The 144,179-nt window shown below is 37.8% G+C and overlaps 1 protein-coding gene across 1 annotated transcript; it reads left to right on the forward strand.

The window, feature by feature from the left end:
• The first annotated feature begins 503 nt into the window (after nucleotides 1-503).
• Nucleotides 504-103,649, forward strand: LOC139720644 (uncharacterized). The gene is made up of 12 exons (XM_071632000.1): nucleotides 504-1,522; nucleotides 9,229-9,303; nucleotides 20,496-20,601; nucleotides 21,641-21,734; nucleotides 27,958-28,037; nucleotides 48,623-48,703; nucleotides 51,686-51,805; nucleotides 80,541-80,655; nucleotides 90,184-90,352; nucleotides 97,044-97,172; nucleotides 99,216-99,345; nucleotides 103,566-103,649. Exons 1-12 carry the CDS (start codon nucleotides 567-569, stop codon nucleotides 103,647-103,649), a joined length of 2,139 nt encoding a protein of 712 aa, XP_071488101.1. The 5' UTR covers nucleotides 504-566.
• Nucleotides 103,650-144,179: the final 40,530 nt, after the last annotated feature.

A 144,179-nucleotide genomic window follows, 5' to 3' on the forward strand; every position in this document is an offset into this window, starting at 1 on the left:
TGATACGTCCAAATTTGATGGTGGACAGGTAGTTATTACTATGTCAAACTGATACTAGTAAACGCACCCTTGAGCACTACCAAGTACGGTATGCATCCATTTTGGATAGCGCCAGCTACTGACAGACTACTAGTATGCAAACTCGTCGATGGTCGACGGCAAGGATTCGGACGTACGTCAGCTGTAAAGTGCTGCTTGCCCGTACGTGGTGTACACACACGGTCGACGCGACGGCGGCAGGTACGCTACCCGGGTGCACTACTTCGACGGTATAACCGGTACCACTACTAGTGTCGGTTCCCCGATCGACCCGAAGACGGTGACTTGTACCTTCCTAGATATCGATTATTTTTCTGTGTGTGCAAGACGGGATGCCAGTGATATTCGCCACCATTTGAACAAGAAAGCCTGAGGTAATCATGGGAAACGTAATATGTGACTGGTTAGCGGAAAATATGGATCTTTCACATGACTTGCGTTACGGTTAGTGTCGTCAGATGGTGCGCTTGCGGCGGGACTTCTCCGCTAACTTATGCCCATTCTGGAGAAGAACTCGAGTAACGAATATGGTCAAATTTGTGCTCATAGGTTTCATAATCAGCCTCCTCGTAGATCTCTCTAGTTGTCAGGGTCTTCAAAATAACGAAGATCTGAGAAGACGGTACCCAAATCTTCACAAACGAGGATTGCTACCTGGATTACTGGGCAATCGTGGACCGCAAGTCGGTGTGGGCAGGCAGATGTTGCCCGCCCCTGGCCCGCCAGGGAAGGGCAAACCACCAAATGGCGTTCCACCTGAGCAGCGTCATAGAAATCTTATTCCGCAGCCAAATCCTGGTCAAGTAATAGAGATGCCAATGGTCAAATATCATGAAGTACCTTGGAAAAACTCTGTGGAGCATAATTTCAAATGGCAAGAAAATCAGCGGTCATTTTTTACCTGTCCGCGAGGTTATTTTATATCGGAGATATCGTATCGTTTTGACACAGCACAATCAACTGTAAGTAGACCTTGGGCTTCCAAACAAGGGGGAAAAACGTACACTCTTGCTGACAAAATTGCCAAAAAGTTATCGCCTGAACCCAAGCATATACGGCTCATTCGGGAGAGTGGAAAGAAACGAGTAGATCCCAGGCAACAGTTCCTTGATGCTGTAGGACCAGACGTCGTCAATCAAAGTCCTCTCACGGAGACCGGCTGTGACCCCATTTTGTTTTGTCTAGGTCACCAGGCCTGCTTGTTCAAGATTACAGTCGATCTATGTGGATGTGATCCCGTGCCGGGCAAAAGGAAAATGTTCTTCATCTCTGTTAAGTGCACGAGTGACAGCGACGAAGGGTTGTACGGAAACACGAAGGGTGCCCTGGAGCTGATGCGAAGAGAGCGGGAACACGTCATGTACCTGTTTCAAGAGTCGGAGCACTCCGACAAGGCCATCACACAGGTACTCCTGCATCAAATCCCGGAAGAAGAAGTATTTGGAATCAGCTGTCCCCAGCCGTCAATGGCCTTGCAGAATGGGTAAGATGGGATTCTTCAGACTGAAGGCGTTAGGCCCATTCTTATAGCAAAAAAATATTGAGGTCATAGACAAAATTCAAAGTGTTTGGCTTCTATTTCGTGCTGCCATAAAAAATTAAGGTGTTCTGGCATTTGAGTAAAAGTGTCATTTTTTCCCTCGAGCAACTTTGTCATTGCAAAGTCAGTCTGTTGAGGAAGGCCTAATTTTGCTATTTAAAACACGCATTCCCCGTAGACACCTGCTTGAGTATAGTTGGGACTAGATCTAGTTTTCAATAGGTTAACCATGGCCTTGCCCTTTTGAATAGCTCCACGTTTTGTGTGTAGCCATGGGGAGTTTTGTAAAAACAGAAAACTTTCTCACACATCAAACTTTCACAAAGTTTGCGAGGAGTCAAGATTCACCAAAATAAAATGCATGTGAATGCCATTAATGTTTGTGGGTTTATAGTAAGGGATCTTAATAAGTGGAAGTCACATTCAGACAAAAACTGAATTTTCTCTGCAGTTACGCATTGTCTGTAAGTCATCACAGGAAATTTTTCAGTTTGAAATATTATAACACCCTTGGTGCGTGATTTATTTCACAACGCTTCTGCTACTAGCGGTCTGTGGCACAATTTACCAAGCAACTCTCGCTAGAATGTCAAGATTTTGTGTGACATTGGAGTTTTTCATTGTCAGTGTGAATGGCTCCATAGACATGTCACATTCCATGCTGCTGAGATTAAATACTAACCTCAGAATTTGATATAAAATGATAGTGATAGAGAACAACTTGTTAGGTAGGGTATTACAATGAACATCTTGGTCTCTCAATCCAACAGTTCATTGTACCCAAAGGATTAGCTCTGGTTTATAGAATCTTGAACTTGCACAGACTAAGTATGGGGACACTGTGCAAGACAGAAGGTATTTGTAGCCTGTAAAGATCTTTTTGCTTGATGACATCCAAATGAATTGCTACCACATCCATGAAGAAGAGCAATTACAAGTTAATTCTTTCAGCCCTATCACAATATTTCTATTTTTCCTTTCTTTTACAAAGCTTTGAGGTGTGATAAAAATGGTCTGTCAGATCCAGCGCAGTTATGCTCTTTCTTAACATACTCAAAACTCACTATTCTTCGACTCTGGCAATCTCTTAAAGTTTATACTGAAAGTTTGATAATTTTCATCAAAGGTATTGTGTGAATCTTGACATGTGTGATGGCTAGTAACCGATCAGTGAGAATCAGTGGGAATGCTGAGGGATGATTGTTCCAATCCTTGTGGGATTCATTTAAGAGTACATTATATATCTACTGTTGTGTGAAAATTATTTGCTTCAGAACGGTCTCATATTCAAGTAATGTGCAGATTAATGCCCCGTCACTGACCAGGCACACTAACCTGGAAACATTAAACTGCACATTACTTGAATATGAGACAATTCTGAAGCAAATAATTTTCACACAACAATAGATTATATACAATGTACTCTTAAATGAATCCCACAAGGATTGGAACAATCATCCTCCAGCATTCTCACTGATTCCCACTGATCAGTTACTAGCCTTCCCCTTAAACATACACAGTAATGTTCGTTCACAACAACATCAGTAAGAACAACAGATGTGATCGTCTGGTGTGGACAGTGTATACATACTTGTAGGTTCAGTGAAACCTTACTTTGATATTTTGTTTCAAAGCTTTTATGACTTATAACTTTGTTCTCATAATCATAAAATTCTGAGGTTACATTCTATCACTGAGGGGTTTCAACTTTCCCCTTTATGCAGACAGCCAAGCAACAAACTTGACAAAAGTGAAAGGAAAACTGAACAAGATACATGTTTTGTTTTGTAACAGACAAAGGCTGCTCAATACAACATTATTAGTAGCAGTGTGCAGACAAACCAAGTTGATGGAGAACAGAATGATGCTTCTTGTTATTGTTGAAATCCCAATTTCTTCAAGTAGTTACGAATTTCACAATGGAAACTGCCTACTCTCTCTATCACTAGCTACGACCTGTAGGTATGATATCATACACCAACAGAGCCTTGTAAAAATGTCCATATTCACTTCTCACTCTAATATTATGTGCAGAGAGATACAAATGTACAACGTTGTAGCTTGCAAGTGGAGCTAGTTAGTATTCTCAGCGTGTGAGCTGTAAACAAAGGTACTCACACACATCCTGCAATCAAACACGTACACTTGGGTGCGCACACTAAGTCAGTGATCAATCAGGCCCTCACAATGAGGATTTCTCACTCCTTCCAGCTTTGGTGTACCGCTAAAAATGTTGGAAGGAAGAACCAATTATGTTCAGTGGTCGGTCCATTGATGTAGTGCAGACAGTCTTTGTTGAAAAGTGACAGGAGTAGCAGGCTAGTCTCTTAGTGTTGTGAGTGTGCTGTCTGGTATGAGTGTGGTTCGTGGTTTGTGGGAATTGTTAGGACTGCATGTCTCATGTACTCTTCATGTTAAAAAAACAAAAAAAAAAACTTATTTGCAGATGTATGATAAATTAGTGACAAGCATCAATCTGCCTCCCCATATTTAATCTGTGTTATGGTAAGAATTGAAACACGTTTCATTCATTCATTCATTCATTCATTTAGGCCTAAATTTATTTCATACCACTGGGTTGTGGAAATGATCATCTACATAAGAGGCATAACACAACCGCCTACATTTGGAAATAAGACTATGAATGTAAGATATGCTAAAATGAACAACATCTATATCAAACGAATGAAATAAAATCATGATGGATGCACAAGAAATGGGTTTCTGAGCAGTAAATGTACAACTACAAGGTACCTTCGTTGCAAAGCAAATACAATTGTAGGCCTACAGTACAAAGTACTGTCACTGAACATGAGAGAGTGCAGGGTTGACTATGCTCACATTATACACTAGGGGTCAAATTTCTGTCAGCAGTACAGGCAACACTAAAGACAAACTTATTTTATGTGTGTTCGAGTTTCTCGTCTTCTTATACACAAAAATGACGAATAGTGATCAACAAAAACATTAAACAGCATATGAATGTTCAATTTCTGCAAACACCTTTATTGAACTAGTGGACTCAAACTTAACAAGCGTTGATAAGCTAGATTTCACATTTCATTTTTTATCCACTTGCATTAAGTTAGGCTTACATCAAATATTAATGTTTTGGTTTCAAGGTTTGGCCACAACATTACTTTATATGTTATTCATTAGGTCTATATATTCATATTAGGCCCTACATTGTACATAATGAATTATTCATTTTTTGAACATTGTATATCAATTAACTTATAAGTAGATATGGCACAGTGCAAACAGGCAAAAAGGCACATTGCTTGGAGATACAATGTATGAGATAAAGAGTTGTGCATGTTCTTTGTACAAGCTAATTTCATTTTCTTCCCCTGTACCCTCTCAACTGCCCCTTCAAAATATTGCATCCGTTGCTTAGCTGCGTGCCATATCATTCATGTAGCGACGGCATACATAGTCTGCGTAATCATGGGATCCTGTACATGCTGGCTGGTGGGCACAATGCCGACACTGGTGTGAATATGTCACACGGGGTGATCCATTTCCTGTGTCAAATGAGCAAAGTCAACATCATGCTCATGTGCAGGAAGCTATCATGCTGTAGATGTGGGGTCTGTGCTCAACTGATCTTGGTAGCTAGCCATTTATGCTGGTCCACCGTCTGGGAGAACCCGGGATGCAGCTGTGTCTCAGGGTCAGCCAGCTTTTAAAGGACAAATTCACCAAAAATAAAATGTACAGTACAGTGTGTGTGTATGTGTGGCTTGAGTGAATGCAGAATGTTCTAATACAGGAGAACACATGAGGGAAAGTTTGAGGAAAATCGGACAATTCGTTCAAAAGTTTTGAATAATAGTTTGTATTCATATTTCATTGCCATCATTGCTGGATGAGAAGACCATATTAATTTATGACATCACTATAGGCAATGATATAAATAAAAAGAATTCCACAATTTCTTTTTTTTTTTAAACAAAATGTACAAATTCCCTTGATTTGCAGTTGTTACTGACACATGTTAAGGGTAATATTGTTCCCCTGCTTTCTGAAAGGGGTAAATCAAGTGCTCTTTCATTTTCCTTGAGATATAAAAGTATGTTGAATTCTGTCTATATTTTCTTTATAACATATATCTTTGTCCTGCAGTGGCATGACAAATTGGAACATTGTATGGTAATCTTTTCATCCAGGCAGCGATAGTGACATGCATATTTTAAAAATTCTTAACTTTTGAACAGATTTTCTTTTTTCCCTCAAACTTTCACTGATGTGTCCTGCTGATATTGCTGCATTCATTCAATCAACACATACAGTGTATTTAGATGAACTTGTCCTTTAAAAAGCAAGCAAGTAAAATCAATCGCATGAACTTAAAGGTGCAGCTACAGTACCAGTATGTGTGTTTGCATTGTGTGCGGGAGGTATACAAGTTGATCAGAAATGACTCACTGACAGATTACTTTAAGATGAGGACAAAGTTTGTTATCTATGGTAAACATCTTTTATGATAACAGAATACATAGGCCAAGGCATACATGTACATACTGTATTTGTATGTATACAAAGCCCTTGTTGTTCAGTATTAAATCCTTAGCTCATTTTATTCCTGCACTCTTTCTCAGAACTTATCAAAAATGAGGACAATTACTGGAGCAAACTTGACACCATTTTGTCAAGGTGCACCAATTGTGATAGTTAGGCTTCCAACTTCATTCAATCATGCATGGCTTAAGAGACTATTTTCAGGAAGAATGCTAGGTTTGTTTATCACTGTTATTAAAAATTCTCTATTCAGCACTTCTGCTAAAGGCACAGTATGCTAGCATGAAACATTACAGGTGATTTACTTGGGGTGAAGCAAGATTTTAATGGCAGGTGAGGAGGCTTCTAGGTGACAGACAGGGTGACCTTGTCCATGACCTGCAGGTCTTCAGGCAGGCAACCCCCACCCCCCCCCCCCCCCCCCCCCCAAGCTCTTAGTCTTAACACAATCCAGACTTTGGTCAAACAGCAAAACAACAATAACAACAAAAAGCACCATAGGAAAATGAAAGAAGCTAACACAACATTTTGGAGCCCATCAATAGGGCAGAGGTGACATAGAGGTACAGTATAATACCTTGCACTGGTTGGTACAGATGAGATGCAGTTTAGATCCAAGCTGAACATTAAGTTAAGGCCAAAATTCACGAAGGTAGCTGAAATCCATTCCATGGATTACATACATTTTATATGCAAATTCTGAGTGCATAAATGTATAAAAATTGTATGTGACACATCACTTACAAAACAAGCCATTCACTCAAAGGCAATTTTATTGTGTAAAATGCTTTGTAAATTGCAATCAATATTCATACTAAAGACAAGATAGAAGATATACGTATGTAGCATAGCATAAAATCTTAGGTACATTGTAAATGAGTGACAGAAGAAAAGAAATATGTATACACTGTTAGACAAGGGATGGGCAATTTACAAACATTATGTCTTTCTGCGTGATGATGAATATGAAAATGTGCTGGTCTGAAAAGATACAAATTACAATTAATTTGATTGGATTATAATCAATGTATAAACTCTCATCAAGCGTGCCCATTAATGCACTCTCCATTGAATGGTAAATATGTAAATAGTGAGTTCTGTTGTGTGTATTCCCACTTGCATCGATCAAGTATGCTCTTTGAGTTGGAAATTGGGCCTACCAATACAATGTATGTACAAATGTATTTTATGATATTTTAATTTTATGTATTTGATGAGCATACAGTTAAAAGCATAGGCCTACAGTGAAACACATTGTGGTAGGTACCTATTATACATGTAATAGCAAAGTGCAAGTGTCAATTTAAAACAATCTTTTGTATTTTCAGATCGTCTGTTTTTGAAGTTTCTGGCCAAATATGGAGAGCTCGAACTTTTTAGGTGTCTTGACATGAAAGAGACCATAGTAATGAATTATGTTGCCAATGGTACTCGTAGATTGATTTTGCAGGCTCCTGTGCACTTGCAGATTTTTTTTAATTTATTTTTTTATAGGTGATTGATTGATTTACAGTGCATGAGGCAAACTAACATGTTCAAAGTTTCCCGAAAATGGGAGAAAATATAAAATACTGAGCTTTAGGAGACTTTACCACTTTCAATGACAAGCATTATGGATTTTGGTCCTAATGCAAAATCTGTGGTATTATTAACAAAAGTGTATCCATAATCAACAAAACAATACATCATTACTATTCAGGACATACATGGGACATTTATAGTGTTTCAACCCCCCCCCCCCCCCCCACTTTCTCACTTCTCGCTGGAAAGTCTGACAAGTGTTGTGCATTTTATTGTCAAGTGTCAAATACATTTTAGTACGCACATACATGTCATCTGTCAAACTGAGTTGCGAGTGCCAGAGGTGGAGAAGTGGCAAGTGTACAGTGTTTTGAAATACAATGAACATGTACTTTATACTTTACAACAAGAAAAACATGTTGGGGAGTGGTATACCAAAAAGTAAGGTGAATTTAAATGCGCAGTACTGTAAAAAAAAAAGAAAAGAAAAGATATCTAAGCACAGGTGTTCTGTGTAATTCAATGAAGTATCTACTCATGGAAAATTGATATCACTTCACCTGTATTTGATGTTAAGTACCATTGAATAAATTGGCTGCCATTTTCACTTCTCGCGGTCCTTAAGGTCACATCAACTGACAATGTGCTGTGTTGACTTTTCGCCGTGCAAGCCTGGTCGGTGTGTGATGAAAATGAAAAGAACATTGTATGTCAGCATCAGCTGCGACTAATGGCGCACAAACAAAGCGAGTTTAATGGGCTCATGCCCATGCCAAGTTTCCATTCTGGGTACTTCTGTAGTGCAATCACACTAGAAATAGCCCATTGAAACCTTGTAGACAGATTACAATTTGTAGGTGCTATTAAGAATATCTATACCATGCTGTTGAAGGCACACTCAGAGCAAAGTACCGTACATACAAGTATGCTGCAGTTTTGTATTGTGCATAGACTGGCAGCTAAGAGAGCTAGGAATATATATTTTTTTTTAAATTAATAATGAAGCAAAATAAGGATTGACGCTGTAAGTTGGAAAAAAAGTATCTCTGTTGTTAAATATGGTTTGCTTATGGTGCTTGATTTTGCTACCTGTAGTACCAGGGAAGTGTATAGACTGCCTCTTTGATGTTAAAACTGACACAGTGTTTGCAAAAATAACTGCAAAATATATATTGCAGACTTTCTTCGATGTCCCTGAACTGAATTCTTCAATTAAATATGAAATAAGGAATCCTTTAGATAGTCCTTTTGAATTTTTTTTTTCCATTTGTACAATTTGTAAATCAATGCTGCTTTTGCATAACTGTCAAGCCTCCCTCAAGAGCAAACAACATCAACAAATTAATATTTGAGCCATAATATGCTTGTAGGCAAGTGAACAGCTATGACATACACACCAAATATTAAAGATACACACCAAATATTAAAGAATCTATTTATATTTTTTGCATGGCTTGTCAACATCATTGACTATACAGCACAATGTACTACAGTATTTAGAATTCTCTGAAACCATGGTTTTGCGAAAAGCCTCATCACCAATAGAATCTGAGCATTTTCAGGTTGGTGATGTGAACTCATTGGCCTTCTTTTTACCTCTGTTACAGGTATGCTGGCTACTGCACTCAGAGACCCCCTCTTCAGGAGAAGATTGTAGAGACTCTATGGAAAGTCTTGGGAAGGTAAGGAATTCAAAGAAAAAGATCCTTTTTGCGTGTATCACACTGTAAAAGTGGAAAATTTTCGCAGTGTGGAAATTTTTTTTGCATTTCAAGCAACCAGAAACTAGCGCGAAAATAAAAGCATGCAAATATTTTTGCTTGCCATAATTATGTTCCAGTAGTTCATGTCTGGATTCCACGGTATTAAAACTCACACTCATCTTACCCAGCGGAGCACGAAAAATGAGTGGTGGAAAAATATCCACAATATCCATATTTGCATGGACTGCTTTGCAAATCTATACATGCATATATGGTAATTTGACGTGTGTGTTTGTGTCTTTGTGTTTAATAACTAATTGTAATGTGAATGACGCTTCCTGTGCTTTTTTATTTATTTGTGTGTTTGTTTGTTTGTTTGATTGATCTTTACACGGTCTTGCTCCATATAGGAAGATTAATATCTTATGACCTTTGTGTTTAGTACAATCGCATCTCGGGTTATTTTGCAAGTTCACATGCACAAACTGGTTGTGAAACTTAAGTAATATGAATATTTTTACTTTGGTTTAAATTCTTGTGACCCAGGCTAAATTTTGGCACAATATTTTTGACCATCACTATTCTTAGACCGGTGTCATATTGTGGACAAAGCAGGGATATCTCTCCCAACATTTAAGATTAATGGTACATATGAAGACAATGTCCTAACTCTTTCTGTGATTCCCCCGAATTGACTGGCCAAGGTTGTTCCCTGATGACAGCAAAGCTCCCCGAGAATTGATGCAAGACGCAGTCGCAACTAATGCATTCAAATGAGTTTGGAATTGATTGAAGTATGCTCAGTATAAGAACAGATGAATGGAAAAGCTCAACATTAAGTCCTCAGGGCAAATGTCTATGAATTCAGCTACATGAGCGTGAATTGGCGTACTGTTACCAATTTTGGGTTTGGCTGTCACCAGAGGGGGCACTCTGATTAAAGTTATTGGAAAGGTAATATCCAGCCCTTTCTTTACAGTTCCTTAGTTATCTAACAGCAAGCTACATCTTTGTGAAACAACAAAGGACAAAGCCATGGTACTGTAAAAGTGGAATTTTTTGTGTGAGTAATTTTTTGCACTCAACCTAAATAGATACATTTTGGCTGTTTTTAAGTTCACAGAACCAAAATACCAAGTATAAATAGTATCAAGCAAAAATTTCTTGTGTTTTTACTTTTGTGGAAGTTTCATGTCGTGCCAAATGTGCAGAAATTTTCACTTTCACAGTAATAGTCATTTTGAGAAAAACCATCAAAGATTGTGCCACCATAACAGATGAAACAAACAACATTTGATCAGAAAAAAATTCCAAAATGATTCTCTTGTTTCTATGGGATCAGTAATTGCATAGGCCTAATCGATGTTGCGTACAAAATGTATATTAATAGGCAGTCTTTTTGGTTTACAATAGTAGGTGTCACAAAGAGGTATTCACTTCAATAAAGCAATTCAAAAACTTGGGTCTTTTGCTCTTGTGTGCGTGTATTTGCAAGTTCCAAAATTTAATACAAGAAAAGCAACAATTAGGCAAGCATGTGATGTAGAATTGGGGAAGTTTGCCTCACGCTTTGGCTTAAACAGGCTGTCCTAGGTGTTAATGTCTGCAAGCATTCTTTCATTTACCCCATCTCTCTCCTTCATTTCATCGCATTGACTGTATTTCATTTTTTAAAAATTATTATCGTGCCTTCTTTACTTCAGGTAAATGTAACTTTGTGACAGTGATGATGCTATCATGATATACAATTTAGACATGTGAGTGCACCTTCATTGAAGATTACTTTTAAGTCGTATGTAAAACTACAATTTATACGCTGCAAGTTTATCAAAAGGATTATGACAGATTCAAAAGCCATTCATCAGAGGATCTTGAGTATTAGAAAGAGTAATGAATTGATTCTTGATTTGGCTGAAACAGAATCATGAGAACTCTCGTATGTCTTCCAAGAAAGTTTGAAGGAAGTAGCTACACACAAGATGAATTTTCCAAGCAATACCTCAAGACCTGTATATTAAATCTCCTTGAAGGTGCCAATATTGATTGCTCAAAGTTCGAATGGTTGTAACTTTCAAACAGATTTTTTCTTTTGTTAAATACAAACATGTACAGTAGGCCTACATACAATGTACATATGAAGATGCTTTACAGATTGGTGGCTTTTGTATGATAGTATTTGTGAAAAAAAAAAAAAATGCATCGCTCCTTTAGGTACATCCAATGTCATTGCTGGGGTGACAAGGCCTCAAATTTGTGGTGAAAATGGCACTTTTGGATTAATTGTCAATTAAAGGTCTAGTCATGTCCTGTCCAAATCCTACAGATTGTAGCTGTCTCACAACAAAAATGAAGCCACCTACCTCAGCATGTCAAAGGAAGGGCTCCCCTCATATATTCGTAGGGGATCACATATGCAGCCTGAACATGATCATGTGCATTCAATCATTATTATCCCCCTTTGGTTAGGGGTAAATATTTGCCTATAAAATCGATATTATGTACAATTTCATGTACAGGTATTGTCAAGATGAGTGCTGTGGGGGGACTGGTGTGACTGTGAGCAACTCGCCATTATTTTGATACATTACAATTTGCATTGTGATATATGACTCACGGTTATGTTGTATTTAGTCTACTGCTGGCTTCTCGAGCCTGCCTTATGCTGTTCTTTCTTCCGTTTAATAGACAGTGATTGAAACAGGATGGGCAGTGTACGTTTTCTTGATGCCATGTTTCCCTGCACACCCATGGGGAGTAAGTGACTTTGGGGGAGAATTGCCAAATTTGTGACATGTCATGGACAATCTACAACTGTACCAGATAAGGATGCAGGTCTGTGAATGACATACTAGTAGATCTTCTGTTATCTGAATGAAATTGACCCTCACTGACTAATTACTAGTTCTGTGCAAAGGTTCTACATTAATCAATTGTATGTTAATTCATTCGACTTCCAGTTTAAAACTTTTTGATGTTTCTGTCTAAGATTTGTAACCCAGTAAAATATTTAGTTTGATGAGTGTGGGAAATTTGTAAAGTAGCGATAAACTTTTGATGAATATTGTGTTTGAGGTATGACATGTTCTCATAGATGATACTTTTTGAGGTACTAGTACAATGTAGTATATTTTGAGAACTAACTGCCGAAATTGAAAGTGTTGAATTTAGCATTCCCCAGGAGATTGACATTTTCATCAAGACATGATACTTTCAATTTGCTGCATCCAAAGTGTGTCCAAGTGTTTGTTTAGTTACATCCTTTTAATCATTATCACCATTATCACTGATAGCAGATCTATATCCAGCCTAAGTTAGACATGGTACTATACATTTGATGTCAAACCATGGGTTGTATGGACAAGTTATGGACAGGAAAGCTCTAGGATGAAAAACAAACAAAACAAACCAAAACCTACATTGTAGTGTAACTTGAAGTACAGGTTCATGTAATTAGATGTGTGCATTGCTCCACACTCTGTAATCACACATCAAGTCACTCAAGTGACTTGATCCCAAGGTGGAGACTACTGCCTGTTTTGCATGCAGAATTACATAAAATCAGACAAGTAGGCCTACAATATCTCAACACTTTATTTGATTTAAAAAAAAAGAAATTGTGCAATTCCACACTCCACAGTTCTAAGAATAATGACATACGAGTCACTATTGTATGTGAACATCATGTGAATGATTTCTTGCAGTAATGTACTTCCCCAATAACCGGGGGGCCAAAAGCTGAAAGCAGAGGTCGAGTTGCACTCTCTCTACAAACTAAGTAGACCATGCTTATTTTCAAGTTTTTATTGTAACAAACAACATTCCACTGGTCTACCTCAAAAAATTTGTTGCGAAAACCTCCAAATCCAAGATGGCGTCCAAGATGGCCGCCATATTCACTGAATTTGTTATTTGAAAGATAGAATTTGATAGAAACATCAAATTTCAACAAATGTGACGTCATATGAAAGAGAATAAAATTTTCTACAAGTTGATACCATTTTTGTGGGTTATTGTGATAACTGGATTGAGATTTTAAGGAAAAAACACTCATTTTTTGATATTTTTCTGAAAAAAGGAAAATCATGAAAATGCTTGATTCAGCATAAATCAGAGAAAGACTGAAGGATTATCTTGAAACATCTCAAGAATTTTGTTTGACATATAATTAATATTTGGAGAAAAATAGGGGTCAGTACCATTTTTGGTTCAGGAGTTATAATGTCTCAAACTTAAAAACTCACTACGTAAGAATGGCCATTTTAGTTGTGACCAAGACCTTGTTGGTCATAAAAAAGTCTGCGCGCGCCAAGACTACTACACGCACCACTGGCACTGGCGCTGGTAGCAGCGCCAGTAGTGCGTGTAGTAGTCTTAGCAAATGCAGACTTTATCTTTGACAAACAAGGGTTTGTGCCTGCAAACTAACTTTTCATATCAAGTGGTAGCTCAGGTGATACTGATCGCTATTATTTCAAAGTAGATTATTCTGAAGCAGATGAGATGAAGCAAACAAAATTTCAAATAGAGGTAATAGCTTGAAACTGGGCACCAATCTTGTTATAGATAGTTTAAGACACAATTTAGATCAACCGCTCAAAAAAAAAATCAAGATGACAGCCATCAAAGTTGACATAGATCTAGTGTATTGCGCCAAAGTAAATGTATTATTTCGATTTTGATACAATTTTGTCTGTTGTGATATCTTAAACCGTCTTAGGTTTTTATGGACACATTTTTAAAAGCAGTGATATTCTACTCTCTGAAAAAGAAAAAACAAATCGAGTGGAAGTTTTTACTTTTGATGTGAGGAGTGAATAACAGAAAACGGTGAATTTAGAGTGAAATTGGAGTGACTTTTGAGTGAAAATGTTCATTTTCACTCATTTTAGAGTGACCTTAGGCAGGGCTCCACACTAACTTTTACTTTTGGTGGCCCAAAGGCAAATATCTGACCTTTTTTGGTGGCCCGATCAGGCCACCAAATTCTTCATTTCTGACATTTTGGTGGCCCAACATGCGTTTTTGGTGGCCCCGGGGCACCGGACCAACGTAAGTGTCGAGCCCTGCCTTTGAATAGGGATCACTCGTCACTCTTCGAGTGATCCCCGAGGTCACTCTAAAGTGAATGAAAATGAATATTTTCACTCTCGAGTGATCCTGATATCTAATATGGGGAAAGCATCTACCAATGGCATAAGTTCAGATCAATTGTGACACTATAACCCACATGAAGTCAGCCCCAAAACAATGTAAGAAAAATCTGATAACAGTAAATACATTTTCAGCATGCTTATTTGTAAATGTGAATATACAGCACGAGTAATCAATTTGGAAAATTGTATTCGAACAATATACTGAAAAGTAATTTCGCACAACGCATTTAAGAGCAAAGTAGAGAAATTGCCGCCATGTCGGATTTTTTTTTTTTTTTTTGTTGGGGGGGGGGAGGGGGGTTCGGATCAGAAGGGCTTTCAAGGACATCTACGGATCAGACATTATTACACATATACTATCATCATTCACGTTTCTACAACAGCAGAGTAACATACAAGTAAAAAAGCATATAGTATCTTTGATACAGAAGCATTTCTTTTTTTATCAAAGATTGGGCCTTACCCAAACACTGGAATGAGCTCCACCCCCCCCCCCCCCCCCCAAAAAAAAAAGACCCTTAATATGGTTTACACTAGTACAATATCGTTCGGATGTATAGAAACATGTAATAGACAGAAAGATAAGAAGATTAAAAATATATATCAAATTATAAGTTATAAGTTGAGATTTAACTTTGACGCAACACACTTAAGGTATTGTTTGCCATTGGGAGAGATATCACATTCGATTTATATGTGCAGGTTAGTTGTATTACAAAACATTCTACTATGTAAAAAAATCATAATAAAGCCTAAAACATACGGAGATATCACCATTTCTTTTCAAGAAACCATAACCATGATAACTGTTAACAATTTAGTATTTGAATTTGAATTTGAATTTGAATTTGAATTATAAAAAAAAAAAACATTCTTATCAGATCTATTTAGTACATCTAACAATATTTAGCATTAAATATACTGATTTAAGTTTGTACATTAGTTGTTCTATCCCTAACTCACAGTTTAGAACTAGTTTGAGGAGTTAATTAAAGCTGGCTTTTCGTTTTACGTGCACTAATGGTAAATAATGCCTTGAAAGACAACGTCGATTAATTACCGCCATCTTGAATTTTATGTTGATACTGTTTTTATCGCTAATTATTACACATTGGAAAAATTTGTGCCAAATTCCAAGCTCCTATCAATCTCTTTTTGGAAAATACTTTCTGTTCAATCTTATCTGCCTCAGAACAATCTACTATAATGAAATGCTACAGTAATAGCGACCAGCGTCACCTACCACTTGGCATGAAAAGTTAGTTTGCATGCAGGTACTTGCAAGTCACTAGACCATTACAGTATTATATGTGACCATCAGGTAAACACATTGTATGCAAAATTTATAATGCATGAATATATTTTTTTCAAGTTTTAGATGTTAACTTGTCAACAGTGTATGATATTGCCTGTAATTCCAGAAATATGAATTATGTCTCAATCTCAGTAAATCTCAATCTCAATCGCAGGTTTCAAAATAATTCTTCAGTTCTTCTTTGATAAATACTAAATCATGCATTTTTACATTTCTTCCTTTCTTCAAAAGAATATAAAAATATGGATTCCCCCCCCCAAAAAAAAAGAGAGAAGCAAACAACCCCCCCCCCCCCCCCAATTTATCACAATACACAGCTAAAGTGGTATCAACATTTAGGAAGATTTGCTCTCCTTCATATGACATCAAATTTGTTGCAATCCAATGTCTCTATCAAATTTTATGTTTGAAATGTTAAATTCAATAAAAATGGCGGCCCTATTGGACCGCATCTGTACTTTGGAGGTTTTTGCAACAAATCTACTGAGGTGTACTTACGGAACATTGCTTAGTATGCTTAATATTATGTATGGTTTTGTTGTATGAGGGAGTTGAACTCGAAAAGTAAGCACGATCTTGGATTTGACCCTCTGTGACGTCTTTGGGAACAGATGCGTGCAAATACATATTATGTAAAATGGGATTTCTAGTTTGAGACATTATAATTCCTGAACCAAACACAATACTGACCTCCAAATATTGATTATATGGGAAAGATTTTGATTTCTGCATGGTTTTCATAAACATTTTTAATTTAATCTTTTGTAACTTTTTAGAGAAATATTCATGGTGCATTCTGACAAATGTCTCCATAAAAACCTAAGATGGTTTGAAATAGCATCAAAATGTTCAGAATATATAAAAGCCATATAAATATACACCAAAACAGACAAAATTGTATAAAAATCGAAATGATACATTTACTTTGGCGCAATACACCATGTCAGCTTTGATGACCTGCAATCTTGAATTTTTTGAGTGATTGATCCAAATTTTGTTTTAAACTTTCTATAGCAAGGTTATTTCAAGCTTCTACCTCTATTTGAAAGATATTTTTTGCTTCATCTCATCTGCTTCAGAACAATCTACTTTGAAATAATAGCAATCAGCGTCACCTGAGCTACCACTTGGTATGAAAAGTTAGTTTGCAGGCACAAACCCTTGTTTGTCAAAGAAAAAGTCTGCATTTGCCTAGACTACTACACGCACCACTGGCACTGCTACAACCGCCAGTGCCAGTGTTGCGTGTAGTAGTCTTGGCGCGCGCAGGCTTTTTTTACGACCAACGAAGTCTTGTCACAACTAAAGTGGCCATTTTTACATAGTGAGTTTTCAAGTTTGAGACATTATAACTCCTGAACCAAAAATGGTACTGACCCCTAATTTTCTCCAAGTATTAATTATATGTCAAACAAAATTCTTAAGATGTTTCAAGATAATCCTTCGGTGTTTATTTGATTTATGATGAATCAAGCATTTTCATGATTTTCCTTTTTTCAGAAAAATATCAAAAAATGAGTGTTTTTTCCTTAAAATCTCAATCCAGTTATCACAATAACCCACAAAAATGGTATCAACTTGTAGAAAATCTTATTCTCTTTCATATGACATCAAATTTGTTGAAATCTGATGTTTCAATCAAATTCTATCTTTCAAATAACAAATTCAGTAAATATGGCGGCCATCGTGGACGCCATCTTGGATTTGGAGGTTTTCGCAACAAATTTTTTGAGGTAGACCAGTGGAATGTTTTTTGTTACAATAAAAACTTGAAAATAAGCATGGTCTACTTAGTTTGTAGAGAGAGTGCAACTCACTCGTTAAGTAAGCGACTTTTTGGGGTTTGGCCCTCCGGTTACAAACTTTGGCTTCCTTTTGTTTGTTTGTTTTGTCTTCTTTATTTTCAAAGAGAAAGGTATTACTATTATTTTGATGGTTGCTGACAGTTTGATACTCTTGTGGCCTACTTTTCCTTTCTGTCAACTTACCTACAAGTTTCTTAGTTTGTTTGGGACATTTTATCCTATTCAGTCTCAGTTCCTACCTGGTATTGTACTCATTAGATTATGAACACCAAGTATCAGCAAACTTGGGTGCTGACAGGGATATTCGGTGGTTAGCTTCTATTTTTAGGGAGTGAAGAAATGTGACCTTTTAAAGCTTCTGGCAGAGTTTCTATGCTGCAGCTCTAATTGAGTTTCACCGAGGCCGTAAACTTAAAGGGAAAGTTGCGTCGAGAAAATTCATTACCTGGAATACGGGTAGAATAGGAACAACAAATCTCTCAAGATTGAATCAAAACAATGTATCCATTCTTGGATTGATGTGGTTTGGCATTTGTTGTTCATGAATGACCAATGCAAGGATGCATGAATCCAAATGAAGCCATGAAGCCAGTCAAGTGTGATTTTGTTGATTGATGCAAATTGAAGCAGTGTTTGTCGTAAAAACATTGTGACAGCAAGACTCACTCAAAGAGTGGGGTGTCTGTCACTTTGATGAAGCATTTATACAAAGCGTATACCTATATGCAAAGCAACATCAAAATGCAAATGGGGTTTTCGATTGAACACTTGAGGTACTCTTGGGTGCGTACTTTGTCCCATTTCATCCTCCACTCACAATCCTTGTCCAAAGATATTGCACTGTTAATTACAAGCAATGCCTGGCAGTATCACTTAACCTGTTGTCTATGCAAACCTGATGGGTCTTCATTAAGATCTATGGGGATATCGGAATCTGGGAAGCAGTGAGTTTAAAACCCAAAGTCTTACTCTACGTGTATATTGAGGAGGGCTCAAACCACATACCTGTGGAAGAGAGGAGGTGCACTTTAATGTTAAAGAAGCGTGGCACATCCAATTGGGTGTGTCAACTTGGGTTGGGGGCAGTGGCAAAGAAGAGTGAAGGGGACAGGGTAGGAGTAGTTGCTGAACTGTTGACCCAAAATGATTTTAACAATGGCATCATTGACTAATTTGATCTAAATGGTTTCAAGTTATACCACTGTTTCTTCAAGTGTGGAAAGCTTCAAAATTCCCTGAATTTATGAGTTTATGTCCGAGCGTGATGGTATCTCTGCTGTTGTTCATTCGACTGACGTCTTTGTATACATCGTAGGAATCACGTGGAACATGGAGTTTCATTATTTTTTAAACACACTGAAGACTTCCATGCCATGGATCATTATTCTCTGCTTTAACAAAAGTTTATATCGATCCTTGAAGGATATTCAACTATTTTTTTTTTTACGTGGACTCAGTGCACTACCATGATTCATATTGGCTTTTGAATGGCATAGAACGATGTGTTAATAATGTATTACTTTTATTCAGACTCAAAGAAAATTATTCAGAGTTGAAGTATTAAATTGTGAAAGGATATCACAGTACGCAGACGGTCGTGCCGTTCTCGTTGCAAAACTTTCGAAATTAGGTGTGCGATCAGGGTCGCATCTTTTTAATTCAGTGTTCTAATTGTAAAAAAAAAAAAAAAAAAAAAAAAATTTGGTCATGATTATTTGCCACGAGCTGACCGGTGCATGTTATGAATGGTGTGTTTACTATTCTACAGCTTAAGGCCAATTCAGTGTACCATGGCACACCACAGCATGGTAAAAATAGCAAGGAGCAACAAGTGCAGTGCATTGTAGGATATAAAATCTTTTTTTTTTTTTTATTTACTGTTGTCACTTCACACCTTCACATCGTTTTGCAAAAATCAAACCAATTTGTGTGATTTAGATAACAACCTAAATTGTGCAAAAAAGAAATAATATGTGTTATTCATATTCTCACTGTAAAAATTTTAAAATTTGCATCGCGATCCACATTGCAACCCGAAAAAACACATTATTGTGAGTGCAATAAGAATGGCTCTTATGTGGGCTTTTGTTTTAGAGTACCATAAGGTTCATTTACATTGGCAATCACCCAAATGTTGAAGCAAGTGGATTTGTTATCTGCTGTCTACACTTACGGAAATCCTTTATGAAAAAAAAAAAAATGTATGGCTTAAACTCGCAATCAAAACTTTTGGCTTTTGTGGTTAGTAGTGCACTTGCATTGTTCCTTATGTTGCAGTGTATTGAATTTATGTATAGGCATAGAATGTAGTCAAAAGTTGCCATTCACCTAAGCTCTCATAAATTCTCCTGGTACATTATTATTGTCGTAATTTCAAACTTGATAACATGGCAGTGATTTTTTTTTCTTTTTCACAAGAACTGTCATATTGGCTGTGATTGAATAGTGACAAGTAATAGGAGTCCTTCTGTTGCAGTCTATGCAACCTGTGAAACTGAGAGCAAAACATGTCTCGGCAATTGCCTTTATTGGCAAAATTTACAGTGACATCCCCAATCAGTTGTGGTTAATTGTTAAAAAAAGCTCAACTGTTCACTATTTTTCATTTACTTTATTTTAGGGCATGTCTTTGTAGTCTCAAGCATTGTAAATCCACTATGAATACCATGAATATCATTTCATGCTTCATATTCAGTTGTTTCTGTTCTGAAAGATGCTACACAGTAGGTAACATCCATTTATAAAGGACCTGTACATTGTCAAAGCATACATGAGGGTCCCAGAAAGATCTCAAAAAATTCCAAAGTACAATGTTTTCAAGAGTAGTATAGCCAAAGAGATACCTGTAATTTGGATTTGATTCATAAAATTTATTTTAATCTTGTCTTTGATCTGCAGGGTTCCATTCAGAGAATGCAGGCAAGAACTGGTTGAGGCTTACTGTGCCTACCACTACAACACCAGCGGTGGATGCGTACCCCCTGCTTTTGTGGAGAGTTCAGTGGTGAGATCAGTTTTGCTGTCTTCCAACCCTTTGGAATTCCATGGACCACCAAATGTTTACAATAATTCTGAGATTTATTAGATGTATTGTATGCCACTTTCTATGCTGACAGAGTCACTTTTATGCTGTGACCTTAACTTTCTGTTTCTTACAAATTTGTTCTCTATGGTGTTTTGATGGTTTTCCTTTCTGTATAGCATTGGCATGCATCTGCTTTGTTTTCTACTAAATGTAAACAACTGTGTTACAGGTTTTTCATGTGACAAAAGCAGATTTTTGACGATATGGCGCTTGGAACACAATCTCCTGGTAGTTTTTCGTACATGTACTTGTAACTGCAGTGTTGTACAAAGCAGTACAGATCTTGCTGAGAGTTGTGTTCAACAATTCTCTCGTCTCTTTTTTTTCTCCTCCTAGCTGATGACATCTACATATGTAGATGAGTAGGAGACATGAAGTTTTCTCAAACATTGCATATTTTAGATATACTATGCATATTCTAGGCATTATAAATCAAGCCAGGGTTTGATTAGGTGCTGTGAGTTAGCACTGTTGTCTTTAGTTTCCTTTTCATTTTGTGATAGTTCAGATAAAGTTGTGCAAAAACTCAGCAGAATTCACTTTCCAAAGTCCCATCCAGGGAAGGAGTTTATTTTCATGCAGTGAGCAAAATCCAAACAAATGTAATCATACAAAGTAATTGCAGATTCTGCATTAAATAGCAACAAATTATTGACTCATATAATGAACATCGAAACTATTTGGTTGTATAATCATACTGAATAAAGAATGAATTCTTAATTCTTGGTGAAGAGGAAAAGAGAGATAGAACTTGCAGGCCAGTTTATGAGTGATGTGGCCCTGTTATTTGTTTGTGCACTGACAAAAGTATGATGGCATTGCTTCCTATTCACAAGATTTTTGTCTTTGGATGTGCTGTAGTCAACCTATTTTGTCCTGCAGGTCTGTAGTATGGTGTAGTGTGGTGTCGTTTAAGATCTTCATGGCCATCATTCTTGCCTGTTTTCTTCTTCTCCAGGGTGGTAAACCTCCAAAGCCAGGTGAGATCCACTTCAGTTTCAAAGCAATGCCCAGGCCAGGACCACGCACGGACAACACAGAGCATGAAAAAAGTAAGAAACACCACGGTGGTCCCGTTAATCTCTCACAGGAGAGGCTAGATGTACTCCAAGATCCAAAATTAGCCCATTTGAGATGTTTTCTATAGAAAGAACAAAAAGAATTGTTTTGCTTCTCTTTGTACTCAGGCAGAAAGACCAGTGGAAGTTTGCTTGTTCTTAAAAAAAAAAAAAAAAACACTCTGTCCCTTGGATTAGACATGAAATGGAGGTCCTGTGTGTGAGAGTCACAACTCATACACGTAAAAAACAAATCCTGCTTCATTCATTCATCGCAAGGAACAGGATGCATAACCCAGCGAAGTGGTCCCACCTCACATCCAAGTGGACCCCATTGAAAACCAGCGAGTGCAGCTGAATGTGAGCTATGAGGTTGTCTTCTTAGCTGGAAAAATTAAACGAAACATAACAGAAGAAGTTCTTTTAAAGTTTTGCAGGTATCTAGTGTCTAACATTTCCAGGACATTACTGAAAGTAGCTATCAGTAGTGTAAACTTTGTGCTTGCTTGCATGTGGGAGTGGGAGAGTCATTCAAACAAAAATGGGAATGCATGTTAATATTTAGGACCTACATTGGCAACCCCCCGAATCCCCCATTAAAAAAAGTCCCATAAAAATCCCATTAAATAGCGCGATCAGCATCGCGATTTAAATCCCAAGAAATCTTGCCCTTTATTCAGAATTATTGCGATAATTCGCTCAACCACCAGTGTATGACTACTGGAGCAAAAAATCTCAAGTTTTGTTTCATTCTGACATTGGAATCACGCATGATTGATCAGGGCACGAACACAACGGCAGAGGTATCCACTTTGGTTGATTTCGGGCATGTGCAGTTTGGTCGGAAAGTTCAATCAGTAATTAGCAGAATATGTCTGTCATCCGAATTGTTGTAGAAAATCTCAGTATTTGAATTGCTCTTGTTATCCCGCTATTTTGTCGGTGTGAATGTGGCTAATATCACCCAGGAGAGTGAAGTTGGAAACTCACAATGCAAGTTGCCAATGGCTGCGTTTATCTAAAAATTTTCTGAGGCAGAATCACGAATCCAAACGCGTTTGAGGCATTTTCAGGGGTTAGATAAATGGAACTGCGTTTTCAATCGCGTTTAGACACAGCCTTTTGAAGCGCCTTTCAAAGGGCATTTTGAAACGCATTTATATCTCAACGTCAAAGCCCGGCTGTTTCTGGTTGTGCTCTCTACCTATTATTTGTTTGTGACTGATGAGGCATGTTTGCTGGTACGCAGTTGACCTTTACTTCTTGGGTCAAACGGTGCAAAGTAGCTGCGCGGTGACAACACTCGAATCACGATTGTACGATGGTTAGATAAACGCGGCACCCCCAGAATAGCGTTTCAAACCACATTTGCAAACACCATTCCAAATGCGTTTCGAAATGTGATTCTCTCTCTCAAGTTAGACAAACGCAGCGAAAGACTAGTGAAGTATAGAACATGACCTTGTCGGCAGGATGTAAAGGAGCTACAATGCCCCTCTTAGCCAGCCCCAACACTTGAAGTGTGATCTACCAGTACTCTCTCATAAAGTGTGAAAGGGAAAGCCCCATATTTGTATCGAAATCTGAAATGGAAGTGGCTGCATACCACTTCAGAACAACTTGATAACTTTTGGCAAATCTGATGCGGTCTTAGTCTCACAAAAGGAAAAAAAAAATCTTTCATGTACATTTGACTGCTGAAAGAGCAGTGTTTTATTTTTGTTTTAAAATGCTGACATGTTTTACATTACTTTTCTGTCTGTTACTTAAGTATGTGAAATATACCAATCATAAGACTGGATTTTCTTATATCTGTTTGTCCATTTTTTGACATGGAAATATTAGTTCCCTTCAGTAAATGCAATAACAAAAAGAAAATTAACAAAAATATATCAATCTTTGCCCATTTTATGTATTAGACTTAAGATTGATGCAAGAGTGACCCAGAAAAACTTTAGCAGGTTGGGAGTAAAGTCTTTAAACTTTTGCTGTTTTTCAATACCTCGCGAAGGTATGAATGTGGAGTCATGAAACTTGATATATTGCTGTAGTAGGCAATATTACAGAGCTAGTTAATGTACAATGTATGTTTCATTCCCAAAATTGTGGAGAGAGAATTATAAAGCATACCGGTAAACAAGAATGATTCGATTGCACTTTCTGGTCAATAAAGCCACTGATCTAAGACAAATTTCATGAAAATTTAGGCATTGTTGATTTTAATCTCAGTGGTCTGTCAGGATTTTAGAAAAACTCTGATAAACAGGCAGGGGCCAGTAGCGAAGTTCAACTTTTGAATTTTAATAGTTTGTGTAATATTTTAAAAAATACAAGACACAACCATGTCACACATGTTGTACAATGCATGTATGTATTGTAGGCTGTGGCATGACTTACTGTAGTTGTAAATAGATTTAAAATAAACAGGGCATTCTCAGCTGTGCTACAGTTGGGAACTGTCATGAAGTTGCCTTCTTAAATGCTTGGCCAATTACATTTGATAAAAACTCTTACTTTTTAGGCCTACATAAAGAAAAGAATGTCATTTGTAGAGGAAGACAAATTGAAGAAAATTCACACGTCTCAAAAATAGTTGTTGTTGTTGTTGTTTTTTTTTTGGGGGGGGTGGTGATTTGTTGTCTCCTAATTTTCTTTTAATTTTGTTATCATCTATTGAAAGGCAGTTCATTTGTGAGCAAATTTGCAAAACTTTCCACCTTACAAAATATTTATCTTATGGTGAGTAGGATGTGCCCAATCTGGTATGCAGAACTTTTCCATCTAATCATGTTAAAAGTATGTATGTGCATGGCTTTTCTGTCCACATTAATACAGGTACTATGCATAATGTGTTTTTGTTGTATTATTTATCCCATAGTGATTGTTTCGCTGTGTTAAGCAGTTGTTAATGTTGATCATGGTATCAATTTGTAGAGTGTAAATTTGGCTTGAAGTGAGCACTTTTTGAGCATCGGTCAAGGCTACCTAGGTTTGTGCTTTTTTTTTTCAAATTTTTTATAATGCAGACTTTTTGACATTTAGTTCTCATCTGGGAGGACAGATGGATTTATAGTGCAGGTTCTTGCCTTTTGTGCTTTCTTCAGTATTAGTGCATGTTGGGAATTGGTAATACACTCTTGTTTATTTGTGGTTATTCAGTTCTCACATTTTTTATTTTATGTTATTGGACAGGCATGACAATAATGATTGATTTTATAGGCATCTTGAATGCCTGCAGCTTGAACAGCACAGGTGTGGACATGGTATTGAAATATTAAAAGTCTCAAATACACCGTCCAGTATGCTTATTCATTAGCCTTTTCTGAAGAAAGGCATTAGAATTAAAGTAGATCCAGCTGTGTTGTATTAAGCCCAATGATAGTTCAGGAAAATTATCAGGAAAGCAAATTTTTATATGAATAGAGCACTCAAGGAGAAAAAAAAAATATTTGCAAATGATGCAAAATGTGCAACATTCCAAGCCAAAACACTGACTCATGGACTGAAACAAAAATCTTAAACATAAGTTAGCAATTTTATCATTAACAGTATTACTGATTATCAAATGAATTTACAGAGAAGCAGAGGTCCGTTTATGAAGACACTCTTTCAAGTATACTTGTTTGGTTTATAGGCTCTTCTGTTTCACACAAGGTTTTTTACAATGTTAATGACAGATCAATGCGGTTTATTGTCGAGCCCATGCTACAAAAACTTGAATAACTCTCTACTGAGGACTTCAATTTCAATCAGACTTGGAGGGAAGAGTGGTAATTAAATACAAAGATAAGTTTTTATGGCTCATTTCAATTATGGATCATAACTTTTGATCCATATGTCCGTTTGTGACCAAACTTGGATGGTAAACGTCCCTTAGGGAGTTGAAGGTCACCACAATGTCAAAGGCCATAGGCAGGGTCAATGAACTTACGGAGTTAGAAAAACATTAATTTCTTTTACGCAAATGGGCGAGAAACATTTTGGCACTTGCCTTGTTTTTTGTCAAACTTGAAAAAACATGATTGTCATCAGACAATTTGCAAGTGTATTTGATATATAGGTAGGCTTATATATATGCCAAATATACAAATAGTGAAGGAAAAGTCTGGGTTTTAACAAAAAGATTCAAATTCACCTTTAAATCTTGCTCAGGTACTTGACAATGATCTAATTCCTAATTTAATCCTAATTTGATCCAGAGTAATGGTATGCCTTAGCATACTAAATCACTCACACACTCCCCTTTCTGTTTAGAAGGTCTCTGAGTATTGAGCCTGCATTCCTTGTCATTTGCAGCCAATCATCAGAATAAAACCCGCGAAGTCAGCCGGACAGAACATTCATAGCCACCTCTGTATGTGCCTCCAGTGGCTGAAAATCCCTCTCTTTTCTTTTAGTCTGCCCACAATCAGGCCACAGAAATCCAGGCCCCCATCACTACACATTTCACTGACTGTACGATGTGCGAAAGAGACAGAATGAGAATATAAAAGCACCAAGCCCCAAAAAAATGATCAGCCAGCTTCCCGATGGGCGAGATCTAGGGCAGGAAGACTAGCACGCAACGTGTCGGATTTACACCTGAAAACAAAAGAACAAAACTGAAATGAGGAAGGAAGTTCTAGTGTGGAATGTAGGCCCTATGCCAGGCAATGCTTCAAATACACACATTGCACTGTTGGTTGCTGAGGTACAGTCATGGTATTTAGTATGTTCACATGTAGAATTATTATGAAAAGGCCAATATTATACAATTTCAAAGCAATCGTGGACACAAAATACAGTGAAGCTGGATATGGCACCCTGGATAGCTGGTATTTCGAAGTGTCACACCTCAGCAAGGACACGATTTACTCATCAGCATAGTCCCGTGTGTGGGATTTGTTGATTGTTACACCATGTAATTGCTCCATAACAGGGGAATATTTAAGCATTCAGTAAAGGCTGTTTTATGGTAGCACGGAAAAAGGGTGAAAAGGTGTTCTGTTGGCATTGAACTTTATAATTCAGTCCATGCTAAGTATTCAGAAGTGATCTTTAGGTAAAAATGGCGTGATAAATACTGGCAAAGGAAAGAAAAGCTGACAGTGTGAAAGGTATATAATTGCGGGTCTTATTTTGACACTTTAAATGTATTGATACTTGGTTGATACATGATGATGCAATTGTAAATGGATGTAAGTAGATTATGCATAGTTAAACAAGATGGTAAAGCAAGAGTTGTCAACTATTGGAATGCTGTTATATCACAAAAGAAAAATACGGTTGAAGAGATATAGCAATGCATTGACTTAAAAGAAAGACCTGTCAGTCCCACCATTCAGGATCGACGTATGCTCATGGCTCATCAGACACTGTTCTTTCTAGGGCCAAAGTGAGGTCATTCCACGACAGTGGACACTTGAACGAACAGAATAGGTGACTGATGAGGTGTGAATGAGGGGGCAAAGAAGTGGCTACCCCTGCCACCAGTCGGAGATAAACACCCGTCTGCATACGGGACAGGCAAGGGTGTCTGTAATGTGTTTGCATTGCACAGACACCCGTCGCGTGACCTCTTTGAGCGGTGAAGCATTTGAATTCGGGCTTTCTCAGGCTTGGTGGAGGGCCGATCATTGATCAATCAGATATGCGTGGTAGTCTTATTTCTTAATGTCTGGGCTTTCAGAGAAGGAAATGCTTTCTTCCTTTGTAACAGGAACTGGTTTTTTTTTCCCCTCCCCTCTCACTTTGCAGGGCTCAGACTGTTCGGGGTAAACAGAAATTTGCATTATATGAGACTGTGCAATTTGATACTGATATAAAGTTTGTTGTTGTTTTTGATAGTGGGAGTGCAATGTTGATTCTGAATTGAAATATGTATAGATATTGCCATTGCATCTCATGTAACTTGAATGTTTTATCACCTGTGGTCCATGTTTACCTTGCGTGGCTTTCCAGGATTACCTCATCTTTCATTGTTCTTCCATGATTTTTACATAAAACAGATATGACTATTACGAGTATTAGAACAAGTTAATGGTCTTGAGCCATTGTTTGGAGTTGGAAGGGATTCAAGTTTTGTTCAGTATCCCCCATTGCCCTTGATAGGTGAATTTACCTTCAAGAAATCTCATGCTGACAAATTAGTTGATAATACCCGACAAGATTCAAGAGAATGCTCTCTTAGCACTGAATCCTAACTTCAATGTACCGGTATTCTTGTTTTCCATTGCAGTGCTGAGCGATCCCTACATCAACCTGATTCCCGCCCGCCTGGGTTTCCTTATACTAGCCCACAGTAGTCCTCAGACACTGGTAAGTTCACTTTTCAGTACTTGCTGCTGCTGGCGGCTGATGTACCCCTTTAAAGGTGTTAGTAACCAACGTGCTGACTCGGCTGAATGACGGAAATTCTCTAGTCACTGTCGACTTTGCTATCACAAGGTGTCGTATTTCAGATTAAGTCATCCTATTCCATTTGCATCAAGGAGTTTCTTTAATTACCAGAATGTCTTTTTTTTTGTGTGTGTGATATTAATTTCATGTGGTTTATTCAGGGCATTGCACAAGCAATTTAGAATAGCACCAGGCTGTGTCATTTCAATATCAATCAGTTTTGAAGTTTTATGCAATGATTGTCCATTTTGGACTCAAACCTCATGTGACCTTGGCACATGAGCTATGAGGGCGTTTCTACTGCTACAGAGGGGATTGCCTGTAATAGGAGACACTCGCTTTGAACATGAGGATTGGGGTTGAGGACGCAGTACAGCTGTATATCAGTGAAGATTGAAGCTTTTGACAAATAATTGTGAAGTCATGAATATTCAGATAGTATGAAATCACCAAATAATCAATTGATAGTTCCTTGACACATAACATGAGATCATGTGACTGGGTTTGCAGTCTATAGCTTATTTCTGTCTTGCTTTGTGTAATCATGGTATAATATAAGGAGGCACATTTATATCAGTTAGCTCCCATGAACAAATGAAAGTTATTCTTGTGACACAGTGCTGAACTTGTAATGAGTGAACTAGTAAGAAGGAAAATGATAATTCTAGAGGGGGGGGGGGGGGAAGTTGTAAACTTGCCATACTTTTGATGTCTGACGTACAGTACGGAGGCACATGTCAAATGGAAGTTCTCTTCCTGTTGGTGTCAGCAATGAGATATTTGAGTGAACAGGAAAAAGTTTGATTGTGTGGATTGTGGAAAATGCCTCAAGTGATTCTGGCCACGGCATGGAAGTGATCTCAAGCTGTTGTCGACGCTTAGTCTCGCCTGCAAGGGAACACCGGTTACGAATTACGCGTGCCGCAAGTGTCACTTGTGTATGTCACTTCAAATTCATGTGGTAAAAACAGACATAACTTTGTCATATCCTATACAACGGCTCTCTCAGGCCTATACATATCCTCTTGTTGAGCCAGGCCTGTGGGAAGAGGCTATATCCCCCACGGTAAAGTCTGGTTGCTGTAGTCATGGCAACAGACATGTCTTCAAGTAGGTTCTCTGCAGACATTGTTGTCCTGGTCAATACTCTCAGCTTTCCAGGGTTCTCTGCCTTGTTTGTATGATTAATACGTGATCTCAAATATTTGATGTCTGAAGTGGTATAGCTTTCCACAATTCCCCTTCTCCATCCTCATCCCCATACCCCATACCACGGGTGTATGCAAGAGGGGGGGGGGGGGTCGGGAGGGTCTTACGACCCCCCCAAAAAAACAATTTTCAAAAGGTCCACTTTTTGTAAAAGACATTTTTGTTTTTCAAGGGCTTTTTACCCTATATACAACAGGAAAAAAAAAGTGACCAGGTGGTGTTCCAGCAAATTGTCAAAAACCTCGTAAATTTCGTAACTTAGTTTGAATATGCCATATCTTATTTCTAAACCGCACTTCCATGCCGAAAAAGTCACTTTTGTATGCACCAAATGGCCCCATTTTAAGATATAAAATTCAAAAACTCCCTACCGTGGGAGGGGGACACCCCTCCCACACCCTCCCACCGCTCGGTCACTCCGCTCCTTCACAAAGGTAAAGATCAAAAATTTGGGATTACGACCCCCCCAGAAAAAATCCTGGATACACCCCTGCATAACCCGCCCCCTATAGTCGAAAGTCAAGATGAAATGCAGTTTTGGCAGAGATAAAAAGAAAGGGAGTGTAAACTGTGCAGCCTCCCCTAATCTGCCTAAAATGCATTATGTGTATAATTTGTGTTGTAACATTTAGAATCTATCACTTATTTGCAGCACTATGAAGTATGACATTTTTGTGTTGTGTATATCAATGATTACAACTTTGTGAAGAAGTATTATCTATTAACAAATATGATGTTGCATTTCATAAGCGCATATTGTGATAGATAGTTTTATTCTCATGTTTGGTATTTCAGGAATTACAAAGGATTCTGTCGTAATTTCTTGTCGTTTCTCAACCGTAATATTACCTGCATAATTTGTTGTAATCATAGCTGTGTAATCCATGCTTTTTTGTCTTTTTTTCACTGTTATCCCTTACGTCTTTGGCCTTTTCATATACAATTGTACATCTGTAAAATGTTTCTTGTAAAATTTGTTGAAATTGACTGGATTGATTCGTAGTGATTTCTTTCCCTTTATCATGATGTTTATCTGCTATCAGATTGGCAAGATATGATCATGGCTTGGTGCTATTTTAGTGGAAGCTGAAATACTGTAAAAGTGGAAATTTTCGCAGTGTTGAAATTTTCGCGCATTTTGCGCAACCAGAAACTAGCACGAAAATAAAAGCACGCGAATGTTTTTGCTTGCCATATATTCCAGTAGTTGACGTCTTGATTCCGCGGAATTAAAAACATGCGAAACTCTTCTAACCCTGCCGAGCGCGAAATATTAGTCGCGCGAAAATATCCACTTGTACAGTAATTTGTTTGCGTCATTACGAAATCCCAGCAAGTTCCTGATATTAAGAAGTTTTCTCAAGTCTTGTGAAGTCTTGTTGTGACAACATAGACCCAAAATGAGCGAACGTGTCTATCATTCTTAGAATAGTATGTGTTACATAACATTGTGTTGAAAACAGTTTATGACGAAAACAGACATTCTTTTGGAAAATTTAAAAGTTGATTGGGTGTCCTGTGACAAATGAAATTGATTTCGACATAATCTGTCATGGGGATGTGTTACATAATATGGTATCCTTGATATGAACAGTCAAGAAGGAAGCTATCTTTGGAGAAAACTGAACTTCAATTGCATAATCTGTCATCACAAGTGATGTTGATAACTAGAGATGATTTTGTTATGTGCCCGAAAGGATGATGCGAACACTGGTAAGGCCTGTTTAACATGCGCCTTGTGTGTGTTTGCATCGTTCTTCCGGGCACACAATGATTTCTATCAATCATGGAAAGTGGATATTCACCTTTGTGGTAGACGGGATACGAGTCACAGATCATGGCCACTTTGTGATGCCATCCATGCTACATAGACACATTTCATGTGTCAGAAAGAAAAATGTCTGTGTATCCATTCTAATTGAATTAATTGCCTTATGGGGGGGGGGGGAGAGAAATCAGCTCAGAGTTGAATTTTTCGCAAAGTGCAGACACTTGTCTAGTTTTGTTGGCCATTAAGTCAGTCTAGAAAGTGCATTTAGGGTCCTGCATCACGAAGATGTTGCAGTTGATTGCAGGCATGTTGAATTATGGGTGATGTTTTGTCAGAATGAATTATTATCTCTTTATTTGATTAAGAGGGCCATGGTATATTTAATAGTAGTCAAGGCAGCTAGTTTATGATCATGATATCTAGATTGATGGTAGGGTATTGTACTTCCAAGTAGTCATTCTAAATAGATCACTGAAATAGACTCTCAAGATGAATTTTACAAAATTTCATTAGGATCATTAAAGTATTTTTCTTTACATCATACAGTAGGGCAGTGGATAGGCCTACAATACTGTAGAAAAGTTTCCAACATAAAAAAGTTGCAGTGAGCACTAAAGTAATGAATAGGCTATGTCATGAAGATACCCATATTGCATTTGATTTGACGTATAAATGTAATACATACTGAATTTATTGGTGGGGTACAGAAAAGTGGATATTTTTGCGATTTGGAAATTTGCGTGCATTTTACATGACATCAAATTAGCACGAAAATAAAATACACAAAGTTTTTGCTTGTTGTGTGTAATATTATTTTAGATTTTTTATTGTAAGCCTACAGAACCAAAAATTACCAGCCCGAGTGCAAAAAAGAAAAAAAATACTCATTATGAAAATTTCCACTTGTACAGTAATATCAAGATGTCCAAAGTGGTGAATGATAAATACTTTTATTTTATTTTTAAGGTGGAACATCCTTTAGGTTAATGTTTCTGTTTATCTTTTAAAAAAGTTGTCATAGACCTAGTGATAACGAAGTGTATGTCTAAAGTTACAAAGTTCCATCATGTGCAGATGAAATGTCCAGAAGCCTTCAGTGTGTTAGTGCTTGCCAAAGTAAGTGGCTCTGCTATGAGTGCTCGCAATGCTACTACCACAAGAGTTCATCATCTCACCATTCACAATGTGTCAGGGTGGTATGAGTAAAATCTCACCTCGTATGACAGTATGCCCTGATGAGCCTACCCAGGTGTACATCCCTCTGTCTGCTAAGTGAGGAGGTTGAACTCAGAAAGAGATAGCTAGAGAGTCCTCGTCCTCTTTGACCTAAACATCGCATGTTGTCTTAGAGACTTTAAAGGGATTGTATAGTATCGTTTGAGATGAGGATTCAGCTTTTGACCTTTTGAAAGATACTTACAAGTGTAGAAACCACTTTATATGAAATGTTAGAAAGCATAAAGAGGAATTCAAAGTTCATTTGATGAAAATTCGTTTCAAAATGGCTGAGATATTTAAAAACAAAGTAAAACAAAGCAATCCTAATAAAAGTTAGGTCCCACCTTTATTAGAATCGCTTTGTCTTGGATGTCTCTGCCATTTCTAAACCAATTTTCATTGAATAAACTTTGAATTCCTCTTAGAATCATGCTTTTTCACATTTCATGAGAGGTCTCTCATTATCTTAAAAAAAAAATCATTTTTCATCAAAAACATTGGAAACCTGAAATCCATTTCAACCGAAACTGTACCATCCCTTTAAGTTTAATTTTCACATATTTTTCTGTAAATTGACAGACACCCTCAGAGAGATGGTCTCCACATGTCCTCATGATGTGTTCTTTTCCCTCAAAGTTGACAAAAGTGATGAGAATTCCAGCTTGCCAGTGGCAGCTGAGGAAACATTTCTTGTGCATATCATGCAGCCAGGATGTGGGGGAGGAAGTGGTACACATTTTTAGACCACTCCAAAGTTAGCATTTCACCCCAAAACCCAACCCGAGTACTGAACCCTGATGAGAGGCTTATCGAGCCATGTTATCCCGAAGGAAGTTTCAAGTATGTGTCGGGTGTTATCAGTTGCTCTGGCGACAATTTTGTGGAAGAATAAGATGCTTCTGAAAAAGGGGAACATATTTGCTGCAAGTTTAGTGACTACAGAGTGCTTGGATGATAAATTTAATGAGGAAATATAGAGTGTCCTGTTTACAGCGCTTGTGATGTTCATATAAATGTGGTAATGAACTGCAATAATCACACGAAACCTGCAGAAAGTTGTCAGACAATATGGAGTTGTGTTGTGGAAAAAAAAAAAAAGGCTCTGGGCAGGCAAGAAACAAAAACCATTTCCTTTTCCTGGTGAATTCTGCAAACTCTATTTGTTCTGTCGCCGGCTGAGATGTTCAGTATTTTTTGTGAATGGACTGGAAATCACAGGGGTAGAGCAGCCATGGCCGATTACACTGAAGGTCTGTTTTGATAACTAGCAACATTCAGGAAATCACAGATCAAGTAGGATATTAGTAAGCTCTCCTCAGTGATGCTGTGAAACATGCACTGCAGGAGGTGCAGGCAAATTAGAACATAATTTGGAGTAGATGACTTATCCTGCCATGTGGTTGTAAAACATTTTATAGATATATTGAAGATCAAGACATAAATCCATTCACCGAACGAGGGGACTTGTACTATCAAATTAATTTGAATGTGATTATTTTTTTTTGTAATAGGCCTATGTCTCTTGGATGCTTTTTTTCGTGTGTGTGGAGTTATTGAATGATCAGCCAACGAAAATGCATCTCTGTGTACTACTGTAAAACAAGATGTTTTCATGGCATGAAATTTTCATGAATTGGAGCCAACGGCCTTTTTCACAGCATGAAATTTTTGTGAATTGCCTCTGGCATTCAACACATATCATTTTAACAGAAAAGAAATTCTGTGTACATTCTAATTTTGTGAATCATGGCTCTCACAAAATTCGCAAAATTAAAATGCATGCGAACATTCCTCGTTTTACAGTAGCTGCTCACTGCAAATAACCTTCCTGTCAAAACTCTGTGGCCTGTCAATCAAAATAGCATTGACACTTTTGATCTTTTTCCTGCAAGAGTGCATAGTAGTACATTTGTATGTGCATGCACTCAGGAAGAAGTAAATACAAGCTCAAGCTAAGCCCTGCCTCCTCCATCATGTTTTGAGTACATTGAGGTCAGATGTTCAGGCTACACACACCTTGGTATTTGTGCAATCAGAATCAAGCCCAACTAGATTGGAAAATTCCCCTGAACCGTGATTGGCCGACTGTGATTTAAGAAAATAATGTGTGTGGGCGAAATGAAAATCTGATTTGTTCTCAGATTTTGCAACCATAATGTGATTAGCATGAGAAAGGTTATTCAAGACATTTACAATCATCTCCTTCATGGTCTGAAACCTCTCTATGAAAATTTGATAAGGGCAACGAATACTTTCATGCATTTACATACAGTTTTATTCGACAAGTTTGTTTGTGTGTTTTTTTTTACCTGTGTGCTAATGCAGTATAAAAGAAGCCATTGAAGTTGTTAATGCTCCCACACTTCGAGCATAAAAATGTTGATTGGCAAGCTGGCAGTACTATTTTTTAAATGATGGATATTTCGTGCTTAAAATGGGCCAAGAAATTGGTCATTTGGTGTAGAATTAGAAAGTTTTTATTGTTATAGATTTTAGATTGGAAGTAGCCTCTCAAACCAGGCAGGTCAGAGTACTAGTGGCTTTGTGTGCGACATGGTTGCTGGTAGTAATTGTAGACTTAATTCCCACCTGCTCTTTACAGTTTTGACTTTATCATGGTGGCATAATGTAGTGTCCAGCAGTGTTTCCATCGAGCTTGAACTCTGGGACAGGAAACTACACTGTAGTGGGAGTACATGTAGCATTCTATCTTTTTCACATAGGGTGCGTTCATCAACTCACTTTTGGCATAGAATTAAGGTTTCCAAACAACTTTCAAGGAGATTTGGGCAGTTAAAAAGCAAAGCTGTTTTGATTTTGGGGCTCGAAACAACTTTCTGAATCCCGAAAAAAAGGTGTGAACACGTTTGAGCCAGAAACATGTTTCTGTTGAGATGATTTAAATGCAAAGTCATTTTGAAATGCGATTATAGCTCGGCCTGCCCATGCCAACTACTGCCAACTACACTTCTCTGCTCCTCAGGTCATACTGTGCGATAGAGCTGCACAGTGACGAGGCCTCCCTCTTAACTCATGATAGACATGACAGAGACTCCAACTCTCCCGCTTTCGACGGGAGATCTCCCGCCGAAAGCCCATTTTTGCAAAATCTTCCGTTCTCCTGCTTGAGTTTGAGATAATTCTCCCGCCCTGGCTCTACCTGTGTCTCCTGCTAGAAATGATTTCGTACTTAGTGTCATCGTATGTTGAAAAATAAGCCTTAGATAGCACGAGAGAGCATCTAGAACCCTTGAGCTTCAAGGGCCGTTAGGACCCCGGCCGCAAGGAACTTCGGGCTTCGCGCTCGTGATGTGCACTTCGCGCACATCAAGTTGGAGTCTCCCGTTTGCTAGGGGTTTCAGGCGGGAGAATCTCCAGATCAGAAGGTGCTTTGGGTTGGAGTCTCTGAGATGTTAAATGCAGCAATTTGTGAAGTGCGATCCAAAAGGCCTTTGCAAATAATGTTATGCATTTTGATAGTGGATATTGAAACATGTTACAAACATGGAAAAGATGATAAACGCAGCCTATCTCTCTCAGCCCTGTGGAGCCATTTCACATTGCCAAAGAGCCTGTGTGTACACGCGTAGGAATACAGTGTATGTGTCATGACAATTAAGTAATGTTTATCAAAGTCTGAAAGCGAATTTGAATCATTTTTTCTCACAAAAGGTTTTTTTTTTTTTATTATACTCCAGTTGTGCTTGATTCTATGTGTGTGTGTGTGTGTGTGTGTGTGTGTGCAGTGTGAAAAGTTTATACAGTATCTTAAAGATGATTATGATTGAGAAGGTGGAGCTAAGCCTGACCTTGAACTCACTTCTGTCATGGTGCATTACACAGGCATGTATGTACACACCTTTGCACATATTCACAGTGTATGATATTGGATTTGCATGCTTGAGTGGCAGATCTTCATGTTTGTGATACAGGTGGTATTTAAAGGAACTTCAGTTGTATCTGGCAGTTATTACATAGAATTCAGTTATTTCTACCGTCTGAACATGCCCAACTCTGAACATCTGAACTTTGAAAATATGTCAGAAACATGATTACAAAGCAAGTTCATTTGTCAGTGTGAAACTTTTAAAAATCAATTTTGAACTTAGATCAACTACTGTAAAAGTGGATATTTTTCGCGGCTGGGTAAGATGGATTTCTCGTGTTTTTAATTCCACGGAATCAGGACATTAACTACTGGGACAAATGGCATGCAAAAATATTTGCGTGCTTTTATTTTCGTGCTAGCGTCTGGTTGCGCGAAATGCTCGAAAATTTACACTTTTACAGTATCACATTTAATCGTACCTGGAAGAAAACATTGCTCCAATATTTCTGCAGTGTGCCTTCAGCAAACAAGGGCCAATTAAGCATCTGCACAGAAACAACCAGGGCATACAGTGTAGGCCCTACATTATGCATCCTATGTATGAGCCTGGGGCCTAGGCCAGTCAGCCATGATCAGATTGGGCAAATATTTACTCTCTTTAAATTCATGCAGGTGCTAGATTTCATTTGCAAATTATCATTGTGGTCTCAAATCAAACTGTTACTCATCAGACTCCAAAAACCACACTGTGTTTGGTGTAGTGTCCTTTTGTTATAATTTAACTAATCATAAATTTTATCAGTAGATTCAGAGTGGGGGGGGGGGATGTGGGGTTGTAGAGGTGACTATTAAACATAGAGCACAACCACAACCTCTGACCTAAAAGTCTGGATCAGAAGATAGTGTTCTGTTTTCCTTTAAACTTCTGGTAGAGAAGGAGCACCTTGAAAGAGGAATACTTCTTTTCCTTGTCGGTTTTTCTGTATTCCAGAGACAGGAACCAAAAAGAAATGACTGAACTGTCCCGTCATTATCTGCAAATGCATGCGCATAACTTTTTTTTTTCACTCATCGAAAGAAAAGAGCAGTGTCTCCAGCTCAATCAAAAAATGCTGATCATTAGTGGCATGAGACTGGGGGAAAGCTGGCTAGAGCACCTCTAGACTGAGCTTCAATTTTAAGCGGTTAACTGGCAATACGTCATACACTGTATTGTGGTTGAGGAGGTGGCTAGTAATGAAGTGGTTGCCTCTTTTCTTCTTTCTTATTTTTGTCACACAGCCATTATGCTACTGAGGGCGAGGCATAATGGAATCAATTTTCCTTTCACATGACGTTAAATGAAAAGCCTTTGTGGAGCTCTAAATAGAACTAGAGGTGCAAATAAAGTCCTCATCAAAGTACTCATTTAGGCCCTGAAGAAAAAAACAAATCTACTATAGGCATTGAATGCTGTCATTCTAGAATGGGTTAATGTTATATTCATTGTACATGTGAAACCAAGTGTATGCCATTTTTCTGTACAGAAAATGCCGACACTATTGAGACCTCTTATGGACTGCTACTTTTGATAGCATTTGCTCTTGTTGTTTTGTTTTGTATTTTTGTATTTTGTATTTTTTTGTAGCTTGGCATTTTCGATGTGAATTCTGTGAAATTGCTAATGAGTCATCAGTGCACAGTATTTGCAGACTAAATGGAGTAAACATTTTCTCCTGCCACCACCTCTAATGACTAAATGTTGCAAATTTACCTGTCTTGTTGTATGCCTTGATAAGCTGCTATTAAAGCACTAAGGCCCGAATTCACGAAGGTGGTACAAATGAAACCATGGTTTAAACCATGGACAAAAACCATGGAGCGCCAAGTGTTGCACGGAATATTTCGTTACGAAATCAGTCATTTCGTTGATGAAATGATTATTTTGTAACGAAATGACATTTTGTAACTAAATGAACATTTTGTCCATGAAATGATAATTTCGTTAACGAAATGACCAATTTCGTAATGAAATATTCCTTGCGACACTTGGCGCTCCATGGTTTTTGTCCATGGTTTAAACCATGGTTTCATTTGTACCCCCTTCGTGAATTTGGGCTTAAGCGTTTATGTTTTCCAAATTGATCGCTATAAGTCCACACAATCAGAGAATGCAGGAAATTAAAGGTAGTATACATATATTCAACAGGTCTGATCTAAAAATTTGGCCACGAGCGCTGTGAAAACTTTTTCATTAATCCCAGGTACTAATGAGCCTGGGGCCACATTATTTAGTACACCCTGAGGGCTAGGGAGAATTATTCATGTTATATATGTGAAGGAAGTAATTGCTTTCCCAGCCAGACTTCGCCATCAAGGGGGAACAATGAAGACGATGAATGGAATCTCCCAAGGAACATTATCCCATTACCAGGGAGACAAGACACCAATGGAGAGCTCACTCCTCACCAGTCAGCCCTTGGGGGAGAGGGGGATAATAGCCTCACTCCCAGGCTGACTGAAGTGACATCCCACTGCGCTCTGCCACTTTGCAGAATTTCACAGCTGATTCCATTACACAGCGTAGCAGCCTCAGTGCCACTTTCCGAACAATTTCACTTTAGTGGTCATTAGTCCTCATTCAGTGACAAACATTCAGAGCAAAACAAAACCTTGGAAAGAAAAGTAATGATAATTGCATTGCTATGGTTTTGAAGTGAATTACTTGATGTGAATTTCACAAAGTCCTTTCACATATAATAGTCTTCTTTCAAGGGTGACTCACTGTAGTGATATCCCACTGTGCCGTACCATTTTGCAAAATCCATTACAGACTCTTTTGAGTCAGATATAAAGCTGAATTAGGGTTTGTACAACCTTCCGGGTTCTGCCACTTGAGCAGTCTCTAATTTTTATTATAAAATTCTGAAGAAAATCAACCAAAATTATGCAAAACATAAAGTCAGAATGTTGGCATTGCTAACATTATTCCTAGTGTATTGGTAGTCTTATAGTACATTCTGTTGTGATAAAATGTGGGTATTCATGTCACCACTTCAGGAGGAACACTCAAGCATATACTTTGCTGCAGAAGACATTCAATCAAGTATGCTGTAAAGCAAGATATTTTTGAGGCATGACATTTTTGCAAGCTGGGGCCGACAGCCTTTTTTGTGCAGGAAAATTTTGCAAATTGTCACTGTCATTCAGTGCATGTATCTTAGACAAGAACTTTTGTGTGCATTTTAATTTGGTCAGCGTATATTCTGATTCAGAAACACACACTCCGCTTATTTTATTCTCATCTGGAAACACATGTTGGACATTGTGCATTTGGGAAGTAAGGTGATTTTTTTACAGACTCATTCGCATATGTCTTGAAATACTTCTATTTAATCTCGTAGGATTTTTTTTTTTAAATTAAAGTCAGACATGTTTTTATAATCCTTTTTTATTTATTTTCTCTCTTTTTTTCTACTAATAAGCGCTCGTATTAAATCACCATTTGCAAATTCCCAAAAGGGTCTGAGTCATCATTGTCAATAAAAAAGGCAATCATATAGGTGAAAGTATGAACATATTTTGCCCCTTGTGCAATGGTGCTTACAAAAATATCTCAAACAAGGAAATTTTGGCAATATCTATGATGATAGCAGAGTCACAATCTGCCACATTTTTATACTAATGATGCACAGGATAGAGTGCGTTAATCCTGTGCATCATTTGTTTTATAAAATGGGTCGAAAATTCGAAAACTAACATCATTTTTCAGCGTTTTTCACGTACCTTTGTGGGTCAAGACGTCCGAAGATGTTCGTCCCAAACTTTTACGCACGTCGCACTCGCGGAAGTCCCGCACATACAGTACAGTGTGTATAAGTATAATGGGGGGTTGGGTTTCCGGACACCCGCATGAAAACTTACTTATTTTACATAGAATATGCACCCTTTACCTTAAAGACTTGATATAGACTCCTCATATAGGCCTACTAGACAACATACTCTGAAAACGGCGTGAGAATTAACCTGCTAAATCGTTGGATTTGCTCTTCAAAGTGACTCCATGTACGCGTCCGGTCCCATAACGCTTGGTCTACTGTACTGTACAAAGTGTACGTATAGTACAGTATACGTACGTACGCCACATATGTTATGCACAAGGTTAAGGGAAGACAGGCCGGCCGGCCGGCAGCCCGAACTAGAAGTTGTTTACAGGATTGACAGCGCGTACGCGTATGCATGCAATTCATCAAAGGAGCCGCCGCGCGCACAGACGATCGGCAATCTACCATAGGATTACAGGCAGTGCAGTTGTACTGAAGTAAAGGAAGGAGGTGTGTCTCATTTCAGCGCTTCCTATTGGCTACATTCTTGAACCCATTTTATAATAATGTAATATCGCCTTGATAACCCAGTGAAGCTAAATTAATGATATTACTCAGTAAAGTGATATCATTACTGGCATCAAGGTCAGTTTATGTATGCCACATTTGAGCACTATTGATTGATTGATAATATTCCTGTATTCCTGCCCCAGAAGAATGTTCATTATTCATGAATTTCCTGCTGCATTCATGTCGATTAGGATCACATGCTGTACTCCTTGTATATGTTGCAGTGAATTCATTTTTTGAGACTTTTTTGTGCCAATATTTCCAAAATCGATAACTCTTGAAAATATTTGCATAACACAGCTGCAATGCATATTTTCTCCAAGGTGGGAAGTTGTTCACTTTTTCATAACAGGGGAAATGTTTCCATTGCGTTCCATCAGTTTTGTTTTCAATCGGGAAACGAAACACTTATGGCATTGTCTTACAAATCTTAATCCATGAAATATTGATTTAATCTGCAAAGTATGCAGTGTATGCAGTGTTCAAGAAAAACACAATTATCTTGAGAGCAATAGTGTGTATCAAAAAAAGGAAGGGAACATCACTAGAGAGTGTGATACATCACTGGAAGAGGAATGCATCAGCTACGTCGACTGCAGCAGCATTGTCCATGACCTCTGTAGGGTATGGTGTGTAATATGAAAAACGTGGAGTCGCCATTTGAGAGAACTTGCCTCTTACTTGCCTCTTTCTTGCGTTCATTACCCATGACAATCGCTCTCACTCGAGGACCCCTTCCACCGAAATAGGCCAGCATGTCTGTCCTCAAAAGGGCGTAGCGAGGAGACATCAAAAGTGGAGATGGGGTGGGGTGTCTTCAGGGAAAGGGACACCCCCAAGAAAGGTCAGGGGGGAGGAAGTATTCCCTCTAGACATGAGATTGAAGACACCAGGAACAATTGGACTCCCTTTGCTGAACCTTTTCCTTAGGATACCTTGTGTTAATGAAGCAGGAATGATTCTTTTGGGTTCACTGCCTTCCTGAATGGCTTTCGCTCATATACTGGGAATATGGCTTTCATTCAAAAGGTCTATATGCCAAGGTCTGAAATTGAATACATAATGTCAACTTAGCTGTAGAAAAAGAACATTTCTTCCAGAACTTTCTTTTTAAAAAAAAAATTTCATACTTTTAGACAGGTTTGATACCCTTTAGATATGGACACATTTTCTTGAGTATGCTTAATTCCCATTGTTCCTTTGAATAAGTTTGCCTTTAAGTAAATCATATTGGTGATAAGAATCTGTGAAATGTAATGAATTTTGGTAAAAATCTTGGTAAAATATGCATATTAAGAGATACTGTTGAATATTGTTGCAGAATTATGAATTTGACTAAAATTATTGTATTTCAGTTTTCTAGGAATGGTCATCTAGCAAAGTGGAAATAATTTCTATGATAAGATGACTGTATTGCCTACACTGTATGTCAATGCACTGAATGGTTTCCCTATTAAAGTAATGTTAATTCCAGACCAATCTAGGATGGGTTGAAGTTTTTCAGGATTGCAGAGATGCCAACTAATACCTTTTTGCAGTATTAGGTAATATTTTTGCCAAAAATCCTGCAGATTTCATGGAAAATACTGCTTTCCCCAATTGTATTACAATGATACTACTATCATGCACTGTGTGTGTAGGAAAGGTAAAGATATATTTTTTTTTCTACCATAAATAGATGCCTTTTGCACCCTCAGGGGTGCAAAAGGGAGGGGAGGGGAGGATCGAATGGCAAAGAACCTTGTGTATTCCAGTGGTAAAGGGCAGATCACAGAGTCTTACGATTTAAGTTCTCAAGGCCATTTGGATGTGTGCATTTGACTGTGATCCCATGTTCTACTTACAGAACATTGGCGATTGTGTTCGATAGCCATGACCTCAGACCGGTCTAATGCCCATGAATTCACCCAAAATGTGATTAGCCAGTAGACAGTTCTGGCATCCTGTGTCATCCTGCTGAATGTTTCATGTGAGGCTAAGCATGGGGCAAGCACAATGGAAAGTTTGTGCATACTGAATCATCATGACTTTACATGTTTTGTCGTGTTGGAGTCATGTCGCGAGAGCTAAGTGTCAGAGGCTATTCTTGTCGGATTGTATCTGGCAAATAGCAGGGAAAGGTATCATGGATGAGCTTCATACACAGAATCATCTCCCTGTTATCACCTTAAAGGACAAGTTCACCTTCATATACATGTGGAATCAGTGAATGCAAGAATATTAGTAGAACACATCAGTGAAAGTTTGGGGGAAATCGGACAATCCATTCACAAGTTATGAATTTTTGAAGTTTCTGCTCAGTCACTGCTGGATGAGAAGACTGCTACAGCTTGTGAAGTCACTTGTGTACAATGATATAAAGAAAACAAAGAAAATTCAACATACTTTCACTTTTCTCGCATAATGAAAGAAAGTTTGACTTGCCTCTTTCAGAAGGCAGGGGGAATAATATTACTACATCAGTGACAGGTTAAGGAAATGTGCACTTTTTTCACAAAAATCAATTTTGTGAAATTCTCTAAATCCATGCGGTCACACTGGCAGCCAGACTTCTCGATTGAGAAGTTTGGGTTATTGGTTCGCGCGCGCAAGAAAGATGAAAGAGCGCCCCATCTAATGGCTAGTGATTGTGACGTAACAATGCACATCTGTACATGACAGTGGCCTTGCGCTTCTGAGACACTGCCCGCAGACAGATCGAGAAATTTTGAGGGGATGGGGGAAAAATCCCTAGTTGGAGTGGGAAGTTTGCGGTCACACTGGCAAAACTTCGAGATCTTAAAGATCGCAATGTTAGACTTCTCAATCTTTTGCCAGTCTGACCGCGCCTATTGTTGTACAATATGGTAGTTACAGAATGATTCAAGGTTCAAACCTATTTAGTTTTGTCTCTAAGTAATTCTACAATATCCATATACTGTTACACTTTTTATGGGAGTGGGGGTAAAGTCATAATTTCAAGTACTTATTGGCTCTCTTGACAGATCTCAAAACTTTGTCTTGTCATTTAGCTGTGAGCATAGCATGAATTAGCAAGGCCATAGAGAGCATCAGTTCATTACATTCAAATGGATTGACTACATCAGGGGTGTCTGTGGGTCGCTTAAATTTCAACTTGAGTAAATCTGATATCTTACATCATGTATAGATATAGCTCTCAATTCAAGCTAGCAGTCACTTGATAGCCATTTGATGGTAATCTGAGAGTTAAACTTGCTTTAAATTCTAAATTAAATGGTTCAGGAAGTACACGTTTTAGTCCAGGGAGGGTGATTCATATATCCCTTCCCTGCCCCTGTGGCAATATCTAGCTTTTTGAATAATTCAAAATCATTGAAAGATTCCTCATAGATAATTTGTCGCATAAATTGTAATTTGGATTTTTCCATAATATGAGAGCCCAAGCAGATATTGCATATAATGCACTGCCCTCACTGTAATACCAAAAACACTTGTGGCATGAAACTTTTGCGAATTTGAGCTGACAGCATTTTTCGCAGCATGAAACTTTCGCGAATTGCCACTTGCATTCGCCACAATGCAGTTTTATATACCGGTAGACAAAATCTTTTGTGTGCATTTTACTTCCACAAATCTTTGCTCCTCATGAAATTTGCGAAAGTTTCATACTCGCCAAAATGTCATGTCTTACAGTATAAATAGGGAGCTTTAGATTTTGACGCGCGGACGTTTGAGCCGACGCTTGTGCTGGACGTTCTCCTCTCCCTGCGTCGTGTGGAAAAGTAGCTTTAGATTACGCTGGGACGCAACGTATAAAAAATAAAATCGCGCCCCCATATGATCAGTGCATGAAGAAGCTCTCTACGTCGCAAACTGTGCGGACGTGAAAATAGCCCAGTACGCGTAGTAAACAACTCAGGCGACGCAAGCTAAAAATAGATTGACTTTACGCGCGCTACTGCGCAAGCTCAGAACATGTTTTTTTCCTTTGAACGTCCGCGCGTCTAAAATCTAAAGCTCCCTACTATTGCTACTTATGAAAACACAGATAACAGAATTGTTAGTCACATATCCTTCTTAATATTGATTGGTTTTTATACCCCCACCCACACATAGTGTGTAGGGGGGGTATATAGGAATCATCCTGAGGTCGGGTGGCCGGTCGGTCGGTCGGTCGGTCGGTCGGTCGGTCGGTCGGGCGGGCGGTCGGGCGGTCGGGCGGTCGGTCCGTTGCAAAATCTTGTGGGTCGAACTCCTCTCTCATTTTTTGAGCAATTGACCCCAAATTTGGCATGTGTGACCGCTATCAAAGGTAGATGTGCAAGACACCTTTTTCGTTAGTATCGCATAATGCGTTGCCATGGAAACGGCATATTTTCGTAAAAAATTGTGGACCGAACTAGTCTCTCATTTTTTGAGCAATTATCCCCAAATTTAGCATGTGTAACTGCTATCAAAGGGAGATGTGCAAGACACCTTTTTCGTTAGTATTGCATAATGAGTTGCCATGGCAACGGCAAATTTTTAAAAAATCTAGCAGAATGTTGTGGATCGAACTCCTCTCTCATTTTTTGAGCAATTGACCCCAAATTTGGCATGTGTGACTGCTATCAAAGGTAGATGTGCAAGACACCTTTTTCATTAGTATCGCATAATGCGTTGCCATGGAAACGGCATATTTTCGTAAAAAATTGTGGACCGAACTAGTCTCTCATTTTTTGAGCAATTATCCCCAAATTTAGCATGTGTAACTGCTATCAAAGGTAGATGTGCAAGACACCTTTTTCATTAGTATCGCATAATGCGTTGCCATGGCAACGGCATATTTTCATGAAAATTTGTGGATCGAACAACTTTCTCATTTTTTGAGCAATCAACTTCAAATTTGGCATGTGTGACCGCTATCACAGGCAGATGTGCAAGAGACCTTTTTCGTGAGTATTTCATAATGCGTTGCCATGGCAACGGAAGAATTTCCTATAAATCTTACAAAATGTTGTGGATTGCTCTAATCTCTTAGTTTTGTAGCAATTCGGTTTGAATTTGGGATATGCGATCAATGTAATGTATATTTGTGCAAAACACATATGATGTGTGTGGTGATGAATCTGTTGCCATGGCAACATATTTTTTTTTTTACCAATCATACAAAAATGTGTGGATTAGCCTAACTCCTTCAGTTTTCAAGCATTTGGCTTAAAAATTGGCACATGTGACCAATATTGTATGTAGATGTGCATACTTACTCTTTCGTCATTTTTTATCTATGTGTTGCCATGGTAACAGCATAGTCTGAATGAAAGTCATACGAAAATATTGTGGATTCAGTGAACTCCCTCAGCCTTAGAGCATTTGACTTGAAATTTGGCACACATGACCACTATAGTATATAGATGTGCAAACTTAATCTTTCGTCAGTGATGAACAATGCGTTACCATGGTAACAGCTTTTTTTAACCAAAAAACATACAAAAATATTGTGGATTCAGCTAACTTTCTTTAGTCTTTAAGTGTTTAGCTAGAATTTGGCACACATTACCACTGTGGTACGTAGATATGCAAAGGTAATCTTTCGTCAGTAGTGATCAATGCGTTGCCATGGTAACGGCATATTTTGAATGAAAATCATACAAAAATATCGTGGATTCAGTTAAATCCCTCACTCTTTGAGCATTTGGCTTACAACTCGAAATTTGGCACATGCAACCACTATAGCATATAGATGTGCAAACTTAATCTTTTGTCAGTGGTGGACAATGGGTTGCCATGGTAACAGCAGCTTTTCACTAAAATGCATACAAAAATATTGTGAATTCAGGTAACTACCTCAGTCTTTGAGCATTAAGCTTGAAATTTGGCATATGTGACCACTATAGTACGTACATGAGCATACATAGTCTTTGGTCATTGTTGATCAATGTGTTGCCATGGTAACAGTATATTTTGAATGAAAATCATGCAAAAATATTTTGGATTCAGTTAACTCCCTCAGTCTTTGAGCATTTGGTTTAAAATTTGGCACAGGTGACCACCATAGCATATAGATGTTCAAATTTAATCTGTCATTATTGTTGAACAATGCATTGCCATGGTAACAACATTTTTTCACCAAAAAGCATGTGGATTCCGCCAACTCCCTCAGTCTTTGAGCATTTAGCTTGAAATTTGGCACACCTGACCACTATGGTATGTAGATGTGCAAATTAACCTTTCGTCATTGTTGATCATTTTGTTGCCATGGTAACAGCATAGTTTGAATGAAAATCAATATAAAATATTGTGGATTCAGGTAACTCCCTCAGTCTTTGAGCATTTGGCTTGAAATTTGGCACATGCAACCATTGTAGTACAGAGATATGCAAACTTTGTATTTCATCATTGTTGAACAATGTGTTGCCATGATAACAGTGCATTTTGAATGAAAATCATACAAACATTTCGATTAGATCCTAACTCTCTATGTTTAGAGCATTTTGGCTTCATATTTGGCACATGTTACCTCTACATTACCTAGATGTGCAAAAACTCTTTTGTCAGTGTTGAAAATGTGTTGCCATGGTAACAGTATATTTTGAATGAAAATGATACACTAATATTGTGAATTCAACTAAGCCCCTCATCCTGTTAGCATTTGGCTTGAAATTTGGCACATGTGATGGCTATGATATATAGTTGTGCAAAACTTCATTTTTTTCTTAATATCCAACATTGTGTTGCGCCATGGTTATACAATTTTTAATAAAAATCATAGAAATCTTCAGTTTATTTATCTTGCTCACTCAGTTTTTGAGCACTTGACTTGAGATGTGGGACATTTGACTAACAGTGAGCAATGCATTTATTTACTGTTGGACAGTGCATTGCATTGGTAATTTTTTTTTTCATTAAAAAGTTTTAAAAAATCATGGTTGAGCTAATTTCCTCAATTGTGGGTGGGGGTATATTAATCACAATGAGTGATAGTTCTAGTTTAACCTGTTGAGGACGGGTCCCTAGTATACTTGGACAAGGGTCTATGGGAAATGCGTGTTGTAGCAAAATCAGCCCGTCCTCAATGGATTAATTATCTCAGCGTAATGATAAAGTGCAGCAAAAAGTAGTTAATTGTGTGCATATAAATACATGTATGTGTATGTAATACGATGTGTGTGTGTGTGTGTGTGTGTGTGTGTAGTTTCTAACAGACTGACTTCAATATGAAAACTTTGTTCAAGGTATTTATTGACTTAATGCATTGTTGGGTGTATTATAGAAATAGGGACACCTGGTATATCTGCCAGCCAGTACATTTCATATTAACCTTTATCTTTTTCACAGTGTAATTTGAGAAATCATTCAGTTCTAAAGTTGCCTTATTTCTGTGTGAATTGGCATCCTGAAACAATTGTACACTTATGCAGATTGTTGAAGAACAGTAGATTTCTCCTGGCACTATTGATTTTCATGTATTGTAAGAAGCTAAAGCTCAAACTAATTCTGCCTACAGGATACATTTTATGCATACTGTGTAGTCAGATGCATGTACTCGCACTTGTATGTATTTTATTTTGCAAAGCACTGTAGTGTATTTATATCCATTCTGGTGTGTATCACTTTTGGCAGCAGAAACACTTTGCCAGTATTTGTAAAAAGTATGCAAAGTGGCATATGTATGCCAATCCATTCTTATTGAAAGATGATTTTCTATCAAAATCTGACAATTACATGTGGATTTGTTATTTTGAAGTTTGTCATCACAATTTATCAAAAGAATTATAGCTATGTTGCCATTATCTATATTATTATTATTATCATTATTATTATTATTATTATTATTATTATTATTATTATTATTATTATTATTATTATTATTATTATCATCATCATCATCATTATCATTATTATTGTTATTATTATTATTATTATTATTATTATTATTATTATTATTATTATTATTATTATTAATGTTTTCATAACAATCAATGTTAGGATGATGTGTCACAGTGGTAGTTATTTGATGTAGTTCTCACCATATTGTTTGGTACCATTGTTTCCGTTTCTAAAGTGAAATCAAAGAATCTTGATAAGCAGGTAACAGGTCACACATATGATATTGTTATGACTAATGCCACATATCATGTCTCATGTTTCATTTTCATTACAGGATCAGTTGCTGAGGGCCATATACCGTCCATATTTCTTCTATGTCATTCATGTAGACTACAGAGCAGACAGTGTCAGAGATGTAAGTTTAGCATGTGCTATTTTGCTTTGAATACATCAACCAAGAACTCATCTAGCAAAAAGTGTTTTTGGACTTGATGAATGTAAGTCCTTGATGCTCAAGGCATTAAAATTTAAACAGCGTAGACAGAACTATAGTGCTGCTGCATTTTCATATTATATATGTGGTTTAATGTACATAATTTCAATTCAATTCTGTTCAAATGATTTATTGGTTATTGCTTTATTGTCCATTCAGTCAAAATAAATTGTGACGCTTATCAAATAAATAACAAAATAACATGGAATTGTATTTCCAGTGAGGACTTTCCTTTACAATAACAATCAGCTCCTGTGAAGGATTATAATGCTCCAAAGGTAATAAAAATGCTCATGAATAAAAGATGCTAGTGAGTACAGAAAATGAGCCTCTGTGAAGTAATTATTGTAATGTAGGCCTATAAATAGTCAATGCATTGATGTGGCGTTTATCGATTCATTCATAACAGGGTTGCTGATAACGAAGCGAATCAGCGTTGTTTTTCGCTTATCAAACAAACTGAAGCCGAATGAACCAGAGGAAAAAAATGACAGTATTTCATGCTGCAGCAAAGCAAAATAAAACTATGAGATCAGTGGCGGTTTTGAGTGAAGTTATAAAAATGTCAGAACATCATTTGTGTCAGTAAAGTCATCTTATGTGGTCTTTAGTGGGCCCATGAAAAAGTCTGTTTATTCACTTGGCTCTCTATCTTGTTTTGATAGTACTCCCACAGTTTTGCCTGAATGTCATCAATTTGGTGTTATTTTTGTTGTTGTTGTTCCTGTATTTCTTTTCCAACTGTCCTCAAATTATATTATTAATACTATGTACACTCCAAGACCAACAAGATGATTACTTCATTCAGCTCAAGATTAGAAACAAGTCCGTCTTTTTATTTTGAATTGGCAAGATTTAAAAAACAAACAAACAGAATTTTGTGACCAGTGTGATATTATAGTATAGCATAACTAATGTAACAATATTGACATCCCCAAAGCATGCCATGTTTAAATGATTTCAACTGACCTTCAAACTTGTGACTTTTCTTTGTACTTCTGTTGATTTATTGCTCTGATCTGTCAGGGTTTCATCTCAGACAAACTCTATCTTAGACGTCTGTTGAGTTTGCCAGAGGGTCTGTTTATAATACAGACATCTATTCCTTCTTGTGGTACAATAATTAATTAACCCTGTACTTCATTGCTTTCTGAGCTTAAGTCATCGCAGAAGTTCCTTCAGAAAGTTCAGAGAGAAGTTAGCCCAGTTTTAATCTGCTAGGCGTGGCCGTAGATGTGTTGAAATAAATTGTCGCAAGTGTTCGGTTCTGTCAACCTCGTCATGGCGATACATTTATAGCCTTCATAATGCGCATTTGCCATACCACTGAGCCATTCAGTGATATCCGAAAAGGACAATTATAGTATGTTTTCCATCAATTTAAACTTTACTAAACAGGTATCATAAAGGGAGATTAAGACTGCGTATTGACACTAACTTTTGCGCATGTCATTATGGCAAAATTAAGAGCACACACGTATGTTATATTCGGCTCAGCTAACATATCCAATTATTCACTAGATGGTATTTATTCAATCATGATATTTGCATAGTTTTATGAGAGGGTTGTTTTGAAAATCTTTGAATATTCAGTTTATGCATGTTGAGATTATGTCGCTTATTGGGCACATTTTCAGTGGCCAGGGGTGCTGTTATAGATCATAAGTCCTCCATTGTGGAAAGGCTAGATAATTGGTTAGAATAAGGATATCAAATACATGATACATGTTAGAGAATAGGAAGTATCAAAATCAAGTCACATGTACAGTTGGAGGCACACATCATTGACCAGGGGATGAAATGTTTCTTTCCTGCTTATTTTTTTTTTCAAACCATTTCTTGTAGAATGTCATGTTAGGTACATGTGAGTAACACTAGGATATCTATTTCTAGAAGTTGCGTAAACATGAGGGTATTTTTGTACCATAATTCTATAGTTGATGATCCAAGTGCTTGCAATAAATATCATTCTAATGTTTAAAAAAAAAATGAAAGAAGGGGATTTGCTACAAGGTAGTCAGTGTAAAAATGAAACACTGTAACTGTATTCACTGCTTAAATATCAGACACATGATCATGAGATCATATCAAGTGTAAGTGTTGCACCACTTTCTAGTATCATTATGCGCACTTTATTGAATACTCAGGACTAATAAAAGCTCATTATCTTGCAAGTTAGATATGAGGGCACTTACGTGTGAATGAAAGTTGCCTCTTACATGTATGTGCACTTACTGAGTGATTATTACTGGCTTTGACTAGTGGGAAAGACAATATTTTGAAGCATTGAAAAAAATAGATCACAATAGCTTGTGTGAAAGTATTACATAGCTATTTACATGTTCACATTCGCTGTTGATATACACCCAAACTTTACTAGTAAGATACACCTTGTTTGTGTCAACAAGAATGGATATACCGCTTGGGTATTAGTCATTTCTAGTTCCTTTAGTTGTCTTGATGGATCTGTACTTCCTGTGAAATTTTTTATTGTGATCATAGAATGTGAGTAGAGGGTTGTTCACCCCAAATAGGTTTTGGCTATTTATTCAATTTCATTCAAACCCTCCATGGTCAACAGTATATCTGGAATTTTCTTTACTGCTCTGATATATTTTGCTTTTATAACAAAATAAGATGAATTTTAAATAGTTGCCATATTCTATAGGTAAGCTAGAAACAACAACATGCCTTCAATAAAAGCATTGAAATAGAAAATAAATATTTGATGGCATTACGTAGATACCATGTCAGTGAAGCTGTGTGAATCAAATTACAATATATTAATTTTCATACGTATTACTTTGACGTATTGGACAGTGGTAGCTAATGGTGGTGCTCATACAGTGTTGTATATAACGAAACTATTCTGCACACTCTTATTTTTTTATTTTTTTAAAACAGGAGATAAGTGGAATGGTAGCTAGCATGGGAGAAAAGGGGAAGAACATCAGAGTCTTGCCGAAGGATCGCTCATTCGTCGCATCCTGGGGATCCTTTGATATCGTCAGGGCTGAGCTTGAGGTAAGATCCTGATCCTGTTGGACGAAAGCAGAAGGTATCCATTTTTTTGATCCGTTGAAATTGAAAAAGAACAAAAAAAAACAACATGTAAACAAACATACATGTACATGTATGTTAAGTTTTTATGCACATTAGTGTATGTGTACTCAAGGTATTGACAACGTGCTTTTATAGTCAGTGATGAAGTGGGGTTCACTGTTTGTTCAAGTTGACTTAAATAAAGTAAGATCAAATCAAGCCAATTGTGAAAGTTTAAATGAAATATGATGTAGGATCAGAAAATTATGACACATGTTATCTACAAGCAGATAGTGGTCACAATCTGTACAGTATGTGTAGATTTTTATGAGACGATGGTATTGCCTAATAACAAGTCTTCAGTTTATTGACATACATATCTGCACTCTCAGTATTTTTGGCATGAATCAAATTATGTAAAGGGGAGGGAGAACATATTTGCCAAATACATTGTAATTGAAAAAAAAAATTGAGATATTTGTATTTTTAAACCAAATTCAGAGCTGTTGGGTGAAGACATCACTGTTTTTATCTAATTTGCACATGTGTGATTGTGACAGATATCACTCTATCTTGAGAAAACTTATGAGACTCTTTAGAATCACCAACATTTCTCTTCTTTACATTTTTTTTTTTTTTTTTTTTTGGGGGGGGATACTAATAATGAATGTATGTGCTCTGCACATTCGCAAATAAAAGGTTGAATGCTCAGTGTATTTTAGCTAATGGTTAGCTCATATTCATGTCAATCCTATTGACTTTTCACCGTGGGGGCTTTGAAGGCATGATTTCCTTGCCAAACGCAGCCTTTAAAGGGATGGTACAGTATTGATGGAGATGAGAATTGGGCTTTTAACTTTTTGCGAGATACCAAGAAAACACTTATGAAATAGTACAGAGCATACCATTCTAAGAGGAATTCAAAGTTTATTTGATGAAAATCGGGTTTGGAATATGTGAAACATCCAAAAAGAAAGTAAAACAAAGCAATCATAAAAAAGTATTGGTCCCACACTTTATTAGAATCACTCTGTTTTGGATATCTCAGCCATTTCAAAACCAATTTTCATCAAATAAACGTTGAATTCCTCATGGAATTACATGCTCTTTCATATTTCATAAGAGGTTTCTTGTTATCTCACCAAGAAATGTTAGAAACCTGAAATTAGGTCTCAACCAAAACTACACGTTCCCTTTAAATGAATGGCTGACAAAGCCCATTGCCAAAAATTGATATTAATTGCTGATGAATATAGTGTGGCACTTCTGGAGTAATTCTATGACTAGTTTAAACATATCCCAGTCAGGTTCATTACATCTGCAATGAGGGATGAAATATTGCTTGCATTTAGGCCTCATTTTTTTTTTCCCCGTTCGAGTTTGCAGTCAGTTGTACACATTGTATGTGTGTCAGCTCATTACTGATCTGTTTCACTGATCCCAATATCGGGCTTTCAGTGTCTGTCGGTGTCATATTGTGGATATTCCATCAAGCAAATTGCCACCTCCCGCGAAACTCAATGCAAAACACAAAAGATGTTTTTTTTTTTTTTTTGCTTTTTTTTTTGGCCTGGGAGATTTGGGCTTGTTTGGCAGCATTCAGGCCCGTGGCAAGTATCAGACTGCATCTAACTATCCCTAGCCTGTAAGCTGATGTCTTCTCCTCAGTTTCTCGAGATATTTATGGCATCTACTCTCCAAATTATCACTCCCCACGCCCACAGAGAAAACTCTTCCCCGCGATGTGAAAATTGATCCAAACTGCACAATTGTGACCAGATGAATTAGTATATTGGATATACGTTCAGTTTTCATACGTCAGTTGGGATATATTTCATATTTGTCTTGTCATGGTGTACACCTGTATACTTGTGACTTGTGAGATATCCATATCAACCTGTTTATATCTTCTTTCTCTTTTATATTGTTTCTACTTTCAGTTCAATGATTACTTTGTATTTATTAATTCAGTGCAATTCATTTATAAATTCAAAGTGTTCAAGTGGAAGTACATTCCTCTGATGTGTAGGCTATGCTCTGTTTAATCAATCGTTAATACTATCCGCCCTTCAACATGGTTGCTAGGAGTTGTCTATATTTCAAGTATTTCAAACAAACACAAAAGGAAATCCTACAATCAAGAAACACCAACAATATTTCTTATCTTCATTTTTTGGGGATTAGTAAATCAATATTTTACATGTGGCATCGGGCTCTCTATATGACACAGCGTGAGGTGTATATTATTACAACCATGTGCAATGATTCACTGTTCTTCAATATCACAAATTTAAGCACATTTTGTGTCATTTGATGCTTTTTGCTGCAGATTAATAGCAGACTTAGCTGTGCAACATAACCTTGCCCATTCATTCAAAGCAAAATGACTCAAACTTAACAGACTGCTAGTTGTATTCTTTGTCAACTTTTATCACTATTGTAAAGCGGAATGTAACTTTAAAATACTCAATGTGTGTCACATGGCCATGAACTTGCTACTTCATAAGGAAACACTGGATTGAGGACATTTCCTTGGTGCCATATGGCATTCTTTCATTTATGTGTTTTTGTATCTATTCTGTTATGTGTATGATGGAACATAGAGTCCGTAGTATTAACATTTCTCTGAAAAATGGTCATGAATTTTCAATTGCTCCAGCTGATGGGCCTAATTATCTACATTTTTAGTATAATGTTCTCTCTCTTAAAAAAAAAGAAAATATGGGCATTGAGTATCTATAAGTGGATATGTCGTGCATTATAAATATTATTATTATCCTATATCGTGCAACTGAAGATATGTTGATTGTAAAGAATCATGAATTATCTAAGAAACATCATTGACTTGCATCGCAAATGAAGTCCCTACTATTTTTCCAATTAGACCTTAATTATGTAAAACCCAAGTATGGGTTTGGGAAAAAATCCTAGGAAATATTCAAATGTCCCCCCCCCCTTTCCTGCTTATGCGCATCACTCTAAGATTAACAACGTATTTTCATTAGCAAATCTCTGTGTGCAAAGCCATTTTAGAAAATAGTGCTGTGCAGATGAAGGTTAATACTATAGTATCCCTGTAATCAGCCAAAGTATTACATGGTTGTTTCATGTAAGGCTGACTTTTTCTAGGTTTTTCTGTGACTTAGGAATGTTTAACAGATTTATAGGATGTTCGAAACTGATCTGTCAGATTAGCAGTGGAGGACACTGAAAGTTCAGTAAAGTGAACTGATTTCTTGTAGTGAAATATGACTCCCTCTCCTTTCTTTTTGCACTCATTTTGCCTGTCGATTCAACACAGAAACCACACTTTCTCAAGCAATAGTTGAGTCATCGCTTTTTAGGTGGAAGCTATTAAAAAAAGAGAGTTGTATCACTAAAAAAAAAAAACAAAAAAAAAACATTTTTTTTTTTGTTGCTCTTTCCTGAACAATTTTCTCAAAAGAATTTGCCAGATGTTGAGGATGGGTAAGACGACATGCAGTATTTCATTCCTTGCGGTATTTGAAACATGAGCAATTTTTTTCTGCTCATTGAATTGATGGCATGGTTACCAGGGTGGTCCATAACCTGAAATGTAAGCATGCTGCATGGAGGGAAACAATCGTATGTGAATGAAGATGTGCAAAGTGGAAAGCCCTCACAGTTGAAGTCTTTATGTCCCACTCTGGGGTCTTTGGAAGCTGTTGAGTCCTGGTTTCTTTCTGGTGCCATCTTAGCCTCATACTTGGATAATTGACTACACTAAATAAGCTGTTATCCCTGATAAAAGAAAAAAGAAATCAAACCACAGATAGTCCATAAGTTTGCAGACACCCTTGACCTCTTTGCAAGTTCCTTCATACTTACAGCATGCCCCCCCCCCCCCCCCCCCCCCGAGAATAATGCATTGTGTTTTAAGGATTACCTGGAAATGAGATAATTGTGTCAGTGTAACAAATTTAACCCTTTAAACCACATAGCATTGTACACACTGTCTAAAGTCCCTGGCACAAAAAGGGTTAAAGCCACCTGTGGACCACCCTGGTCAGTTCATGTATGGTATAGTGTGGTCAAGGAGGTTTTGGTGTGATTGGCCTAGTGTGGGAAGTATGGAGAAAATGTTTTTCTGCTTATTTTTGATGTGTACATCAATTATGCTGGTCGCATGATATGCAGTTAAGAATAAAGCAATTCAATGCCAAGTGTTACAATGAACAGTGAACTCCATATCACCAATTTGCTAATTAGTAATACCTGTCACAAAAACCCATGACTTTTTCAATCAAACGTAAAACATCTTGTATACGACAATTCATGTGCATACACATACTGTACATGGCTTCACCAGTAATGTTCTGTAGAGTATGTGATCCGTCAGTGATAGTTAATTCTAGGGTCAAGGTAAGCTCTGCCTCAGTAAACATGTTTTGAGTTCAAAATGTCCAGACAACTAAACTGCGCACCTAAAATAGAGCAAAACTAGATTAGGAAACAGCTAGGGACCATGATTCCCCCAATGAGATGGAGAAAATGTCAGGCACACAAAACTAGCTCTATTTAGCATGACACCGTTTCAAAATGCATTGTGTTTACAAACATGTTTTGGCCATCTTAGAGATGCTACATGAGTGTTTGTGATGGGACAAGGTGTGAGGGGGGAAAAGTCTGGTTGAATTAGAATCTCAAGTGAAAGTCAATAGTTTAGTCCAGACAACTTTCTTATTCTGCATGATACCTAGTTGCTGGCAGTGGTAGAAGTAGTGGTTTGTGGTGTACATGTAGGAAAGCCCAATATCTGTGCATGGCTTCAAGTGTCTGGGACAATGACGTATGGTACTTTTCAATAGTCTGTCGAGCAGCTATTAATATTGGCAAGGTTTTACGAGTGGATGAGTTATTAGTGAAGTGCTCTTTTGTTATGCTAGAAAAGTCAAAATGTGTTGAATTCTCTCTATGTCTTCTTCATATTGTTGCCCTATTATCACATTGTGAATTGCACTCATCTCATCCTGTAAGGACAGCAATGCATTTAACCAAGACTGTACAAAGATTTAAGACTTTTTGACGAATTGTCCAATTTTCCTCAAACTTTGCTGATCTGTACTATTGCTCTTTCTGCAATTACTGAATCAACACAATATTTGGGTTAAATTTCCCTTTAACTATGCTTGAGATGTTGCTATGGACACTACCAGGAGCAGGATTTACTGAGAGGAAGTCGTATACTTCCTGATGGAAAAAGACAACCTCAAATTCCTGGAATCTTGACATCTTAGACAAAAAGAGTCACAATCACATGAGCGAAGTACAATGTATCTCTTTTGTAGATGCCCTGGGGCTGCAGTACATGTTTGATGGTTACTATCTTACAATCTTGTGTGAACTTTCTTGCCGTCTCCCCTTACTTTCAACTGAAAGCCTCCCCCTTCCGGTTCTCAAGTTCTCCATCTTATGCATAAATTGAAACCCTCTCTTTATGGTTCTTTCTTTTAATAATTGCATGTGGTCATCTGCAATCCCATTTATTTCAAAATCCATAGCTTCATATGAAGGGAAGATTGGTGTAGTTCTGGAATAACTTATGTTATGGGGGTTTTCCCTGCTGAGATCAAAGTAAATGATTATTTCCTTTCATGAGTGAAACTTGCGCTACGTGTCCACATTGACTGTAATGGATAGGAAAGTGAAACAATATTGAAAGAGAGTGACAATTTCAACTGGACAAAAAAAAATGAAAAGTTTTCATAAAACTGTTACATTTGGTCTCTCTCACAATATGAAGTCTAAATGAAATCTTACTGTTATTACTTTACCACTCTTATTGATTTGATAGTGAAAATATTTGTGAAAATACACTTATTTTGATGCCTCCCACCCCAAAGAATGCCAGAGGCAATTTATTGTTTCGTTTAATACTGGGAATGCTTTTTTTATATTTGTTTTGAGCAAAATCACAGAAGACATTTTTTATTTCTTTTCAAAAATTATAAAATGAATGAGAAATCGCCCACATAATGATTTCACATGAGGCATTTCTGCTTCAATTACCATGAATGCCATATTTATGCTTATTATAGTGAAATGGTCATTATTTTTAGAACAACTTCCTTATCTTGACAAATATCAACTTCACAGTGACTGCTTCTCACTGTTTTCATACAAGGTTCCTAGTCCTTTTGTTCAAATATTTCCCACGAAAACAAATAACACTTTTTGCACAGAGGACTCAACAACATCCTTAAACCCAGAGGAACTCAAGTACGATACAAAGTCAATTTAAAGATGTGTACGACTCTCTTTTGCTGATGTACAGAGGACCATAAGGTGTCCCTTGATGCTACTTTACTGGCTCAAGATATAGCAAACAGCAATCTTGAGATGCAGTGATGATTTGGGCATTGCTCAAAGGACTCAAAAGCTGTTACTGAAATGACATCAAGTTCAGCTGCCTATCGTGGTGTGCTTGAGATGCAGCCACAGCTTCCCCCATACAGAGGAGTTCCTGAGTGGTGTCACTGACTCTCTCTCACATTTACCTAATAGTATACTCTCCTGTGCTTCATAAACAGGTATTTTTGATGGCAAGAAACATCTCACGTACAAGTAGCTGAAATTCATCCGGTATTTAACAAATAAGTGCAAGTAGTCATTTCACTTTCAGTGTTTGGTTGTTTTTTTCTGTGGTACTTCAGATCTCTGGCTCTTTGTATCAATATGAACTGTGTAAAATTGTTATTGCAGTGGCTTAGGGAATTGTCCATGACTGGTTGTTGCCATTGATTCTATTTTGTTTCTTTGTTTTTGTTGTTGCTGCTGGGATTTAACTTATTTTTATTTTAAAGATATATTGCTCAAAGGCGCAAACAAGAGCAACAACAGTTGGTCAAATCTTGCTCCTCAGAAAATATGTGTTGGAATTGCACCAATATTGATCCTTTTTTAACAGTGTCAAACAAAGATATGCACAGTCAGATGATGAATGCAGCATGGTAAATCAGCCACCCACAGTCCATTATTCTAACAGGTCAAAGAAAGCCAGTGGGGCTGAGACAGTGCAACTGTAATGCCATCTTGCACTGTCTTCCCTCTACGGTCGAACCAGTATGAAATCTAAGGAAGAGTATTTTGAAAGGGAAAGTAAATACAGCGACCTGTTGATACAGATCGTGTGTTGCACTCGCCGCCCACCTCTCCTCTACGGAGGCTCCTTCACACCTTCATCATCGATTTTTTTGCCTGGCCGTGCCATGCATTCTCGGCGAGGGTGTTGATTGCACGAATCTGGCCTCGTTAGTATCTGGCCAAGAAGTTCATTATGGATACAAGAGATGGGAGTTTAATTCAGTGCTGGACATTTAACCCCCACCCTGTGCCGTGAGCTGAGGCTGCATGTGAAGTATTTTTGGCCGTGGCACCAGTGGGTGGCTGCCAGACTTGTGCCAGCATTAACATTTTTATGTTTCTTGCATCTTTTTGGAGAACTAACCAATGGTTTGACTTCAGTGTCTCAATTACTGTCTGTATATGCCATCTTTTTTGCGAGTATGATATTTCATGAATTGGAATCAACTTCCATGATGATTTCCAGAGTGGTTGAATTCTTGACCAAGAACCACAGTGATGAAATAAGAAATAGATATAATATCCATTTTCAAGAAAAAAGTTGTGGCTTCCTCATGAAGAGATGATACTTGTATAATTATACAGCCCATCTGTATTAACCCATTGAGGACGGACTGATTTTGCTACAACACACATTTCCCATCTAGACACTTGCTCAAATATACTCGGGACTCGTCCTCAACAGGTTATAAAGGAGGCATATTTTTCCGACTTGTAAATTTTGTGATTATCTGTTGACATGCAAAATTAATGAAGATGAAAACACAAAATGCACCAGTTCTTCAGTACTTTGCCTTGTTTTTTGTTGAAAACAAGACATGCGTGCAGCCCTCCCCCCCCCCCCCCCCCTCCCTGAGACTGCAATGGAGAGTGTCCATCCAGCATGCACAGTGTTAGACTTTCATGGTAGGGCTTGCCATTATTTTTTTTTTTTGGGGGGGGGGAATTATTGCTTCATACATGTATATGTATATGTGTGGTGGTTAGATTCATCATTCAGTATAGAAATTAAGTCACAGAAATTAGGAGGGAGCCAGCAAGCTACATTGGCAAATTTGTAAATGTGAATTTGTGTCAGAAATTCGACCTTCAGTCAGTACACACTTATTGAACATGAAAGAGCAGAACTCTATCCTTGGAGGGATTTTTCAGAAGTGGCTTAAAGTGTCAAATTATCGTCAAAAGATTCCTTGTGGTACTTTTTCCAACAGTTTTGCTTTTCAAAGAAGTTTGTGACATCACAATAGGCCTATGCTATCAGCATCAATCACAGATCATGGTGTTCAATATTCTTTCTAATCAATGTATACTGTACATGTGTAATTGTCCATTACAGTCCAATTAAAAGTTCATATCAAATTCTATTCCTTCACACAAAGTCTAATTTGCTTTGATTTACCCTGCTTGAATTGTATTTCCAATTTTTAACAAAAAAATGTGAACATTTGCTTGACTGTTGTTCTTTACATGACCTCAGTTTAAACAGTCTCAGTCCTTGTGTCGTCTGATGTACCATCCCTTTAAAGCTGTAGGTTGTTTGATCATACCCTCCCATCTCGTGGGACAGCATCCCAGCCACCCCCAACGATGAGATGCATGGCAATCATCCCAGATTACCGCTCTCATCCCTAAGCCCCTGTCGAGACCGTGTCCATCACAGATACGTGCATCTGTGAATACTCTCCTTAGAGCATGGCTCCAGAATCTTTTGGTCATGCAATCTTCTGCCTAATATTTTCCCTATTCCCCAGCCCCTCAATTATTAGTGTACCGTGTCTTCTGTCTTCTGCTCATGCCCTTTCCTACCTCAATCTAAATCCCAACTGTAACTTGGTAGGACCCTTTCTGTTTTTGTTTTTTCTTTTTTTTCCTTTTTTTAAATTCCCATCCTGCTCACACATTAATAGATTTTAAACCTGCAAATTTGCACACTTGTAATGCTTTGCTAGTGGGAAGAGATCCTGGCTTGTATGAATTCCAAGACAGATTACCAAAGCTCGGAGGCATTCTGTTACTAATGATAATGATGATGATATACAATTTCTGCAATGCCATTTTCCATTCTGATTAAATGCTTAATCCTGAGAGTGCTTTAAAGAGTATCAGTGCAAACTCAAGTATTGATATTGTAATTATGATAATGATGATAATAATTGTTATCATTAATATCACTAGATCAGTATGATTATCATTATGGACAAAAGAGGAGTTGTGTCCCTTTAACACATGCTTGACTTCAGCTAACCCACGTAATGTGTATCCTGCTGATTTTCGTGATTAGAAAAAGATCGAAGGGAACCACTGAAGAAGCAGGTCAGGTAGAATGGCAAGGTAACATATCAATGCTACATGCACACGCATGACTGCAAGGCAACTGGTGTGTTGCACACAATTCCCCCCCCCCCCACCCGTTTTCTTTCCTTGAGTAGTTCACCTAGCAACTGCTGAGGGGGAAAATCATGTCTTTTGACTCCTGAAAACATGCACGTCATTTCAGAAGGAGCTCGTGCTGGAGCTGAAAAGACTGGGGAGAATTTCAGGGGAGTGCTCTGTTATTGATCACGACGATGGGCAGTGTATAACGCTCCTTCGCAGGAGAGTACTGTAGAAGTAAATTTTGGCTCTTGTTTTTATGTGTGGATTGCACCAGACCTATTAACCACTGTCACTTTGTGGTACAAATGTACCAGAGTAAGTCTGTACATTTGATACTACATACATCCAAATGCACAGTCCTCTCAGACCATGTGACCATTTACACAGAAGTTCCGTGGGTAGTCACATATTTTCTACCTTTCCCTTCATGGGTGCATTTATTAACTCAATTCTGGCATAGAATTGAGGTTTTCAAACAACTTTTGCTTGGATTTGGGCAGTTGATAAATGCAAAGCTGTTTTGATTTTTGGGGGTTAGAAACACATTTCTGAAATGCCAAAAAAGTGTGATCGCAAATGCGTATGAGCCAGAAACGAGTTTCTGTGGAGATGATAAATATGAAATCGTTTTGAAATGTGTTTATGGCTCAAACCTGCCCACGCCAACCACTGCTAATTACACATCTCCGCTCCTCAGGTCAAACTGCGCAATAGAGCTGCGCAGTGACAAGACCCTCCAATCGACTCATGACAGAGTTGATAAAAGCAACAACTCCAGACATGCGATCCGAAAGGCGTTTGCAAGCGCATTTTGATAGTGGGTATTGAAAAAGCATTTTAAACATTGGAAAGTTGATAAACGCAACCCAAGAATCTGTGAAACAGAAAGAAATAATTTCACTGGGCCAACTGTGTAATGGCTTCAGATGTTTAGCCACTCACGTTTCTTGGGATATCTTGGAATAGATATAGATTGCCCTCAGTGCTGTCTTCCCTTGGTATCTTTGAATAGATTTGATTTCTTGAAATAGATATAGATTACATTTCTTAGAATAGATATAGATTGACTCTATGCTGTCTTCCCTTCCTATTTCGAACACAAATATGTGATCAGGGCCAATCAGAAAATAGAACCTATCTACCAGCTCTTTACACCTTGCTCTTTACTTAGACCATGCCTTTTTTTCCTTTTTTTTTTTCAATGGCCATATTCGAAAGAGGCAAAAAAAAAGACACAAAGGAAATATTAAGACAGAAATGTCTTGTCACCTTCAAATATTTGCAGCCAAGTGAAGGCAGAAAGTATTAGTCATAGCTATTAATGGTATTAATAATCAAGCCATTCCCTTGAACATTTCCTCTTGAAGTTGATTTGTAGAAGTATACATTGATATCAATATCTATTATGTTGTTTAGTATTGTTCATATTTCATGCATTCAAGGATACATTGGATTTTTTTTAAATCCATATATCTGTTGAGGTTGTATTATTTATTTATTTTTTTTACTTTACAGTCCCACACATTATTTCTGGTGTCTGTTTGTCAGGACTGCCACAATTGCTCAGTCATCAACAAAATCAGCAATTTACATAGGCTGCCAAAATGACCCACCCATCTTAATTCATATTCATACATATTATGCACAGATGAAAGTCTGAGATAGACAAATGAGAAGTATAGGCCTTAACATTATATTTTTTAATAATACATTTTGCTTACATCATCGGTGCAATAGTGTGAAGAGATAAGATTTTAGTTTATGCAAGCTTGATTGCTAAACTTGCTGTCCTGTGACAGCATTTCTATCCTGAAGAAAAAACTCCCTTATACAGTATATATGTGACTCTGCACCTCAAAACAAACAAAAAGTCGCCAGACATGAATTTTTAGTTAAGACCATATTCTGAAAGAGCAGACTTTAAGCTTCAAAATGATGTATAACTCAAATCAAATGGACTCTCCTAACCTATCTAAATATTGGAAAGAAAGCACAAACTCAGGAAAAGTGTGAACTGAGAAAAGAGGCTCTGAAGTACAGTGTCTATTCAAGCGCTTAATCTTTACCAAACCGTGCTGGCTGTGCGATGAATGGGACAAAAAACAGGAAATACACCACCAGAGTAACAACAATGAAGGGATTATCAAATTAAATTGAAATTAAGCATGCCTCATTAACACATTCTGCCAATAATCAATACCAACTTTCAAAGCAGTAGCACTATCCTTTCAAAACTTATTAGAGTTCAAAGTGAAGAGTATGGACAAGGCTTTTCAGAAATGAAAAAGGGATTCTAAAGACACACCTAATCACACTATTCTACCAAAAATGTTCGAGATAAACTGCTAAAAAATACACTTTCCTGCCCGTTTTATGATACCAAATTTTAGCTTAATGTAAAAGAAGACCCGCTCTTTCAGAAAATATGAAAAAGTCAAGTTCGGCTAGGTTGACCCATTTCACTTATTTTCAGTCCTCACGCAAAATCAGTGTGTGCGACTTTATGTTCGTTTTGAGGTGCACGGTCACATATTCGGTTGACCCAATGATAAATAAAGCAATAACCACTGAACATGCAGGCATCATAAAAATGTATCAACAGATGAGAGTCACGCACAGAATTCATGTATGTGATTCAGTCCTTAAATAGCATCATTTCTCTCTTGTTTTTCTCTTCACAGGAATTAAAGTCATTCTTTAAATATCTAATTGTTCTTATAAAGCAGAATCAGGTAAACAAAAGTCTTCTTAGCCCCAAGCTCCCCTTTAAAGTTGAACAGATTTTATCTGAGGACTCATACGAGTACTATGGATGCATAGAAACTGTGTATCATCTCAACTATTGCAACTGAAAGAATAAAGATACATATAAAAGCAAACAGCTTAAATGCAGCCAGAGAGGATTAGTTGAGCTGTTTTAATCTGATTTTCAGCGTCCGTCATACATATTTTATAAACTCTTCAAATTATTCTTACCTTCTTCATTAAAATGCATCAGTGGATTTAAAACAAAGCCTGGCCAAAATCTTGGCTGCAAAACAGCAATCTTCCATCATTCCAAAGATTACCCTAGCCTTGAAGGGACTTCTTTTGTTAGCATGAAAAAAGAGATTTGTGCAATCCAAGATATTCTTGATCACGTTTTCTCATCAAGTTGGAAAAAAAAAATGCAAAACTAACCAAAGACCAGGTAGAAGTAAATGAAATCAAGACTGGGGATAATAGCAACTTACAGAGGTGTTCACATGGCATGGTAGGAGTGAGATGTGGATCGCGATCCAAATGTTGATGTTTGGATTGCTATCTAAATCTGAATAATATGTTGTCTAAATGCCTGGTAAGCTAAAATTTGTGATTCAGATCGCGATTCTGGTTGCGATCCAAATCTTCTTATTTGTGCAGTTTTTCCCAAATAATCTCGATGATTGTCTGGTGTTAAGTCTCGTAGGAAACACGATTTGATCATCAATGTTTTTAGGCCCACAATGCATCAGCTCTTTTCGCTACCCACTGCAGTGTGCTACCACACGTATGATGTAAATAGGTTGGCAGAGAGCATAGTATACAATGTATGTTGATGATGATGTACATGATGATGATGATGATGATGATGATGATGATTTGTGTGTGTTTGTGTGTGTATGTGTGTGTGTGAGTGTCCAGGCCCACAGGGATGCGTTGAATGACCTGCAATGCACGAACGCACACGGCACACACAATTGTGTTACACGCTTGGTATCTTCAGTGCGTGGGGGTCAGGTTAAGGTCACAGGCGTTCCACTCCAGTGGGTTAGTGAGATTTGGAGGTTATCATGTGAACCCCTGCCAAAGAAGCATTGATGTTTCCATATTGATCATTCAACAAAATGTTCATCTTCTTCGAACAGCGATCTATAAAGCGAGATTTGGATTGCAATTCGAATTGCGATCCAAATCTCGCTCTTACTGTGGGAATGCGCCTTGTGTGATATTTTTGGTAGAACCAATTTGTAGTTGGCCTTCAGGCTCAGCCTCCTTTCACACTTATTAACTCTGCTGCTTTCATGCTTGTTTGATTTTTGAAGGGCACGGAGACATTTGGTTGTTTTTGTTATCTTTTTGGCAGCCTCAAGACAATCTATTTGCATTTGTGTGAATAACTTTCTCTTCATGAATTGTAACTCACTCTTTCACAACGTCATTAGTAATCTATGTCAGGTTCTGTGGATCTGTGTGTGGGTGTTAATAACTCCAGATGGGCATAATCACCCAAATATGCCAGTGTATGCTCACAGACCTTAGATTTGAATAGCAAGAGAAAGTGAGAAGACCATTACTTTACTGTATGAATGCTGTAGTTTGATCAGACACAATTTTTTTTTTTCAAAATTCCCCCCAATATTATTGTTGTCCATGCATGACATCCTGAACTGTGGTAGTCTTCTATTCCGGCAATGATGCCACCAAAACTGTCAAAATTCATAACTTTTAAATCAATAGTATGATTTTCAACAAACTTTCTCTGATGTGTTCTACTAACATTGGTGATTTTTGTCAATCCACGTTTACATTTGGGTTTTCGTTTCCTTTAACCACACTCCCACTCACGAGTTATCTGTTTTTGCATCGGGAGACAAATATTGCCCCCTTTCACATGTGAAAAAAAGGTCACCAAACTGCAAATGAAGTCCATTGCATGCCTAAATGATAACTGGAGTGTGACCCTTGGTGCCCAGGTGTGCAGAACTAGTGTGGCAAGGTGCATTATGGGATTTAAAAAATTGACAGTTTCTTCGTGTGCCACTCGCACATGCTGCGAAGGGTAAATTACTGCGAGAGTTTTCAAACAGTATCAAGTTGGACCAATTGCACATTGCAATGCACTTCACGAGAGTTAACATTTTTTATGTGTCCACACACAAGAATTATTGATTTTCCAATATCATTAATTGCAGATTTGCGACCAGGACTACTGATCATAAAACTATGCATGTATGAAACTTTGAAAAAAAAAAGCAAAACATTACTTTATCATGTCTTGTTCAATATTGATGTAATTTTTACTGGTCTGTTTGTATGAGTTTACTCTCTGTAAGACTAGGGATCGCATAGTTTTGGTTGAGACTTAACTTAAGGGTTTTATCATTTTTTAATGAGATAGTGAGAAACCTCTTATGAAATATGAAAGAGCATGTAATTCCAAGAGGGATTCAATGTTTATTTGATGAAAATTGGTTTTGAAATGGCCGAGATATCCAAAACAGAGCGATCCTAATAAAGTATGGGACCCACATTTTATTACGATCGTTTTGTTTTACTTTGTTTTTGGATGTTTCAGCTATTCCAAACCCAATTTTTATCAAATAAACTTTGAATTCCTCTTAAAATGGTATGCTCCGTACGATTTCATAAGTGTTTTCTTGGTATCTCGCAAAAAAAGTTAAAGCCCAATTTTCATCTCCACCAATACTGTACCATTCCTTTACTGTGGAATGGGGTTTTCATTGAACAGCTTTGGGGGTTTTTTTAATCATTTATTTTTACCGAAAAAAAATGGGGGGGGGGGGAGGGGGAGAGGAGCTACTGTGAGAATCTTCTCTGCCATTGTTGGTGATGAGAATCCAGAGAATTTCCCCAGTAGCTTACTCCAGACTGCCTAGAAGCCTGCATCCCCCAACGATGCTCTCCACCATAAATCATCTTTTCATGAGACATACTCTCAGCAATCATCTGTCTGTTTTTGCCTCATCAGTTAGAACTGGGAAATGAAGTCATTTGTCTTGAAGACTGACATTTGGCAGTGGATGGCGTGATGATCAAAATGTTTCAGAAAATGAATTGACTGTTCATTATCTTCATAAACTGCACTGGTGATATGTCATGTGTCATTTATGTCACCAATTTCAAACATTAGAAAGATTTAATTTCACAATGACTATTGCTTGTTTGACAGCAAGCATTTAAATGACAGATCAAATGTTTCATTTAAAGAAAAAAAAGTGATTTTCCTGTGAATTCTCTTTTTTTTTTTGGGGGGGGGGAGGTAATGAGGATTTGGAACAGACACATTAAAGAACAGTTAAGATATCCCACTAATATCAACAACTGGAGAATCACTTTAATACCAAAATGTCAGAAATCGTTCTGAGATACATTTCTTGACTTTACAAAAACAAAAAGATCGAATAAAAAAACCCAGATAGAATGTGACTGCATAGTCTGCAATTTATTAGAGTAATCTTTGTGTTCTATCAAAGAGATGTGTATATAGCAATTTAAAAAGTAGCAGTCAAGAGCTGTAAAACACATACAAGTAAGTGACAAAGTCCAAGAGATTTATGTGTCATCCATTACTTGACAGAACCAAAACAGAAGTCATTTATCACTTCTCGCATCTCGTAGAAGCTAGTAGTAGTCAAATAGCACTGTTTGCTAACGCTAAGTGTAGCTAGATGTGACTAGCCAATTCGTGACACTATTGCCATGCATCATAGCAAACAAATTGACTATAGATAGAGAAATTACAAGTCATTGAGGAAACCTCGAGAGGATGCAAGTAGTTATTCACTTTCTCAGCTCTCGTAAACTATCAAATTTTACATCTTGTGGTAGTATAGAATTAGGGTGTGATAACGATTCTTTTCATAATCCAATTTTATACACACACACACGAAACAAAACTCAGTGTAGGGTAGTGTGATGGTGCTTTGTATGTTATGATCGCTTGTATCAAGAATCATTCTTATCCATACATTTGTTAAAACACTGGCTATGTTTCAAAGGGGAAAAAAACTCTGTTTTAGCTGTAACACCTCATGAATTTTAAACACAGGATGTAAGTAATAATTAAGTAATTTGTCCTCTGTACTTGTATCAAGAGGCACATAACTCTGGCACTAGTAATGTACACAGGTAACCCCAAACAAATAAACAAACAAACAAATAATGAATGAATGAAGGGGTTGAAAGTGAAAAGGTTATACTGAGGAGGTATATCTCCTTTGCTATACCTATAAATATATATATATATATATATATATATATATATGTATATATATGTATGTATGTGTCTCTTTGACCTGACAGCGGAGTGTGGTACAATGTCAGCTTCCATCTACTCACATTTTATTGACTGTTCTTCATGTAACATTGCCGTGACTGGAGTACAGAATGTCTGGGATCAAGCTGCTTGGATTGGAGGTACTCACAGTGGGAAGTAGATTCCCTGCTGCGCTGTGATGCTTTCTCAAAGGAGTAAACCCAGAGAGAGAGGGGGAAGATATACACAAGAAGATGCTTCTCTCCCCCGTTTCTATCTCTTTTTTCTTCTCTCTGTTTGTCTGTCCACACACACACACACACACACACACACACACACACACACACACATACACACACACACACACACACACACACACACACACACACACACACACACACACATACACCACACGCTCACATTGCAACATTCTCTACATCCGAGTTTAGTAGGAATCCACAAGATACACTCGGTTAAGAACTTGTCAAGAAGAATGAGAAATGCTCTTCATACTCATGTCAGTTGGCTTTGCGGGATCACCAGGGCTGAGGAGGCAGGGGAGGGAGGGAGGGAGGGATGTGAGATGGAGAGATGGAGGAGCGGGAACAATTGTCAAAATAATTGCCCCAAAATTCCTCCTGCATTTCTTATATTTTGTCATCTAGACGTGTAAGCAGTAACTTCTGAGCGGGGAGAATGGATTTCCAGATATACGTTTTACGGGCGCATTCTTGGCTCAGACCATGGCGTGCTGAGAAAACATTCATGCTCTGAGATAATCCACTTGCGACGATCAATTCTAATAACTGTCAACATGTTTGCGTCAGTTCCGATCCCATTACAAGGGAAGGGTGCTCGTCGGCAACAGTCATACAAATGTGGAAGGAGTGACTGGATCATATTTCTGTTTTATTAGGCATGAATGTGACTACATTGAGCTGAATGTATGTATCTTCTCTCTCCTTTCTCTCTCACTTCGGGCAAGCCTTTTCTAGGAAGTATCCTTGGAATGTAGTCCTTTTAAAGGGAAACTTAACCATGCATTGATCTGCAGTTTTGATACAGTTATTATTTCCTTGTGAATGAGATGGTTATTTGACAAATGTTTACTGTTAGATACTGTGTGATTTGATGTTTTTGTTTTAGTGACCGTCTGAGTTCCTAAATACTCTCAGATCAAGTTGTTACTTTTTTTTCATGTGTGTTTCATATTCTGCATTAGATGCAGCCTTCTCACTTGGTTGAATTCCTCTTTCAAGTGTGTTGATTATTCACTCCTTGGTGGCTTCTTCTACAGTTAATGGTGTTATGGAGCCCAGCAGGGACCCAACATTCATAGGTCGTGAAACCATAGCTGCATTTATTTAACTCTCGAGAGAATCATGTTTCCCAATTAATGCGTTTGGACTGGCGTTTACGAATGTGGTTTGAAGCGTGATTCTCGGGCTGCCGCATTTATCTAAGCATCATATAGCAGCAATTTGAGTGTTGTCACTGTGGAGCTGCTTTCCACCCTTCAACCCGGAATTAGAGGTCAACTGAGTCACACACTTTTTTGTAACTGACAGTGTGTACAGTATACTGGAAGTTGACCTTGGCAGCTCGTGGAAACGCGTTCCAAAATGGCATTGCGTTTATCTACTCGCAGAAAGGCAGTCGTGGTCTCAAATGCGTTTCAAATCGCCCTGTGCATGGCATTTCAAATCAATATTTCTAAATGTGTCTGAAAACACAGTTGCATTTATCTATCACCCAAAAATGCCTCAAATGCGTTAGGATCATGATTGTGTCTCAGAAGGTTTATAGTTAAACTCACCCCATATCAAAATTATGTCCAGTAAAAACTGGCAGACAGATGGAGAGAGAGATGGAGGGGAGAAGATAGAACAAGAAAGAAAACATCTGCACACTGGAAACCTGGACTAAGGGGCAGATTAGGCTCTAGTGTAATGCCAGGACAGTGTACAAATCGTTGGGTGCCCGTGCATTGGCCGCTAACGCAATACAAATTGTATTGCGTTAGCACGGGCACCCGACGAAATAGTCTACTGAACCTGACCTGTCTGTCTCTACTGGTACAAAGTGATGATTGATATTGCAATCACAGGAATACAGTTACACTAGAGAGGCAGTGTGCGTATGGGGAATTCAGCAGAATGAATACCAATTTCATCATTTCTAAGAGGATGCAGCATCCAGCATAGCATACGTGTCTTGACATAACATTTTTTATGGCCACGTGACTCTTGTGCCCCCTTCCAAAATCTTGTTTGAGCAGGGAGGTGGGAAACCCACCTCCATGGTTTTTTATGCCTCCGCCACAAAGTGGTGCTGGAGGCATTATGTTTTCGGGTTGTCCGTCCTTCCATCCGTCCTTCCATCTTTCCTTCCGTCCGTCCGTAATGAATTTTGTGGACAGCGTAACTAAAAAAGCCTTTTGAGGTATCCTAATGGAACTTGGCATGTGTGTGTATTAGGGGGTGAAGTTGTGCCTATCAACTTTTGGGTGCAAGTGCTCAAGGTCATAGGTCAAAAGGTAAAGATCAAATGCTCAAAATTTCACTATTTCCCCCATATCTATGCAATGCCTGAAGATATTTTCTTGAAACTTAGTGTATACATGTATTACCCAATTAAGATTCTCTGGTGAAAGTTTGGGGTCATGAGGTCAAAGGTCAAAAGGTCGAGTAAAAATGTTAAAATTTCATTTCTTTCTTCATATCTTAGAATGGTTCAAGGTATCTTCATGGAACATAGTATATATGCATGTGCTGACTGGCAGTGATTATGTAGGGAATTTTTGGTTCATGGGGTCAAAGGTCAGGGGTTAAAAGTCAAGGACAACACTTCAAAATTTTACTATTTCCCTCATTATTTGTGCAATGCCTGCAGGATTATTATTATTATTTTTTTAACTTGGTATATGCATGTATAACCCAATAGAGATTCGCTGGGAAGTTTGTTTGTTTTTTTTTTTTTTTTGGCTGATGCGATTTGGCAGGATAATGAGTTGTTGTGGAGTATTTTGAGTACAAAAGTGTAAGATAAAAGAAAGTCTGTGTTATTCCTGAAGAGCCCACCCCATTCAGTAGTGGGTAGATAGAACGTTTCGTGATGATCGATCTTGCCTTAAGTAGCCATCGTATTTCCCAACAAGATCCATAATATTATGATTTTCTTTAGTGCAAAGGTCAATAGCTACTGCTATTGCCCACTTTGTTGATTATCGATAATTGATTATAAAACATTACATAATAACCATAGTCGGATATGTTCTGAGATTGCAGTGCTGATGGTGTAGCTTTTTGGCTAATATTTTGCATTTTTTTTCTACTCAACTGAAATTGTGTTATCATGGCTTTATTTCACACATTCTTTCTGCATATAGGCCTACATGAATGTCTATTTTAGAGCAAAATTTGACAGTATTCTACAGGCATATGGAAACTATGTTTTACCTTAAACCCGCTGAAGCTCATTATCGTGCAATACCATTGCTGTCACATGCTGCTCAATGGCAGGCACTAAAGGCAGGTTTAATATGCAGGATCTGTATGTCATGTGTTCATTCAAATAGCCTGATCATCTGCAGGAATTCTTGTTTTTTTCACTCCATGATTCTTCCCATTTAAAGGAAATCATGTGATTTATAGCAGATACTGTTAGTATGTCAGCTGTAATATAATCGATTGCCCTCATGTATTGAGGTGTTTCATTAGAATGGACAGAAATGTTTTGCCCATTCAGTGCATTTCTGATTGGGAAATTCGTGGAAAACTCGTTAACTCACGTCAGTTTGCTGGTTTGACTCCAGAAAGCCATTGAAAGCCCATTGTCATTAGAAAATATAACAACATTCTATGGTTTTTATTGACATTGTGTCACAACATTAAAAGAACTTTGAATTACATTGCATCGCAAGTTCTGCTGAATGCAGACATGGCTATGATGCATCAATATCATGGGTGACGAGCTGCGCCTTTTTTGTTTGCCAGAGGGAAGGAATCCTAGCATCAAGTAGAAGTCACTTGAAAATCATCCTATTTTTTTTTTTCTGCAGTGAGCAGTCTCAATGCAAAAATGTCTCTGCAAACTTCAGGTGAAACTTTGAAAACTTGCATTGCAGCAGTCTACGATGTGTGTCACAGTGTTGCAGGTGGCTTTCAGCACAGTAATTTGCCCCGCAACTTTCTCTGACATACATTGTATCAGTCACAGATTCTCTTGTGTCACATTTTCTGAAAGGCAAGGTGAATGGCCCCTGCGTCAGTCAAAACCTTGTGAGAGAAAACAAAAAAACGAGGCTCTAGCACCCTGGCAAACTTACCAAGGGCTGAAGTAGGAGGCACCCATTGAATTACATGTATGTGCATCCACATCAAAACATGTTTAGTCAGTCTGCTTGCTTTAAAGCCACAGTGTGGTTTTACATCGGTGATGTCTGCGAGAAATTGATTGCTTCACGAAGTTATGGGGTCATGAAAGAAGAGTGCAAGTTTTCCTTCATTTTGTGGTGGTGGTGGTGGTGGGGGGAACTGGATTCTCTCATTTTTCATACAGAGGCTTCAACTTCTGTGACAAACTACAATTTGCCCAAGTGCCAAGAGCGGTTTGAAAATAAAAAATGTTCGCCTTGTTATACAACTGTATAACATTACTGTTCTCATAATGAACGTCTTGGAGTTCCAAGCGGGAGTGATACAAGTGCAATGTAAGGTGTTCTGTAAGAAACAGAAAACTGCATCTTATAATTCACACGTTTGATCGCTTCATTGTCTGATGTTAGGATGTTTGTAAGCGTCTTTTTCTATAAACTTTATCTTGTGTTTCAAATCTGAGTTGGAAGTTTGTTTTGCATCTTTCTTCTTTTCTGTGTGGCTTTATGTGGCATGAGCAAGTTTGAAGATGATACCTCAGGATATCACATGAAGGCTGCGTTTATTTAACTAGAGAGAGATAATCACATTTCAAAACGCATTTTCAAATAGCAATTATGATCATGGTCTAAAACGCGATTCTCGGGTTGCCACGTTTATCTAAACATCAATGGCAATTTGAATGTTGTCACTGCGCAGCTGCTTTGCGCCATTCGACCTGGGTTGTAGAGGTCAACTGAGACACACACTTTTTTGTAACCAATGGCGTGCACAGTATGTTGGAAGTTGACCTTAGCAGCTCGGAGAAATGCGTTTCAAAATGGCATGGCGTTTATCTGCGTACACAAAGGCGATCATGGTCTCAAACGCATTTCAAATTACCCTTCGAATGGCGTTTCAAATCGGCATTTCTAAATATGTTTAAATAACATGGTTGCGTATATCTATCGCCCGAAAAAGCCTCAAACATGTTTTGGACCGTGATTCTGCCTCAGAAAATTTTTAGATAAATGCACTTGAAAGCTTGGCTTAGTCAGGACGCTTCAGAGAACGTGCCTGCTAGACCCTTATATTCAGAATTTCCTGCCATGCCATGTTTGCTGGAACTCCAGTACTCTGGACGTGACTTGGCACTTCTAGTCATTTCACCCATTTCAATTTTGTGTCACTTATTTTTGGGACCCGTTTAACGCTTCCATTGCTACATGTACCTACAGCACATGAGATGTCAGTGATATCTGAATGTAGTTGATGCGAAGAGGGTTCACACACTTTCCTGTTGTGGACTACTCTCATTCTTATCGTGTATCATCAAATTTGAGTGAATCATTGGAACTTTGTTTCCTGTAATTTTACTTCCCTCGATCGAATGCTGTCATTGTGAATTTTTTTTTTTCTCCATATATACTGGTGAGTTTGGTTGTGAGTGAATGTCTGTCTATGTTGTACATAATTATATGTGCTTTGTTTTGTTGCATTTTTGCAGGGTGTGGGGGAGGAGGTGTGCAATGAGGTTAGTTGAGACAACTTTAACCCATTGAGGACGAGTCCCAAGTATACTCGGGCAGATGTCTATGGGAAATGCATGTTGTAGCAAAATCAGTCCATCCTAAATGGGTGAAAGTGCAAATGATAATATTGAAGTGCACTGAGGTTTGTGGAAGTGCTATGAGTCTTCTCATTGTGTAGTCCTGAGCCATGGTGCTTGAAATTGAATCAGTTGATGGACCCAGTCAGCACTAGTCTGGCCTCAGAGCAAAGTCTTGATTGTTAGCCCTAGTCCTGGCAGCTCCATGGTTTTGTTTGCAAGTTTTCTCACTGGCCTAGAGAAGAAAACAATTACATCTCGTACAGTAGCAAGCATTTCAGCCTTGCATTACTGACAAGAGGAGACATAACGCTAATGTTTCTTCTTTCCCTATATCCTTTATTAGCTCACCTGAGCCAAAGGCTCAAGTGAGCTATTGCGATCGCCCTTCGTCCGGCGTCCGTCGTGCGTCGTGCGTCGTCCGTCGTCCGTCGTCCGTCGTCCGTCGTCCGTCGTCCGTCGTCCGTCGTGCGTAAACTTTTTACATTTTCATCTTCTTCTTGAAAACCCCGAGATCGATTTTCATCAAACTTGGCAGGTAGCATCCCTAGGGGGTTAGGAACTCAATTTGTTAAAATGGGCACCATGCCCCACCCAGGGGGCCCCCAGGGGGCCCAAACCCCCCAAAAAATTAAGGAATCTGTAAAAATCTTCTTCTCTAGAACCAGAAGTGATAGAGCTAAGTTAGTAATATGAGTTGGTACATTGATGACTGTAGTTTCAAGTTTGTTCATGGCAGAATCAGGGATGCCCCCCTTGGGACCCAGGGGGAGGGGGGTGGGGAGGGGTTCTAATGGGGCCTAAATTGTACATTTTCATCTTCTTCTTGAAAACCCCATGACCCATTTTCACCAAACTTGGCAGGTAGCATCCCTAGGGGGTTAGGAACTCAGTTTGGGGAAAATGGGCACCATGCCCCACCCAGGGGGGCCCCAAGGGGCCCAAATGCCCCAAAATTAAGGAATCTGTAAAAATCTTCTTCTCTAGAACCAGAAGTTATAGAGCTAAGTTAATACTATGAGTTTGTACATTGATGACTGCAGTTTCTAGTTTGTTCATGGCAGAATCAGGGGTGCCCCCCTTGGGACCCAGGGGAGGGGGGTGAGGCGGGGTCCTAATGGGACCTGAATTGTACATTTTTATCTTCTTCTTGAGAACCCCATGACCCGTTTTCACCAAACTTGGCAGGTAGCATCCCTAGGGGGTTAGGATCTCAATTTGTTAAAATGGGCACCATGCCCCACCCAGGGGGCCCCCAGGGAGGCCCAAACCCCCAAAATGAAGGAATCTTTAAAAATCTTCTCTAGAATCAGAAGTTATAGAGCTAAGATAATACTATGAGTGAGTACATTAATGACTGTAGTGTCAAGTTTGTTCATAGGAGATCCAGGGGTGCCTCTCTTGGGGGCAGGAGGGGAATTGGTTGGGAAGGTCCAAATGGGGTGCCTGAATTGTACATTTTCATCTTCTTTCTGAAAACCTCATGATGTATTTTCGTCAAACTTGGCAGGTAGCATCCCTAGGGGGTCAGGATCTCAATTTATAAAAATGGGCACCATGCCCCACCCAGAGGGCCCCAGGGGGCCCCAATCCCCCCAAATTAAGGAATCTTAAAAAAATTGGGCCCTTATTGTACATTTTCATCTTCTACTTGAGAATGCCTGGTCAAATTTTGGTAGAGCTGTGAATAATTGAGATTAGTGACTGCGTGAAAGGTGAACTTGCGATACTCAGGTGAGCGCTAGACCCGCGGGTCTCTTGTTCCAAAATATATCTTATTTTTCTATGTGACGCAAGAATTGCTGTTCGATCTCTTTGTTGAGTCATTCTACTTTCAGTAATGTTTTCTCTTTAGTAATTAAAGGGATTGTATAGTTTTGGTTGAGACCTAATTTCAGGGTTCTAACATTTTTTAGTGAGATAATGACAACCTCTTATGAAATATGAAAGAGCTTGTAATTCTAAAAGGAATTCAATGTTTATTTGATGAAAATTGGTTTTAAAATGGCTGAGATATCTAAAACAGAGCGATCCTAATAAAAGGTGGGACCCACTTTTTATTACGATGATTTAGTTTTACTTTGTTTTTGGATGTCTCAACCATTCCAAAACTGATTTTCATCAAATACACTTTGAATTCCTCATACAATGGTATGCTCTTTACTATTCCATGAGTGGTTTCTTGGTATCTCGCAAAAAGTTGAAAGCCCAATCCTCATCTCCACCAATACTATACCGTCCCTTTAAGTCTTGTCACAATTGCAATAGATATTTTTTGGTATAATTTTGAATATGTGGGAAAATAGGCCAATGTTTGAGATATGTTGTGTTTGTTAATCTCAATTTCTCAAAGCAATGTTCATTTTTTTTCCCTCTGATCTGTTTGAATCACTTTAACTTGCCAGAAGTGTGTAGTCCAAAGCCCTTTGGGTTTTTCTCTTTTTCTTTCTTTGAAGGATTCATCAAAATAAAAGGTGTAGCTTGAAATGGCTGGAAATAAAACTATCCATCAATCAATCAGAATTTAGTGCTTACTGAATTGTGATGACATCTAGAATATTTATGGAATCACGAAGGATATACATATATCTACGGGGATATTTTCCAGCCTGTCATTTAGCTTGCTGAGACTCGCATTCCGATGCTGACATTGCCTTGCCCACGCGGCATCCTAAACTCCCGTCGTTGTCGGGGAGAGCCACATTTATTAGCGAGCACGACCAGATGCATCGCGTAAAAAAAATTTGCGGGTACTTGACGAAGGCATGGCTGCTGTTTATTTGCGTGATCCAAATCGCGTATACCGCCCAATCAAGCATGTCTGGCCTACTCCGGGGATGCCAGCTTTGGGTAATTGTGATGTACTAGTCCCACATGGGTGATTTTCACATCTTGTGCTTGTAGGCTCCTCCGTGGTCTCGAGGAAGGAATTCCATGCACGTATTTTAAGAAATTCAGCCCGAGACAGTAGAGAAGATTGTACTCTCCCAAGTTCGCCTTTCCTGCTCTGTCTGCAAGTCCAAATCTCTGATGACAACTCATCTTGTGTTGCCCCGGCAACCGGCTTGGAGCGTGATCAAACTGTGCTTCCCCCCAGATGATTGTTAACTAAGATGAGTCCTATCGCTGCAGGAGTAGGCATGCTCGGGAAAGCAACATGCCAAATATACAGCCCTCCTTCTGCCTGCTTGTGGGATATACACATATCCTACTTCAAGACATCCTTATACAAATGTCATATAGCTGCATTATTATAGGGATTCCCTGTTTTTACACAATTTCTCTTCCTATTATTCATATTTAGTACCCTTACGGCATTTGGGGGGATAGCTGTTGTTCGGTTCTAACCCCAGCATAGTTTATGTGACAATTATTCACATTGAGGAAAATTTTTTTAAAGTACAGTCCTCATCTCCTTTTTTGTCAATGTTAAGTGCAGACCACCAACAGTGTAATATTGTCCTTTTTTGAGCGAATGATGCAAATATCCACATGTATTGAATCTGACGGGCCAATTGTGGTAATTTAGCAACAAATACTGGTGTGTGACCTTGTAGTCAAAAGTCAATTTGAAACAGTCACTGGACAAGATAATTAGCGCAACAAATTTCTTGTGTACAGTTCATGACATTTAGGCACAATTACTCAGTAATCAAATTTTGTGCGCAAAGTGGTCACAGATTCAATGCATCATTAAACCCTTTTCAGAGATGATTGTCATGTGTTTTACATCATGGAAGACCTTTTAGAGATGGCTGTAAAATCAGATGAACCAGTGTAACAGGTTTTTGAGTGGTTCTCTCCAAACTGGTCCTGAAACGGTAATTAACAGGAAAGTGGTAAGCTCACAGCATTCAAGTATTGCAAGGTGTATTGAGGAAGTTGATCGTTTTACAGTATGTCCCAAAAATAATTACAACGGGGGCCTCCGCAATGATATCTTTAAAAATAGTGAATCAATCTAAATACAAATTCAGGGTATGAAAGTATAACTCATTGCCCATATCTTACAGAAAACCCCACTCGATTTGCTTCAGTGTTCAAAGAGAAATACGGAATTTTGTAGAGGATGTCGGGAATCTCTTCTGTCCAAGTTCTGTCTATTATTCACACACAAGATCATCAAAATGCTAAACTCGGAAGAATCCAATTCATGACATGCTTTACCACAATCCATATTTTTCTGTGACCGCTTAATCAAATCGAATGGGGATATCTGCAAAATAGAGCTAAAATGTTATATTTCAAGACCCTGAAGTAGCATTTAGAAATCTAATCATATTGGGCGTTATCAATGCGAAAATCTGATTGTAATTTTTTTGGGGGACATACTGCAGTAAGTCGCCCCAAAAATTACAATCAGATTTTCAAATTGATAGCACCCAATATGATCAACCTGTCTAAGTGCTACTTCAGGGTCTTAAAATATAACATCTTAGCTCTATTTTGTAGAAAACCCCATGCAATTTGGTTAAGCGGTCCCAGAGAAATGTGGATTGTTCTAAAGCATGTCATGAGTCTCATTCTTACAATTTTAGCAATTCAATGCTCTTGTGTGTGAATAATAGACAGAACTTGGACAGAAGAGATTCCCGACATCCTCTACAAAATTCCTAATTTCTCTTTGACCACTGAAGCAAATCGAATGAAATTTGTGTAAGATGTGGCAATGAGTTATAGTTTCATACGCTGAATTTGTATTTAGATTGATTCACTATTTTTAAAGATATCATTGCGGAGGGCCCCATTGTAATTTTTTTTGGGACATACTGTATATTGGTCTTTGTGGAAATGCAAATGTGAAAATGAAACATTACTTTGTACAAAACCTGGCAATATGAAGGATTTCACTTATGATAAAAGTTAGCGACAAACATCTGCAGTGCGTTGGTGGACCAACAAGTTTTATCGTTCCAGGAATCTGCCTCCACTGTATCTATGACATTTTAGCTGTAAATTTTGTGTATTTGAATCTCCAAAGAGTATAAAATGTTGTGCAGAGCTCTGTGAATGTTGTCTCAATTGCTTACTGCGTGCAGTTGGTGTCTGATAAAGATACACATGTATAAAGCATCCTTGCACTTATAATGATCAGCATCGCAGCTTACAAAAACTGAAACGGTGATTGAGTCCTATTGATTTCTTAAAGTTTCTTGCAATAGAATTAAACTATTAGAGACACAAACCACAAGAGTCATCACAGACTGACACTGTAACTATTTATATGCAATGTAGTGATTAAGTGATATTTTAGATTTTCCTAGGATGAGTATTGAGTTGCTCTGAAAGTGTGATGCGCATTCAAGTGTGGTAGGCACTCCCTTCCTACCCCCTCCCCCCCCCCCCCCAAAAAAAAAAAAGAGAATATCAAGAAAGTTGTGACCATTTGAGAGTTAACTTGTCATATTTTATGGCTTCCTTCTGGACACCTCAAAATAAATCTCGTGGGGTTTCAAGTCATATGAAGTTTTATAGTTACCATAAGCTGGTGTAAGTGTAGATCATGCTGAGGTAGCCTTCAGGAAACTACCAATCAACTGTGAGCATATAAATCGTTGCCATGGAAACTGCCCGCAGTTCCTGCAACTTGCAATAATTCCATACGTCTTTCTGAAACATGCCCCTCATCGCTTGGCTGAATCATTTCCTGATTTGATTGGCGTGGATGCTCCCCACTGTTCTGTTTGGTTGTGTTTTGCTTTGTATCTTGTGATATTGTATTGTTATGTACTGTGTCATTTTTGTATTACCGCTCACTAATTTTACACTTTCTTTACAAGATCTCTATAATTCTGCTGATACAATTAATATTAATGTTCTTACAGATCCACCAGGATTTCAGTATCCAGAATGAGTTTCTTGTCATTTGTATTGATCACAGCTATGGCTTGCATTTTCTGACTTAAGTGTGAGCTATTACATTCACTAAAAACAAACTTATGACAGTAATAATTCCTTTAAGCACAACTGAAGACAAGAAATGAAGGCGCCAGGGTATATATCATTACAGCTGAGTTAGATTTGCTGTTGTTTCTTTTCTGATTGTTTCTTTGGTAAGGCCCAAAGAGACCACTGGGACATGACACACTCATGTACTCCAACAACAAAGTGACGGGAACCATCTTGTCTGGAGTAAAACTACAGTAGTATGCGGTTGCTGAGCACTGTTGATGTTGCCTTCTTCAGGTTAAGTGCTTTCCAACTTTTTACTTCTACTCTTTTTTCTCTCCTTTTTTGTGTCTCCTCGCTCTGTAGGGCTTTGAAGAGCTGTGCCGGATGGGAGCTTGGGACTTCGTCATCAACCTGAGTGGGTCTGACCTGCCTCTTCGAGACGTGGATGATACAGCTGCCATGTTGGCTTCGGCGAGAGGTAAATACTCGACAAGGCTGTGGTGTAGGGCTGCCAGGGAAAAAGGGGGGAAGGTGCTGATGGGTACCGTTAGCATTGCCAATTTGATGCAAAGTTTGATAGCTCTGTAAATCTCCTCTCCTCGCAGACTCTATCATGTTACAAATGCCCGTAAGTTGCTGGCAAAAAGTTGGAAGTTTTCCTGCCGAAGGGGATGTTCAGCATTATAATCTGTGTGACAGTGTCTGGGAGACTTTTCCACCTTAATCTGAATTCCAGTCATTCGCAGCTGGACTGGCGCACATGTTTGATGTGAGCATGGAAATTCAATTCGCCCAATGAAGCTTTTAGCCCCTAAGTCTCTTTCCAGAAATCACTTGACCAGGTCCAGCTCCGACTCCTTTGGAGCGAGCTTTTTGTGTCTCTGTTCAAAATGTGTCAAATGATTTTCTGGAAGCTTGACGTTGGAAGAGGAAATTGTTCTTTCAGGTTCGCATGCAATTTCCAGGGTAGGGGGAAAAGAGCATCATTCAGCACGCACATACAATCGGCGGAATCGATGCAGAAGTGAAACCTCCAATTTGCATTTTGCGTTCCCCAAATGTTTTGTGGCTTTTTTGCAGTGACTTGATTTGTTGCCTAATGAGAGGCAAGGTGTGGCAATCTCATCATGTATTGTGATATGAGGGAAGGGGGAGGAGGAGGAGGGGGTGGTGGGGTGGGGGGGGGGGAAGGGGTAAGTGCCAAACATGTGATCGGTGCAACAGATGTACTCGATATTGTGACATCCATAAAAACCTTTTTTCCCCCATGGCACATCAAGTTCTGCTTTCTTGCTATGTTGGATTTTGTAGGTCTTGTGAATGAAGTTTTTAGGAAACAAAGTGCTTTGCAACAGTTCAGTGATATATAGATGGACAAAAAAAAACAACAATAACAACTGGTAGCCATAAGCTGTGTGTGTTGTCAACGAAATGACTGATTTCGTAATGAAATCGACCTCGCGACACTTCCTCCTCAGCAGATTCCCGCAAAATTAAACTCCACTCATTTGACAAATACCATAAAGTGAAACAGAAACTGGAAACTCTTTGTCAAAATCAGATGCGAAATAACACTAAAACATTAACTTTTAGGTTGCACAAGTGAAACCAGTGATATCAACCACAATTGTGCATACTGTAAAACCAGAAATTTTCGTGGCATGAAACTATCATGAATTGGAACCGATGGCCTTTTTGCGGCATGGAGCTTTCGTGAATTGCCTCTAGCATCCAGTGCATTATTTAGACAACAACTTTGGCATGCATTTTACTTTCGTGAATCTTGGTTCCTCGCAAAATTCACAAAATTATCATGCACATGAAAATTTTTGGTGTTACTGTATATGTCCTCAAGATGAAATGATGATGTAATCATGTCACAACTTTCCTATAATTGGTCTACACTAAAACAATATCCCAGGTCTCATTCTGGGTCAAAAAATGAGCAATTGCAAAATCCCTCCAATCAAAAAGTTGTCTTTTTGCCTTTTTTTTTTCAGTCTACGAGTCTCGTAGCTAATGTCTGATTTTGATAAACACATACCAATCTTTTTGTTAGTTCTACGATATGAAGGCTGACTGAAACATTATAGAATTTTTACTCTATCCACTGCTGTGTGCGCTATAGTGTTGCACAACTCTTTTGGCCGCCTCTTGTGGGTCCACAGGGCCACAAGGAGACACTGTGCATCGGTGAAATATCAAGTTTGTCTGTCAAAGACGATGGCAGATTGAAAGCTGCTTCCTGTAGAGTGCTGAATGGGATACGATCCAATTCACTTGAAGAGGAGAGCACTCGGTGGCGCTTGTCAAGAATCATAATTATTTGAGTTTCAGGGAGCCATGGGGAAAAGTATTCTGTATAGGCCCAATTTTAGACTTATGGTTAGGGTTAGGGTTTTACATAGCGGTATCATGATCTGCTTTGTGTAGGTACGTGCTGGAGTTCTTTGACCTATAACGTAATATGCCAATCTTAGTTGTATTCTGTAATAGGTCTTGGTAGAAAATTATGCACTGCACAAGCAAATGCATAGTTCCAAGATAAGTAAATAGACATTAAAAATGAATCAAATAATGGAATGGGAAAGTGACAGGGAGACCCAGCTTTGCCCAAGAAGACTGGTTTCTACAACCATCTTGTTCCTGGATAGTTTCCAAACAGTAAGGATCTCATTCATATTGATTGTGGCACGAGATTGGTCTACACATAATTCTCGAATCAAAATGAAATATTAGGCATTTGTGATTTGTACTGCATTAAGAATGGAGTTGTGCTTGACCATTCTATTTTGTCACAAAATATTTCTTACACTCGTGGTCAGTACTGCCAGACAAGGCATTTGATAGAGTTTCAGCAGCTGTAGCAGTATATTGCAAAATAGAGAACATGCAGGTTCTGATTCATATCTACCTTCCAGCAAGTCTAGCCAGAGTTTGATTCCATTCATACGTCTGCTTACTCAGACCAATGTCTGTGACCGCCGCTAGGGATTTTCCACTTCCAGGGCTTCTCTTTCGCCTTGAACCACAACAGGTTCCAGTTGTTTGGCGCCCAAATTGCCGAATGAAAAGCCTGTAATTGATATGGCTAATGAAAGGGTGTATTAATCTGTCATAGCATGATACAGATGTCAGTTTCTATACACGTCTTCAGTTTCTGCACCCTCCAATAGTGGTGGATTATTTGTTCCCACGCATTCTGCACCTGACAGGGCAAGCTGCATGGTTGTGCATGGCGGAGCAGGTTTCAAGGAGATCGGACAAGAGTTACTGTCCTTTCAGGGATACTTTGTCAGCAATGTGGTCTTTACAACAACAACAACCACAACAGTCAAAAGTTTTTTTCTGTGGAGTCCTTAGCCATTTCAGTGGCTTCCCTTCTTCTATTTGTTGTGTCTGCATCCTGTTCCAAAACAGATTTGCATTTAAAGGGAAAGTCCATCTTGGTATCATGATGCTATTTATGAAAACAGAAAAGTCAGAGAAGTAGACTTAAGCAGTGAAATTTTTGGGGGAAAGTCAGAAACAGTAAAAAAGAAGAAAGTTACTAACTGTAAAAGTTCAGAACGTAAGACGAATTGGCAACTCTGTGTGATGGAGGTGTGGAGCAGCTCTGCATTCTGTTTGTACACAAATCATCAACAATGTCCATTTTTCTCTCAGGAAACGTTTTCTTTAGACCCATTCTTGGTATATGATTAGAATGATATGTATTTGTGTGTCCTCTTCAGCAGATATCTGTCTCTGCCCAAATATTAGAGAGAAATGAAAAATAGTGGTATTTTGTGTAGTCAAAACAAGTGACAAGCTGCTCATTTAGCAGTATCATACAGAGTTGCAAATTTGCCTTACCCTTTAAACTTCTGCAATTTACGTGATGCTTGTATTATGTGTATGATTTTTCTCAGACATTCACTGATGTGCTTTTCAGAATTTTCTGCTTTCATACCAAGCAGCACACTTGGACTTGCCCTTAAAATGCCATTGAGTGAAACCATTGTGAGGTACAATGGACTTGTGGCTTTGTGCAGACAAGTATGAAATTAAAGTTGTATCTTTATGAATAACGAATGAATGACGCCAAGCTGGGGATGAATCCAGATCCAGCACTGTAAGCAGCCTGCTCCTCAAGTCTGGATCTGTTGCATGAGAAGATGCAATCAGACATAAGTCATAAAATCAAACATGAGTCAAGTACGTATACATGTATCAGCCAATCAGGATGATTATTCTGAGACTTGTGTTTGATTTGCTGATTTACAAATACCAACTTTTATGCAACAGGGTCCTGCTGTAGAGAGTTTCATTATGGCCTGTTATCATGTGATGAGTTCAGACCCAAGTGTGCATTTTCGGTGTCAAGTGTTTTCCTTCCCTGTCTGCTTTGTCTGGAATTATCAGAATGCTTTGCCAATGCAGGCTACTATTGTTTAAGGGTAACAACATCTTCATTTTCCACCATGTTAGCTGAAATTTAGGTACACAGTATGTATCACTTCTGTGATACGAACTTGACATACATAGATTTGTAGTAAGTTCTTGCCAGTGAAGGTATCACGTATCTTTATGTTTAATTTGGAGGAGGTGTTGATGTCCCAAATATCAAATAGATCTGTGGATCTTTCATGAAAATCTGGCACTAATGCAACTTGTTTGGTACTGTATTTTCTGACCCTGCTACTTTCTTTTGAGTCTTGCAGATGTGTGTCCACAAAGTGATTAAATTACAAAGAATCTACAGTATTTCTTTACCGATATCCTATCACCAATATTTATGATAACTACCTTGAATATGATTAGACTATTAAGAGAAAGTCCATTTGCGTGCTATGAATTCCCATGGTATTCAGCAAAGCCACTGCGTTGATTGTAGATATTGGTTTCAAGATTTGTTTAGCACTACTCCACTTTCAGGTTGTGCGGAGAGAGCTTGTACCATGCACCAGATCAATTTCAACTGGGGCACTCTACTCCCAGAAACCGGATGGCCAATTGTCATGGATTATTAAACAGTTGTAACACTTTGATAAGATTGGCACAAAATATCCAGGCCATACCTCTTTCTGCTAATTGCTGTCCAATATATCACCATGGCAACTGCGCAATATTGGGGGAATTGCCGGAAACAGAAACGTGCACCAGCACCAGTTTTGTGTCTTCTCTATTTTATTCTTTCTTTTCCTTCATCACTTAGACCTGAGTATCGGAGCAAGTGTCTCCACTGATGAGGTGTCCCAGAAATAGAAAAGGCCAAAGATACACTCAGCGAAAAAAAGAAAGTAAACACTTTTTCCAGTTAATATTTTTCATAGAAGATTTTGATAAAAATCAGTGTGTCATATACCATATCAAAGATTATTCAATTGGCTATTAACCAGGTAGGTTTATACAAAGGGAAATTTTACGCATGAGTGAACACATTTGATTTTGTCTTCCAATGCAGAAAAGTAAAAATTGCAGAATTGGACATATTGAAATTCATTTGCAAATGCCCTCCAATATAGGAATGATAACAAAAGACCAATTTAAAGCAATGAGACACATGAATGAAACAGCAGAAATAAGTTTCCGTTCCCTTGTTTCCCTTTATATTCAAAACAAAAACATAGTCGGGAAACTGAAGGTGGAACATAAGCATTTTCCATCAATTCAAACTTTAAATGACATAGGGAGTAAACCATAAAGGTGATGAAATTGACAGAATTTCTTCATTTTACCTTTTAATTAAGGAACTTAAGAATGCACGATACAAATTCAAGAACCAAATATTATTTCAAATTTTCTTAATTTGGAATAACGTTTCAAATTTAACTTTCTTTGTTACCATAATTTTTCTCTTATGTCTTTTGACTACGGATTTGACAGAAGATTTTTCATTTTTCTCCATTATTTTTTGCCTTTCTTTATCTTTGGAGGGTTTCAGAGACATTATTGAGATCATAAGTTGATTTTTGCAAATTAATTTGCATTTCTATTGTGTTGAATTTGTCTTTTGTTCTCATTATCATATGGAAGAGCAAATACGCTTGAATAACAATTACTTGTCCATTTTGCAATTTTTACTTTTGCGCCTTGGGAGAGAAAAACGAATGTGTTCACTCATGCGTAAAGTTAACGTTCTCATTGACCTACTAGGTTGATAGCTAATTAAATTACCTTTAACATGGTATATAAAACACCATTTTTAGCCAGATATTCCATGAGAAAGATAAACCTGAAAAAGTGTTTACTTTCTTTTTTTGCTGAGTGTATAATACATGTCACTGGAGGCTTGTGTTAACAATGGCTTATAAGCTGCCTTTTGAAATCGTGCCACTGTGGACATCTTTCACATGTCTAGGAGCACCTGGCTCTCAATTTCTATGCATATTTCATGTGAAGTGGCTTTCTTTTATCTCCTATCTCCAAAGGGAAGGCAGCTGTCATTACTTGTAGAAAGTCACGTTTGATATTCTGGAACTCGTCCTTAGCTGACTTGTGGCCACAAGATTCGCTAAATTTTGTACCAGGTACACAATGTACATGAGATTCCACCTAATAGGTATCAGTTTCTGTCACCCCTACCCTTTAGATATTTAAGGTAGATATATATACTACAAGATGTAACATAACTGTGTTCCTTGTATGTGCAGTGGCTGCCTGCACTCAGCACTTAGAACAGATCATACATCATTTAGAGCATTTAGAGGCAAAAGACTACACTTTACGGGATTAATTTCCTTCTGCCTGTAAGTAGCTGGTAGTACTTGAAATGAAGTCATTCATCGGGAATATTGCGTCTAATCATGACCTGAAGCAGTTTTACGATGGTGCTGCTGGTGAGAGAAAGCAATATATTTCATGCATTCATAATTCACCCATGAGTCCCTAAAATGTTAAAGGGATGGTATAGTTTTGGTTGGGGTGGTGTACTTTTGGTTCGGGTGACCTACACTACTTCAGGTTTCCAACTTTGCAAAGAGACCCTTTGATGAAAGGTGGGACCATCTTTTATTCGGATCGCTTTGTTTCACTTTGTTTTTAGGTAGATCTCAGCCATTTGAAAGCTGATTTTCATCAAGTAAACTTTGAATTCCTCTCAGGATTGTATACTTTTACATTTCATAAAGTGGTTTCAAAGTATCTCACCTCAACCAATGCTTCACCATCCCTTTAACCCATTAAAGGATGAGCTGATTTTCCTTTAAAACACATTTCCCATAGACACCTGCCCGAGTATGCTCCCCAATAGTCTTCTGATTTTCCTTTAACACACATTTCCCATAGACACCTGCCCGAGTATGCTCCCTAATAGTCTTCAGTGGAATAATTTGAATGCTGGATCAGGTGCAGTTGAAGAAAACAGGAAAGTAAACAAGATCACTCCATCCCTGCTGTGTTTAATCATTCTCTTACGCCCACTTAATGGTAGGTTTGAATCTTTTGCAGTCCATGTTGTCACAATGAAGTGTGAAGAAGGAACTGGGCTGATCAATGGCCTCTGGTAATGATACCATTTCTTATTTAGCTGCCTGTGTAGGGGAAGGGGAATTGACTCATTGACATTCAACTTATTAGATTTGAACGCAAACGTGTTTGATATCAAGATACAAACAGGGTAATATGGCATATAGGCCTAGTTGTTTGTTTGTTGTTGTTTTTTCCGTGCTGCCCCATTTGCTTAGAGAGTGGGAGTCTACAGAGGGTGCAAGTCATCACCAGAAGTCAAGGGGTGAAGTAGTCGCTGGGGTCATCCACTCTTCACACTCATATTGCTTCCTGTGGCTGGGTGTGGAGAGAAGGTTTTCCCCTAATCCACCTCCCCCTGGTATTACTGAATTACACAATGAGGGGCTTCACACGTACAAATGGACACGGCTGCAGTGCTTTCTTGAAAAAGAAGGGGGAAAAAATGTTCAGATGCACAGAAATAAGTCTCATCCAGCTGACCACAGACTGCAAACAAAACTCTATACAATAGCTGCGACACTTTCCGGAATGTTTTTCATTGGATTAATTTCATGTGGTTTATTCAGGGTAATACACAAGCAGTTTAGAATGATATCGGGCTGTGTCAATTCAGTATCAACATTTTTTTTATGCCTCTTCCACGAAATGCCAGAGGTATTATGTTTTCGAGTTGTCTGTTCGTTTGTCCGTCTTTCCATCCATAATCAATTTTTTTGGAAAGTGTACATGTAACTCTATGACTTGCCATCGGTTCTTTACGTTTGCTTTACCTGCAAGAGTGTGGAAGTGTGGATGCAGACGCTATAGGGGAAGTAAATTGAAGGTCAAGCAAGGCTTCATCTTCTCAATCACAATTCAAAGGTCAAACTGTCCAGATTACCTCATTTGCACCTGAGAATGGAGCAAAATCTAATTGGAAATCAACTCAGGACCACATCTAGCCAAATGAGGTTGGGGAAACTTGTAAGGGACACATTTGAATTAGGTTTGGGTGTAGACTTGAAAAAAAAAAATTGATTGGCTTGGGACATGCTCAGCGAGACATCTACAAAGAATAGGCCCTATATCTTTGTAAGTGTGAAAGCCTCTAATAACAGACTCCCAATATTCTGCATGTCAGAAGCTTCTCCTGTGCATAGGATTAAAACAAGATGCCATGGAGAATAGATATGCATGAGTGGAAGTTCTACTTTACAGTATCTGGAGCGAAGTGGCAGTGTGCTGCTATTGTGATGCACTTGTGTATATAATATATACAAATTGTCGCCATAGAAACATATAGGCCAATAATAAGGTGTTTTTATGATTACGTGTAAGTACTTTAAGAGCAGGAAAGGAAACTATGTCTAAGCAGTTACAGCTAAGCATTCATTCTGTTAGCTGAATGCTCAAGGGCATATGAATACATTAGATAATGGCCATGGGTTGTTTGAACCTCTCTTTATGTTCTTGAGGTTGGAATATAGTATGTATATTCATTATGGGTTTTTTTTTTTACTTATGTATTGAACTATTGGATTATTTATTCTTTTATCCATTTATCCATTTACCTATCTATTTCTCAAATGCATTCTGTTATAAACACAACATTGCCTGACCAGTAAAGGTACCTCAGAAAGGTATACACCTCTGTGCATCCATCCATATGAGTGCGAATGCAGTTCCTGCTTAGTGATTAGGTATTACATTGCTTTATAGCTGCATTCTTGTGTAAGTAAAAGTATTGTGAAAGTGGAAATTTTTGCAGTGTCGAAATGTTTACGCATTTTGTGCGACTAGAAACTAGCGTGCAAAATAAAAGCACGCAAATATTTTTGCTTGGTATATGTTCCAGTAGTCGATGTCTTGATTCCACAGAATTATAACCACGCAAAACCCTTCTTACCCAGCCAAGAAAAAAAAAAGATTAATTTTGCAAAAATATTCACTTTTACAGTACACTACTAAAGGACAAGTCCACCTTCATATACATAAGGATTGAGAGAATGCAGCAATATTAGTAGAACATATCAGTGAAAGTTTGACGAAAATTGAACTATCCGTTCAAAAGTTACGAATATTTTAAGTATCTGTGCAGTCACTGCTGGAAGAGAAGACTACTACAGTGTATGATGTCACATGTGTACAACTATAAGGAAAATAAAAAGAGAATTTCACAAAACTTTACTTTTTGAATAAGGTGCACATTTCTTCGACTTGCTACTGACGTATGTTAAGGGTAATATTATTCCCCCTGCCTTCTGAAAGAGAGAAGTCGAGTGTTCTTTTGTTATGCGAGAAAAATGGAAATAAGTTGAATATTCTTTATTCTTTCTTTATATCATTGTACTCATGTGACATCATACACAAGCTATAGTAGTCTTTTCATCCAGCCGTGACTGAGCAGAAACTTCCAAATTTTTTAACTTTTTAACAGATTGTCCGATTTTGCTCAAACTCTCACTGATGTGTTCTACTAATATTACTGCATTCACTCAACCCACATGTCTATGAAGGTGAACTTGTCCTTTAAAAAAGTGTAAATATGTTGATTTGTCTATTTTTGTGTCAAAAGGTCACAACTTCATGAGGCAGAATGGGAACTGGAAGGACAGGAGCGACAAGCCCACAGATTTCTCGGTTTGGTACGGATGTGGTGGCCATGTCTACAATGTCTCCTACAGGGGAAAGAGACCGTCCTGGACCGACATGCACAGTACTTCGCAGTGGGCCATCTTCTCACGGTGGGTATTGAACCTTGAGCCTCCTGATTGTGTGCTTTTGATAAGAACAAAGTTGTATGCATCTAGTAATTTTGATAGTTAACCTAACCCAGACTCGTATAATGGCACTACAAGAAGTATGAAACTCCAGTGGAGTACCCATGCTATACACCTGGCCTGGGTAAGGAGGAATGTTGTGGGCAAAGGAAAAATCGGCCACGATAGGGCCAGAACCCGAGTGGGCCTTCAAATGAAAGGCAAAGTGTTATCCTCTGAACCACAACTTTTCCTGACCATCTCACCAAGATAAGCAAACTGATAGACATTTGAGTACAATATGGTACACCTGTCCTTTTCAAGTGTTCTGCCTCACAGATAATAATGATGATGATAATGATAATAATAGTAATGATGATGATGATGATGATGATGATAATAATAATAATAATAATGATAATAATAATAATAATAATGACAATGATAATAGTGACAATGATAATGATAATAATAATAATAATAATAATAATAATAATAATAATAATAATAATAATAATATAAATAATAATAATAATAATAATAATAATAATAATAATAATAATGATAATAATAATAATAATAATAATAATAATAATAATAATATAAATAATAATAATAATAATAATAATAATAATAATAATAATAATAATAATAATAATAATAATAATAATGATAATGATAAAGATAATACAATACATTTATTACGTGCTTAATCCGGATGTTTCTGAGCGCATAGTTTACCAGAAAATTCTGATTTGATCCAAAGTAATAAAAAAATACAGAAATATTAAAACCGTATGTAATTCAAACAATAGATACAGTGTATAAATACAGTAAATAAATACTGAAATCAAAGTAGTGTGGACCTCCATCGACCGACCCACAACTGGGCCATTCTAGAGGACTATCTACTTTTATAAAAATGATAAAATTAGTTGTGAAATCAAAATTTCAATAAAGTCATTTTTAAATGACTTTTCAATGCATTATTATACTTTCCTATACATATTTCAAGCACCTGTCTCAGCTATGGGGGCATTATGCATATAATGTCCTTTTTAAATAGCTTGAGACTATTCCAAATTTAATGTACCCAGTATGTGTGGTGTGTGTGTATGTGTACTATTGTGTATACACACTCTTACCAAAAATATAGATCTTTCCTCTTTTCTTTTTTTTTGTAACATGAAGGTGTATGTATTGTAGTCATTTGACTCTTACAGAAGACCTTAAAGGTACTGTTTATCATTGGGAGCAGTGATTTTAAAAATGTTTGAGTTATCAGATGTGTTGCGTATGTGTAGGTCAGTTGTATCACAAAACATCCTACCATATAAAAGTTTTGCTATAAGGCCTAAAATATACAAGGAGATATCACTATTTTTCTCATTAAACAACAACTATAGATGGTTTAGTGTAGAAACCTTTTTAATATAACTATTGTTCACATTTTGTATATTCAACAATGCTTAATATCGATTATACTGATAAACATTTTTACATTGGTTGTTGCTAAACTGAGTCACATTTCAGAACTATTTTGAAGCGCTAAAGTTTGGTTTTTGTTTCATCTGCAAATGGTAAATAATGCCTTTAACATTATTCAGTCAACAACTTGATAAGGTCTGCAAACAATGAGATGTGCACGTACTGTTTGATTTAACTTTCCATTAGCCCGATGATAAACATCAGGCAATATTCAGTGAAGCGCTGATATGAACTTGTGCTGTGTCTGGCTGCATCGCAGCATAAATTCAATATTTGTTCTTCCAAAGACCTCAAACTTATCGGGTGAAAGTGAGTGTATACTGAGACAACTATAGTTGGTTGTTTAAAAAAAAAAAGATAAGGGGGAAAAAAGAGAAAGGAATTGATTTATTTCACATGGAGTTGTCAGGCAAGAGTTTGGTCATTTAACATATCGCAGCCCGAAGTCTTTTTGATATAGATTAGTGCAATGTACACAGAATCAGTGCAAATGTGAGAAATTTGTGGTGGAAGTGAATGTATGAGGTATACACAGTATATCAAATGTGAGTGGGAAGAGACAAATACTTTGCGTATCTGTGTAAAGAATGCTGTAAATATTTTGAATATTTAATGGTGTGGAAATTGTTGTGAATGCCACGCTCCACTGAGCCAGCACGAAAACAACGATGCACAAAGATCTAGGGGATATATCCAAATATGTTTTCAGAAAAAAAACACACACACACACTCTTAATTTGCCAAATCATGAATAAGCAAAGTTCACAGAAGTTCACCCAGTACAAAAGTCGACACTGCAATTTTCTGTTTTTATAGTAGTGCCCGTTCAGCTGCGATATTCGTGGGTTAAGCCACAGTGATTGACAGGTGTGAGTTTGTTCGAATGAACTCAAGGTGTGATAGTGGGCCAGATATGTGAAAAAGATGCTCACATCCGGCGGAAAGTATGAAATTTTGCATATAGGGGTATTTTGAGGCGCTGATTTCAAAAATTGCCGGATCCAAGGGATCTGATCACGGGGTCGGCCGCCATTTTGAATTCCAATATGGCCGCCGTCAAAGATCCCTATCTTCAGTTCTGAATGACATTAGCCATTGGAATTTGATATATAAAAGCATGAAGATATGATGACTTCAATAACAGACTTATTTGATATGTCTGACAAGCTGCACGGCAGCCAATTTGAATTTAATACATATTTGCCATGTTGGAGTGTTGAAAATCTCTATCTCGGGTTTGTAAATTAGGCTACCTGATTGAGCGCGCGTTTGTAACTGAAAGAGTGCGCGCTGATGTATTTACATTGTGACGTCAGTGAAAGGTGCATTTTGCTTCCTTTTTGCTGCACTTTTTGACATGCCCGTGAATGTTAGTCGTGATGTTTGTCTTCGTAGCCACATTGGAATTCAAAATAGCAGGCATTGCGTTTGTCAGACACATCACATCAGTTAATATTTTAATTTAGTATGTAAAAACACTTGTTTACACCTAATTTCAGGGTTACTCACCGCTTAGAAATCAAGATAGGGATTTTGAATATTTCGTCGAGGCGGCCATATTGGAATTCAAAATGGCGGCCATTCGATGTTTGTCAGACACTCCGAATCAATCTGTCATCAAATTCAATGTGTCAAAACGCTCATGTGTACCAAATTTTGGTGCCACAGGTCATTCAGAACTGAAGATAGGGATGTTTGAATTTGTTTTGTGATGGCGGCCATATTGGAATTCAAAATGGCGGCCGACCCCGTGGTCAAATCTCTTGGATCCGGCAATATTTGAAATCAGCGCCCCAAAATACCCCTGTATGCAAAATTTCATACTTTCCGCCGGATGTGAGCATTTCGACCAATTTTTGTTACATATCTGCCCTACTATGAACTTCCCCTCAAAGCACTCTACTTTTGGGCAGAGTCAGTCTGAGTCTAAATATTCGAAGCGTGTGATCACCTGACATGTTTGTCGACATCGTACTGGAGAGTTTCTCGCAATTTATTGATGTGCCTGAATGTAAAGTGTAATTTGCCACTTTACGCACTGCTAACATTACACTGTGCCTTTCAATCTTTTAAACTACTGACATATATATTTTTGTTTCAGCTTACCAAAGGGAAGTTTGTTTTTGCCTTGGCTGCTGGCAAACATGCATATGTGGTAACCCTTTAGATGTGTGGTACTTCCAAGAGCTGTGGATTATTGATGTTCAAAAGGGCTTTTTACACTTGTAAATTTTTGCTTAGTCCCGTACCAACGGTGGGGCTGGGGGGGGGGGCCTTAGCCCCACCGTTGGTACGGGACTATCCTTAGCCCACTTTCTGTTTACACTCGTTTTTGCCAAAGTGGGCAAGCCCCACCGATAGTCCGGTACTATCTGGCCCTGCAAAATAGCAGGGTTAGCACCGCAATTGCGGTGCCAAGCAAGTGAGCGTAAACAGAACGAAAAAATAATCCTGGGCTAAGCGACGGAGACGAAGTCCGACCCTCACTGACCAATCAGAAACGAGGTAATCAAGTGCTGCTGGTGCGTGCGTGTACGTGTACAGTACACAGCGTAATCATGAATTAGGTGGTTTGGAAAGTACCGGACTAAGAAATACGAGTGTAAAAAGGTCAGTTTTCTCCTTAGCCCCGGACAAGAGATAGTACGGAACAAATTGGCCAATGTAAAAGGCTGAAAAAATTGGTACGGGACTAACGATAGTCCTGGGAAAGCCCGGGGTTAAGAAACACAAGTGTAAAAAGGGCTAAAGTCTCCACTTCCTAACAGTGTAGCTTTGGGGGGAGGGGGGGGGGTGGAGTGAAGGAGGAAACGGGAGATACAAGAAATGAGGTAGAAGAGTTTGTGTCCCTGTGTGTGTCTGAGTAACAAGGTGATATAATTGATGGATACACTAGTAAACTCACTTCTGATGAAAGAAGTTTTCGCAGACATTGTATCATTTCCTGTAAAGCAAGCCGTCTCTGCATGGCCAATTCATTATTTGACTTCCAGCTAGCGTGAGGGTAAAAGAAGGGCGTATGTTGACCTATGACCTTGGTATTGGCTTGCATCTGCAGTTATCCCTGGGATTTGAGTGAGAAAGGAGGCTGTAAGTCCTTACCCACCTGTCCAAACATAGAGTCACTGTAGTTTGGGGCTGTTGAGGATAGAAATGTGGTTAAACTCGGTAATGATTCAAAATGCCAAGGAAATTGTATTTCCCTCTCCATCTGTGAAATATTGCGATGTTAAAATCCTTTCGTGTCTCGTAAAGCATGCAATATATTGTATCAGGTGTCCATAGCTGTTGAGTCAATAAACCTGTAGAAATGTGTCCATGAGAGTTGTTTGAATTTTTCTTGCATTATAAAGAAGGAAGGTGATCGTGAGACCTTTGCTAGGTTCTTGTCATTGATATGTTGTGAAATGCAGATCTCCCGCAAAAGAACAAATTAGAATTGGTATAGAGAGTCTACTTATATTTTGCTATGGTTTGCTATGCCGGTTTGCTTATATGTACATGTGTGTATTTCATGTCTTTAGGCTGTGTTTATGCTTGGGGGTACCACAAAGGTGGTACTTGTGGAAGATGCTATCATTTTTCTGCTATCTTATGAGAGATTGAGTGGGAAGTGGTTCCAGATGCCTATTTGATGGAGACACAGGTGGTAGTGGTCAGTACCGCATTAATCTTGTCAGTTCCTGTAGGAGCTTACTATCAATAGTTAGGTTCACACGCTGTTCCTAAACTTTAAGTTTAGGTTGAAAACTTAACTCTTGATGATTAGCTTGTAGTTTAGCACCGTGTGGACGCACTCGAAAGTTAGCAATCTATAAGTTTAGTTGATAATTAGAACCACGAGACATCTTAGGGTTTTACGCTCTCTCCACGAGCCACGGGGGGTCCCCATTGGTAGTTTCGTTCCGTGTGGACACAATAATCAACTAACTTGTGAGTTAGCGTGAAACTCGCTTCTCGTTCACATCTGGGTCAACCTTCAGCTGCGTTATTTTGTATGAGCATAAGGTCATCTAGCAAAGACTCTGGGATTCGCTCGTAAGTTGTAACTTAAAGTTTAGGTGCACGTGTGAAGCCGCGTCATGAATTCTCGAGTGAAGCTAATCATCAAAAGTTAAGTTTTTGACCTAAACTCCCAGTTTGGCAACTGCGTGTGAACCTACCTATTGCCATGTTGAGAAGCTGGGCTTGAGGGGGTTAAGAGCCAGAGGAATCATGAGGAATGTATTCGAGTGATCTTAAAAATGGATGTGACTCCAAAGAACGGTTAGTTATGGTCAGTGCGTCCAGCTTTCTAATAAACTCTTGTTTGGAAAACCTAGAGAGTATCCTGTCCGGCACAGTGGTCATTTCATTGTATCATGGCCATTTTGTTTATTGTCTAGCTCTTTCCTGATGTAAGCCAGGCACTATTAGGGTCCATTTTTTGTCTAGTGAAGAAGATATTCATGCCTGATGGCCTTGGCAAAGTGTGTTTGCCTCCTGAGTAGGTAAAGATGAATTGTGAGTGAAAAAAAATCAGACAGTTGATGAGCAGAAACAACTGGAATCGGTATTTTGTTTTCTCAAGTCAGAAAATCTTCCACTTTGCAGTGTAAAGAATTGCCAGTTTTCCCCATAGGAAACTCATTTCGTGAAACTGTATTACAATAATATTATGTGCTTGTTTGTGTCAGTGTTTGTCTATTATTTGTATTCATCACCAAGCTTGTTTTTCTTTGTTTTAAGAGTACTGTCATAGAGTAGAGAGAATTGGTCCATTTCGGTTGATGTCACTGATGTTTGCTACCTTCAGTATCTCAGATGAACTCATAATTGTGTACATGCCAATATGAGATTGCTTTCAAATTCTCTTTTTTATCTCTATGAGTAGTTTATTGTCATAATATCTTGAAACAGACTTGAAGGCTAGAAAATGCCAGCCTCATGATTACCTCTGTAGGCCTGTATGGATGTGTTCAGTCTCCAAATAAAGCAAACAGTGCCAAAGCAATCCAGAGCAATCCATGGTTCAGAGAGCATTGATTTCAATCTCATTTTCTGAATCATGCCACAGGAGTACATCAGACACTTAAGTCTGAACGCACCCTATGACACTCTTTTTTTGTGATATTTGCTATACTTGGTTAGAAATAGATATCGTAGAATGAATGAAATGAAATAATGCAATGCAACATTGATCCAACAGGGACTTCATTGAGCTGGTGGTGAGTCCAGACCGGGGCATCTTCATGAACAACCTACACTTCTTTGCCAGCACGTGTATCATTCCTGATGAGTCCTACCTGGCATCCATGCTGAAAATCTCTCCACTCAGGTAAAGATTTAGAGATTTCTTCTTTTTTTTTCACTTGTGCTCCTGCTCACTCTTATTCTTTTCTCTGTCATTCATTTATTGTCATCTGCCTCTTTTCTTTACAAACTCTTCATTGTGTTCCCCCACACTTTTTGGGGGGAGCAATGTTTTGAATTTTTTTATTTGTATGTCATCTTCCTACTCTGTTGTATGTGTCAGCTCAATAATTTTCTGAAATTGTGAGGATTGCTTTACTTGCAGTATTTGCTTGAAACAGGAGCTGGTGTGGTTCAGTAGATAAGACCATGGACTGTCAGTCACAAGGTCCATGGTTCAAGTCCCCTGGCTGCAGCTGTCGTGCCCCTGGGCAAGGCACTTTATCCTCAATGCATAGCCCTATAGAGGGGACTTTGAAGCTGTTAGTCCAACACAAATCAAATCAAATCAAATCAAATCAAATCAAATCAAATCAAATCAAAGCAATTCAGTTCAGATCAATTCAATTCAATTCAATTCAATTCAGTTCAGTTTAGTTCAATTTAATTCAGTTCAATTCAATTCAATTCAATTCAATTCATTTCAATGCAATCCAATCCAATCCATTTCAATCTAATCTATTCATTTCCATGTAATTAAATTCAATTCATTTCAAATCCATTCAAATCCATCTTGATCAGTGTTTTATTTTATCCCATGTCGTTTTTCTTTTTTTTTGACGTTGATGAAAGTCCCAATATGTTTGCCGTAGACTTAAGTAGCTGTCGTCATCTTGTAGAGACGTGCTCTGTGTTGGTACACGGCTTCCTAACCTCCCTCCTTGTGGCACGCATAAGAGGGGCATAGAAGCAGTCTTGTAAGAAATCTGTCATGTTTTACTGAGCAAGCAGGGCCTTCTTTTCAGGTCATGCCTTGTTCCTTAGATGAAAGAGACAAGTGGTAGGTATAGTGATGTTAGTCCCTGGCATTTTGTGAAAAGGCTGCTCCAGGGACATACATCTACAAATGTCTCAGTGATGCCCAGGTTTGACTTGACACGATTAATAGGCACAATGTGGTCGACGCAGTCACATGGATTTTCACCACTTAGACCTGTCATGCATGTTTGTGGGAGATATGCATGCTAGTTTCCAAAGTCAAAAGAGGTAATTGTCTTATGAAGACAGACAGAAATTCTACTGCCCTCGGTGGGAGGCTCTGAAAAGGTCTAAAAGATGCAAAGTAGTCGTTTGTGAAGCAACTGTTATAATTTCCATAAAAACAGTCGACGAAAATGGAAGAATACGGTGAGGTTGGTTGAAACAGTGCTACCGTTTTTTCGAGTATGCTGTAATTTACATCTATCTTTCTCCATCTTGAAATGCATTTACTATCTGCTGTCTGAGATTCTAAAAGCATGTTTAGTAAAGGAAATTCAAAACCCGTATCCTGCTTGGAATATCCTCTTCTGTTTTTGTACTTCTTTTTTTTTCACATTAACATTGCCAGGACCACCTTTCAGCAGGACTTCGGGGGGATAAAATGTTGGGATTTCCTAAATGACAAATGTCTTTCTAATGCTTTGGGTGATATAGAGAGATGTGTGAATGGGGACGGAGTTTGTGTTGCCACAAAGCAAGCAAGAGCTACATGCTATATGCTTGATATGCATTCTAGGTCACAGGCTATACTATAAAGTGAAGTTTGAAGTCACTATAGGAAACATCATCAAAACCCAGATCAAACAGATCATCCGGGTTCTTGATGATCTTTGTCTCTTCGCTTGTTAGTTTGCAAGACACGTTCCCGTACTTGCTTGTTGTTGATTTGACATTGGGGCCGTCTTTACCTTCATGAGGATGAATGCCGCATTGTCAAGTCTTCATTGATGTATACCCCCTTCATGTTGTCCCTCCCTTTAAGTCCAAAACGGGCAGCATACAAATTGTCTCGTTTCCTCCTTGCTGTGAAGCGGACAACAGTTTGCCTGCTTTTCCCTCCTACACGCTTCTTTCCAAGTCGGTGACAAGAAGATATGTCCTCAGGGCGTATCTCCACACCAGCTTCCCTGGCCACTTTAGCTTTCAGCAAGCTGGTCCTCCGTATCCTCCTCAGCCTCAGGGATCCCAGTCAGCCGAAGGTTGTCCCTTCTCAGCTCCTGCTGAATTTCATCTTGATGGAACTGTATTCTCAGCAAATGTGGATTGATGGCTTCCTTGTAGGCCTACACAGATATGGAGAGAGAGAGAGAGAGAGAGAGAGAGAGAGATGTGAGCCCGATATGCTGCATAAAGTACATGTTGGTATAGATAAGCGTGTGCATGTATAATATACATTTCTTATCTCGGCACAATTCAGAAACTCGAAATCATAGATGTGATGATCATGTTATCAAATCATTGTAAGTAAACATGGTAAAGATATAAGTTGAAATTATCACTTCAATAAGTAAATGCAGGGTCAGAGCATAAAGAGTATGTCCCAGAGAAATACTTTGATCAGACATCCAGCATAGATCTCCGCTTAGGCAGCAGTCGTTCTTCTGGGGGTTTTTTACGTCGGTGAGATGCGAGCTCCAGCTGCCGACAAAACTGAACTCGGACAGTTATGATCCGAACTTTGGAACGGAGCTCAATCTCCATTTGCCTGCTCGCCGTCGTTTGAGCTCGGGCATCGCAGATCAAGGCATGAGTCTGCGTGGTAGCAGGGACTAGTGAAGGCCGAGGAGCTGAAAGGACCGCCGATAGGGTAGCGTCTAGCTGAGTGGCCAAGTCAAAGGGTGCTTCCAAGAGACAAGCCAAGCGACTGTGCCGAGGTCCACGACGAGGGTATCGGACATCGATGACGACTGAGCCAAGCTGAGGGAATCACCAGTTCAGGTCATCCAAGATAACCTAAGTTATGTATTTGTGATTTGTTTCATATTATATTTTATGCTCAATGTATTGTTATGAACGAGAAAGCTGCAAAGATTTGAAAGATTAAACTCGAACATAACTGTATACGAACAGTTTGAATTTCCAGTATTTCGGTGTCAGAGTAGCAGAGAAAAAAAAAAGTCACTCACGTGACAGAGTACCAAGTATTATTTTGTCTTGATGGCTGAATTGTAAATGTACGCGGAAGTTTCGTTTGGATCAAAGAATGATTGCGTTCACCAATTTGTAAGATTTTTATGTTTTTATGATAATGCATTTCAAGGACCACTATTTTGAATTTTGACCACGAATTGTGTTGTTATATCAACCAGACAAAAGTCCTTCATTCAAAATCAAATGACAAGGATATTAATTCACTGTACACAGTAAAAACATCGGTGTTAGATTTAACACCTGTAACTTCAATAGAGGACCACACCCACAGGTGTAGGAAATGCACTGTTATGGTGTTGAAAAGTGTTCACCTGACACTTCGTGGTGTTAATTTGACACTGTACCTGGTGTTATTTTGACACTGTACTGGTGTTACTTCAAAAATAACACCACATGGTGTTGATTCGATATTTGTTAGTGTTAATATCAATGGTTTAACACCCGTCCAGCTTCAATAAGAGACCACACCATCTGGTGTTACTGTGGTGTAAATTTATTTTCACATTTTTTCAAAAATCTAGGATTTTAATGTAAAATTCTTGATCGTCTTGTTTGAATTCAAAATCAACAAGAAGTGCAGTTACTAAGAAACTCTTCAAAAAACAGTTTTATATTTGGAAATGACACCCGGAGGTGTTAATTTAACACCATAAATGAGCACCGAAAATTTGACACCAGCTCGGTGTTCGCTATTTAACACCGGACTTTTTGCAGTGTACGTCTGTTTTGTTTGTATACATTATGCAGTGTTTTGTACTAATTATGCTGTATATTGTTACGCTTGAGAGACGAATGGGAAGAGGATAATTATAGGACACTTCATTACAAACAAAAAAGAGGGAGGATAATATTGATTAGATAAAACTAGAAATGCCGCTATGGCGACTGATGCCTCCGCCATAATGCATGATTCTCCCAATAGGTGTATAGTACAATGTCTTCACAACGTGTAATGAGTTTCACACAACTGGCAAAATATTGAAATGACAGATTTGTCAGAAATATCTTGAATGTTCACTTCCCTTGAATTAGGTTTGCTATAATTGTCTAAGAAAGAGTTCAGGTACATGTATTGGGGGAATTGAGGATTTTTACTTAACTTCTGACTGACCCTTTTAAAAGTTTATGCATTGAGTAATTCTTAAGGTATGAAGAAAGAGTGTAATAACAGTGCAAAATAGATTTTTTTTTGCATCAAAACTTTGCTTTGACCCTTAACCTTTGACCTATGACCTTCTTACAGGAAATTTCCAAGAGAATATCCATTAGGTAATCAGTACATATTGTATATTGAATTTTAAAAATAATAATGCAAGCATTGCATATATGTGACCGTGCACCTCAAAACGAACATAAAGTCGCACACACTGATTTTGCGTGAGGACTGAAAATAAGTGAAATGGGTCAACCTAGCCGAACTTGACTTTTTCATATTTTCTGAAAGCGCGGGTCTTCTTTTACATTATGCTAAAATTTGGTAACATGAAACGGGCAGAAAAGTGTGTTTTTTTAGCAGTTTATCTCAAACATTTTTGGTAGAATAGTGTGATTAGGTTTGTCTTTAGAATCCCTTTTTCATTTCTGAAAAACCTTGTCCACACTCTTCACTTTCAACTCTAATAACTTTTGAGAGGATAGTGCTACTGCTTTGAAAGTTGGCATTAATTATAAACAGAATATGTTAATGAGGCATGCTTAATTTCAATTTAATCTGATAATTCCTTCATTGTTGTCACTCTGGTGGTTTACTTCCTGTTTTTTGTCCCATTCATCGCACAGCCAGCACGGTTTGGTGAAGATTAAGCGCTTGAATAGACACTGTACTTCAGAGCCTCTTTTCTCAGTTCACACTTTTCCTGAGTTTGTGCTTTCTTTCCAATATTTAGATAGGTTAGGAGAGTCCATTTGATTTGAGTTATACATCATTTTAAAGCTTAAAGTCTGCTCTTTCAGAATAAGGTCTTAACTAAAAATTCATGTCTGGCGACTTTTTGTTTGTTTTGAGGTGCAGGGTCACATATATACTAGTATATTAGGGAAATAGTAAAATATTGAGGAGTTGACCTTGACCTTTGACCCCTGACTATTGACCCATGACCCCTAAATTCCCTAGATAATCCCTGCCTCTCAGTACATGGATATGTACCAAGTTCAATGAAGATACATTGAACCATCTGCGAGAAAAGTGAAATTGTAACATTTTCACCTAACCTTTGACCTTTTGACCATTGACGTTATGACATGAAACTCTCTCTAGAGAATCTTTATGCAGTAGTACATGTCTACACTAAGTTTCAAGAAAATACCTTTGGGCATGCAATGGATATGGAGGAAATAGCAACATTTTTAGCATTTGACCTTGACCTTTTGACCTTTGACCTCTTGCCAATGTCACTAAAATCTACTCAACTAATTGCCCTATCATACATCACCCTTGGACCAAGTTTGGGGAAAGCTGCTCCATCCAGTTTTGAGTTATCACATAAACAGATACATTTTAGGATTTGACCTTGATCTTTGCCCTTTGACTTCTGTCCGATTTCACTCAAAAATCAATCAAGTAATTGTCCTACCATACATTATCCTCGGACAACGTTTGGTGAAATTTGCTTGATCCAGTCTTCAGTTATCACGTAAACAGATACAATTTCATGATTTGACCTTGACCTTTGACCTTTGACCCTTAGTCAACTTCACCCAAAATCTAATCAAGTAATTGCCCCGTCATACTTTACGCTTGGATCAAGTTTGGTAAAATTCCAGTTAATATTACTCAAGTTATCGTGTAAACGAATGCGGACGGACGTACGGACGTATGGACGTACGGACGTACGGACGTACGGACGGACGGACAACCCGAAAACATAATGCCCCAGTCACACAGTGCTTTACGATGTGTTATGTCCGCCGCGGATGGATACGGATGAGTGAACGCAGGTGGACGCAACGTGGACGCAGGCATCCGCAGGGTCGTATGTAGACGTAACTGTCCGTAAATTATCCGTAAAGAAACGCAAAATGACGGCGCCAAGCCTGCAAAATTTTGAAATGTTCAAAATTTCGCAGAGGGAATTCACGGATGCTGACTTACGCAAGTAACCGTAACCAAACGTAACTATCCGTAACTGAACGGAACTATCCGTAGCTTGGACGCAGACCATCCGCAAAATTGTTTACCTCCCGTCCGTTTGCGTTCGTTTACGTCCACCGTAAGTATCCGAAATTAACCGCAAGTTAACGTATCACAACACATTCGTCCGCTTACTGATTTTTGCGGACAGTTACGGATGCTGAGGACGATTACGTCCTTCGACGTTTTCCGTTTTGCACTCGCATGGGAACACAGAGACTCGTGGAAAGCCACAAGCTGCAGCGCATTTACCTGAAGGAATACTACAACACAGTTGGAGCGGTGGAGAGGCAGCTATAACCGCATGGTCAAATTATGAAATTTCTACCACAAATGGTCATTTTAGGTGGCACCCATATACTCAATGACATCGGTTGTCCCTTGGTGCTGAACTTTTTTTCTTACACTCGTTAAAGGTATATATATATATCTTTTTTTTTTCGAAAAAGGCAATATTTTGGGTAGGGGATGGGGTTGCAGCATTTTATTCACTCTTTTGGCCGGGGAAGGTGTGGGACAGCGATAACTATATAAAATGAGAACGAATTTATTATTTCTCTTTATATACCTCATATATAGATCCCTCTCATCTGATTGGTTAAAAGTGGAGTCATGAAAATAGCTGTGCCCCATTTTTGATCAAAATGACGTCATGATTTACTGTGCCCGGGGCACAGTTGATTAACTGTGGCCTGTAAATAGGTTTGGAGACAGTCGCAACCCCGTACACATAGATCACTCCATGTACGCACCAATGATGCGACCGCCGCGCTGTCGATCAGCGTTGATTACGAGTGCTACGGTATCTATATTTCGGAATCTATATTTTCGGTATATGAAACAAATAACGACAGCTTGATATACGGGGCACAGTTAAAATTATGTAGGCCCTCGGTGATGTTAAAACCATAACTATGCCCTCAGCTTCGCTTCGGGCATAGTTATGTTTTTCATATCACCTTGGGCCCATAATTTTAACTGTGCCCCTCATGGCAGTCATTATTCGTATAATAGTGTTACCCACTTTACGCTCCATAGAATGTGTATTACATTATCTATCTATCTATATATATATATATATATATTTATTGCACTTGGATGTGGGAGGGGTGTTTGAAAGTCTTGATGTCTTTTTTTCTGGAAATTTGATAAGCATTGCTTTATTCTAAAAATCCCCTTAACATAACCCAATAAGTCATGAATATCGCTGCACAACGACAGCATTGCCACAGTTTGTCTATTCCATGACTATAAGTAATATTTTCTTACTCTAATGTTTAACTTATCGATGTATATTGTATTTCATTTGTGGTATAATTATGTTATGTATTCTTAACATTTATGACGTTTATTCATATTTGAGTTGCACTAATAAAATTTAAACTTCAAGTTCAAAATTTCATTTATCTTTTATTACTGTTAAGCAAATTAAAGGATTACGAAATTTTTTCACAACTTGTACGTACTTCAATTTCAGTTTTCCCAGTGTACAATGTAAGACAGTACAATATGTGATAACCTTGCTGTCATAATACACTGACTTAGCAGGAATCGTCACATAAAACCACATTGTCCATAATTATTCATAACAATCTGTAACTATCCGTAACTATCCGAAAATATCCGCAACTCTCCGCAAGTGTTCAGAACTATTATGTACCAATTCGTAAGAATATCCGCAAGTGGACGCAAGTGTTCGCATCTGGTCGTATTTGTCCGTATCGCACGCATTTTATCCCCGTATGTTTTGTAAAGATGTTCTGGTGACGGCAAAGGATCCGCGGGAGTCCGCAGAAAAAATGACTATTTTGGACGTAACGTCGGACGCAGAGCATTATGTGACTGGGGCTTAATGCCTCCGGCACCACTTCGTGGCGGAGGCATACAAAGGATGTTTACTTTTAGTAGGGTACCTATGGGGGGGGGGGGGTGGGGTTACCGTGCATCCCCCCCCCCCGGACTCCTCGAAACGTACATTTTCAGGATCCCCATGACATACCCAAACATAATCAAGATGTTAACAGGAACAAAAAGTGGCTGTTCTAGGTGAAATTAAAAGGTCCGGAATTGTATTAGTTGGGGGCCTAAGGGCTCAAAATGGGCGGTTTGTTTCAGATTCTTCCAAAAGCACCAAATTTGGCTCATAGGTCCCTTGTACCATACTCTTTCGATTTTTGATGGGCGCCAAGACTAAAAACCCTTGGGGCCGCCATATTGGTGAAATCCATTATGGCCGCCATCCGGGTTAAAGGTCAACTGCAGTTAAAAATTGAAAAGGTTGATTAAAGTTATGAATCCCATGTGAAAGATTTTACGGGGTTAGAGAATGTGATTCTAAATATCATTTCTGCAGTTCAAGGTCACTCTCACCTCTCAAGGTCACTTCCAAGGTCAAATAAGAGTCAAATCAGGCATTTTGTGCATTTTTCGAAAAGGTGTCTGTGAGCATTTAACTGCAATTCACTGGTACCCCTATTCTGTCTCATTTGTCGCCTCTTCCATACTCCTTCATAATGGTCAATTAGGGCCAAGAGCGGTTCCATCCCCCTACATATCAATAATGATTATGATAAATAAATGAAAAAATATACATATTTAAGCTATATATATATATATATATATATATATATATATGTGACCCTGCACCACAAAACAAACAAAAAGTCGCCAGACATGAATTTTTAGTTACGATCATTATTCTGAAAGAGCAGACTTCAAGCTTTAAAATGATGTATAACTCAAATCAAATGGACTCTCCTAACCTATCTAAATATTGGAAGAAAGCACAAACTCAGGAAAAGTGTGAACTGAGAAAAGAGGCTCTGAAGTACAGTGTCTATTCAAGCGCTTAATCTTACCAAACCGTGCTGGCTGTGCGATGAATGGGACAAAAAACAGGAAGTAAACCACCAGAGTAACAACAATGAAGGGATTACCAGACTAAACTAAAATTAAGCATGCCTCATTAACACATTCTTTCCATAATTAATGTTAACTTTCAAAGCAGTAGCACTATCCTTTCAAAAGTAATTAGAGTTGAAAGTGAAGAGTGTGGACAAGGTTTTTCAGAAATGAAAAAGTGATTCTAAAGACACACCTAATCACACTATTCTACCAAAAATGTTTGAGATAAACTGCTAAAAAAACACTTTCCTGCCCGTTTTATGATATAGCATAATGTAAAAGAAGACCCGCGCTTTCAGAAAATATGAAAAAGTCAAGTTCTGCAAGGTGGACCCATTTCACGTATTTTCAGTCCTCACGCAAAATCAGTGTGTGCGACTTTATGTTCGTTTTGAGGTGCACGGTCACACAAACACACACACACACACACACACACACACATATATATATATATATATATATATATATATATATATATATATTGAAATCTTTGAGCACAGAAAACGGGCTTCCATTGGTTTCGTTTTCTTTTCTCATTTTCTTTGCTCAAAGTTCTCACTATTTATCAATTGTTTCTGGTCAGTTTTGCCTTTCTTTGTTTCAATATATACTATATATATATATATATGGGTGAAAACGTTGAACGATGTACAATTGGGCAAATCAGGGGTCAAAATTAAAAAAACGTTACTCACTGATATAAATATATCTCAGTGTCATTGATATCAGCTTTCTTGGAAACCCGATTATACTGGGATATCTCCAAGGGTGTTGTTTTTATTCAAGATTAGATAGAACTGTGACATATTGGCGAACGTCTCTGACTAAAATAAACATTGTTTTAGTGAAAATTCAAATGAAGGGTAGAAATACATTCAAATGAATATATTTTCATCTTGTTCATGCTTTTGAAGACTGTGTTAATTTGTTCCTAAAATATTGTTTACCTCCTGTGAAGTTTACAAAAGCTAATACACATGGAAGTTAAAGTAAAAGTGGAGTTTTTGTCATTTAAGCAGAGATTTTTATATTCTTATCTTCACTTTCATCTCATTTGAACAAAACATATAGGAGGGGTCTCATTTGTTTAAATGTTAATGTTCACTAGATACTAATAATGAATTTAGTGCATTTCGTTTGGTCAAATTCTCATAAAAGCCCTTTACAGATGCTGAAAGTAAGCCATGTTTTGATCAGAGACGTTCAGGTTTCACTCATAGACGTTCCTCAGACATAGACAATAAAAACGATGTCCTTTGATCCATAATTACGAGGTTTGTGAACAAACAACATTATTCTTTTATCAAACACATGTTTATCTTTTGTGAACAATTCAGAATGGTAATTTCAACTTGAATTATTTTTCATAATAACCGATTGTAACTGCAAACCTCAAATTGTAAGAGGAATTTCGATTTCTACACCAAAAATCAACAACAAACCTGTCCTTGTTATATTATTCATATCTTACAACACGTTTGAATGACAGACAGATAAAAATTACATGAAATACTTGCAATTTTGACTACCTTACCTGAATTATTTGTTTATATCAGAGACATTAACTTTTCCATCAGGGACGTTTCGGCTGTAAGTTATCACTAGGATTAAACACCAAACTCCCTATCTTAAAAGATGCTCGTAACTCAACATTCCACTATCATTGAGAAATCATTTACCGAGGCATATGTCAAGAATTGTTTTTGTTTATGATGACCACTACTTTGTATTTCACCTTCCGGTGTATGCGAAGGTGTGCCCACATGCTATCAATATTGTATATGTTTTCTTTCAAATGTAGTCCAATTTTATAACAAAGGTAAACACGAATTTACTAATACTATTTTAATTTGACCACTATACCTCAAATATGATTGTATGTGTATGTCAGGCCAGTTCGGATTTTTATTAGGGACCGTACCTGGGCCACTATTATGACGTCGTCTCAGAAAGCTGTAATTAACCTATACTCATCCTAGAAGCCTCAAATTCCGCTGTGCTTTTTTGTATACTATCGCAAATATAAACTGTAAACGCCAAACTCAAAAGAATATCAACGGTGTGGTACAGCAAAGTTTGACCAAAAATGAACTGAAAACCTCTTTCAAGAGGTTGACAATGATAACATTACAATATCACATTTTACCTGTCACATCGGTAGGGGATTATCAATCCTTCTTTCTACTCGAAGGCGATACATAAGTATTGTGTTGTAGAGGAAACAAAGTAAAGGGACATTTTTAATAGACATTTTCTTGTTTCATCATAGATGTTAGTATTTTACCTTTGCTCATGTATTTGGCTTACAAACCTCAAAAATAATACCACCAGAACATCTCACCTTACTTCTAAGAGAAAAGGAGTCATTACAGGGGAAATTCAGCCCAAATATGAGCTAGCCGCTGATAAGAAAGAATAAAATCTTACGAGCTCAAGAAAAAAATAATGAAGTTATGACGTTTTGCTAAGTTTCGCTAATTTTTCAGGAAACAGTTTTCATGAATATGCTAATGGCAAATTGAGCTTGTCATCCCCTCACAACTTGCCATAATGTTTGCACATAAACTTTTGAAATTTTCAGTTTTTCATTCAAACATAATTATGCCCGAGGCTTTAATCCGGGTATATCTAACTGATTACCATTCTGAAGGTAATCAACCTGGAATAGCATCAGGTTTCAGATTTCAAAGACAGAAAAATTGAATTTTCGTTATTTTTTGTACACGATAAAAGGAAAATTGTGAGGTTATGACATGGTTAGCTCACTCATTTGCATATTCTTATCAACTGAACGAGAACTTGTTTGCAGAAATTAGCAAAACCTCAAAAAGGCAGTTAATTAAGGGTGCAATTAAGCACAATTAAGGGTGCAAGTATGCACCGCAGGTGTGCTGCTATTGTTACAAATTAGGTGCAAATTTGAACATTTATTTCTTAGCGTGTAAGCTTCAGATTTTACAGCTTCAAAAGCAAACGTAGTGATGTGCATTAAAAACAGAGTCCGCGTTATAACATTGAATTGTATTTCCCCTCCACTTGGTATTCCATGTCCTCAATCAGTGCATGGTACCGACTGCGTCGCTTGCTACCTGAAACAGGGGTTGGGATAGTCATTATTTTGTAAACAGATGGCACCTCCAAGATGTCCGTCCGGTCTTGCCAGTACCACGGCCGTTGTCTGGTACTTGTAGGCTCCATGAACATGACTGAGCCTAAAGATCCTGAGCAGGACGAAATTTTAATATTCGGAGCATTTAAAATCCATCCGGTCTTCCCATCTTGCTGTAAGAAAAAAAAAGATAGAGTTAAAATGATATTAAAATAAATTTATCATGCACTGGAAGAACAATGTACGCGCAAATGAACGTCTCTGATCAAAATTATAAAATCAACATTGTTTTTAGATTGCGTAAATTACCTAGAACGATGTATGTATACGAGGGCCATATACTGTGGAATAATGAAATATCTACTTCTTAGTGTAGTAGTTGAAAATGTGTAAAACGTTCAATGTAACGTCTCTGACGTAAACATCTTTGATTATCAGTACTTAATGGGTTTGATTTTTACAAGATATTGGCATTATATTTGGATTGAGGAAACAATGTGCTACAAACATAGGCACCAATTCGCCATGGTGGGTCATTGATATTGGTTTGAGAGCAGATCCTATTTGTTCAGAGAACGTCTCTGACCTAAACCTGTTTTTCTTACATTTCTGCCTCTCTCACAAAAAAATACGTAAACTAAAGTGACTACTACATAATAATCATAGAGTATTGACCTATTACTAGTCATAAAACATATTTTCTGTCGTGGCTATGTGTTTACACTTGCTCAATCAACAGAAAATCTTAAATTTTAAACTCTTTTACATATTTTCAACATCTTTCAGGAAGCTTCATTTTTCGTAATATTACAACACGCCCGTAATAACTTGGTTCTACTTGTTCCTATTATACTAACTGAGCCCATCCAGACATAAATTTACTTTAATGTTCTCATAATTTGTATAGTGGATGTCTTTATTTCATGAAACAGTAATTTTCAGAGACGTTTTTCATTTTGTTCAGAGACGTGCGGTCTTTGATTTTCGTGCAGATTCTTACATATTTACTGTCTATCCTTTTTTAATTTACCTCTAATCCAAAGATTAAAATACATAATTTCACAAATGATACTGATTGGCAAATGTACGGAATAATAATTCTAATAATCGGCACAATCACCAGGAAAGTTTTTGTTATTACTCACATTTTTAAGATTTGTGGGCATATCTGTCGTTTAACTGTGCTGACTCGATTCCAGGATGGCTCGTCAGTGCGTAAAATAAGCACGCAAATAAAGTATCATGCAGTGCGAAAGTGTCAGATGAGGGAATATCCCTTCAGAGACTTTCAATCAGGGACATTCGTTTTGATCAGAGACATTCGCCAATTCGGGTTTTCAACCAGAACTCATTTTTGTGGACAGTATGCTACTAAATTTGCCAATCATCATAGTCGCCTGGCTCACACTGACATACTGATAACCACTTTTTATCTCAAGCATAATCCACTGTCATTAATGACAACATTAAACAACTGAACATCTCTGATGGTTATTCAGTATAATTTTCTTTAATGAACCACCACACGATTATTTCACACAGCTCACTCACAAATTTTGATGGAATGGTAGTATGGATAAGACGCTAAATAAATATGGCCTTACATGTTTTCATAGTCATCCTGAATTTTTGGCGTCAAGGAAAAGATAATTCATTCAGAGACGTTCTTTTTCAGACATAAGTGAATTCAACGTTTCCTGATAAGATAAATAATACACACGTCCATGGCAGAAGTACTTGATTAAATAGTTGAAGTGTGTGGGCTTACTCACAAGGAAAATCAAAGCTGTAGAATTGCATTAGAACAAAAATTAAGACGTGTGATTCTGGGATTTTTTCCCAAAATATGCATTTTTGTCAATTTTTTCAGCTTCAAGGCATTATTTTTTAAAGAAAATGCAGTAAGAACACTACAAAGTATATATTTTCTGAAAGGTACAACCCTCCTCTACCAAATGATACCTAACACCACGAAAAACACCCCCAGGTGACAATTTTACAAGGGTTTGAATATCGAAAAGCCCGAAAATGGCCAATTGTACATCGTTCAACGTATATATATATATATATATATATATATATATACATATATATATATATATATATATATATATATATATATACATGTCTATAATATATACATGCTTAAATACGGCCGCCGTCCTATTCCAAGGTACCGAATCAGGGTCCAATGGCAAAGAGGGTAATAACACGCCTAATCTTATTTTATCTTCTTTTTTTTTCCTTCTGACGAGATAGCTGGATAGCCCGTATACAACTATGTAGCTGGTCAGTTGTATGTACTTGGGGTGGACCACTTTACCGATTTATGCATCTTGAGTTTTCCGATAACGGAATTCCGATTCGGGATCTTTTCATCTGTCTGGGTTTGCGATTCTTACACACAAGGGACTTCCACTTTTTATATCCAAGTGATGAGGTGCAAAGTGTTGTGCCTCTACTACACACACCATTGCTCAGCTAGAGGTGAGATAAGTGGGACTCGAACCCGCGCCGGAACACAAGTCTTTAGACCGCAAGCCATACGCTACCGACTGAGCCACCTCGTCACCTTTCATGGTCAATTACATAACTTTCCAGCTGGCAAGCGATATGATTTTCCTCCTGCTGAAATTGGTGTATACCTACTCTCCCTTGACAGACAGTCTTCTAGGGGCAGTTAACTAAATTCGATCATTAAAGTCCTTTAATGGCAGTATCTTATCAGAGTACGTGAAGACAATTCAGCTGAAAGTTTTTTCTTATCCTTTTTTATTCTCTTTTTATCAAACGGAACCGTTTCTTTATTGAAAGCGCAGATGACTAGGGAGACTGAACACCTATTGATGTTGTATGGGACACTGATCCTAAAGAAAATAATCTTAACATTTTTGTGCAGCAACACTGTGCAGTCCTCTGACAAGAGATGGTGATGGCACCACTCAAATCTCAACTTATGATTGGAAGAGCGTAGCGTCTCCCTGAAAATTAAGATTGAAAAATAAGGAACTGCCCTCATTTATCAGCGCACAGAATCCTGATATCCAAGAATAAATTGGACGGACAACTCATCCTGAGCACCTGATTCGAGACGGAAATATCCAACAGGAATTGTGATCTCACAACCCTTCAGCTTTCCAACATCTTAGATGCGATCTACGCAAAGATATCCTTACTGGCCACAAAGGATGACATAATGTTTTCTGAAAGCATTTTCTGAAAACAGTATTCAATCGCAAGGATGAGCATAACATCACATTTTCGGTAGTGTGCTTTTTTTAATCACTTTGATCTGACGGAGTTACGGGTGGGTCGTGGTATTGAAAAGATAAAGACCTTTTCAGCTCTTTCCTGTACAGCATGCCTCTCTTCCAGAGCACATCAGGCACTGACACGGTGCTACATTATTTCAGACTTGCTTTGATGTGGAATGCAAAATGCCTAAGTAGTATGGGTCAGCAAACCAGAGCTCACTGACACATTAACTACTTTAGTAATCGTGCTCATGTCCAGCAAGGATTGATGAGCAACAAGGTTTATGGGGCAGCCAGCGTCAACGAGGGTAGGCATCATCTCGTCATAACGTAGGAGCAGATCATCAGAAACCATCCTATCTGCTCTAGCGGCGCTGTATCAACATTTCGAAGATGAGTGCTGCTGCAAGTGAGTTTCTACTGGAATCATGACAGCATGCTTGATGGGTCATGATGATCCCTGACTTCAGGGAGTGGAGTTGCAGGAAAGATGGCACAGGTACATGGCAATAATTACTAGTACTATCAGCCACTCTCCCCAATGCTTCAGTACCAAATTTCATTCTTCTGCACCACAGCTGTTTCAAGGCATGCATTGGGAGGTGGAAAACATCGAAATGGAAAAAAATAATGAAATGAATGAATGAATGAATGAATGTGAAAATGCACGATTTAGAGCAATTGTCAGATGAGCCATGGTCAGTAGTTTGATAATGCTGCAAACTTAAAGTTGGTGTGGGGGAGGGAATTGAGGGCCTATCTGACGGGAGGAGACATTGTCGCAATGCCAGCGTCTCGAAGAAATGATTTTCGCTGTCACAACTAACGCGATTTCCAGGAAGACATCTTCAAGCAAAGGGACAACTTATTTGCTTGGAAGTCACGGGGATGTTGGCACGGCTTTTGCAGTCGCAGGGACTTATCAGAGACGTATTCTCTCAGCGACTTCTCCCTTTCTTCGCCATTATGTTATTACGGTCTCCACAAGATGCGGGGACATCTCGAAGATGTTGCAGACATATTTAGTCCCCACGATCTACATGGCCACAGTGATGGAGACTTCGCAGAAACGTCTCGGAGACAAGCTGGAAGACGGAAATAATCTCTGCAAAAATCGAAAATGTTCGATTCTCCTGCGAATCCTATTGGGCTCGTCTCCAGGAGACGTGCGTCGTAGAGATGTTGCGGAGAGTAGAGTTGCAACCTATATTCTTCAGACTAACGAGATACCAACTTATAAAGTCTTGTGATATCATACCAATTTGCGTCCAAGCACTTTGGATAGAATCTTAATAGACCCTAGAAGGTGTCATGAAAGCTTTACTATAGCATATCTAATGTGTACCCTGTTAATGGTGTCACTGTGGCACCTGTGAAATATACTTTTTCCCTACATGGCGTCACCAGGACCGTCATGTTCTCTGAACGGCATATTTAGCTGTGGAGGCACATAAAATTTCCTGTAAGGACTTTAGAGTCGAACTTTCTTAAACAAGTTCGAAAATAGCAAATTGATGCCTACCTGATGTACTAAAAACTCCCTTGAACACGACAGATTTTTTTCTTTTTTTCATCCTGATTAGGAGTGATCTTCATAATTATCATTCCACTGAATTTAAATCTGAAATATGAATACCTACTGTGATTGAGGATCCCTGAACTGCAACAGAGAAATAAAAACACTTCTCTTTTTAGTGGCAGCGTCAAGAACGATGGTAATAAAGAGAGTAGCCCCCTCCCCTTATTGCTAAACTAGCAATATATAAGGTAGCAGTAGGAATCTATTTCTCATATATGTATGTTTTTATTCCATTCCTTGCAGATGAAGATGAAAATAATAAGCCAATAATCACATCTTGAAAACTCTTTGAAAGGGCATTACCCATAATTCTAACTAGCTCTTTTGGCTGTCATTAAAGCAAATGCAAATATATTGAATTCCGCAAATATGACCAGTCGGTGAGGACATTTCTTCTTAGCGCCTGTAATGTAAAAATAACTGTGGCATGAACTATGATATTCCATTATAGCTTTGGACAGAACCTTACTTAAAGGAGAAGTCCGGACGATTTTGAAAAAATTAACCAAAATCTACATAAATAAAGGACCATAATGACTAAGTTTCATTGAAAAAGACCCTCCCAACTCGCCACAATCGATTTTTTAGCATCACTAATTTTGAATCGTAACCGTTCGATTTCTGTACGCCGGCGAGAAAGATCACGTGACAGCGTGACGTATCATCCTCACATTGCTTTTTGCTTGGAGCGTCAGCTGGCTCGGGGGAGCCCTGCTTCACCAGCGGTGCCACACGGGCCAAGCAAGCGGTAGTAGCGTACCGCTCAACAGTCTCTGACCACACAGCGGATGCACGCGGCATGATCTATTGCTTCATTGAAAAAATGCCTATGTGTCAAGTGTTAGGGTGTTGTCAATACTTCAACTTTACTAGTAAGTCTTCAAATTGAAGAAATATTTCGATTTTAAATTGATATTTATCCACGATACTACCTTATCATGATCCTGAATGCTACAACACGCAGCCCCATTACGCTGTGTGTATTGGGCTGCTGGTCGTAGTTACCGGCGCGGCGCGGCGGCGGTACCAAGCTGGCGCTGGCGTTTCTTCCGCGGTTCAAGTTACATGTATACTGTCGTATTTTATCACCGTCAGACACACTTTTCAACAGTCTCGGACAACAAAAGAGGCAATAATTCTGACATTGACAGACTGATTTCAGATTGTTCACACTCAGAAGTCGAAAAAACGATCGCGGATTGTGATAGCACTTGGCAGCAGCAGACGTAAATGTACGCCTGAACAGCCCGACAACAGCTAATGCATTGTAAGTGATGGGGTGGACACTAATAAGTACGGCAGTATCATAATACATACATATTTCAATTTAAACGAAAATGTTATAGCATTGCAACTATTTTACATTAATCTTTGAAGATTTTATATAGATATATAACGAAGATTATTTGAATAAAGGAATACAGCGTTTGGCAACAGCACTCCTAAATCGGTGTACGGTCTCCTGCAGTAGCGCCGACAAGGCACACAGGCATGCAGATACCGCCCGCAGTCAGCAGTGCAATGGGAGATCGATGCGTAGCTGGGCTTCGCTCGCGGTGCTCTCAGCTGAGGAAACTGCGCCTGATACGTCACGCGCAATGCATCCTGCGACAGATAGTACGAAGGGCTGCTCGCGACGGATTCGAACATGAAGAATTACCTTATTAAAAAAAAAAAGTCATAGTAAATGTATCTGATGGTCTTTTCTCGTCGGGAAAAGGGTATTAGGTTCATGAAATATTGTTCTTTACACACGAAACGGCTGATAATCGTCCGGATTTCCCCTTTAAAAGCTTGTGTAGCCATATTATAACAGGCCATAATTGAAATGATGCAGAAAAAAAAATTACCGTAAGTAATCATTAAAAATGAAATTGAAGGGTTATCAGGTCTTCAAATTTAATTGTGAAATGAGGATCTGAGTAAGATCCCTTAAACCTAATTACTCTCAGAAAAGGGTTCTTATTATAATTCATGAGTGTATACCTAAAGTGTTTGATATCTTGACATGAAAGCAGATAGTTTATATTGATGTTACTCGTGAGAAAGCCAACCTCTCCCTCTCTCACAGCCCTTAACAACTGCAATTCTATTAGCAGGGCTGGCATTCCTCCTATATTGACTATAGGCAAGCCATTTTCTAAATCACCTATTGTGAATATAATGGTTAGACCCCAAATAATCCTTAGATAGACCTTATAAGGAAAAGCTGACATCAGACCATAAAAATAATTTCAGAATCGAATTCCTTGACCCATAAAACCGCTAGAACTGACTTTTCAAATTATTGTAACACTTTAAAGGTTTTTAATTGTTATACTTGCTTGTAAACGTAGGTGGCAGCCATATTGGATTTTGCCAATATGCCGCCCTGGAGGGCGCCCTTCACAAGAAATAAGCCTTTTTCAGCCGTCGACAATTGCAATTCTATTACTAAGGCTGGCATTCCTGGAATATCGACCATGGGCAAGCCAGTTTTTTTTTCAATAAACTGTAATGAATACAATGGCTTGACCCCTATATGACCTTTAGGTGACCTTATAAGGAAAAATTGACTTCAAACCACAAAAACAACTTCAGATTCGAATTCCCTGACCCAGAAAACCTCTTATCCTGACTTTTTAAATGATTGTAAAACTTTTATGTTTTCAAGTGCAGGTGACCTTTAAACCTATATGGCGGCCATATTGGATTTTGCCAGAATGGCCGCCCCAGAGGACGCCCTTCTTGGCGCCCATCAAAAATCGAAATAGTATGGCTTGGGCTACATGTGTGCCAAATTTTGGTGCTTTTGGAAAATTTTGAACCAAAACTCCCTTGCGCCCCCACTATATGGCTATGCTCAGACTGGGGAGGGGGGGGGGGGGGTGGGTATAGATTCGCCCCCCCCCCCCCCGATCTCGGCCATTGGTTGTGTGATCGCAATGAACTTTTGTATGCGTGAGCTCCACGTCATAATCTATACGATTGTTTCATAAGATTATTTGAAATAATCAATTTCTAGTTTTAATTAATTAATTATTCAAATTAAGCTCAAGATCATATTTTGCCTAATTAAAAGCATTTAGAGTCTAATTTTTGACCTGTAAATCTGTTTTAGCATATTTAAGAATTGTACATCACAAAAACCTCTAAGACTCATTTCAATTCATATGTATTTTATTGCTTTCATTATTTCTTATGTATTTCTTTTTTTCAACTTGTTTTTTCTTTGTTTTTTTTTCATTGGAAATTGTCATTGACCACTTTTCTACCATAGATAGCACAAAATTAAGCTCAAGATCGTATTTTGGCCAAATTAAAAGCATTGAGAATCTTATTTTTGACCTGTAAAGCTGTTTTAGCATATTTAACAATGTATTGTACATCACAAAAACTTCTAAGACTCATTTCAATTCATATGTATTTTTTTGTTTTCATAATTTCTTATGTATTTCTGTGTTTTTCAACTTTTGTTTTTTCTTTGTTTTTTCATTGGAAATTGTCACTGACCACTTTTCTACCGTAATTAGCACAAAACTAATCATTGACAGTGATTAATTGTAAAAATAATTAGGTTTTTATGACTTTCATGACAGAGCACTGTTTTCCATAGGAAATGTACACAAAATCACAAAATTGTGCCCGTTTTGGGGCGACATTCCGTTATAAAAATGGGCGTGACTTCGCAAAAGTATGCGCGGACGTTGCAAATTTGGTCTCAAAAGTTGCGCAAGACTTGAACAAAGTCAAGAAGCCTCGCGACGAGGCCTTCTCGCGTTACAGAATTATAGCGCGAAACGTCATGATGCAACGAAGTCCAGCCCATGACAAATCTGGCGCAGATGTAATGGATGCTCTTATTGGGCAGTGTAACAAAGAGAATCTTCTTGCTGCTCTACAAGATCCATCTGTTCTCTTGTGATTGAGAGACTATGTCATCTACCAAGAGAAAGTCCGGAATGGTGAGTTGGGCAAGACTGCCAAATTCTGGATGATCTTCCTAGACCATTCTCGTCTTGTCTTCATGCTGATCTATGCCGTGAAGACAAGCAACTTCAAGGTGTACCAGAAATGCATGGGAGACATGGCAGAGCTTTTCTTCAGCTTTGGAAGTATCAACTACGCAAGGTATCAGACTTGGTTTGACGTGATCCTATCAAAAATCGAGACAAGTCATCCAGGGGCAACACAACAACTTGAAAATGGAGCCATCTCTGTTGCTCGCTCTTATCTTCCTGGAAATCGATGTGCTGTGGATAAGACCAGTGCATGGAAGGGACTTTCATGAAGTTTGCAAAGTCTCGTTGTGGTGCTGGTGGCGGAGGACTTACAGGAATCCCGGAGAACTACGGTTTATACCAAAGATGGATTCGCACCACTTCTGAACCGCTCCTTCCGTCATCATGTCATAAGTCAGTTAATCGTTATCTTAAAGTGATCATAAAGTCATATCAAGTCATATCAAGTTAATCATACCACAAAAATGGGAGCACATGGTGGACAGTTAGTAAAAGTTACTGCACTTTTAAGCTTTTTCTTTGAAAACATTTATAAATGTGTACATAGTATCCCAGTACAACTCACACAAAGCGCTTTGCATATGTTATGTGATATTTCATCTTCGTATTGCTCAGCTGCGTGTTCACTATGTTCACAAATAATAGTTAAGAGGACTCCTACTGCACAAGTTATATAACTCATGGCTTATGTAGTCAAGATATCCTGTGCTTTATTAGCAAACATGTAACCCTACATGTAAGTATTACGTATAGTTAGGTATACATTATGGAAGCACCCTGCAAATGTCTATGGGGTGTTATAATCCAAAACCAGATGAAGTAGACAGGGAAAATATGCTCCTTGAGAGTGGCACCTGGGGCACAAACACTACCTGCTGCAACATTACCCCTAAAAGGGTCGGGGGGGGGGGGGGGGGCGGAATCCTCTCCCCCCCCCCCCCCCAACGTTTCGCGCTATAATTCTGTAACGTGAGAAGTCTCGTCGCGAGGCTTCTTGACTAGTTTGTTCAAGTCTCGCGCAACTTTTGAGACCAAATTTGCGACGTCCGCGCATACTTTTGCGAAGTCACGCCCATTTTTGTAACGGAATGTCTCCCCGAAACGGGCACAATTTTGTGATTCTGTGTACATTTCCTACGGAAAACAGTGCTCTGTCATGAAAGTCATACAAACCTGATTATTTTTTTTACAATTAATCACTTTCATTGATTAGTTTTGTGCTAATTGTGGTAGAAAAGTGGTTATTGACAATTTCCAATCAGAAAACAAAGAAAAAAAACACAAAAGTTGAAAAACAAAGAAATACATAAGAAAATATAAAAACAGTAAAATACATAAGAATTGAAATGTGTTTTGGAAGGTTTTGTGATGTACAATTGTTACATATGCTGAAACACTAGATTTACAGGTCAAAAATTGGAGAATAATAATAATAATAGTGGCTACTTGTATAGCGCACATGTCCACTTTTCAGTGCTCATGGCGCTTCAAAAATGAAAAGATATCAAATATTTACATGCATATACATATTCACAACAAATAAGAAAATGGTAAACAAAAACAAATATATACCAAATAAAGAATACAACATATTCCAATTAAAAATACAATATTCATCCAATATTAATAACATACAGCAATTACAGTCCTCAGTATGAAAGGAACAGATAAGTTTTAAGTTTGGATTTGAATGACTCTGTAGATGACAGTTCCCTTAACTGAAGAGGTAACTGATTCCACAATTTTGGTCCCATAACGGAAAAAGCACGATCATCATACCCATGTTTTACTCTGGGTGTTTGGAGTAAGAATGCATCTGATGATGAACGTAGCCTTCGTGCCGGATTGTATTTTTGAACAGAATTACGTATGTATATTGGGGAGAAAGAATAAATTGAATGAACAGAATCTTGAAAAAAATCCTTTTTTTCTACAGGTAACCAATGTAAGGAACGGAGAACTGGTGACATGGAATCAAACTTATTAGTAAAAGTTAACAATCGGGCAGCAGAATTTTGCAACCGTTGAAGTTTTGTGACATCTTTTTTTGAAAGATTACACAACAATGAATTCGAAAAATCCAACCGAGAAGAAATCAAAGCATGAATAAGTATCTTAGCTGCAGATTTAGACAAATATTTCCTTATGAAACTTAAATTACGCAACTGATATGGAACATTCCGCTGAATATGAGTTACATGACTTCGAAATGACATTTCCTGATCAAATATGACACCTAAATTATGGGCTGTTTTCGACGGAGTAATGCAAGTGCTACCGATGTTGACATGACATGACTGATAATCAACTTTGCTTAACATATGCTTTGATCCCAATAACAGAAACTCAGATTTATCATCATTTAGTTTAAGGCCATTGGATGTAAGCCAGATTTTCAGGTCTTGCAAACATGCTTCGAGTTTTGCAATGGCGGATGACAATGAAGACACAGTGGGTTTAAAAGACAAATATAGTTGTATATCATCCGCATAACAATGATAACTAATACAATGCTTGCGAAATACTTCACTAATTGGTTGCATATACAGATAAAAAAGCAGCGGGCCTCCAACAGAACCTTGAGGTACACCAAATTTTGTCATAGTTTTACAAGAGGTAGAATCACCAATTCTAACATAATGAGATGGATCACATAAGTAGGATATAAACCAATCAAGAACAGTTCCATTGATGCCCAAATATCTCAATCGTTGAATCAGAATAGCATGATCGACTGTGTCAAAAGCTGAGCTCATATCAAGCATGATAAGAGCAGTGATGTTACCACTATCTAATTCTCTGAACACAATATCTGATAAGTTGACTAACAGTGTTTCTACACTATGACCAGGCTTGTACGCAGATTGAAATGAATCAAGCAATTCATTATCTTGCAGATACATTGTCAGTTGTGAGAAAACAACCTTTTCAAGCAATTTACTTAAATAAGGTAAATTTGAAATTGGGCGGTCATTTTTTAGACACTCCTGATCTAAGCCTGCTTTTTTAAAGTTGGATGAATAACTGCTTTTTTACACACCTGTGGAACTACACCTAATCTCAGGCTAGCATTTATGATTCTTGTGATAACGGGTGCTAAAACTCTGCCACACTTCTTAACCAAATCTGTTGGGATTGGATCAAGTTCACATGATTTGTTAGGTGAGTTCTTGAATCACACTCCTGGCTGACTCGCTTCAAAAGAATTACAAGACAATGGCTATCTCATCGTCTCTCATCTTGAAGGAGCCAGCAAAGGCGTTTAAACCAGGTAAGCAGCTGAGTGCACTTTTGATCCAGAGTCCTCGTGTGGGATACAAAGAAAACCTTCAGGACCAAGGGTTTCCTGGTGTTGGCATGATAACAGAGGAAGAAAGTCGCTAAAGCTCCACGTCTTAGTTTCATGCAATATTATCATTGTATACACGTGTAATTTGCAAGATAGGTAATTTCGATCAGACGAAATAGATTTATCGTCTGTCACTAATGACTACATCTAGAGGAAGCTCTCCTTATTTGTTTAATGCGATATAATACCATTACATAATTTGAGAGCGACCGTGCATCACAAAACGAACACAAAGTTGCACCCCTTGATTTCGCGTGATGACCTCAAAAGGGTGAAACAGGTCAACCAAGTCAATCTTGGGATTCAGAGGTCTTCAGAGGTCCCTTTTCATTTCTTAAAAAATCCTTTACACACCCTTCAGTTTTAACTCTCATTGTGAACAGATTATTGTCGCTAAGGTGGTTTACAACCCGTTTTTTTTTTTTTCCACTCCTCGCATATCCAGCACGGTTTCTAGAGATTAAGCGCTTGAGGGGACCCTTTACGTCGGTTCGGTGTAATAATGTCAGAGGTAAAAATGTCAGAGGTAAACATGTCGGAAGTAAAAATGTCATAAGAAGTTAGAGGTAAAAATGTCAGCGGTAAAAATGTCAGAGGTATAAATGTCAGAAGTAAAAATGTCAGAATTGTGCTTACATCCAGGCTAGCATATATTCATTATTGTTCATTTTTTAAACTGTTTGGTGTGAAGAAGTGAATGAGGCATAGTCTAAGCAAATCGCTAATCTTCCACCTGTTCTATGTTATTTTCTCAAATTCAGGTTTCATATCTATCTCGCAAAGCCCGATCACGACATGAATGTACAAGTAAGAAAAAAAAACACAAAACAAAACAAAAACAAACAAACTACAGTAGATGTACCGGCAGACATAAGTAAGCTCTTGCAAAATATTTTATTACAAGGTTCAAGTATCACATGGCGCAAAAACAAATTTATTATTGAAGTTCAATTAACACGTTGTGGTCAGTTTGCAAAAAGTGATCGGGTGTATATACATTATTATACATTATTTGGAGTATTTTGAAATGCTAGGCAAGATAGAAATAGGTCGATAGTTGCTAATTTTATGAAGATCACCTTTTTGAGAACAGGGATGACTCCTGCAATTTTGCCACCCTTTACATGACACGCGCAAGTACTTTTTTTTCGTTTTAACCCGTTCCATACTGAATACTGAAATCCCAAAAGACTTAATACACAGGCCACCAGGTTCCCGTATGGAACGGGTTAATGACAATAATAATATACATCCTTTAGGTCACGGTTTATACACTCTTATCTCATAACAACCTGATGGATATGTTTCCGATAAACAAGAAAGAGGACAAGTGAGGCGATACGCATTCTACCTGTTAGTGAGGAAAACGAGGGAAATATTTTGTACATGTACGTCCTGGTTGACGGAATGCAGTTTTCATTCTGTACAATTTTTGTACCTGCTCCATCATATCCTTTTGCAATAGTTTAAAGATGTTGGGGATGGATGAGTGGGAGGTTTGGTCCTTTCTATTGTAACGCAGAGGGTATCCGCAAGAAAAAAAAAACGCAGGAAAATGTAGGGGGAACTGGAGAGAAATGGGGCTTTTATTGTATCATCAGGAAAGATTACTTGTAACTTTTGAAATATTTTGTCAAGATAGGTTACAATCATAACTATGAACTATAAATTCTGAAGTTTATAGTAGCGTATTTAGTGGTTCCCCTATATTATATACAACCCTGTATTAGATATTTTCGTGTTATTAATGATTTCCTAAACCTTTAATTTGTAGGAAATGGGACACCCCGGGGTGAGATGGGACAACCTTGGGAGAAATGGGACAACCATGCACAAAAGAAACAGTAAATGAATCATTAAAATGGAAACATCTCGACGGAAGAATTTCATGAATTTGAATAATTACGCAGTACCCGCTGCATGCTATAATGATCAGAACCAAAACTTGCTGTCGGCTGAAAGCTCGGTGGTCTAGTAAGTGGAGATGACCCCTGTCCGGTGATCAAGAGGTCGTAGATTCGAATCCTGCTCGAGTATCTACGTCCATGATTTTTTATCATGACTGCAACTATAACACTGATCAATTCAGTGCTTATTTACGTCGATGTAGGGCAATATTATGTCAATCAGTTGCAATGAAAACATCTCTACGGAAGAATGTCATGAATGTTAATAAATGCGCAGTACCCGCTGACTGCTATAACGATTAGAAACAGCACTTGCTGTTGGGCGAAAGCTCGGTGGTCACGTGGAGATGACGCCTGTTCGGTGATCAGGAGGTCGTAGATTCGAATCCTGCTCGAGTATGTACGCCTATGATTTTTTATCATGACTGCTACTAAAACACTGATCAATTCAGTGCTTATTTACGTCGATGTAGGGCAATTTGTCAATCAGTTGCAATGAAAACATCTTGACGGAAGAATTTCATGAATTTGAGTGGTAGGTTTGTTTATAAATTGGTTATGAAAACCTTTTTTTTTAAACTTACCTGTAGAACTGTAGAGTGGCTAATATGTCTATTTTGAGGCGTACCGAGGCTCATCTTTTTACTGATAGAATTGGGTTGTTGTTTGGCCGAGCATTTTTCAAGTTACAAGAGTGTTCTATATTTCTCTCCGGTCTCCCCTATGCTTTTTCAGGAGAAGGCACAGAAAACTCGTGTTGCAAGAAGGGTGTTAGAAACATGAAGAAAAAATCTCTGGCACTTTTACCTCGTCCTTTTACATTTCTACGTCTAAATTTTTACCAATGATATTTTTATCTCTGGCATTTCGGCCACTGACATTTCGACCACTGACAACTCTACCTCTGACATTTTTACCTCTGACATTTTTACCTGTGACATTTTTGCTTCTGACATTTTTACATCTGTCAATTTTACTCTGACATTTATGCCTCTGACATTACATCTGCCATTTTTACCTCTAACATTTTTACCTCTGACATTTTTACCTGGCACCTTTACGTCAGAGCCTCTTTTCTCAATTCACACCTTTCTAGAGTGTGTACTTCCTTTCCCATATTTGAATAGGTTAGGAGAGTCCATTTGAATTGAGTTATACATCAGTTTAAAGCTTAGAATCTGCTCTTTTAATATCTACCTGTGTCTGGTGACTTTTTCTTGGTTTTGTGATGGAGAGTGACAAACGTAATTTTGATCAGACGAAATAGATTTTTCTTCTGTCTGCAATAACTCAATCTTTACTTGCTATCATAATGCTGTGAATACTTGAGGAAAGATTTCGATACTTTTTCCGTCGTTTTCATGCTTGATGAGTGTTGATAAAAGAAGTAAAGTAGGAACATGAAATTCCACTCGGCTGTCGAGTGTTATAGCGCCGTCTTCAACTTACTGTACAGATAGAGAATCCGTCGTTTCGATATACGAAAGTTTGTTAATGAGGAGAGAATCAGCCCTTCATAACACGACTACCTATGAGCCTCTTGAAAGGTAGATCTACATATTATTTTCAAAACTGAAACCATAGAAATAGCATCATATATCACTCATGAGGATTGTGAGAAAAACAATTACAAAGGTCGTGATTAGCAACTGTAATAAAAGAATACTTGTTTTATCGAAACTATGGTACAATATGTGTGAATGAGATACACGTTTTCAAGGGGAAGCAATTGAACAATGCTTCTGAAATTGTCTAGCTTAACAAATAGATAGAAGCATACCAATGGATCTTGTTTTAGGGCAGTTGCATAGTACGAAAAAAATTAACAACAAGGTTCATCATAACAATTAGAATAAAACAACGGGGGAACGACACTACAACAATAGAAGAAGTAGAGTGCACCGTGTCACAGAGTTCTTGAAGAGGTACAAAATGAACAAGTTGACTAAGGATTATGGAAGTATTAAAGCAAACATGATAATCTGAAAAGATTATACTTATCATTTAAAATAATACATGATTAATCCATACACTGTTTGTATAAGAAATGAAAATCAGTCATAGTTATGATAAAATTCTTAAATCATTATAACACTGAAAGAAAATTAACCTATCGGTATCTTTATGAATTCAAGTAAGGGAATAGATACCATCAATCTTGATATTTTATCTATGCAAGATGAACAATTAACGTATCCGAGGCGAAGCTCGAAACTAGTACAAAGATTATCTACAAAGCAGACGGCAACATGTATGCTTTAATTGAACTGAATGCGATAATTCTAACATCCTCTGAGAATCGGACTACAACCCATGAACCCATGCATGTCAAAGATCCCGCTTCACTTATTCATTGTAAAGACCAATACAAAGTGGTCTACAAGAAAGACACACCTGGACCCAATGGAAGACCAGCAATAATGCAACTGACTTTGGGATATTCAGCCATTTTGTCAGTTGGAAAATGAAAAAAACAACCAACAACAACAACAACAATCAAAGAAACTTTGTGGTTTGAAATAACAATCTTAACAACAATGCTTTAAAATACCAGGATATTCCTATGGTGAGTAGGTGGACTAGTGCATCCTTAACCTACATAGGACTAATCGAGGTCCTTAAAGCATGTGCATGAAAATAATATATTCAATTTTCGCTCATATTAAACGTGTATAAGTATTACTATAACATGCTAGATAGTGTAAGATTTGTGAGCATGTGCCATTTTAGAAGGTTAAGCGTAGCAATACACGCCGATACACACAAAATGAGTATAGAAATCAATATGATTTGTAATTCATCACATTCCTCTAAAAAAGACGTATTTGGTTGAGCAGAATACCTTGTCCGCGCATAATTTTTTTTTTTCTTCAGGTATTTGTAATACCTTTAATGAACTTACTAAGTGGTGAGGTTACTGGTATAGTTGCAATAATACATTGTCGTGCACAAAACTGAAACAATGCGAGTAATAAATGGACCAACGAGGTGTTGATATGAATCACTAATGATGATTGTCGTAGAAGGAATACGAAAAATGAACAATCATGATGGCAGGAAAGATGGTTAGATGCAATTGATCAAAATGATTGAGAGACATCTTCCGGCATCTACAGTTAAACGAAACGAATCAATCACAGTTATTCTCTCACGGTTTTTATTGGACCTTAACGCTGTTGTAAAACAGTAGGAATTAGAAAGATATGGCAACATTAATCTTGGACCGACTTTTAGTTTCATACAATATCAAACAACCATCATGAAGCATGACGCTCACGCCCTCTCTAGATGCCATTCCTTTAATTTGCACCAGCAGGCCAACATGTGTTAAAATCTTTTTCACGGCCCAATTGGGGACTTCAGTCACACAGCATCTAAGACTGAACGTATCCTATCTTCTCTTTTTCTAACACCTTGAGGTAAAACGAAGTGTGCCATTCTGCGTAGAGGTACATTTCATCGAGTTGAAGACACTCTCTGAGTCTAGGGATAAAAATGGACTGATTCATAGTGTGTGTCTGTGTGTGCGTGTGTGTGTGTGTGTGTGTGTGTGAGAGAGAGAGAGAGAGAGAGAGAGAGAGAGAAAGAGTGATGATTGTGTCATAAAACAAAAGTCAAGAATGTCTCCCGTAGTCTTGGTGACTGCCTGTTTCTTGGTCTGCCAGCCGTTGCTCACTTCCTCAACTTCGGAAAGCAACATTACGTGTAAGTATCCTTTCCACCGCCCCCCCCCCCATTTTTACATTAATGCTTTTCAAATGTTCGTATTTCCTAAAGTATGCATTTGCAAGTCAAAGAAAAATATAAAAAAAGTCATAGCAACATGCAGCTTTGATTTCCCCGTTCTATTCTTGTGGTGTGTTTTTTCGTAGTAATTAACGTGCTGCGTTTTCTCGTTATACTTTAACGTTCTAATCTACCATTGATGACCTATTTCTTGTGCAAGTACCGCTTCCAAACCTTGAAATCCATACAGACAGCGAAGTATTAACACAAATTTGAAAAAAAAAAGATAGCATAGGTAAGAGAAATCATTTCTTTCTCACGCAATAACTGTGGACAATCCATGTGATAATGAGCAGTAAAGTTCATCCTTTATTTTAAGTTCATATGACACAAGCTTTACCATTTACTGGCCGTTCTCCATTTGCTCTCATACCTTGCGCCTGCAGATTTTGCTCTCGACTGCTCGGCAAGGCCTTTGGACCTCGACATATGGTGTGATAGAGAATGCATCGCCAACAGTAGCTGGATTATACAGGTACTTCCAGGACGGCGAATTCTCATTGAAATTCAGTCAAGCAACGATGTGCCGGTGGTATTTCATGTATTGGATATCATATCTAACAGAACATTTCGGATACATACTCAGCCTCTGCCTCTGAATGACATATTATCGTTTCCTTTTATATCACTGACGCATCAGACAAAACTGCTTATAATGGATCAACATGCAGTTGAGGCTAATTTCACAATGACAGTGGAGTGTTACAAGGGTAAGTCTTTGACTTGTATATAATAGATATGAGTATTCATTAATAATACTCTTTAACATATTTCATTGAAGGAAAATCACAAAAACGTTTTTTATTAGATCTTCTAAGAAGTATATTTAAAAAGTGTACATTAAAATGTTGATTCTGATAACTGAAAAAAAATAAAAACATGCGAAATTATCTGATATTTTATGTACTTCACATCATCAAATTCTGTTGACCTCGGTGTATACCGATGCTACAGATTATTATTATTATCATAATTACTATTATTATGCCTTTTATAATTATTGTTATTATCATTATAATTGTTATTATTATCATCAATTGTATTATTCTTATTGTTATCATTACTACCATTATTATTTTGCTTACAACTTAAAAGACCTTATGTGTCCGACACAGATATTGGGTACGCTTCTGGACAGGACTTGCACCTGTTTGAAAATGTAACGAATTTATAAAGAATTCTTCACCTGTCTCACAGAATTCATATAGAAATAACAGTCAACAGATCATAAGCTGCTCTTAAATCTATCGATTCTTGTCTTTATAAAGTTCCGTCGGTGTTCTTTGCGGATGTCTATGTTTCTGCGGTAATTTGTTTGTTTTGTTTGTTTTTGTATCGCAATTCCACAAAATGAATTGTCAGATCAGACATGAAAATGAAACTCTTAATGTCATGGTGTGACGTATTAATGGAAATATTTTCTATTCAGGTTGAAGATGACTGACCAAGCCTCGAGGGTTTTGTTATACAAGGAATTAATAACCTTCTGAGCATCTGTAGAATAAATCACGAGAGTATTGACCTTATAATGAGATAAATGTTGAACTCGCCCATGATTGTGCAGTTTTCTGTAAAAGGATAGACTTGTACAAGTTGAAAGAAGGAGAATTCTCAGAAATATATTCCCACTCTATTGTTAACGTTGGAAATACACTGAAAGAGTCTTCATCATACGTAGTGTTGTATTTTTTTTTCATTCGCTTGTTCTTTCGTATTTTATTTTGCTTCTCAATCAAATCAAATAAAATATGAATAAAATCAATGTGACAAATTCAAACCAAACATAACCAAATGACAAAGGAGCAATACAAAATAAAAGTGCAGTTGATACTACATGCATAATAGAAATCATTATAAAACATTGATTGTTACATATAATAGAAAATAAGGCAGATTATTTGATTAAATAGGGAAGCAGGAGACCGTCAGCATAAGCATAGTTTGACTGGGCTGATGGCCTCATTGGGAAATATAACTCTGGTGAAAGTACAGTTTTTTTTTTGCTGTGTTTTGTTCTACATTACAATAGTATGCTTTATAGGGAAAAGATGTGAGTGAGCGCTGTGCGAGTGCAATAGGTGACTTGAATGTTTGTGTTGGGGCCATTAGTGATGTATGATTATTCTTCAGTATATCAATACAATAATACTAAAAATTTCAAACCTAAACATAAACGAAATCATATCAAATTATTATGCATTGCACTTTATTTTACTACATATCTATTGAGTTAACATATTTTTTTTAAACTTACTTTAAAAAGAAAACAAAGATGTTCGTGTCTTTAGGGAGTCGGGTAAAGCATTCCATGTATCAGGTCCGTGATGCCTCACTGACCTGTGAGCTACAAGAGATTTTGGATTATGTAGATGAAAATCTGTTGAGTGTCTTTTAGGGTGCGAATGAATGTTAGCATTATAATCGAAAACGTTTTGAAGGACTATGGTAACCAATTTTGCGAGTACTTATACATAAATACAGAAGTTGGAAACGTATGTATATCATCAATTTTTAACACATTTAGCTGCTTGAATAACGGGGTCTAATGCGCTAATTACGTAGAATGTGAACATATTCTGATTGCCTTCTTTTGCAATAAAAACGATGAGTTATAATAATTATGCTTCTGATTACAATTACCCCAAACAATATTACAGTAAGCCATATTAGGGAAAATGAATGCATTGTTAAGCATATGTAATGATTTAGATGACAATAAATATTGCAATTTATATAGTATACCAATCTGTCAGGATATAATAGTTGTAATATTCCTCACATGATCATGCCAGGTCTATCTATTATTCAAAATAACTCCTAACAAATTAGTAGACGTTCGTCCAGTTAGCAATTTTCCGTCAATACAAGTATTACACTCATGAGGTTGAGAATGTGAACTGTTAAGATACATATAATCAGTTTTTGATATATTCAATGACAAATTATTACTTTTAAACAATAATTGAATTTTCAACAATTCAGTGTTTAATGTATTTACAAGGGTATCAAAACTTCTATGAGAAAAAACAATTTTTGTATCATCAGAAAAAATTGTGAAATGCAATAATGGGGAAGAATAAACAATATCATTTATGAATAAAATGAATAATAACGGTCCTATGATGGAACCTTGCGAGACGCCACATTTAATCGTAAGTATTTGTGACTCAGTAGTTCGAAATTGGACATATTGTTGCCTATTTTTCAAATGATGTACAAACCATAATAAAGTATTACCAATTAATAATTGTTGTAATTATTGTTCATAAGTACGGCATCTAGATTTAGTTAAAGATGGCATGATCTTGCATGTATGTTTCTGTACTTATAAAACTGAATCTAAAAAAAAAAAATGTTTTCTATATATATCTACACTCATTCAATCTAAAGAAAAACCATCAGTAAAGTTGGTTGGCGGACCCTCTCCCCTGGATGGCTTTGTGGTCCTGGAGTCAGACCTATATGTGTGCTCTGAAGATGGATTTGACGTCAGAGCTGCTGATTCAGTCTGTAGAGAGCTCGGATTCCCAGCGGTAAAAAGTTATTTGCCACAACCTATACCAAGTTCAGCAACATCAAACAGAATTCAATATCGTGCATATTCCCAAGGTAACTGCGATATTGTGCGTGTATTGATGTTCTTACTTTGTTACATTAGTTGAGATTAAAAGAAGAGAGAATTGTTATCTAACAGGCTTCCTTTGTACACTTAAGTAAATTTGTACACCAGGCAAGGTTGAAACACTTGAATTCAATTCTGCATATCATGGTAAATGCAATAACATTTCTGACAATGTGTTGGTTTAATTTTGCCTACAAATTTTCCATTCAATTGGTAATGTGCAGAATTTACATCCATATGACAAAACGTTTTAGCATATCGCAGAGTTTATCAAAATTGGAACAGTATATAGGACCTAAACCAAAACGATTTCCGCAATATCAATGCACAGGTTGTCAGCGTGCAAGAGTATTGGGTTGTCTATTACAAGAAACTGAGTGTCCCTGGAACAAGGCTGTGAGACTTAAATGCAGAGGTAAGATTGAATATCTACCATGGCTTTACATCATGAGAAATGGTTTCTTAATCATGTGCAAGTATTGGATTGATCAGAATCTTCGAAAAGTTTCTACCTGTTAAGCTACAGTACTTCTTGATATTAAGGAAATTACACATTTTGCAGTGTTTTGTTGCTCGGCCGAGCCTCTAAATTTCTGGTCGTGAAGAGTGCTCTTGTATGATTTCTCATCCAAGATGGGTGAGAATATCTAGCGGCTCAACGAATTTCAGGTATCAGTAGCTAGTCCAGGACTGCCAGATCGCCGTCAGTCTTCATCGTCCAGTCCTGCTTTACTGTCGAATTCAGCCACACTCTTCTTAAATGGTCAAATTCCAATGCAATCCTTTATCTATTCAATACTACCACTATGTTGAATACATGTATATTGAATTCATGAATGATTATGCGGTATCACGGAAAGTCATGTTAATGCTTCAATTTAATACTGAAGGATATGTATTTATATCAGGATATGCAATGTATATTCGGTATTTGAAGCCCTTTACAAAGATGACTTTTTATAATGTAATTATAATGGCTTATAGTTAACTCAAAGTTTTATTGAATTTTTTCACTTATCAATATTTTTCTTTCTTCTTTTAATTGCCTCAGTTTGTGCTATCAGAAGCACTTTTGAAAACCTGGCAATTTATATGATATTATGATCATCATGGTTTATTTTGATATTTTGGTATTTTTAGTAGCGTTCAGCAAAAAATAAAGATAATGCGTCGTATATACATAAACAGTGTTTTTAAGCACACATGTGGGGGGGGGGATGGATTACGTAATTATTATCTCCAGAATAAAGTCCAAAAAGGGTTACTTCTAACCTTGTGATAGTATTAACATCTGAAAGAACTAAGAAGAATTTGAATTTTGTCGGTTGTAGTAGGCACATCAGTGTGTTGGTGTGAAATGATGCACTATGTGTGTAAATACCTTTATACCTTCCGCACACTTGACTTCATCTAAATTACTATTCAAAATCGAAGATCTCTATACTGATGTCTGTCTAGTGTCTGATTTTACGAATATGTGTGATGTATTTTTATTGGATAATCATTTCATTCACATAGGTGAATGGAATTCACGTTAAAAATAAGCCTAGGTTAATGAACTTTCACGGACATGACACTGTGATAGGACTAGGACCCACCCCCCGAAAAAAGGCAACCATATCAAATATGATTGCGTAATGTGACATACAAATCCTCAAATCTTCAAACCGTTAGCCCACTGGAGGACAAAAATAAAGAGCAATAACAGCCCTTGTTTTGAGAGTTCGAGTCTCGTCGGTTTATTGGCACAATGGTACAGATTACACTCTTTAGCAAATAAAATCAAGAGACAGAAGTCTTGGAACATTGTAACAATTTCTGAATTTACCATGTCAGTCATGTTATGTTAGTTATACAATGCAAATCCATTAATATGATTTTGGTCCAGCCAACCGAACCATATCCAGCACATTTAAATCGCGGATTTTATAGAGTCCTTCATGATCTAACACACTTATGCCATTTTTGACAGAACATGAACTCAGAAAAAAAAGGATGCTGATGAAAATTAGCGTATCATATATCATATTAAAGGTTATTTGATTGGATATCAACCTAGTTGGTCAATATTAACTCTTTATGTGCCATGGTGGAAACCCCCTGTGTGCCACGTTATTCTGAGACACGAAGATAGTTATGCTTAGAGAAAGAATTTTGTTTTTCCAATCTGTATAACTTCTACAAATTTCTGTTAAGCTGGACATGATAGTGAGCAAAGTTAAAGAGGAATGCCAAACTTTGCTTCCATATACAAGGTATAACAATTCTATTTTCAATTTTTCTTTTGAATTACCAGTTGCTACATTACTGTAAAGGAATGACTTTTGCACATAAAATAGTGACAGAAAATATTAAAAGTGTACATGCAAAATCTAGTTGGGAACACCGCTTGATATTCATTCACCACATAGAATGCAAGCCGTATGTGAATGGAACGAAAGAGCGAGAAACGCTTTGACTGTACCGCGGGATTAGCAATTTATCGATCGGTTTTGGCGGCTTTGTTGAGTAGAATATGCGAAGTTGGCACGCCGCACAGTGGGCCAGAATGAGCTCAAAGTGCGCCAAAATTATATTCCGTGATTTCTTTTTACCCAAATTTGGTGTCTTAGGGTAATTAGGGGCGTAGAATTGATTGAACATAATTTCAAACTCATATGACGTCACTGTCTGTCTGTAAATGACGAATAAAGCAATGCAAATCTTAGGCTGTTAGTTTTTTCTTTAAAGATTAATTTATCTTTTCACCTTCACTGACACTGCTTATCTACTACCATTGAATACACGATGCTTACATGTCATAGAAAGTGTATAAACATTCGGGTTTCCTTAAAAGAATCGAATTTATGCTGAAAGTTCCATATTACACACGTACTGCAAAATGATACTTTTGTCCGTGTAAACTAGTTAGAATATAAGTTTATGATGTACGCTGTACGTTTGGGTGAATTTTTTCACTTTATTCTATAGCAGGACATAAATGCGCGATATAAAATCAATCTCCGATATAGTTCTTATCTCTCTACTTCATATATAATCTTAGGCCTATGCCATATCAATTCATACAAGCGCAAAAAACATTTTGTCTAATTTAAATGGAAGGATAACCAATTGTGAAGTCAGTAATCAGGAAAATGAAAGGTTGTGACTTAGCAGCTAAGAATGAGTCTGCCGTGTATGAAAGTTTACTTGGAAAAGCTAAAATAACAAGATTTTTTTTTAATGAAAAATTTATCGAAATCACAATCATATGAAATTATAAATTCATCCACGTTCCACAGTGATTTTTTTTTTCTCATCAGTCGTCGGAAGCAAAGTTTTTTTTTGCTTCCGACAACCCACAAAGTGTATGGGATCACAGTTTGATGAATCCGACTTGCATTGGTCGCCTATCAGGTCAATGTCAGACATGTCAGGCATGATCCGATGAGGCAAGATCGTCCGATGAGGATCACGCGAGCAATGTCTGACATTGACCTGCAATCGGATTCACAAACTGCGATACTATACACTTTGCTGAGCGGCCGGAAAGCAACAGTCTTTGCTTCCAACGAGTAGCCGATGAGAATAAAATCTCTGTGTTGTGGTGTTTAACGGTCTATCTGCATATGTCAAGAGTAGCATCGAAGTACATGTATTTAGGTGTCCATACAATATGTATCGCAGTGGGAATAGCTATGTTTACAGTAGTGGCTATGACAATTATGGACAATATGGCTACATGGCCTTGGCTATGTGCAATTATGTACTCTTTTATCTTCGGAGGAGGGGTCTTTTAGGTGCCGGACTAGCCCTATACATGTATTTTATAACTCTGTTTGCCTCTTATTCAGTGTTATTCATGTTTTTGTGTCTTTAACGTGCGAGAAAAAAATAAATGAATAAAAAAAAATGCCGCCCTCATGCGGCCCCGTATGATATAACAGCATTCCTAAGCGGCTACAAGGTCCAAAATAGGCGTAATGTGTCGCGGAAAATCGGCTCTAACACAAAAAGTGGCAAAAGGTGGCAGCCAAATCTGGTATCAGCTTAAAGCTGAGACGGGTCTAGGGCAATTACCCCCTGGGCAATTACCCCGCACCCTTCCCCTGGCCCTAATCCTAATCCTAATCCTGAACCTAATCCTATCCCTAACTCAAACTCCTAACAATAAACCTAACCCTAACCCTAATCGTTACTCTAAGCTTACCACTAGCCAGTATTTAGCCGGGGGGTAATTGCCCTCTCGGGGTAATTGCCCGGATACGGCTGAGACATCAGGGAATGTGGTGGTAGTAGAATTTAGTTGGAAATCCGTGGTAATCTAAACTTTTCATTAGGGTATATTAAAAAGGCAAATAATTAGCCTCTTTTCCAGGATATTTAGCGTAAAATGTTCATGAACATTAAGTTTCTTTGCATTTTTATGACATTCATAACGTAAAATGAACTCTGAGAAATATGTGGGAGAAATTACAGGTTGATATCTCAAAAACTACATGTTAAAATTATTGATTTATTAAAGAGGTTACAATTTGCTTTGAAACTCTTAAAATATTGTATTTTGCTACTTCAGGTAGGAAATATACCCCTTTAATGGACATACCTGATTCAAATATTTTAATGATATATTCTTCAAAGCATTACCTCTCAAGAGCGCATGTCAAAAATTAAAAAAATCCCAAGTGCCCAAAGTGACTTTTGGCGCACTTTGGTATCTCTCTGGCCCACTGTGCGCCGTCGACTGAGTCGGACGTGCGAACCTGGCACATAAAGAGTTAGGGAAAACTTTATGCATGATTAAACACGTTTGTTTTTGTCCTCCAGTGCACAAAAGTAAAAATAAAAAAATGATACAATTATAATCTTTCATTTGCAAATGACCTTTAAGGTAACAATGATAATTAAGGACCAGTTTAACACGATGAGAGACATGAATGAAAAAAAGAAAAAAAAAGTTTTCGTTCTTTTATCACTTTATAATCTCAAACCAAATCAAACTTGGAAACTAGAAGGGGTAAAATAACAATATTCTGTGAACTAAAACTTTAAACGACATAGGGAGTAAAGGCACAAAAATGATTAAATGATCAGAATATCTTTATTTCATTCTTTTAATTTAGTAATTTAAGAATTCATGAGACAAATTAAAGAACCAAATATAATCTACAATTTTCCTAATTTGAAGAAATCAATTCAAAATCCTACCAATTTTGTGGATATTGATTCCTCTCCCATATCATTTGAATCTGGATCTGACAGAAAATTCTACATTTTCCTCCATTATTTCTCGCTTTTATTGATCTTTTTGGGCTTCAGAGATATAATAGAGATCATGGGTATATTTATGCCACTGAATTCGTGTGTTTTATTTTGATAAAGTTTAATTTGTCTTTTGTTCTTATTATTACATGGAAGAGCATGTACGCATAAATGACGACTGGTTCATTTTTGCAAATTTTTACTTTCATGCCTTGGAAGAGGAAAACAATGGTGTTTACTGATGCGTAAAGTTTGCTTCTTTATTGTCTTACCAAGTTGATAGCCAATTAGATTACCTTTCATATGGTATGAAATACATCAACAGTTAGCCAAAAACTCTACGAGAAATATAAACTTGAAAAAGTGTTCCTTTCTTTCTTTCCTTAATTTTTTTTTTTGCTGATTGTATCATTGAATTGCTTACAAACACATCAGAAACAATAATATTCTACGGTAGAGGGTTTCAAGGGCAGGAAATGTATCGATTTTCAAAGTGGATTGAAGGTTCGCATTCCTTTTCTTTGGCGTTATAATTCCCTGAGGCGAGCCAGTTTCATCACACATATGAACAAAGAAAAACTTGCTATAGAATTATTTGACAAAACCAGCCTCCTTTTGACAGATGATGTACTACTTTAAAGTGCAGACAAATCTAATTTCAGACATATGTTTTATAACAGAAAAGCTTGATGACACACACATAAGATTATTTGGAAATATATTAACGCTAGGTTTATTATACAAGGGCTAGAGTGATTTTAGTTTGTATCCATTCAAGAACGGCGTCTGACGATTCTCTTGCTCAGACTCACCTCGCTTTTGCCATTCGTTATGAGTGGAAATATGATGCCCGTCCTGTTTCCATGTCCTGACAATTAAATGATTTTTTTTTCTCTCTTTTGAAAATTGATCCGTCCGTTCAAGGGTTACATCCTCATGAATGTGTATATAGCCTACTATGTATATATACTGTTTGAAATGTAATTGATTGGAATCAGAGCATGCTTCGTCCGGATTTATGGGTGTTTTCATAATCATTTCAACAATCGGGGATATATATCGCAGTTTATAAAAAATTACCTGAAAATATCTTATGGGTTCATTAAAAATACTCAGCATTTAGAAATGTATTGACTGCAGATTTAATCTCATGTCTATCTCATTCTGTAATGCACGCAGAACCAGGGTTTCTTGGATGCTACCAGGGCGGTCGTCACGCTTTTCTGGCTTCACACATTTGCGGCTTTAAAGTTCAGTCAGACGAAGAGTGTCTGTTTACCTGTAGACGGAAACCCAAAAACCACGACATTGCTATTGTTCATGATAGGGACTGCATATGTTATCGATCAGATGAATATGCCAACTTCATTTCTGTAATGAGCTATACTCATTTTACTCATTCTTGGACAGCTCGAACCAAGGCAGAATCCGATCATGAAGTTCTATGTTTGTTTAATCGTGAGTATCAAAACTATTTGACCTATGAGAGTTAAAAACAAGTAGTATTCCCATTATTCTCTTTTAGTCATTGAAAATATGTTTGATCATGCTAATAACATGTCAGGAGTATTTAAGGGAAACAGTTCTGTATCTATTAGTACTTAAACAGACATCGTTATCACTATCTAAATAAGTCATTTGTTACTTATACCTCTGAACAGATTTTTTAAACTCGATGAAAAAAAACCCCAGCGAATTACATTGCAAATATAATCAATTATCACATACCCCGTATCCCCATACTTGCATGTCCTTACAAAAATTCTTTACTACATATCCCACAGGATTCATTCGGCGCAATTTGTATCTATGATGCAGTTCATGAGAGTTCCAAACTTCCATCGATAATGTAAGTTTGGTTTTATGGAAACATGGGTCACGGATTGAGTGTTTGTTTGGACCATACTTTATCAGAGATAAATATGGGTAAACCAAAGAAAGTCTCAATTGATTGTCATGACGATTACGTCAACAGTGGTGAAAATAGCAAAGGTAAATATTATTATGATGAGCATTCTCTTTTTCTTCGTCCAGTTTCAGCGTTTCGTTTTCCTTATAATTGTTTTGTTAGTTTCAACATAGTTTGCTTCAAATCGTACATTTTCTCTTTTTTCGAAAGTTTCTATCGGGTTCTGCAAGCATCCTGGCCCTGTGTTGGATGGTTATTGGGACTCTAATACTACAAGCCTTGGATCTAAGGTGACTTTAACTTGTGGCAAAGGGTTCATGCTAACTGGCAGCGCGACACTGCAGTGTGTTGGGCTACCTGACAGGTCGACTTACTACCCGGTTTGGAACGCGTCAATCCCGTCTTGCAAGGCAGTCGATAATGAAACAAACGGTGTGTCATGAATGTCATAATGTAACCACAAAAAAAAAAAAAAAATGATTTTTCATGTGAAAGAGGAGAAATTAGACAGTTTTCATATTTTCTGAAATATTCAGTAATGATATAATAGTCTAGTTTTTGCAACTGCTGATCTACATATTTTCAAAATGTAGACCAGCAGTTACGATCTTACAAATTTTATTTGTACAGAGGGCAGACAAAATGAAGAAAACTCATACGTCGTACATTCTTATTCACCCCTCTGTGTAATAATCTCTCGCCTTCAGTTACTGTCCATTGTATTTGTAAATATTGATTTCGTTATGTCATTATGCAATATATGCGCTTTAAATATTAACCGGTGTCATTTTACCCTATTAAAAGTGGTAATCATAATATGATTAGTATATAGTGAGATACGAGAAAGTAATATATATATATATATATATATATATACATGCATTTTTTTCTAATGATACAATGCGCCACCGATACGAATGGAGCCTTTAACTGCTTTTTCCTTTCTTTACACAGGGTAAGTCTTTGTTTAAAGTTTCTCAAACCAAGAATTGCCAAAACAAATTTGAAAGTGTGATGTAAGCTTTTAACTACGTTCAGACCCTCCGAGGGCCCCATTCTTTTGTTTCAAGATGAGAGAACGAATTTCACGATATGTATGGCGACAAAGTTTCAAATTTCAAGTGTTTATTTTCTTTTTACAGTAGTTATTTTTGTACGAGTTTGTGCAGTGTTCTGTTATAGATAATGAGAGGTAGTAGGTACGATGTCGAAATCAAGATAACGCCATCACTATAGACGGCGCCTTTCAAGTTACAATAACAATGAACTGGAGTATTCAGGTTGTATACCTGTATTTACAGGTTTCTTAAGAAGAAAAAAAAAAGAACAATGTGACTTTTTTTTAGCCCTCCATGGACTATTGTCTCGATGTCGTTATGAATAAATCTCTAAAAGATTACAAAAGTCAGTCCTAAATGAAGTTTACCGATTTTTATATTCAACGGCCTGACAGATGAAACGATTTGTCTGCTTATCAGCCGGTTCAAGTTCTGTTAAGACGACAGCTACAAAAACAGACAGGCAAAGTATTTGACTTTCTTTTGTTGTGTCAGTGGTTGTGGAGAAGTGTGGACTTATTACAGAAGAGTATACAGATAACTGGTTAACTCAATTCAGTTGACATGTCTTTTGTGTATGTGTACTGTCTTTTTATGTATAGGTGATTGGCAGCTCATTGAAGAACTGGCGACATTGCAAAGGACAGTTATCACGACTTCTTCCGGTATAGTTTCGCGCTATTAATTCCTGTCCATTTCGTCTTTCATCTCTTTGATTCTTCTCTGTAAATACAAAAGTTACTGAAAACATTATTGGCTGATCGTGCCATAGATGTTTCCTCCTTCCTTATACACCTACTTGTAAGCTGAGGTCAATCACGACCCGTATAATTATCGGCTCATGGTTAATATTCAATACTCTAAAATGATGCTATGGAGACATCACGTGTCCCGTGTGAAAGGGAGTAGAATTCCTTTAGTTCTTAGAAAACAACAGCATCCGCATACTTCCCCAAGGGCTAGTTTGACAGATCTTGTGCAGAGGTTGGATATTGATTATCTTCAAATTCATTAACGGCTATGTAGGGCAATTTGTCAGTCAGTTACATGATCAATATATTTTCATGAAGGGTTCCTTTTCAAAAATGACTGATTCATTTTCTTTTGACAAAAAATGTATCGTTTTTACAAATTTTCATACAGAAAACTTTTTAAAAAAATGCAAGTTGTGTGAGATAATGGAGAAATCGAGGAATGTTATTTGAGTTTTGTGCCAAAACGTTATAAATCCATTTCTGTTTTGTTCTGAAATCACCTAAATCCAACAGGATCCATTGAGAAACCCATGTGCATGCTTGACCGCACTTTGTCCCCCAGGGTATGACAAGGCTATAGCTGGCTATCTTTCCTACCTGTGTATAGCTGCTTTTCAGATGATAACCTGGTTATTGGCTGTGAAATGTTTCATTTCTACACGTATAAATTCTTCTTAGAGATGGAGGAAACAGGCCGTGTAACTGGAGGAACTGTATAGAGATACAAATCTTTCCAGAAAAATACACAGAGTCACGGAAAATAGTTATTACAGTACAATAATACGTTTTGTTGATCACAATAGTCATGCTAAAGCTTTCGTTCCAAAAGATGCAACATCCACAAAATCCAAAAGAATATAATTTCTTACATTTTTCTCAAGCATTTAAAAAATATAATGTCATTGCATGAAACACCTGGAAGCATGTTAAATAAAAATCAGAATTTTCCTCCTGACCATAAGAAGTGGATTTAACACCTTTTATAAAGTAACTACATATATATATATATATATATATATATGCTTTTCCTATTGTTTATTGTTTTTACTTATTTACATTTATGATGTCCTGACCCAGTCCAAAAAAGAGAAAGAAATATACTTGTTACTTTTTCATTGACTTGGTGATACGAAGTCCCTCGCAATACTTATGTCACGATCATAAAATGGAAAATCACAAAGGAAATATTCCAAAAAATCCTTTAAAACGTTTCCACATTTCTAAACACATGCTGTTCTTTCTTCATGTAACAAGATTTGAATTTCTCATTGTAAACGCAGAGTCTGGCTATTTCCAAAATTATCTTACTGTAATCCTGTACGTCATGGGAACTTTTCTGTTTGTCGTCCTCATGTTGCTTGTCATTCTTTCTGTGACGTGGTGCAACCATCACAAGAAAAGGTGAGAATTTGCATAAATGAGTGCTGTATTTGTTTTTCTTTTCTGTGTGTGTGTGTGTGTGGTGGGGGGGGGGGGAGGGGAGGTCCGAGGGTAAAGAGTGTTCTAGCCGTTGAAATAAGCTCTTGTTTTAATCCTCTAGCAATTTTATCATGTTATCACGTGTGCTGTAACAGGTCTACAATGGTATTTCGTATCCAATGGCAAGTGAAAGTGGGACCGAAAATATGAAGAACCGTTGTTAATAAATATAGTTAGGAAATAATAAGAGGATTCCACTTGAATAATACATAATATTACCCTACATGAACATGTGTGGTTCCTACCAAGTCTATTATGACATGCACATACATATACCATAGAAGCATGCTACGGAGGTAACAAAACATTATTATTGTTTTGGTACGAAACTGGACGACATGTGTTATACTTCTTAGTAGTCAAAAGTGAACCAGAAAGGGCCATTGAATACCTCCCGTGAGCAAGGCAGTGAGTAATGATAACGATTCGTCTTAAAAAAAAACAAAATCACACAAACAAACAAACAAATAAAACTAGCGACTGAAAACTAGCGACTGAAAACTGAGCAGCCTGCAAAACTTGCAATATGTGACTCTGCACCTCAAAACAAACAAAAAGTCGCTAGACATGAATTTTTAGTTAAGACCATATTCTGAAAGAGCAGACTTTAAGCTTTAAAATGATGTATAACTCAAATCAAATGGACTCTCCTAACCTATCGAAATATTGAAAAGAAAGCACAAACTCAGGAAAAGTGTGAACTGAGAAAAGAGGCTCTGAAGTACAGTGTCTATTCAAGCGCTTAATCTTTACCAAACCGTGCTGGCTGTGCGATGAATGGGACAAAAAACAGGCAGTAGACCACCAGAGTAACAACAATGAAGAGATTATCAGATTAAACTGAAATTAATCATGCCTCATTAACACATTCTGTCTATAGTTAATGCCAACTTTCAAAGCAGTAGCACTATCCTTTCAAAAGTTATTAGAGTTGAAAGTGAAGAGTGTGGACAAGGTTTTTCAGAGATGGAAAAGGGATTCTAAAGACACACCTAATCGACACTATTCTACCAAAAATGTTCGAGATAAACTGCTAAAAAAAAAACACACTTTCCTGCCCGTTTTATGATACCAAATTTTAGCATAATGTAAAAGAAGACCCGCTCTTTCAGAAAATATGAAAAAGTCAAGTTCGGCTAGGTTGACCCATTTCACTTATTTTCAGTCCTCACGCTAAATCAGTGTGTGCGACTTTATGTTCGTTTTGAGTTGCACGGTCACATATTATTGATTGAACAATTTGCGAAGAAAACGCCACCATTTGGTACAGTTACTGTCTGTATCACCATGTAATAAATTACGAACTATATGACTCATAAATCATTAGTATGTAGACCTTTAAATCGCGCTCTTCTATAGGGGACCTACATACTCTTCGGAAGCACCATACATCCCTGTTAGCTGTCGTTATAACCATTAGCACATTATTTTTGTTTTGCTACACTGTCTGAAACTTATCTCAATAGAAAATAGGCTGCCTTTGGAGTGAGGAAACATACAGACACAATGCATGGATGATTATGTTTATACATTGTAATATATTTGGTGTAACATATATGACCCTGCCTCATACACAATGGCATTATCGGATTAAACGACGGCAAACGAAATTCAAACCATTTAAAATATCTTTGAATAAAGTACATAATTTTCATACAATTTGAAATATGGGGATTCTGCTGCAGAAATTAGTGAAGAAGTGAATTATGTGCCACAGTTCTTCTCATTTATTATGTATCAGTGTTTTGATTTTTGTACGTATTCCCCAGAACTTTTCTCTTGTATCCTTCTTTTTGCTCAATAGGAAACGCAGGCGCCAAGAAGATTCAAATGAATCGAATGCCCGCTCACTGCACTCCATCAATACCGATACACTAGTTGTACATCGTCCTCTTCCGCAACATCCGCGCAACAAAACTGGCAAATCCACAATTAGTCTTGAAGATGTGGCTCACATCTACCGGCACTTTGCGGAGGTAATCACCACAGACTAACATTATTACGAAAGCAGGTCGTTATCTTTAAAGCTAACTCCTTGTCATCTTATAGGCGAATTTCTTCGGCAGCATTTTTAAAGGACCTAGTATGTCATCTCTTCCATGGAAAATGGACTCATAGGCTCAAAATTAAAAAAAGTAACGTATGAATAGATTAGAAACATTTTGAAATTAGCCACTCTAATCACCCTTTTAATACAAAGGTGTCAGATAGGTTTAGTGCTTTTTTAAAGCTTGCTTTTTCGGTAAATTGTCAGTATCCTGCGGTGTGAATTTTACCATTATCGGATACACGGCATTGTTATAATGTTAGAAGTTTTTAATTGTAGGCGTATGGAGCCTCGTGGTGTCATATTTTCAAAATGATCTGAACGACAGTGCTAACGTCATTAATCGTGATGTGTATATACACATTGTTCGAAAACGTGTTGTATCTACACACATGAAGTAAATTGTTAATGTCGACAAATAATGATTTTATGCTATTCTCCACTATCCATTTTCCCTGATAGGATCAAACTTTTGAAGAGGAAATGATTAACGATCCAGCAGACACAATTTCCCCGCCTCTCCATGACGTCATCATACTACACCGAGATGGTGAAGACATTTTTCAGTGTCAAGACACCACAATCAATGACGAGAAAGAGCAATACACGGACATGTCAGAAAATACGGAGAAAAAAAAGGGAAGCGTCAAATTTGTTCAATCTCGGGACGCCTCTGCAACTGAAAACGACATTGATGGAAACGGCTACATGATTTCCAGCGTAAGTCAACTCAAAGCGATGAGTGAGAACGGGAAAGGACTAATCACAATAACAAAGATATATCCTTACATTTCAGACCGCCAGATAACGCTGGTAGATGCAAGGTCTGT

Source organism: Diadema antillarum, unplaced genomic scaffold, assembly GCF_040938485.1.
Source record: "Diadema antillarum isolate AM-2024a unplaced genomic scaffold, OU_Dant_1.0 scf00000131, whole genome shotgun sequence".
Taxonomy (NCBI): domain Eukaryota; kingdom Metazoa; phylum Echinodermata; class Echinoidea; order Diadematoida; family Diadematidae; genus Diadema; species Diadema antillarum.

What these genes read in the sequence shown, in the direction of transcription:
- LOC139720644 (XM_071632000.1), top strand. Translation starts at nt 567, where the DNA reads ATGGTCAAATTTGTGCTCATAGGTTTCATAATCAGCCTCCTCGTAGAT. An exon ending in CAGTGGGCCATCTTCTCACG is followed by an intron (nt 90,353 to 97,043) that starts GTGGGTATTGAA and finishes TTGATCCAACAG; the next exon opens with GGACTTCATTGAGCTGGTGG. An exon ending in TGTGGATTGATGGCTTCCTT is followed by an intron (nt 99,346 to 103,565) that starts GTAGGCCTACAC and finishes ATGGGAACACAG; the next exon opens with AGACTCGTGGAAAGCCACAA.